The sequence below is a fragment of the Amblyraja radiata genome, chromosome 28, assembly GCF_010909765.2.
Source record: "Amblyraja radiata isolate CabotCenter1 chromosome 28, sAmbRad1.1.pri, whole genome shotgun sequence".
In the NCBI taxonomy this organism is placed as follows: Eukaryota; Metazoa; Chordata; class Chondrichthyes; order Rajiformes; family Rajidae; genus Amblyraja; species Amblyraja radiata.
In genome coordinates, this window is record NC_045983.1 from 23,955,902 (window position 1) to 24,077,797 (window position 121,896).

General features: G+C 42.3%; 2 protein-coding genes across 12 annotated transcripts; one reads left to right on the plus strand and one right to left on the minus strand.

Moving 5' to 3' along the window:
• The first annotated feature begins 5,816 nt into the window (after window positions 1–5,816).
• LOC116988998 (fibrinogen-like protein 1-like protein) lies at window positions 5,817–12,794 on the plus strand. Its single transcript, XM_033046100.1, has 4 exons — window positions 5,817–5,928; window positions 7,811–7,936; window positions 9,372–10,008; window positions 12,783–12,794. The coding sequence occupies exons 1-3, from the start codon at window positions 5,913–5,915 to the stop codon at window positions 9,992–9,994; spliced, it is 765 nt and encodes a 254-aa protein (XP_032901991.1). The 5' UTR covers window positions 5,817–5,912; the 3' UTR covers window positions 9,995–10,008; window positions 12,783–12,794.
• Window positions 12,795–19,856: 7,062 nt separating this feature from the next.
• mtmr4 (myotubularin related protein 4) lies at window positions 19,857–114,464 on the minus strand. Of its 11 annotated transcripts, XM_033046107.1 has the most exons (21): window positions 94,516–94,522; window positions 89,941–89,943; window positions 87,081–87,154; window positions 70,373–70,462; window positions 66,108–66,224; window positions 62,070–62,102; window positions 60,608–60,690; window positions 57,638–57,804; window positions 57,121–57,217; window positions 52,980–53,093; window positions 50,298–50,482; window positions 46,319–46,444; window positions 45,025–45,136; window positions 42,771–42,966; window positions 41,024–41,209; window positions 35,658–35,828; window positions 35,297–35,448; window positions 30,385–31,798; window positions 27,747–27,857; window positions 25,515–25,603; window positions 19,857–21,970 (listed from the first exon to the last, which is right to left on the minus strand). In XM_033046107.1, exons 3-21 carry the CDS (start codon window positions 87,093–87,095, stop codon window positions 21,793–21,795), a joined length of 3,636 nt encoding a protein of 1,211 aa, XP_032901998.1. In that variant the 5' UTR covers window positions 87,096–87,154; window positions 89,941–89,943; window positions 94,516–94,522; the 3' UTR covers window positions 19,857–21,792. The 11 variants fall into 11 exon arrangements, with proteins under 11 accessions (XP_032901998.1, XP_032901995.1, XP_032901997.1 ...); XM_033046104.1 differs by lacking the exons at window positions 89,941–89,943; window positions 94,516–94,522 and adding an exon at window positions 114,389–114,464; XM_033046106.1 differs by lacking the exons at window positions 89,941–89,943; window positions 94,516–94,522 and adding an exon at window positions 114,300–114,453.
• Window positions 114,465–121,896: the final 7,432 nt, after the last annotated feature.

The window sequence follows — 121,896 nt, forward strand, 5'->3', positions numbered from 1 at the left end:
CTAAAGGATTTCCCCTTTATCCTTAAACTGTGTCCCCTTGTCCTGGACTTCCCCAACATCGGGAACAATCTTCCTGCATCTAGCCTGTCCAACCCCTTAAGAATTTTGTAAGTTTCTATAAGATCCCCTCTCAATCTTCTAAATTCTAGCGAGTGCAAGCCGAGTCTATCCAGTCTTTCTTCATATGAAAGTCCTGACATCCCAGGAATCGAGCCTGCACCGCCATTCGATATGATCATGGCTGATCATCCAACTCAGTATCCCATCCCTGCCTTCTCTCCATACCCCCTGATCTCTTTAGCCTCAAGGGCCATATCTAACTCCCTCTTAAATATAGCCAATTAACTGGCCTCAACTACCTTTTGTGGTAGAAAATTCCAGAGATTCACCACTCTCTGTGTGAAAAATGTTTTTCTCATCTCGGTCCTAAAGGATTTCCCCTTTATCCTTAAACTGTGTCCCCTTGTCCTGGACTTCCCCAACATCGGGAACAATCTTCCTGCATCTAGCCTGTCCAACCCCTTAAGAATTTTGTAAGTTTCTATAAGATCCCCTCTCAATCTTCTAAATTCTAGCGAGTGCAAGCCGAGTCTATCCAGTCTTTCTTCATATGAAAGTCCTGACATCCCAGGAATCAGTCTGGTGAACCTTCTCTGTACTCCCTCTATGGTAAGAATGTATTTCCTCAGATTTGGAGACCAAAACTGTACGCAATACTCCAGGTGTGGTCTCACCAAGACCCTGTACAACTGCAGTAGAACCTCCCTGCTCCTATACTCAAATCCTTTTGCTATGAATGCTAACATACCATTCGCTTTCTTCACTGCCTGCTGCACCTGCATGCCTACTTTCAATGACTGGTGTACCGTGACACCCAGATCTCGTTGCATCTCCCCTTTTCCTAATCGGCCACCATTTAGATAATAGTCTACTTTCCTGTTTTTGCCACCAAAGTGGATAACCTCACATTTATCCACATTATACTGCATCTGCCATGCATTTGCCCACTCACCCAGCCTATCCAAGTCACCTTGCAGCCTCCTAGCATCCTCCTCACAGCTAACACTGCCCCCCAGCTTCGTGTCATCCGCAAACTTGGAGATGCTGCATTCAATTCCCTCGTCCAAATCATTAATATATATTGTAAATAGCTGGGGTCCCAGCACTGAGCCTTGGGGTACCCCACAAGTCACTGCCTGCAATTCTGAAAAGGACCCGTTTACTCCTACCCTTTGCTTCCTGTCTGCCAGCCAGTTCTCTATCCACATCAATACTGAACCCCCAATACCGTGTGCTTTAAGTTTGTATACTAATCTCTTATGTGGGACCTTGTCGAAAGCCTTCTGAAAGTAAGGAATCCTTTTGTCTGCAAATTGCTTTGAATCCAAACCCACAAACCGAGAGCAAGTCTTCATTGTCATTATCATATGTCATCGCCATAAACATCAAGATGCTTCTGGATAAGAAGGAGGAAGTTAATGAAAATAAATTGGTGCTCGAAGTTAAAAATCTCAATGGGTTACATTTTTTATGTACAGTGTGAAAGGGCTGTGAGATTTCAGGAACACAATAGATTCAAATATTTGATAATTGATGGTTGTGGAGGCCAAGTCACTGTCTCTACATACATGGAACAGTATGCTACCTTGGCCCAGGAGGTATGAGTTCATGTTATAGCAGTGTCCAACTCAAGTTTGAATTGGGAGATATCTAAAATTGGTGGCAACTTACTCTGGCGCGGGGCCCCCTTAGGCGCAGGGCCCAATTGGGAGCAATTTGTCCAATCAGCTTAAGGCCAGCCCTGCCCCCCCCCCCCTCCCCCCCCCCCCCCCCTCCTCCCTCTGACATGGACACGGAGCTATCGCCGACCTCCTTTTTTTTGTTACTCATCTATTTCTTTCGGGTGTTGTTTTTATTTCTCCCTTGCCATTTCCGTACTTTTTTGATAGCTGCCATGACCCGTTTGATGTCATCCTTCGCCCTGCTCCTGGTCTCGGCCCGCACCGATCTGCCGGACATGCTGTGTGTGTTTGCTTGGCGCAGTCTGACGGGAGAAGTGCCGGCACCAAGAGCTAGCGAACGCGCGGACAGACGGACGAATGCATCGATCATAGAGCGGAATAGGTGACATTTCGGGTCGAGAGCCTTCTTCAGACTGACATTCAAGGGAAAGGGAAACGGGAGATATCTTCCATTCATTTCTCCTTAGTACCGTCTATATCTCTTGTTCCTCTTTCCCCTGACCCAGTCTGAAGAAGGGTCTCAATCCAAAATGTCATCTATTCCGCTCTATGATCATTGCTTTCTTCCGTCTGTCCACTCGTTTGCTCGCCCTTGGATTAAGTAGCGCAGGATAAAGCTGCAAATTCACGCACAGGATGGAAACTGGAAACTGAAAAGTAGGGGAACACCGTCCCCCTGCGTACCCCCCCCCCCCCCCCCCCCCGCCCCATTTCCATCACTGACTTGCACCCAAGTCCATCATCAATGCTGGCATCACTGCATATCAATGATGCATGAATGTACATCAATGCTGTTGAATCAATCCATTAATTGGATATTTTCCCCTTACATTCGACCTCCCATGGTGCAGCACTTCACATTTGCTTGGCATAAACCACAACTGCCATTTATCTGCCCATTTCTGTAGCTGATCTATATCCCACTGTGTATTTTGATGGCCTTCCTCACCGTTCTTGACCCCAGCAATCTTGGTGTCATCTGCAAACGTACTACCCAACCCGCCTATGTTTACGTCCACGTTTAGGTCCTACCCTCATCAATCACTTTTCTCACTTTCTCAAAAAAGTCAATCGTTAGTGAGGTGTGACTAGCCATGTACAAAGGCATGGCCTGTCCCTAATTAACCCATTCTGTTTCAAACCGATTTAAATTCTCTCCCAGAGAATCTTCTCTAATACGTAAGGCTCACCAGTCTATAGTTCCTTGGATTCTCTTTATTTCCCCTTGTAAAGGAACAACGTTAATTACTCTCTGCTCCTCTGGGACCACGCTTATGGCTGGAGAAGATGCAAAGATCTTTGTCAAGGCACTCACAATCTCCTTTGTAGCCTCTCTCAATAACCTGGGATAGATCCCATCAGGGCCGAAGGATTTATCCACCTTAATGCTCTTCAGGAGTCCATCAACTTCTTCTCCTTAATCTCAAACTCCCCTTGCATATGAGTATTCTCCACTCTGATCACACTGTCCTCCATGTCCTTCTCCTTGGTCATTTAGTACCTTGCCTACATCCTCAGACACCAAGCACAAGTTTCTTCCTTTACCCTTGAGTAGTCCTTCTCCTTGGTTATCTGCTTGTTTTTAATGTAGGTAGAAAATGCTTTGAGATTTTCTTTAATCATAGTTGCCAAAGCCATGAAGCTCTAACAATCGCTTGTTTCAGTTCTATCCTACTTTCTTTATATTCCACACGGGCCCTGTCTCATTCCATCATTTTAAATGTTACATGTGCTTCCTTTTTCTTGTTGACCAAATTTGCAACCTCTTTGGTCATCCAAGATTCCCTTACTTTGCCATCCTTATCCCTCCTGCTTTCCGGAATGTGCCTGTTCTGAACTTTGATCAACTGGCCTTTAAACAACTCCCCCACAAGCATATTGTCTCCGCCTCTTCCTTTCTTTCCCCCTCTGACATCAGTCTGAAGAAGGGTCTCGACCCGAAACTTCGCCTATTCCTTCTCTCCGTAGATGCTGCCTCACCCGCTGAGTTCCTCCAGCATTTTTGTCTACCTACAAATCAGATGTGGATTTACCCAATAACAACTGCTCCCAGGTACACAAAAATGCTGGAGAATGCTGGAGCTTCGAAGAAGTCTGAAGAAGGGTTTTGGCCCGAAACGTTGCCTATTTCCTTCGCTCCATAGATGCTGCTGTACCCGCTGAGTTTCTCCAGCATTTTTGTGTACCTTCGATTTTCCAGCATCTGCAGTTCCTTCTTAAACACAACTGCTTCCAGTGTACCTTCTCGACTCCTGCCTCAGGATCCATTATCAGGAGTTCACCTCCAAATGATTGGTCATAAGATCATAAGTGATGGGAGTAGAATGAGGCCACTTGGCCCATCAAGTTTACTCTGCCATTCTATCAGCGCCACAATGTGTTTTATGAACTCAAATGAGAACAAGGCCACAAATTGCCTCTAACTTGGAGAAGGATTTCACTTCAACATATAAAAGTAGTACATTGAAACTAAATAATGCCCGGTAATGCCCCCATGTCTAGTTGCTTATAATCCTTCTGTGGATTAGATGTTCTAGACTTTAGATATCAATTCTTATTATTTCTTCAACGTATCCTATGAATCTGTTTAATTTCAGTCAGACATTTCTGCACTTCTTACTTGAGCATCCTTATAAACATCCACACACATTTCAATTCTACTTCATGGAAAATGTACACCACTACAACCAATGACAAGGGGTTGGCTAAGAGTTGCTGCCTTACAGCGTCACAGACCCAGGTTCGATCCTGACTAAGGATGCTGTCTGTACAGAGTTTGTATGTTCTTTCCATGGCCGCATGGGTTTTCACTAGGCTGCTCCAGTGTTCTGCCACACTCCAAAGACATACGCTCCAAGGTTTGTAGGTTAATTGGCTTTGGTAAAGATTGTAAATTAAACTAATCTACAAGTTATGCAGGTCTCGATATAAAGCGAAGGCAGATAAAAAGTAATGAATGATATTGTAAGCAAGTTTAACGTTCCGTCAAGTGTTGCAAGCTGATGGTGCCATGCAGCCCAGGTTTCTTCACTGAGATGGACTACTGCACCTAGCTGGAGCTTACCCACGGTCAGTCACTTTGTCGAAACCCTTTGTGCTGTGGCCACAAAAGTTAGGAAAAAAGATAGTAAGAAGCAGGTCAAGAGATCTGGCAACACTTCACTTCTATTCATAGTAACAGCTGTACCGTGGTCATTGTTGTACCTGTTGTACTTTCTTTGTAATCCTCTTCACTGCTCTTACATTCACCATTCTGCTCTTTCCCACTTTTATTTTCTGTATATTGAATAAGTTCGGACTGGTGAAAGAAAATGAAAAACACCGCACCCAGAAATCTGCACATTACATTTTGATCTCCTTTGTGAAATATCTTTGATGAATATAATTGACAATTCAGTGCAAATATGAATTTCAGGATATATATTGCATAAAATTAGAATATTGATCCAAGTGTTTCCATGTTTGTAATTGGAGAAAGTGGATACAGTTTTCTGCATTGGTCCCAGGTTCAGGTGTTGATTCATTTTACAGTTGACGGACCGGTTCCGATATCAACTAAAGAAAAGGAATTAATCATATAAAATTCTGCGTCTTGTCACTGGTTCATGTTTCTATAATTCCTTCTGACATAGGGGCTACTTGACCCATGAATCTACGTCGGCCTTCAGAGTAATCCTTTCAAATACAATCCCCTACTTATTTCCCTGCAAACTATTTCTATTAACATCCCCTAATTCTCATGCTGGCATTTTGACAAATTAACCAACCAACCTCACTGTTGCCCTTTCTTAAAAGTTTTGTTTCTCTAACTTTTCATAGAGAATTCCACCATCCTTCCAAGGCTTTTATATTCAGAATTAAATTTCATTTCTCATCCACTTGTGAGAGACGGCAGAATCAGAACTGAAAGAATCAAAATAGAAATGAGATATAAGGTGTAACTAACACTGGAGTAGGCAGGACTATTGAGATATCCCAGCTAAGTATAACGCAAGCATGTTGTGTGGGTTCTATCGTACATCAGTATCAAGTTACCAAACATCTCAACCATTCACACTTAGGAGGCTGCTGAAAGTGAAATGTGGGTGTGTCTATGCAAATAAATGCATCTTGTCAGCATAAAATGCAGAGATTTGCCATTGAGTTCAGTGTGTACTGTTTTGAGACAGGATGGCAACCAAAATGGGTGAGTCTGAATTTCTATTTACCTCTGAATAAAACTATTCTTAAAATTGAATTTTATTTTGCGTCCACGTCTCCTGACATAGTGGAGTCTTGTGGGGATGTACTACAGCCCAGAGCAATCTTCCAGTAGCTCACACTAGTGACCACAACAACCCACACAATAAATGATAGATGCTGCCTCACCCGCTGAGTTTCTCCAGCACTTTTTGTCTACCTTCGATTATCCAGCATCTGCAGTTCCCTCTTGAACAAAATGACAGCAGGCTATTTGATTGTGAAAGGTATAAAAGCCAAGACCGATCCCCATATTTGAGCTTCCCCTGGAGCAGTCAGAAGCAGGAAACCTTGGTGGCAATAGGAGCTGTAACTGGACTCAAAATATTGAAGAGTGGGAACAGGGAGATTGCTACAGCTGGTCTCAATGAAATGCTTGAGAACAATGAAAGCTGTAATATTTTGACAAACTTAATCAGAAGATCACTGTTTTGCTTTAAATACACTTCTACCCCCAAAAAAATATTGCATGATGTAATTTCTAAACTAAAATGTCATTTTAAAAAACTATTTCAAAGCTAAGCATTCATCAGCCTTTTCTCCGTCTCTCTCACTTGCTTTTGCTCTTTCTTTATGTTCTGCTATGAACTGTTTTTTCTTTTCTTCATATTATTTTTTTATATACCAAGGGTTGAGTTCAAAGTGGGAAAGAGTTTAAAGTTGGGAAACTCAATGCACATTTCAACTCCAGGACTTGTTTGAATTTATTTCAGCAGCTTCCTTGTCTGCCTTCTCATCTATGAATCTCACAACATGTTAACAGCTGAGCAGGCAGATCTGACAGTAGTGGAGATATAGAGATGCCAAATCAGTGGGTGGAAGAGAGATATAGTGATAAAGAAGAAAGCAAAGAAATCCAGGTTAGGAAAATGTGAATGAGAACTGGAGACGGGCTGTTTGTGAGAAGATATGTTGGGCAGCTGGTCATGAGAAACCACAGACTGTTGGAGAGAGGGGAGAAAGCGATCATGGAGGGGCAGCTGAATATGAGGGGGGTACTGCCATGGGACGGGAAAGATTTTATTGGGCAGCTTGATGGATCTGGAGTAAATATTTTATTTTCTCCTGGTTCAAGCAGAGCTGTAACTCTGCTGAGACTAACCCTTCTCACCTGCTTTAATAGTCAGGCTTCTAGAAGTCAGAACCATTGGGCTTTAAAGTTAAACATTTAAAATAGATTTATAACTCAATAGATATGGCTACTTAATAAAGTTTTAACCTTCAGTTCTCTTCCTAACAGGAAGACCAAATACTCATTTCACATCTCATCTCTATTACAGCCAGATGCAGGTGGAGTGGAGATGGATATGTTAGTTCAATTAGTTATCGCCCCCCGTTCAAGTTGCTTTGGCTTTGCTTTCTTGATACCGAATCCGATACCTACCGTGTGTGTGTGTCTCACTCTCTCCCCAATTCTTTTCATGAATGTGGGACATGCAGAGAGTCTCCAGTTGCTGATTGCACCTGTCCTGAATCAGTCCCTTGTTGTAATTCTTGCATTGTACTTCTTCTGATTCCTGTACTGACCCTGCCTCTTGTTCTACCTTACTTCCAATTCCTCAAAGATTTGTAATGCCCGTCCCCCTTAGGAAACCTCAGGAGATTTTGCGCCCCACCCAAGGTTTCCATGCAGTTCCCGGAGGTTTTTGTCAGTCTCCCTACCTGCAACCTCCGGCAACCACCTGCAACCTCTGGGAACCGCACAGAAACCTTGGGTGGGGCGCAAAGTCTCCAGAGGTTTATGTTCAGGTTTCCAAAGTGGGACAGGGGCATAACCATCTCCTTGTAATGCAATATTGTGATTAATGTGGTTTTGTTGCAAATCCTAGGTCCTGCAATTGCAGCGATAATTTTTCTTGCATCGTGTGCTGCAACCTTTGAAGAAGAGATCGCCAATATCCATATGTTAGCTGACAAGACCAGATTGACCAGATCCAAGTCACAGAAAACATATGGTTCGTGTAAAAGCTTCTGGTCTACACAGTTCCATTATTTCCTACAAATTAAGTGTCTTACAATCTAATCATTTACGATCTTGGCTGTTCTTACCCTCAGAAATAGTATGAAAAGAGCAGAGTAGTCAGAATTGCAATGATTGTAGCAATTCATAGTGTTGGAATTGCATTGCAGATAAAGGCATAGTAAAGAAAATCATCCAATTCTCCTACCTATTTTGAACGTCAATCTACGAGTAGGATAAATTATTTCAAATAAATGAAATAAGATATTCTAATTGATTATCCAAAAATATAATTTTAAGCTTGACACATCGATAGTTAACAAATGATAATGACCTCAAAGACTGAAATTACCATGTACATTACATCATATGTATGCTGCCTCCACGGATGCCAATGAGTGCTGCAAGGCTCTATCATTACTAAATTGTACAACAGAAGTTAATATTACAGTACAGAACATCATGAGGTAATGTTAGCTCTTAAATGTTTGAAAATTATAAGTAAATATAACAGGATCCCAAGGAACAATGTCACGCCTGTTCTGAGAACAAGGATCAAAGCAAGAAATACGCAGCAGAAAATAGACACAAAAAGCTGGAGGAACTCAGTGGGCCAGGCAGCATCTCTGGAGAAAAGGTAGAAATAGGTATTCCTTTTCACCTATTCCTTTTCTCCAGAGATGCTGCCTGATCCGTTGACTTACTCAAGCTTTATGTGTCTAAGCTCGGTGTGAACCAGTATCTGCAGTTCCTTCCTGCACAAGAAATACACCAATGCCAGAAAACATAATTGATACAATGTCCAGGCACCGAAATCAACCCTATGTTTATCATTTACAAACTTTAATAATCTCCTTCAAAAATCCATTCACCTCATTACCAGAGGGGAGAAAACAATTATAGGGGAAAGTTCTGATGTTAGTCTGTGACAGATGAAGTTCACTTGGAATTGGCGCTAGGCCACAGTTCCCCCCCACACACACTTTTTACATTCATAAATAAATGTAAAAACAAAATGTGTGGACTATCAAAGATAGGGGCGGGATACCGGTGACTTTGGTTGATGAAATCAGCATGTCAAGTAGTCAAAATATTACCAAAGGAAATAGGAATTGATTATGAAATTGTTTATATTGTTCCATTCTTGATAGCTCATTCCTTCTCTTGATAATTTGTTTTTGTCCAATTTTTCCCCTCTGCTCACCTTTCTTATCTCATATTACATTCCTCTGCCACCTTTGTTCTGCTGTCCTCGATATTCTTTGTCCATTCCACTTACCCACAGCATTCTTCTCTCATCCTTAATGATGCTCTTCCATTTCATTCTTGTCAGCCCCATTTCTCTCCCTTCTCCATCCCTATGTCTCTCACTATCACCACCCAAAACTTTCCTCACTTTACATCATCAAACCATTTTATATATATTTCAGAATATCCCAAGGATTGCAGTGGTGTTCGAGGAAGCAGTGGGGTTTACGTGATCAAGCCAAGTCTATCTCCCCCTATTGTGGTTAATTGTGACATGACTACAAATGGTGGTGGATGGACTGTGATACAAAGGAACACCAAAGGCTCTAAAATTACATGGAATGAATATTGGACTGCTTATAAGTACGGATTTGGTGATATTCTACAGGACCACTGGTTGGGAAATGAACATATATATAATATTATAAAACAGGGGCATTACAAAATATTATTCATATTGCAGAAATCACTCAAAACTTATTATCATGCTAATTATAATTCGTTTTCTATAAGTAATGAAGCAAATGGGTACCAATTGCATCTTGGTGCATTTTCAGGGAATACAACCAATGCTATGATGCAATATGGAAACAAATACATACATGATAATATGAAGTTTACAACAATTGACCGAGATCAGGATCTGTATTCGTCAAACTGTGCAGCGTCATGCAGGGGGGGCTTTTGGTTCAATAGCTGTTACAGGGTCAACATTAATTCAAAAGCACTTTACTGGTATGGCATTGGAAGTTGCAAATCTTCTGCGATTTTGATCAAACCAACAAACTTGTGTAAGAGAACATGAAACGATTTAGTTCAGTTCACAAATCTATCTTGATACTTTCTGTTTTGAAAGCATTTCTAGCTTATCTACAGCAATGCAAATGTTTAAGCCTAGATATTTTTTCTGTATTACGTCTTTACCTTAACTTTCTGCTTTGGGGAAGATTTCCAATTCTGGGAACTGAATTTGTCGGCAGAATAAACAACTGTGCAGGCTTGTGAATATTCACTGCAACACTCAAAGAATGAAAAGCGCCAAATGAAATTTGGTTAAAAGGGTTATTTTAACTGTCTGTATCTTAATTTCCTCACTGCATTCATAGCAATATACAAATGTAATCAATGAACAACATAATTTAGTGACATTTGGTTGCCAGTGATTATCTTTATCAGCCTGAATATGAATCACAGGCAATGGCCAGATTCTTTATTGAAAATCAAATAAGATGTGAAAATTTAATAAAAGTCCTTTTAACAACATTTGTTTCATTCTGTATGTTATAATCTATAAAATACCTCTGATAATTGGTTATAAGAAAATCAAAATTGTTTCTCTGGCAATTTTTGTGTAATTTCTGCAGGGTCAAATTTGCGTAAATTAGTGACTAACAATATACATTATACCCTTTCCACAACAATAACTTGGTAACCTCAAAGGTTAACCTCCCCCACCCCTTCCCCTCTACCCCTCTGTCCCTCTTCCACCACTCCCCCTGTCCCTCTTCCACCACTCCTGCTACCCCTCTCCCCCTCCCTCCCTCCCCTCTCTTCCACTTCTCTCTCCCCCCACCCCTCTCCCCCTCCAATTCCACTCTCCCCCACCCTCCACACTCTTCCCCCTCTCCCTCCTCATTCCCTTACCGTGCACAGTCTCTGTCTTTAAGAAGGAACTACAGATGCTGGAAAATCGAAGGTAGACATAAAAAAAGCTGGATAAACTCAGCGGGTGCGGCAGCATCTATGGAGCGAATTGAATGGTCAATGTTTTTGGCCTTTTCCTTCGGTCCATAGATGCTGCTGCACCAGCTGAGTTTATCCAGCTTTTTTGTTGTTGTACCAGCCTCTCTCTCTGCCCTTTTCTCTTCTCTCGACTCATGCACGGCCACTCCAACCGCTACCCCCTCCCCTTCACCTCTCTCCCCCATCCTCTTCTCCCCCCCCCTCCCCCTCTCCACCCTCCTCCTCCCCTTCCTCACAAAATATTTTTTGTGGGGGCGGGTCCTCAGTGTGTGTGACTGTTTGTGGAGGCGGCCACGCGCTCTCCATTCAAGAAGACGCTCATCTGTTTTTGGAGGCGCGTGCTTAGTATGTGACCAAAGATCTTATAGCGGAGCTGTCCGCTACAAGATCTTTGTGTGTGACGACACACGCTCCCCCTTCCATCCCTCTCTCCCTTTGATGCAGGGGCCTTTGGTGCAGGAGGCGCGCTCATCATCTGAACGCTCAGCGAATATTCGAATTCTTCACTAACCGTCATTCTGACTTTGCTTGTGAAGAGAAAAGTCCTGAATTGCATTTGACTGATGCAGGAAGATTGTTCCCGATGTTGGGGAAGTCCAGGACAAGCAGGTCACAGTTTAAGGATAAAGGGGAAATCCTTTAGTACTGAGATGAGGAAAACATTTTTCACACAGAGAGTGGTGAGTCTCTGGAACTCCCTGCCACAGAAGGTAGTTGAGGTCAGTTCATTGGCTATATTTAAGAGGGAGTTAGATGTGGCCCTTGTGGCTAAAGGGATCAGGGGGTATGGAGAGAAGGCAGGTACAGGATACTGAGTTGGATGATCAGCCATGATCATATTGAATGGTGGCGCAGGCTCGAAGGGCCGAATGGCCTACTCCTGCACTTAATTTCCATGCTTCTATGTTTTCCTCTCCTCACCCCTCTCCCTCTCCCCCACCCCCCTTCCCTCTCTACCACCACCCCCTTACCCCTACCCCTCTGTCCCTCTTTCACCACTCCCCCTACCCCTCCCTCCCCACTCTTCCACTTCTATCCCCTTACCCGACGCCTCTCCCTCCCCCACCCCTCTCTCTTCCGCTCCATTCCCCTCTCCCCCACCCCTCTGTCCCTCTTCCACCACTCCCCCATCCCTCTTCTACCACTCCCGCTACCCCTCTACCCCTCCCTCCCTCCCCACTCTTCCACTTCTCTCCCACTCTCTCCTCCCCCTATCCCATCCCTCTCTCCCCCACCCCCTTCCCTCTCTACCCCACCCCCTTCCCTCTCCCCCACCCCCTTCCCCCTATCCCTCTTCCATCACTCCCGCTACCCCTCTCCTCCTCCCTCCCCACTCTTCCACTTCTCTCCCCGTCCCCTCCACTCTCCCTCCCCACTCTTTCCCCTCTCTCCCCCCACCCCTCTCCCCATCCCTCCCTCCTCCCCTCCCTCCCCCACATCTCTCTCCCCATCTCTCACCCCCTACCCTGCTCTCCTTTCCCTCCCAAATCTATCCCGTTTCCTCCTCCTCCTCTCCCCTCCCTCCCCTCTTCTCACCCCCCCCCCCCCCCCCGCAAACGCCGTTGGGGAAACAGACCCAACGGGTCTGCACTTGGTCTAGTAATCTATAAAAATACCTCTGATAATTGGTTATAAGAAAATCTAAATTGTTTCTCTGGCAATTTTTGTGTAATTTCTGCAGGGTCAAATTTGCGTAAATTAGTGACTAACAATATACATTATACCCTTTCCACAACAATAACTTGGTAACCTCAAAGGAGGCAAGCAGTATCTCACATGACGTAACATTTCACATTCACAGATGGGAACACAAGAGACTTTAGATGCTGGAATCGTGAGCAAAATAGAAGGTGCTGGAGATCTCAGTGGGCCAGGCAACATCTGTGGAGGGAAACGGATAGACAACATTTTGGGTCCAACTCGCTGAGATCCTCCAGCAAAATCACTTTAGTTAGGTTGTGTCCCATATGAACAATGCTTTGTTCTACTGTCCCAATTCTGCTACACAATGTAAGACAAGCACTTACCAAATATCATCCACATGCTCGATTGACAATGGGAAAGTTGCACAAAAGATCTCACACTGGCCTCTATCTACAAAGAGAACTGAAACACTAAACAGCAATTTGGAAGGAAGATTAGAATTAGCAAAAAAATGCAATTGAACTTTTTTTTTGTTTACAGACACATTAGAAAGTTTAATACATTTGGAAAAGTTCAGAAAATCATAAAGCATATTTTAGATATTCTGCAATGAATGAAGTCTTGCAGCAAAATTAGTTCCCTAAATGTCCACACCTGCACACATTGATGCAGAAGGAGGAAATGAGAAATAAAACACTAGCAATGGTATGCATGGGGTGAATTCGACATGGAGGATTTACTGAGCACCAGGAGCCAGCAAAGGTGAATATGTGACGCTTGGCGTGAGGTAGGAATGAATGGGAGATCAATTAATTGTATGAGAACTCAAGGATAGGCTTTGGGGTAACAGTGTCGAGAATTAGAACATTGGAAGCAAAAAATGATTACATTACGTTTGGAGTAAGGCAATGAAGGAATGATATTGGGAATCCACTGCACAAAACACAGCAATCTTGCATATCATATTATATTAATAATTATGTTTAGTTGTATGATGTATATTACACGATGATCATATAACATATTATAGAGAGATGTTGAATTCAATGATAGTTATTACATGGCTTCTGAATGGTTGAAAATTGGGGTTGAAAAGGATGCGCACTTCCAATCTGAAATGTGCTCAATGCCATTTTGGTTAAAGATGCAATGTTTGCATAATACCCACAGGGAACAGAACAGGAAAGTAATAACTTTGGTTAGTGTTAGTGCTTGGGTTACTACATCTGGCTATTTGTGCAGATGTGTGTCTTGGAACTTCCCTGAACTTGACCAAATGTTCCATATTCTAATTGATATGGTGGGGTCAAGGAAAGAGCGTTAACGTTTCGGCCCTGCTTCCACCAATCTTTCCACCAGCCCGCACATGAAGCGACAAGACAGACACCATTGTATGCAGATGCCGAGAAGTGTGTTCAGCTCTGGCTGAACAACTTCTAATCTTGTGTGTGGATGGAAGATACAAAACAGAAATAGAGGTGTATAAAATCCATGAGATCAGGTAGATGCACAGAGTCTCTTGCCTAGAGTAGGAGAAACGCGGACCAGAGGACATAGGTTTAAGGTGACGGGGAAAAGATTTAATAGGAATCGGAGCGATAACATTCACACGTAAGGGTTGTCGGTGTATGGAACAAGCTGCCAGAGGAGGTAATTGAGGCTGGGACTATCCCAACATTTAAGAAACAGTTAGACAGGTATATGGATAGGACAGGTTATGGACCAAACACAGGCAGGTGGGATTAGTGTAGCTGGGGTATGTATGTTGGCCGGTGTGGACATGTTAGGCTGAAGGGCCTGTTTCCATGATGTATCACTCACAGAAAAGGGAGAATTTCTTTAAGCCTATTCTATTATTTAATAACTACAGTTGAACTTCAATTTGAAATTTATTTTCCTATCCTATACCCATGTCCAACAAATCCATTCGCATCTAAAAGATTATCAGACTCAGCCATAACATTTTTGGAAAATATATTTCTCCTCATCTCTCTCTTAAATGCCAAACCACCAACACCTTCTCAACCTTATGATCTCCAGTTTCAATCTAATAATAATCTTGTGCAGTGCCTTATCAAAAGTGTTATGAATGCAGTATATTTCATCCACTGATTCCCTGCTAATTGTCCCTTCAAAATGCACTGCCCAAGTCTTTAATATTGAACCCATTCATCCTTAAACTCACTGGGACCTTGTTCCCTGCATTGGAAAACATATTATACTTTGGTGCATTATCTAACAAAAAGTGAATTAAATTGAGGTATTAATAAGGTTCATACTAGAGAAATTGCCGAGAATTAAACCTTCATGCTTTAACTGTATATTAACACATTTAGATTCAAAGCATGTTTTCCATCAAATTATTGTGAATTTTCTGGTCCTTTGCGTTGTCCGCTGATGATGGCCCATCATTCGTATCAATGTGGCATCAATTTAAATATAAACAATCCCACTCCAATATCTGGCTCATTATTCATGGAAAATGGCTGACCTCAGAAAGTCAGAGAAATGGACCGAAAGCCAAATCACCCTGAATTTAATTATCATGGAAGTGTTATCCTATCAATATATTTTTCTTTGCATTCATTACACATCATCTTTTGTCTCAGTGATCTTTAGCACACTGACCTCCAGTTAATTGGCCAAATGATCACAGAAGGCAGCGGAGGCCAAGTCAATGGATATTTTCAAGGCAGAGATTGATAAATTCTTGATTAGTACAGGTGTCAGGGGTTATGGGGAGAAGGCAGGAGAACGGGGTTAGAAGGGAGAGATAGTTCAGCAAAGATTGAATGGCGGAGTAGACTTGATGGGCCGAATGGCCTAATTCTGCCCCTATCACATGACTTTTGATCATTAAGGGAGATCTATTTTCCAGAGGCTCTCTATCTGAATCATCACCTTATTCTTTATTGATCTACTCATGAGATTAAATGACCAGAAACCCAGCACCTCACAATCAATGATTAAATGCCACCGGCTGGCAAATGATTCATATTAATCACCATTAAAATTAAAGGAATTAAGTATGAATCTCAGGCTAAATTTTCTACTGGCGAATTGCTTGATTGCTTCTGGAACTTTAATGCTCCAGCAGATCTGAATGAATCAATATGTGGCAAAGCCAATTATAAAAACTAACATTCATATAAATCTACGTATTTGGGTCTTAACACAATGTACAAAATTAGGTGAAACATTCCAGCATTGGTACCATTGGATACACTGAGGGTTAAAAAAAGTTGAATTTTGAACAGATTACAGGGAAAAAATAGTTCAAATTGTTAACGTGACAAAACATAAATGTAGGGAACAGAGGCCATGGGTACAATATCCAGTAAATTATGGTTTCGGATTTGGAGATTAGATTGGCAGAAGGATCTCGATCCGAAACTTCATTAATTCCTTCTCTCCAGAGATGCTACCTGTCCCGCTGAGACATTCCTGGTTTTTGTGTCCATCTTTGGTTTAAACCAAAGATCTTAGAATGGAAGATATGCCTATATCTCCCGTTTCCCTTTCCCTCGACACGAAATGCCACCTATGATCTTTGATTTCATCCGTCTATCTGCGCGTTCGCTCGCTCTTGGTGCCGGCGCTTCACCCCTCAGACTCCGCCAAACAAACACACACACACAACACATCTGGCAGATCGGTGCAGGCCAGGACCAGGAGCAGGGCGGAGGATGACATCAAACGGGTCATTGCAGCTATCGAAAAAGTCGACCCGAAATATCACCTATTCCTTTTCTCCAGAGATGCTGCTTGATCCGCTGATTTACTCCAGCCTTTTGTGTCTGTCTTCGGTTTAAACCAGCATCTGCAGTTCCTCACTGTACAAGGTATGTGCCGTTTTAACTGAACGCATAACTGAAGTCGGGTCGGGTCAAAGATAGGGTCGGGGTTACTGAAATGGCGGAAGTTACGCCCCGTTGCGTACTACACGTCAGTCCATTGGATTTTGCATGAGTGGTCTATCTTGCTCCGCTCTAAGATCTTTGGTTTAAACCAGCATCTGTAATTCCTTCCTACACATTAGATTGGCAATGCTTGGCATATACTGCCATCTAGTGCTTAAAAGTGAGCAATAAATTAATTCCAAATATTTGGTCAGAGGAGCCAATTCTGTGCTGTTTGACTCTATGCCTCAAAACTGGAAAAGATGAGATTCCTCTCTCTAGATTAGAAAAAAATATCTTTAGAGGAGCAAATGACAGAAAATGATGAAGAATCAAACTAGCCAGTTTTCTGACAGCAGCTTCCCCGGTTTATATTTTGCTAAAAAGCTGCCAAAATTGGAGACCCAAGAAACAGCAAATACTGAAATCTTGAGCAAACCCCCCCCCCCCCCCCTGAGAAATGAGATTAATCTCTCTGGAGTAGATGGGATGAGGAAAGGTGGTAGTTTGGAAAGGGATGTTCAAAAATAAGACGTACACCTGACAGATTAACAAGAAACATATTTCCACTAGCATGGTCTTCATTAACCAGGCAAACACGGCAAATTATCAATCAAAGTAACTGAAGGGTAGGAATTGTGTCTTTTCCTCTGTACATCAACTTGCTAATTCAGCAAAAACACAAAGTGTGGGAGGAACTCAGCGGGTCCGACAGCATCTGTTTAAGGAATGAACAAATGACGTTTCATGACTAAGACATTTCTACTTATGACTACCTTGCATTCCAGATTGTCACACACAACACAGGAACAGACCCTTTGGCCGAACTCATCAATGCAGACTAAGATGCCCCATCTAAGCTATTCCCAAATGCCTTCATTTGGCCTTAATTCTTCTCAACGTTTCATATCCATGTACTTGTCCAAATTACTTTTTTAAATGTTATTGTACCTGCCTCAACTACCTCCTCTGGCAGCTCATTACATATTACCCAGTTATAACCTGCTGTTTTAAGTATTCTGCTTTTGTTGGAACGTTACTCAGATTTCACTTTACTTAATTTGAATGATCTAGCAATTTTGCTTTACTTACCTTGCTTTAATTCCCTTAGCTCCACATGAGATCCAGAGTTAGCCAACTGGATATAAAACTAACTTCATGGAAGGATGTGGAGGGTGGTTTTCAGACTGAAGGCCTGTGATTAGTGGTGTCTCTGGTATCGGTGCTGTGCCCATTGCTGTCTGTGGTTTATATCAATGATTTGGATGAGAATGTAAAAGGCTTGATTAGTAAGTGCGCAGTTAACACTAAAGTGGCCAGTATGGTAGTTAGCAAAGATGGTTATCAAAAATTGCAACAGAATCTTGATCAGCTGGTCAAGTGGGCTGAGGAATGGTTAATGAAATTTAATGCAGATAAGTGTTTGGTGATGCATTTCAGGAAGTCAAATCAAGACACGACCTTCACAGTGAACGGCAGAGTTCTGAGGAGTGATGGGATCTAGGTATGCAGGTTCATAGATCCCTGAAAACCACGTCTCAGATAAATAGTATGATGAAGATGTCTTTCAGTACATTACCCTGACTGACGAAGGCCAATGAGTATAGAAAGTTGGGATGTTTTGTTACAATTGTACAAGACGTTCGTGAGGCCGCATTTGGGGTATTGCGTAGGAACTGCAGATGCTGGTTTGGTTTTACTCACCCTGCAACTGGAATGAAGTCATTAAGCTGGGAAGATTGCAAAGAAGATTAAAGGACCTGTCCCACTTTCACGACCTCTGCCGAGTTTGCCCTTGACTCATACTCGCAGCATGGTCGTCACGAGATTGGCAGGTCGTGATGCTAGTCGTAGGTACTCGTGGCATCAAGTAGGTCGGGGCGTTTTTTCAACATGATGAAAAATGTCCACGAGTAAAAAAGGTCCTGAATTAGGTCGTGAAAGTGGGACAGGCCTTTACAAGGATGTTCCCGCAGCCTGAGGGCAGACTGGAACTTTATTCTTTGGAGTTTGGGAGACTGAAGGGCGATCTTCAATTATATGGTATTGATAGGGTGAATGCACAGAAAAGGGGAATCAACAACCAGAGGACATTGGTTTAAGGTGAGAGGGGAAAGATTTAATAGGAACCTGAGGGGCACCTTTTTCCACACAGAGAGCAGTGAGTAAATGGAGCGAGCTGCCAGGGGAGACAGAGGCAGCTATAACATTTTTTTTTAAAACACGTGGCCAGGAATATGGCTGGGAAAGGTGTAGGTGTGCCAAACATGGGCAGGTGGGACTAGCGTAGATGGGTCATCTTGGTCGGTATGGCCTGAAGGGCCTGTTGCTGTGCTGGAGGACAATGATTTTATCTATGATGTTGCTTTATTTAAATTTACGGTTGCCTTAGTATTTTGCAAATTCCCAGTAGATGAACTGCAGCTCCGCATTTTGAGTTGCATTACAATTTCGTTAATTAAGAATGAAAAGGTTCCGAGTCAGAAATATCTGACTTTGCAATTTTGTTGAAATGAAATATTATAAAATCAATAGGAAACAAAGTGAAAAACTTCATCAATCCAAGCTGCAGAATGAACTGCAATAATTCAGTATTGATTCTTGGTGAATTTCATTAATTGATGCATCACCGTTATAGGGCATGAAGCTCTTTCAGCAGTTTAGATCCTCTCAGTTTTAGGAAAATCTTGTTAAATATACTAATTCCACATTGGTTTTGCTTTACTAGATTTACTACATTAAAAACAAGTATCATACTTTAATGAAGTGTTCAAAATGTAGTACGAAATCCAATGCCATCGATATGATTAATCCCAAACTGCATAATGTCTATGATGAACTCTTTGCCAATCAAAGCCCAGTGAAATGCAAGCACAAAATGTGCTAAAGACCCAGGTTCGATCCTGACCACAGGAGCTTGTCTGTACGTAGTTGGTACGTTCCCTCCATGACCTGCATGGGTTTTCTCTGGGATCTCCGGCTTCCTCCCACACTCCAAAGACGAAGGGTTTGTCGATAAATTGGCTTGGTACATTTGGAAATTGTCCCTAGTAGGTATAGGATAGTGTTTGTGTCCGGGGATCGCTGGTCGGCGCTGACTTGGGCGGGGGGGGATACGAAGAGACTGTTTCCATGCTGCATCTCCGAACTAAACCAATTTAAATGCTGACAAAAATCACAACATAATATTCCACTTAAGGTTTGCAAAAACTAGGCTTTCATTACTCCTACTGTAGGTGCATTCGCAGCTAGTCATTCACTGTACAAAAGGCAAGAGACTGTCGCCTGTTAGTTGTGTTGTAACTCTGCTGCAACCCTTATGACTGCTCTATTAGCATTATGTTGTGTCAACTCAATAAATCAATAGAAAAATTGAAAAAATGAAATCTGCTACAGAGTTTTATTATCAGCAGCAAGATTCCTTCCCAATTTTAACTTGTAAAATGAAATTTTATATTTCATTTGGGAAATTAAAACAGATGGAGTCTGCTAGACAAGCGGAAAAGAGACACTATTGAGGGTCAATACAAAAATAAAGCATTGATCAGGAACTCCCTTATCAATCTATTAAAATTTCTCAGCTTTTTGATTTTAATGTGAATTGAGTAAGGTGTTGATCACACATCTTCATTTGCACTTTCTTAATCATGGGTGTTTTACAGACATATATTTAAAGTCACAAACATCTTTTCAATTTGTGCATGCTGTATGAAAATAAACTGCAAAGGCCTACAGATTATTGGCACCTACAATATTCCTTCAGAAACTGATCTTATTCAAGACCCTGTTGCAAAATACATCTGACGCATAGGAATCTCCTGGCCCAAATAGATCAAGTGGTTAGGTGCATCAGGGATTGCATTGACAAGCCCTGTAGAAGCAGCATTCGGAAGGCACCACCCAACTTCACACCCACCTGCCCCATCTGTGGAATAGTCTACAGTTCCACATTGGCCTCATTAACCACATGAGAACCTACAAAACCAGGATATAGACGAGTTATCCTTGATCCGAGGGACAAACCAAGAAGAACCTCAATAACATTCTCCTCTGCATTAAGGATAGTCTTGGCAGACCCCATCCAACAAACATAGACTTTGGAGTGCTACAGAAACCTAACCATTCAGAACTCACATGAGCACAGGGAGAAAATTGAAGGGTGTAACCCAATATGAGTGACCAAAGAGAGCTAGAAGAAAGGCACAGTGAAGCAAGAAAACCAACGTATCTTCCCCTTTATACAAATGATCAATAGCCCCACATTAGAATTCCATGGGTCCTGTCTATGTGTAATTTGCATACAGAGCTCTCATGTGCCAAAAGGTGGAAAGTTAGGCTAAACTTCCACACCCAAGATGATCAAATGTGTAACTTATACCAGGGATGAAATGTGGGGCGGGGGGGGGGGGGGGGGGGGGGACGGGGGTGAAAAAACAATATTACAGGTATCCTTGATGTTGAAGGGAGATGATGAAAAGGCAGTTGATGGTGTGGTCAGTCATTGAAAATGATTTTATTCCAGACGTAAATGTTTCCAGTTCTTAGAAAAAAAAATCTTGTTATCTAATACAAGAGAAAGGGGGAAATAGGAAAGTGCATGAATTAATAAACTGTGGAGGAATACCTTGTACCCCAACACAAGATCGATGGGACTAACTGGTAGAATATTAATGTTCAGCCCCCCTTTCCCCAGAAGCATCACACATTTTATCACTTGCCTTTCATCATTTTTTTTCTCCAAAAGTATTAAATAAAAAAGATTGGAAAAATGGTATCTGTGCAACACGAAAGTAACTGGGAGGAATGAGATTTTGGGTCTGTCACTTCAACAACAGCCACAGTACCTCAGTTGAATGCAAGTTGAAAGGCTGATGAAATGTATGTACCTTATGTTGTACAATTAGTTTTTGCACAATTCTAACTATCGTGTTTTTACTGAGGCACAGAAGTAGCTCGCTGTTGCAATAGCTGTGTAAGCAATTGGGAAACAGAACACCACACAGTCTCCACTTTATATCTCACAAACTCTTTACACATGAATTAGACATTTTTTTCAATCCTCAATAGCACATCAGTTAGAAATGTATTTGTTTCTTTTCCCTGCCTACTACCCTTCCACATCCAAAGTTCATAGTGCACAGGTTAAGAGCTTGTTGTAGCAGCATTTTTTTTTACATCGGTATTTTCGATCTTCCAAACAGCTATCCAGCTGGGATTTGCAGTGTTGTTTGTTTCTGCGGGACCCAGCTGACCAAACGTCAAGCTTCCTGGATGACAGAAGCTTTACGGCACAAATCAGGGAAGGCAGAATGCCACTTTAACTGGATGCAGTCGCAATCGGCTTCTTCAGCTGCTGACTCATGATCTCCCGTGTGCGGCAAGCTTGAACATGATCATAGCAGGAGTTACACACCAGCACAGGGTCATATAGCTGCTGATCTGGAATGGGCAGTTTCAGGTGGCAACAGTTGGCACAAAACACATTTCCACAGTTCCTAGAAAGAAAACAAACAATTACAGATACAACAACAGCATTTAAATAAAGGGACTAGCATCGTCAGGCTTCGACTACTGTTCAGAGATGTTTAGGTCACCACATAAACTAGGAACTGCAGATGCTGGTTTACAAACAACAAAGACAAAGCGCTGGAGTAACTCAGTGGGCGAGGCAGCACTCCTGGAGAACATGGACAGGTGACATTTTTCAAACGTTACCTATCCATGTTTTCCAGGGATGCTGCCGGACCCGCTGAATTACTCCAGCACTTTGTCTTGTTTTAAGGTCACCACAGATGGGCATTTCCCTTTTAGTAACTAAATTAATATTAATATGGAATTAAAAGTCTAAATCAGCAATAATATTCATGAATTAACAAACATAAAAACCCATCACCATTTTCACTGAAGGAAGACAATGTGTCATCCTGCCTGGTTTTGTCTGCATGACTCCACTCACCACTGTGGTTCCCTGTGAAACAGCCCAGAAAGTCAGAATGGGCAATAATTTAAATCAAACAGCATGGAAACAGGTCCTTCAGCCCTCCAAAATCTATGATGACCAAAAATCCATCCATTTACACTAATCTAACACGTTTTTGATAATTTCCCCCCACTTTCTAACTAAATCTCCAGATTGCATCCCTCACCTACACCTTGGGGACAATTAACAGTAGACCAATTAGCCTACCATATGCATATCTTGGAAAGTGGGAGGAAACCAGAGCCCCTGGAGAAACCAAAACTGCCACAGGGAGATAGTACAGATGGTTGGCAAGGTCACTGGCACTGTGAGGCAGCACTTCTACAGGGTACCGCCATTGCACCCTCTCTTCATACCCACATCATGCTCAATGTTATTCCAGTAATGTGCTCACAATATGAAAGAAAGGAAAATTTAGGTTTGTAGTACACTGCATACTTTGACAGAGCTGTGCAGCAAGGAAACAGGCCTGTTGGCCCAACTCATCCAGGCCACCCACATCCCTCCAAATGTTTCTTATCCATTCCCTGCCCAAGTGTCTTTTAAATGTCATAATTGTATCCACCTCCACCACTTCCTCCGACAGCTCATTTCATGTGTATGACACCCTATGTTGACCCCCAGGTCCTTTTTAAATTTTTCCCCTCTCACCCTAAATCTATATGCTCTGTTTTAGACTCCCTTGTCCTGAAAGAAAGGACTGCAGCTATTTATCTTATCTACATCCCGATGAAAACTCAAAAGGTCACCCCAGCCTTCTTCACTTCAGGCAAAAAAGACCCAGCCCACTCAAGAAACAAGCAAATAGGAGCAGGAGTCGTTCACCTGGTCCTCATCTCAATATCCACCTCAGTGCCTCTCTTATGATCTTGTGTTTCAACAGAATTCTTTCTTATTTAAGACAGCATCCTCCTTTTAATTGTTGTGTATAATCCAGGATGTTGTTCTTGTGTATTTAAAAATTTAACCTAGTATACGAAAACTTCAGAATGTCAAAATACACAAACTATTTTTGAGCAGTAATATAATTTAAACTGCAGCAAACATTTGAGCTGGGTGGCAGGGTTGGTATGGCAATCAAATGTCAAGTAGTGAAGTTTTGTGATTTATAATTGGAAGAATGTTGGTTTATTTATTACTTGACCATACTTTGAATTAGTTATGTTTTTGATAAGTAACGGATTGTGCAGTGTTTAGAAATGCTGTTGGGATGGTTGAGCCAGAAAAATTGTCAAACCAAGTTAGTACGTGTGGTGAGTAGCATTCATTATTCACCTCCCCAATTTGTGCAAAAGTTCTTGCATGTTTTAAATCACAAAATACACCCGAGAATACAAAATTCCTCCAATCAATGCAATCATAGAATAATAGAATCATAGTAGCACTGAAGTGCCATGTCAAACTAGTAAAGAAACCCAATTAATTCCATTCATCTGCTTTTATCCCTATTGCCCTAGCAATGACTTTCCCCTGAGTGTGTATCCAATTTTGTTTTGAATTATCCAAATGATTGTTTCCACTATATCAGGTAGAGAATTTCAGGCCTTTCCATGTCAACTAAAAGTCTCCTCATATCCCTCTGCATTTTTTGTTAAATTCAGTCTGATGATCTTTGAATCATCAGTGAATGGAAAAGACTCCTCACTGCTTGTCCTATCTAAACCTGTCATGACCTTCCATATAAAGTGTCCTCTCAACCTAGGACTATTATTTCCTTCCTAAAGTGTGATAACTAGAATTGGATGCTTTACTCCAGTCATAGTGCAACCAGTATTCCAGAAAGTAAAACCAGCCTGCCTTTGACATTGCTTAACACATACCATCACTTTCACATTTAATGGTCTTAGAATTCTGCAGTTCCTTCATTCCTTTTACAACAATGTTATTTATCTCAATTATTTATTTCTTCCATATTTCTGCATGAAAGGTCTAGAACCATTTGTCGGCTCACTGTGCCAAATTATCTCCTCTTGTAATCTATGACTACTCCTCACCATGTACGACATAACTAAGTTTCATGTCATCTGTGAGTTTTACACACCCTTCACTAAGTCATTAAAGTATACAGGTGCTGGCACTGACCACTGTGGAATACATTTGCCTACAACTCTACTCTTGCCTACAATGGTCCTGACAATCCACTTGTTATCTTGAACTTTGCAGTACAAGATTACTTTCAAAATCTGCTATGTGGAACCACCTTATTTTATCTTACTCTTATTTCACGATGTCAGATAAATGTATAGCCAGGTTCACATTTACATTGCCAATGCTAATTCTTCCTCAACATCTCTGCTGGACTAGAGGATGTAGCTTTAAGGCGAGAGGTACAAAATTTAAATGAGATGTACAGGGCATTATATACACAGAGTGGTGGTGCCTGGAACACGTTGCCAGGGTGGTGGTGGAGGCAGATACCCTAGTTGGATTTAAGGCACTTTTGTAGCAGCAAAGAACTGCAGACATCGGCCAATACGAAAAAGGACACAAAGTGCTGGAATAACTCAGCAGGTCAGGCAGCATCTTTGGAGAACATATACGTAGGTGGCATTTCAGGTCAAGACTATATTCTGTTTTGGGTACAGAATGTTTGAAAAGATTAATTGGCCTTGGCGAAGATAAAATGCAGATTCCCAAGAACAAGACTTAAATTACAATTAAAAGCTACTAAACTTAATTTGTACTCCTTTGAAGAATTCATTAGTATGAAGAAGGGTCTTGACCCAAAACGTCACCTACCCCTGTTTTCCAGAGATGTTGCCTGACATGTTGAGTTACTCCAGCACTTTGTGTCCTTTAAGCCGCTTTTGGATAGGGACATGGATATGCAAAAAATAGTGGGATATGAATTACACACGGGCAAAGGAGATTAGTTTAACGACATAAAGTTCGATGTGGACAATGTTCCTGTGCTGTTCTATGTTCTATGACTCTCCATTGCTCTGTTGATAGATCTGCTACTTTCCAGACTTCCAATTTCCTGTTAAATGCTGTAAAGTGAGGCTGTCTCAATGACATCCAAAAGAGTTGATGATAAGTAAAAGGTTGATTCCACTTACCTGCAATGATGTCTCCTTTTGGCTAACCAGAATTCCGAATCACAGTTAAAACAGTGGGACGCCATATGATCAGGAACCCATCGAGTGACCTGGAACAGATAAAATGAGAAAATCATCTCCTCCACCAAATACACAAATTCAGTAATCTTCTTCATAATCAACTACCTGCAAAATATATTAAACTATATTTTAGAAAATACCATTCTCAGACTGATTAATCATGCTAATGATTAGAATTTACCAGGAGTGAAAGGTTCGTGCTCAGATTTGCCTGCTCTCCTCGATATTGATTTTTCACACTTTATAAATCAGCGAATGGTAAAAACTCCTCACTGCTGGTCCTATCCAAGCCTATCATGACCTTCCAATTTGTCTCCACAGAAATAACAAATATTTTGTGAACTCATTTTTGTTTAGTTACCTTTCTTAGGAACTACTATAATATCATAAATGTGAAATAGTCTCCCGCAAGATCAAGTCTTAATCTTATTTTTTTAATTCGTAGACAGGCTCCAGTTTTCATTTCAATTTCAACATTTGTTTAAACGAAAATTCAGTGTCGTGCTCATCCTCATTTTTTCATTATCTTTTGGTGTACGGAGATATTATAAAGAAGTGCATCTTAAACAAATTCTAACTTAAATTTGCTTAAGATGGGAATTCAGTGGAAAGAACAAGATCCTGCTTCTCATCTTCAATGCAATATGATTTGTGCAATTACTTAAACCTTTACCTATTACTGAAAAATTTGCCTGGTTGATCTATCTCTGCCTCAGAACCCCCATTCTCTTGCCTTCTCCCCATATCGTCTGACACCTGTACTAATGAGCGTGCGCACACACACACACACACCCTTCCCCACCCCCCCACCCCCCCCCCCCCCCCCTCTCCCCCCCGGGAAGGAATTGAGGCTAGCCTGAGAATTATTGGCAAATGCAAGTCTGCAGCAGCTGGCATGACCTATAGCTACCCAGGTCAGATGCATATCACATAAACAAGGAATTTAATTGTACCTTGGTGTATATGACCATGAACTAATCTGAGGTAGACAAAATTGCTGGTGAAACTCAGCAGGTGAGGCAGCATCTATGGAATGGGTGGATTAGGTGACGTTTCAGGTCGAGACCCTTCTTTAGACTGAAGAAGGGTCTCGACCTGAAACGTCACCTATTCCTTCGCTCCATAGATGCTGCCTCACCTGCTGAGTTTCTCCAGTATTTTTGTCTACCTTCGATTTTTCCAGCAGCTCTTTGTTAAACATGAACTAATCTGAACTAACAAATCCTACACAGGATTCCCAAGCCAAGAACTATGAGATCCCATATATTTAGTTTTACATGCTCTTCTAATTCATCTGTTCGGTTTTGAATGCATGACACACTACAAACAAGTCTTTAGCTTTGTTCGCATTTTTGTCATCTTTAGCCTAATCAGTTGATTCCTATTTGTCTGTTTATTTTTTCCCACTGTAATATTTGGTCTTGAATCTACTCTTCCATTACCCGACGGTAGAAAGTTTGATTCCTTCCCTTTGTTAATTAGCGGAAGGAGGGGACCAGGGAGAGTAAGGGACGGGGGAGCATGGAGATACATCATGGGGCATAGAGAGGAAACGAACAGCATTCAAGGCAAGGGGTGTGTATGAGGAGGAGAGCAACGCAAGCATGATTATTAAAGGGGTGAAAGTGTGCATGGGTACAAGAGAAAGAAAAAGTCACACGTGAGAAACAGAGCGGTTTAGCAATACAGCGTGGAAGCAGGCCCTTGGCCCACCGACCAGCAACACCCACACATTAACTATGCTACACACACTAGGGACAATTTACAATTATATCAAGCCAATTAACTGACAAACCTGTGCATCTTTGGAGTGAGGGGAGGAAACCGGAGAACCCGGAGAAAACCCACGGCCACGGGGAGAATATACAAACTCCGTACAGACAAGCACCCATAGTCAGGATTGAACCCGGGTCTCTGGCGCTATAAGGCAGCAAGTTTACCACGAATCATAGACCTGGATTTTCCTTCTTACCCAAAATCGGGCAATATCAGTTTAAAGAGTGAGGAAAGATCCTCATTTACCGCAGGTTCACCGCTGCGCCACTGTACCGCTTACGAAAGATTGGCACCACAATCAAGAAGTCTTGATTGTTCATACATCGGAGTGAGATTTTGACCACAAGTGCCTATGAGGAGTTAAAAATATCAAAGCGATGGACCGTGTTCTCCTACCTCAGTCTCCTTCCGATCCACAGGTTCCCAACTTGCTTCCGAACGCTGGTCATCGCTGTGGATGGAGAGAGATTCTTCAATATCACTGTCATCCGATTCTCTCAGACATGTCTGCAAATTAGACAAAACATTTACTATACGACAGGACCATTCACAATGAAACAGTGAACTACAATCCAAAAATTAACACCAACAGTTAGCAAATTACTGCTCATAGCAACGCACTGCTTGATACCATCTGCTATTAAAACTCACCAAATGTGATTCTATTGATATACATTCAGCCAAAACTGTATAATTTACATAATATTTGGGCCTGTTATTTGGTGGTTCAGGATATCTGCTCACTCTTCTGGATTTACCACAACCTCTTCTATTTTCCTTGGGTAGAAATCAATTCATTTGCACTTCAAAGTTGGGTTGAATTCCTGCCACAACTGACCATAACCAAGGCAGGTGAAGAGAATCAGAGAAGACAGTTTCAGACATTTAAGTCCAGAAGAATCCTAAAGATTAAAGCACATGGTCTTCTGAAGGCATTGAGAGAGAATGGCATTGTCAACAGCAAAGTATTTGTTGCCAGGTGGAATACAAAAAGAACATCCTTTCAATGTGGAAAAAATAAGTGTCGACTGTCACATGGCAGGCCCAGATACCAGAGCAGGAGGTTCAACCATCAGAAGTCACCAAGATGCATTGGTGTCCTACGCAATTAGTGGGTAGCGAAAGAGTAGAGCCATCCAGTCATCCAGTCAGATTCATGCAACAGACATAGGTCCTTTAGCCTACAATGATCTTGCCAGTAGTAGTCCGAAGGCTATTTTGGAAAGGTCAGGAAAAAAGGGGTTTGAGTTGTAATGATAGGTCTCTGTGGCTGGATCTTCCCTCACTCTTTAAACTGATATTGCCCAAGTTTGGGTAAGAAGGAAAATCCCAGTCTATGATTAGTTACCGAACTGCAACCAATTGCCATTATAAGTGGCGTAAAGTGACCATGGAATTGGGGGGAGAGTGGGGAAAAAAAAGTAATTCATGACCCATGAATTGCTCTAGCAATCCATAACAAAAGAAGAATGGTACAAATAACATCATATGTGATTGTGGCCGTCTCCCCAAATGACATCATTGAATTTTGACAGTCAACCACACAATCCTCTAAATTTCTCTACTGTGAACCAGATTCTATCCTCAACTATTTCATCTGTATACAAGGAATAGTCAGCAATTTTTGGACAGTTCATTACCTCTGGGATCTCCCAGAAATCTAGTCTTAACCACTTCCTTTTCCTTCATCAATGTGCTACCTTTCCTTTCCTCTCATTGAGCTCTCTCTTCAAAAGACTTGGCATTATTTTTCATACGTTAATGAAACCCAGCTAGCCATTTTTAATTGTTCCATCTGCCTAAGGTGCTTGAATAACTTACTCCAGTTAAATAGCAAAACCAGAGCTGTTGTTTCTCCCCTTCCCCTAAATATTTGTTGGAAGGCTGGCACCAAGTGCATCCTTTATTCAGTCACCACTTTAGGTTGAACCATACCCAGGAACAACTTCAATACAATCATGAACCGAGCATCCATTTTGTTATCTTTTCTATCACCAGGACTTCCATAGCTATAGCAGACCCCCCCCCCCCCCCCCGGCCACATCAATGCATTTGGTGCTGAAATTCTGATACCCATCACCTCTGGTGCCTTTCCATAGTTTGCTTTGATCCAGCATTGTCAGTGAATTTTAGCTAAACCAAAATTGGGTCCGTCTGACTTTACATGAGTTCTTACTCACCCATCCACATTATCTCAATTGCATTGCTCATAGTCCCCTGACACCTCAGGCGTACAACTTAAAATTCCCATTTTCATATTTAGCTTCTCATTATTTTGTTCACCTTCACCCCTTGCTTCTAAACTCAGCATTTGTCTAATTTCCTTCCCATCAACAATGGCATTTTGGCTCGAACAAATTTTGTCCCATAGTCTGAAACATCATTCAAACTCTTCTTAAAACAGAAATAAAAATCTCAAGTAAATTGCTGAAGTGCATTCTTATGCAAACTGTCCTTGAAATAACATCCAGTCTTAAATTAACAGTGTTATCTGGCTAGAGTAGACAGTCAGAACCCTTCCCCCCCCCATGATGGAAACATTGTGGGCCAAAGGGCCCATTCCTATGCTACATAAAGTATTTCAGCAAAAGTCAACTTTGGGTGAGAACGGATGTACAACAGTAAACCTGGACACATTTGCTAAAAAATGTACCGGCTGATCATTTCATTAATGCTTTTGCGTCAAGGATCAGCTTTGGCTGCATGGCAAGTCCTTGGCTTAATTAGAAGATACTGGGATCAAGTAAAGATCAAATACTTCAGTCAGCAACCTGTACTGAGTGAGTACTTTCAGATGAGCCATTGAAATGGAGACCCATCTCTAATATGCAAAAGATACCATGCTACTTATAATTATTGCTGAAGATTAACTTTGTGTTGTGGAGAACATTAATTATTCAACTGATATCTCAATGTGTTGCAGACTGTTTTATGTGCAAATTGTTGACTTATATCCTTACAAAACTGAGTGTACTAAAATGCCATATGAATTCAATTTTGCTGTTCAGGTACTCTGCACAGAACCAGCACTTACAAAGTCATCCCCATAATCAATGTCAATCTCCGCAGGAGAGGTACAGTACTGTTGACTGTCTAATCTCATCTGAAGTTCGTGAACCTGCCGGCGAAGCAACTCAACCTCCTGCTTGTATGTTGCCTCAATCTGACGCAACCGCTGCTGAACGGCGTCCACGGGAAATGGCAATCCATCGTCATCGACGTAGCTTGGAGAAGTCTCCAACGTAGTAGTGACAGTATGACGAACCGGTTGAGGCTGTCTCCAATGTGATGAATGAGTGAGAAAACCACAAGTCTTTATATTTGACCCTAATGAATAAAGGCTAGAGTGGATTTGGTTGGACTGTCGGAGATTTTTAAATGGTCCTACTTGTTCCTCCTTGAGCAGGTACTGTCCATTCACTGCAGACCCCACCTTCAGGTGCTTATTATTTAGTCTTTTATAATGACAACCATTCAGTCTGGATCTCCTATGGTTTGAATCACCACTGTAGGCTGATTTTACCAAGCCCTGTATGCTATCCCAATTTGAGTTGAGCAATGAAAAGTCACTGAACTGACTGTGACAAACATGCTTTCTGAAAGTTCGCACACTCTCCGATCCAGTTCGGCCAACCCTGTACTGTTCCACTTCAGAATTAAGTCTATTTACAAGTATATTGTTTTTCCCAAAACTCAAGTCCTTAGGTAGGGATAAGCCATCTGTTTTTGTCCTCTCTTCAGTCACCGTCTCTGTGGAGCTGCTCATCGCCAAAATTGTTTCCTTGACGTTAAATATATCTGCCATGGAATGAAGGTAGGGTTGGAAAGCAGAAGGGCTGCCAGTATATTCTGGTGACTGCTCAGCACTTAAGGGAATGGTCTTTGCAGATGGGTTTGGTACATTTTGTTCAAACTGGCCAGGACAATTCTCACAAATCCTATGTTCTTTCACGTTTTCCTCTGTAAATTCAATTTTTGGAGTAATTCCAAGTTCGTTTACCTCCATCTCACTGTTTGCAGTTGCATGAGGGTGAACATTATTTGAAGGCTTCTCTTGTAGAGCATCTTTGGGATAGGTCAATGAATTGAGGTTACTACCACAAACTGTTTTCTCAGTTTGATTTTGGACATCTGCCGATTCTGCCTCTTCAGTATTAAGAGGTAGGTCATTATCCAGATTTTCTTCTCTAACTTCCTTTGCAGTTTCCACTGGATCCATCAGACCATCTGATTTCATTTCCGAGAGAGATGTTCCAGCCCCAACTTCAAGCTCACGAGTTACATCAGGCACATCAGGTACAACAAACACAGGTGTGTTTCTGGGTTCTGGAGAATTACGTTCTTCCTGACAATGCTGGTTTATATTAGGATCACTGGATGTTCTTGCAAGTGGAGCTCCACTCTCGCAGGCCAAGGGAAGATTGTCCACAGAACGTGCTTTTGGTAATCTAGGTTTAAAAAAAAAAATCAGATTTTCAGAAACAAAATAATTCAAACAGTGAATCAAAATACAGATGCCAAGTGATGCCCAATCTTTATTCCACCTGTTGAATTTCTTCATACAAATGCTTTTCTGATTGGAATTATCGGAGAACAGATTTGCATCACTTCAAGGTAGTACAATCAGAAATGAAAAGATAGACTTTTTTCAGGACTCATGTCACTGCTGGGAAACGAGGTTTGGCGTGGAGGAAACTATGAAAGGGATCGAAAGCTAAGCAAGGAATGTTCAGAAGCATTTCAAACTTCCATTTGTTATTGGGTCACTCAGGGAATTTGAGACTGTGTGGTCAGTAGCAAAGGAAACATCATGAGCACAGGCAAATATGTCAAATAATCTTGTGTCAAAAATATTCAATAATTCTTTATACCAAGGGTGGAACTGCAGTGATATCCCATATACAGATAACTGAATAATCCATAAAAATTGTAATTTGTATGTCATACACAAAACAATGTTATACCCAAATGGAGAACAGTAATATTGAAGAGAAGGGAAATTAGTAATAGTATTTTGTTGCAAGTTCAATCTGAGAATAAAAAACTAGAAAGTAAAATAGATATCAGTATTATATTTTTCTGGCTTTCCAATAGCTTAAATATTTCCCTTTTGATATTTACCACATTCCATTCCAAATTCAAGACTGACTGCAACTTAGAGAGACCCAAAATGCTGGTACAGGTGCACAACCTTTTATCCGAAAGCCTTGGGACCAGACACTTTTCGTAATTCAGAATTTGTCGGTCTTCGGAATGGAAATTTTTTAGCGTAGATTTTAATGGCTGGCTCAGTGGTAGAGTGCTCGGCTCATATCCGCAAGGGCGCGAGTTTGCGCCTTGATCCTGGCAGTTACTCGATCGCGAGTTTGAGTCTTCAATGTCGTTTTTTCTTGCAGAATAAATGTTTGTATGAAATACAGTGTAGGAGAAGTGTACTGACTGTGTGGGCAGAACTTTGGAAGTGATTGCCCACCAGTCTAAAAAGCCGCTGTGTCTCCCTGTCCCTGGGATAGCAGGGGGCGATCAAACAGCACAATACCCCCCTCCCCCTCCAACTCCAGAGGAATCCGCTCCCCGATGGGCCGCTACCAAAGATCATAGAGGAGCTCCTCTATGATCTTTGGCCGCTACAGCGACAAGTGGCAGTTCGCCCACAGCCCGAGCTGCGCCCCCTCATCCGCCACCCCAAGAACAAGACGTACCTTGCACACCATCAGCTTCTGCCCCTACGTGTTCCCCTGGAGTTGGAGCGGGGCTGGGCTGGAGTTGCTGCTGGCTGTGGGTCTCTGGGATCTCCGTGCTTGCAGTGGGCCTGGGGGTCGGTGGGCGGCGGTGGGAGCTGTGGACCTACGGACCTACCTCCGTGGAGCTAGCCAGCTTCGGAGCGTGGAGCGTTGCGGGGGCGAGCTGCTGCGACCCGACTCCGGTGGATGGTGACACCGGGAGCTCGCGGGTCTCCGGTGGGAGACTGCTTTGCGGGGCACCGGCAGCGGCGACTTCTCCCGCCCGAATTACGGGGTTGAGAGCAAACATCATAGAGGTTGAGAGTGACCTGGAGGGGGGCCTTACAACGCCCGGCGCGGCTGTAAATTGCCGCGGACTTGCTAGCGCCCGCCGGGGGCTCCAACATCAAGACCGGGGCAGGGCCCTACATCTCCCGGCGTGGCTTTGAGTGGCCGCTCCCCGGTGGGCCCCTACGACGCCCCGAGCTGCGCCCCGTCATCCGCAACCCAGGTTCCTCTGTAGTTGGAGTGGGGCTGGGCTGGGTTGCTGTTGGCTGTGGGTCTCTGGGATCTCCGTGCTTGCGGTGGGCCTGGTGGTCGGTGTCCAATTGGTCCTGGCACGGTCCTGCTGCAATCGCCGACGTGAAGACAGTGCAAAGCCCCCGCGCCGGTGCAATGGGCGGGGAGCTGGAGAGGGGAGGGAAGGGGTCACACACATGGCCGGGAAGCAGAGGAGTGTAGGTGGGGTGATACTGAAGCGAGCGACAATCTGCTGCTGCCTGCCCTGCTGAGTTAAAAAGTTCCCACGCAAGACTCACGAAACACTGTATATCGTGAGTCTACCGTGGGAACTTTTTAATTCAGCGGGCAGGCAGCAGCATATTGTCAATTATTAACCCTCCCGCGCAATATACCCTCATCTTCTCTTTTATGAATGGGGATTTAGTTCCCCTTTCTTCGAGGACCGACCGGAGGTTCCGCTGTCACCTCTGCGGGCCGCCCTCGGTGAACGTTTTCAAGGACCTTTCTTCAAGGACCGAAAAAATGGCCGCTATTCGGAGGTTTTCGTTATTTGGATCTTCGGATAAAAGGTTGTGCACCTGTATAACTCTGCGGGTCAGGCAGCATCTCTGGAGAAAATGGATAGGTGGCGTTTTGGGCCGGGACACGTCTCACGACTAAGTGTTGAGAAGCGGCAGACTGACTGTCGGTACCCGACATCCACATTGGATCCGAACTGGGAGCTGTGCAACCCGAATTCATACTGAATTTGAAAATATTTTCACAATTTTACATTTCCTCTGTGCTTTCATACTTCTAACAACTATTCATGGACAAAGTGTTTTCATTTCAGTAAATCAGATCATTAGCCCGAAATGTTAATTGTTTCTTTCTCCATAGATGAGTGACCTGGTGAATATGTCCGACATTCCTCTGTTTATCTGCAAGATTTATAACATCAGCAATATTGTGCTTTTTTATCCTAACATTGATATGCTTCCAATTAAAAAGCTAATTTTCTAGTGACAAATAATTTAAGATTTTATGCCCCTTGCCCTGACATTTAATCTGTGCCAGTTTATCTGATTAATGCAAATGTTCTTAGTTAGAATGTGTCCTTCGCTCTTTTGCTCAGTGATAGAATTCAAACTAGTTTCAATTAGTAGTCTGCGAAAACTGATCATGTTCAAGAGTTGGACAAATAATATAAACAAAGACTTAAAATACGTGCTTCTTTGTGCGAGGAAATCAACCGAATGAAAGTACTGTAGTCTAGTTATAACTGGTAGAATAATGATCTGCTCCATCTGCTAACCCTGTTACAATAAAGAACATCCTCCACAAGTACCTCCCACTTTCAACTTTCAGACAATAGAACTCAATGATAAGAAGTTTAGAAAAAAAAACATGTTTTTAGGATTTGTAATATATTGAATAAAGGATGGATATAGGCAGATTCAGCTTAGGCCTTCAATAGGAATTTGGATAAAAACTGAAAGAAAGATTTGCTGGATTACAAGAAAAACCTAGACGATCATCTTAACAATTCTTCAAAAAGACAGGCAAGACATTAATGGACATGGGCCTTCCCTGCATTTTTTTACATTTCACTGCATGTTTTGCATCTTTTTTTCATGTTATTATGCAGAATTGAAATGGATCAGTGCACATAGTGTGTGTTGTCACTACAGGCAATAGGAATATCAAATCATAAGCAAATACCTGTCCAGTGATTTCCCAGCTCGATCCTCTGCTGCTCTACCACGGGAAAGGCAGAGGTCAGCACTGTCAATGGGTGTGCATGGAGATGAAATGGGCAGATAAACAGCTGTCCACAAGTGAAGTGCCCGAACATGATATACTGGATGTAAAACCTGTCATGAAAGAATAATAACACACTTTGCATTACTATTAAATTATATTATCCTTCATCATACACAATTACCATAGCATAACAACTGACATAAAAACAACCAACCATCAACATTTAAAAATAATTGGAGATTTGATTAATGGTCTGTTTTCTGTTGAGATAACGCTACAAGAATGTGTATTTGGCATGGCCGCATTCAATGCCGCTCACCGTTTCCGTGCTGGGGATATACAGGTAGTTCTGGAAGTTTTTGTTGCCAGTTCGCAGTAAGGACCACACTGAGCATGTACGCTTATAGATGTTACGTGCCTCTCGCTCTCTGCTGTTGTTACAGAGGAATGTTCCATACAGACATGAATAGGTATGTTGAACCAGCTTCACCTTTGGAAAGTAAGAGAGTGCATTCAGACACAACATACCATTAATTGCCTCCAATTTCATAGAAATAACTAATTTACATTTAGGGTACACAAAAATGCTGGAGAAACTCAGCGGGTGCAGCAGCATCTATGGAGCGAAGGGGATAGGCAACGTTTCTGTCCGAAACGGTGCCTATCTCCTTCGCTCCATAGGTGCTGCTGCACCCGCTGAGTTTCTCCAGCATTTTTGTGTACCTTCGATTTTCCAGCACCTGCAGTTCCTTCTTAAACACATTAGTTTACATTAAAACTGAGAAACACATTTAAAGGGTCGAGAACCAAGAACAGAATATCACCAAGGCTAAAAGAGTATAAGAATGTAACAACAAATTGCCATTATTGGGACAGAAGATTGTAAAGGGCCTGTCCCACTTACGGGACCTTTACAGGCGACTGCCGGCATCCGTGATAGGTCGCCGAACAGCTGCAGGCAAGGCTGCCACACTTGATGGCGCCACCACTCAGACATACTAGTGAAGGGGGGGGGGGGGGGGGGGGGGGGGGGAAGAGAGAGAAGAGAGACTATACTGGAACTCATATTGGGAAATGAAGTTTGGCAAATGACTGAAGTGTCAGTGGGAGAGCATATTGGGCCCATTAACCATAATTCTATTAATTTTTAAAACAATTAGAGAGAAAGATAGCTCTGGTTCACCAGTTAAAGTGCTAAATTGGGGCAATGTAACTTAGACAGTCCTTACAATGGTCAATTGGGAGAGGTTGGTTGCTTGAATCTGGCAAGTGGGAGGCTTTAATGAAGCGAGATAGAGAGTTTAGGGATAGTATATACCTGTCTGTGTGATAAGTGCAGCTCTCAGGGTTAGCAAACCCTGGTTGCTTGGGCGTATTGGGAATCTAATCAAGAAAAAGAAAGGCGAATGACAGGTATAGGCAGCTGAAATGAAGCAAATCCTTGAAGGAGTAAATGACATTCAATAGGAAATTGGTTCGATAAGATGGAAATGATCACATGGGATCCAAGGTGAGCTCGCAAACGGATGCAAATTTGGCTTGGCAGAAGGAGTCAGAGAGATGGTTGTTTTTCAGATTGGAGGCCTGTGACTAGTGATGTCCCTCAAGATTCAGGGCTGGATCCACTGTGGTTGGAAACTAAATATTCCAGGATTTCGTTGCTTCAGGTGTGATAGAATTGGAGGGGCAAGAGGTGGAGGTGTTGCATTACTAGTCAGGGAAGATATTACAGCAGTGCTTTGGCAGGATAGATTGGAGGGCTCATCTAGGGAGGCTATTTGGGTGGAACTGAGAAGTGGGAAAGGGGTAGCAACATTTATAGGGGTGTATTATAGACCGCCAAATGGGGATCGAGAATTGGAAGAGCAAATATGTAAGGAGATAGCAGATATTAGTAGTAAGCACAAAGTAGTGATTGTGGGAGATTTCAACTTTCCACACATAGACTGGGAAACACATTCGGTAAATGGGCTGGATGGTTTGGAGTTTGTAAAATGTGTGCAGGATAGTTTTTTGCAGCAATACATAATAATAATAAATTTTATTTAATGGGCGCCTTTCAGACATCTCAAGGACACCTTACATAGTAATCGGAATAAAAACATATAATCGGAATAGAACAGGTAAAAAATACATCACAGAGACACAAATTAAAAACAGAATTCAATCCAAAAACAGAAAATCAAAAACACAGTGTGATACATAGAGGTACCTACTAGAGGAGGGGCAGTGTTGGACCTCCTGTTAGGAAATGAGACGGGACAGGTGGCGGAGGTATGCGTTGGGGAGCACTTCGGGTCCAGTGATCACAATACCATTAGTTTCAATATAATTATGGAGAGGGTCAGAACTGGACCTAGGGTTGAGATTTTTGATTGGAGAAAGGCTAACTTTGATGAGATGCGAAATGATTTAAAAGGAGTGACCTGGGACATTTTGTTTTATGGGAAGGATGTAGAAGAGAAATGGAGGACATTTAAGCGGGAAATTTTAAAAGTACAGAATCTTCATGTTCCTGTTCGGTTGAAAGGAAACAGTAAAAAGTGGCAAGAGCCCTGGTTCTCAAGGGAAATTGGACATCTTGTTCGGAAAAAGAGGGAGATCTACAATAATTATAGGCAGCATGAAGTAAATGAGGTGCTTGGGGAGTATAAGGAATGTAAAAAGAATCTTAAGAAAGAAATTAGAAAAGCTAAAAGAAGACATGAGGTTGCTTTGGCAAGTAAGGTGAAAGTAAATCCAAAGGGTTTCTACAGCTATATTAATAGCAAAAGGATAACGAGGGATAAAATTGGTCCATTGGAGAGACAGAGTGGACAGCTATCTGCAGAGCCAAAAGAGATGGGGGAGATATTGAACAATTTCTTTTCGTCGGTATTCACCAAGGAGAAGGATATTGAATTGTGTGAGGTAATGGAAACTAGTAGAGTAGATATGGATGCTATGAGTTTCAAAGTAAAAGAAGTACTGACACTTTTGAAAAATATAAAAGTGGATAAGTCTCCAGGTCCTGACAGGATATTCCCTAGGACATTGAGGGAAGTTAGTGTAGAAATAGCAGGGGCTATGACAGAAATATTTCAAATGTCATTAGAAACGGGAATAGTCCCCGAGGATTGGCGTACTGCGCATGTTGTTCCATTGTTTAAAAAGGGTTCTAAGAGTAAACCTAGCAATTGTAGGCCTGTTAGTTTGACTTTAGTGGTGGGCAAATTAATGGAAAAGATACTTAGAGATAATATATATAAGCATCTGGATAAACAGGGTCTGATTAGGAACAGTCGGCATGGATTTGTGCCTGGAAGGTCATGTTTGACTAATCTTCTTGAATTTTTTGCAGAGGTTACTAGGGAAATTGATGAGGGTAAAGCAGTGGATGTTGTCTATATGGACTTTAGTAAAGCCTTTGACAAGGTTCAAGGTTGGTTAAGAAGGTTCAACTGTTGGGTATAAATGTGGAGATGGATTCAACAGTGGCTGAATGGGAGAAGCCAGAGGGTAATGGTGGATGGTTGTTTGTCGGGTTGGAGGCAGGTGACTAGTGGGGTGCCTCAGGGATCGGTGTTGGGTCCTTTGTTGTTTGTCATGTACATCAATGATCTGGATGAAGGTGTGATAAATTGGATTAGTAAGTATGCAGATGATACCAAGATAGGGGGTGTTGTGGATAATGAAGAGGATTTCCAAAGTCTAGAGTGATTTAGGCCATTTGGAAGAATGGGCTGAAAGATGGCAGATGGAGTTTAATGCTGATAAATGTGAGGTGCTACACCTTGGCAGGACAAATCAAAATAGGACGTACATGGTAAATGGTAGGGAATTGAAGAATACAGTTGAACAGAGGGATCTGGGAATAACCGTGCATAGTTCCTTGAAGGTGGAATCTCATATAGATAGGGTGGTAAAGAAAGCTTTTGGTATGCTAGCCTTTATAAATCAGAGTATTGAGTATAGAAGCTGGGATGTAATGTTAAAATTGTACAAGGCATTGGTGAGACCAAATCTGGAGTATGGTGTACAATTTTGGTCGCCCAATTATAGGAAGGATGTCAACAAAATAGAGAGAGTACAGAGGAGATTTACTAGAATGTTGCCTGGGTTTCAACAACTAAGTTACAGAGAAAGGTTGAATAAGTTAGGTCTTTATTCTCTGTAGGTTAAGGGGGGACTTGATAGAGGTCTTTAAAATGATGAGAGGGATAGACAGAGTTGATGTGGATCAAGCTTTTCCCTTTGAGAATAGGGAAGATTCAAACAAGAGGACATGACTTCAGAATTAAGAGACAGAAGTTTAGGGGTAACATGAGGGGGAACTTCTTTACTCAGAGAGTGGTAGCGGTGTGGAATGAGCTTCCAGTGGAAGTGGCGGAGGCAGGTTCGTTGGTATCATTTAAAAATAAATTGGATAGGCATATGGATGAGAAGGGAATGGAGGGTTATGGTATGAGTGCAGGCAGGTGGGACTAAAGGAAAAAAGTTGTTCGGCACGGACTTGTAGGGCCGAGATGGCCTGTTTCTGTGCTGTAATTGTTATATGGTTATATGGTTCATTATCTATATTAATCATTTGGAAGACGGTGTTGGTAACATGGTTAGCAAGTTTGTGGATGACACCAAAATCGTTTGTAGAGCGAACAATGAAGAGTGTTATCCAAGATTAAAACAGGATTTAGATCAATAGGTCAAGTGGGCCAAAGAATGGCAGATGGAATTAAATTGGATAATAATGGATGTTGCAATTTGGTAATTTAAACCAGGTCAGGACTTGCAGAATAAATGGTAGTTTTGTTGAACAGAGAGAACTGGAGATAGACTTAAAGTTCCCTGAAAATGGAGATATTGGTAAACAAGGTAGTGAAGCTTGCTTGTCGTTATCAGTCAAGACACTGAGTAAAGGAGGTGGGACATCATGTTACAACTGTATAAGTCGTTCTGAGACCGCACTTGGAGCATTGTGTGCAGCCCTGGTAACCCAGCTATAGGATGACTGTCATTTAGTTGGAAAGGGTACAGCAAAGGAAGTACAAGGATGTTACTGGACAGGTGGGCTTGAATTATATTGCGGATGGATACCCTGGGACATATTTCCCCTGGAGAGCAGCAAGCTGAGGGCTAACCTTAGGAGGTATGTAAAATTATGAGGGACACAGAGAAGGTGCATGGTCATAGTCTTTCTTCCCAGGATAGAAGAGTCTAAATCTTTCCATTTTGCATATTAAACCCATGCCATCAAGTTTTAAAGGACCTGAGGGTCATTATTTTCCTCAGAGGGTAGCAGGTATATGAAATAAACTGTCAGAGAAAGCTGTAGAGGTAGGGATATTGACTTTATGATATTGTAACATAGTAGATATAAGAGAAAGTCTAAAGAGACCACGGCAAAATCAGAGTCACGAAAGATTGCAGTGGCATTAGAGATGAGCGTGACATGAAGAAAAAAATGACTGCCAATCAGACAAATCTTTCTTCCCAGGAACAAAAAATGGCTTCAGGAAGCCTCAGTTTCAGGAGTACCATAATTATCTTGGAACTCAACTTTCTAGACAATGAAAGAAGAAGATGATCCAAAAAACATATGGCTATTTTTTTTGTACAACCAATTCCTGTCAATTAGACAGCTAATACCAACTATACACAAGGCACTTAATCACTTTATCTGGAAGTTAAGATATTGAGAACCCTTACTAGGAATGCATCGCTGAACTCAAAGAGACATGGAAACTGCTTCAAAAGCTGATGAACACAGTCCAACCATTGCAGAAATACTGGACACTGCTCACTCAGGTCATCCTGATTTTCAGAATGACCACAACGATCACCAAACTTGTGACCAAAATCCAGCCACTCAGTTTCCACCAGAACCTGGAATCCCTGTTAAAAAAACAATAATGAATGCTCTATAATGACAACAGTTGACGGCTGAATTACAACAGAATTAAAAGTCAATATTCCGCAAAATCACAAAATCAGAACCAATTTAATCTCATTAGCATCCAAAGAGTTCACATCACTATTTATGGTGTTGATTGAAGTTATTTTCCATGGAGATCTTCCAACGAAAAATAAACTTGTCTTTTAAATTACAGGGCTGGTGAATTAGAGATCAGCAAAATGTTTTGTTCCACTACTTAGAATTAGAAGAATTACCTTTATTGTCATGAATAAATGCATTAAAAAAAAATTGAAAGCACCGCAGATTTGATCACTGAGGAAGCTGCTCCCAATGTACAAGATAAAATATTTTATATTATATTAAATAGTCAAGATTTGTAACCTAGAATTCTAACCAAGGCATCTAAAATTACAGAGGTTTTTAGCTTTCAGGCATTTCATGCTGATAGAGCCCAGAATTCTTAATTGATTTGGACAAGTTGGGACAAAGGACCTGCTTCCATGTTGTAGTGTTTTCCTGATCACTTACGTTAGGCAACTTGGTTAATTTCACACTTTACCTTTGCTATGTTAGATTTACTGTTTTCTAATCCATTTGTAATGTCGAAATCCAGAGAAATCTAGTCATTCACCTACTTCATTTAATACTTCTGCAGCAACATTTAAAAAAAAATCCTGGTATGTAGGCTATGAAGTCCAGAGGATATGTTACCTTTTAGCTGTTACCTTTTAGTTGGATCAGCTCACCTCATCTTTAAAGTATTAATTATTTTAAGTTATCAGGCCAGGGGTCGGCAATCTTTTCTGCCAAGGGGCCAGGACATATGTCTGTGAGCAGATGGCAGGCCACATCTATCACGTGTACACATGGATCCTGCCCCGGATGGCAAGCATCAAATCATGTGTTCACATAGATCCCGCCCCTTCGAAGAAGCCACCCGCAGCTCAAATATCATACTCACTCGTCCCCAGCCTACTGACAACCCTGATCCCGACAGTGAAGCCCAGACACAGAAGGTGCGCAGCCGTGCCTGCGGTTTTGTGCAGGATGCGATACAAATCACCTTCCAGGTACCGGAGGTAGAAAAAAAAAATGCTGGAGAAACCCACTCCAGGAATTTTTTCTGCCTTCGATTTTTCCAGCATCTGCAGTTCTTTCTTAAACATTCCAGGTACCGGAGATGACGGAAGTCTGTGGGCCGGATGACGGAGGAGAAAAAAAAGCCTGCGGGCCGGATTCGGCCCGGGGGCTGTAGGTTGCCGACCCCTGTACTAGGCCATTGTTTTCTTATTAAAGAGAATAAAACATTTTTCATTTTAACTACTACGTGGATGATCTGTTATAAACAATTATCTCAATTTACTGAATACTCGCATTCTGAAAATGGCCCCAAATATATTTAGCCCTCATTTGCATTCAAAAGTAGCATTGACAATCTCTCCAACACTGAACATTCTATCCAAATGACTCTGTCAATTATTGTAAAAATATGCAAGTTACCATAATTGGACAGTCGCAGGCAAATTAGTTGAATCATACCTCAATTGTCCTATAATAAGGATCCAAGAGAATCTTGGCCAATGCTACTATTTGTGGAGTGCGATCCCAGCCATCAGAGCAGTGCACAAGGACTGGTCTTCCTTCCCGATCCACCATATTTGCCACCAACACAGCTGCTTTCAGCATCACAGATAAATGTTGTAACCACTTGGTGTTCTCCATCGCTGAAAGCCAGCTGTCAAATAAATATAGGGAACACAAACCATTGATCATGGGCAAAAGTATGAGAGTAAATATTACACGTTAATGAAGCATTTATGTTCACTCCATCCAAGCCACAGAAGTTGGCATGGCTACTTTAATCTATGAAAAAAAAGTTATTAATTGTAAAAGCAAAGCAGTATAAACTAGAACACCTATTGAAAACACAAAGGATGAGTCTTTTTATTATCTGGAATTGTTTATTCTCTACGTTGCAAATGATAGGTGCATTACTGATGAACAGATGCACAGTCCACAAATACACTTTCCTGAGGTGCAGCTCGTTGCCACAAAATTACTGACTTTGTATCTCTTTAGGGCCTTAGGGCGATTGCGTGTCACTGCCTATGTCACCACGCACCATGCGCGCATCACATGCGCGTCACTGCCTATGTCACCATGCACCATGCGCACGTAATGCACGCCATGTGCGCATCACGATGCACGCGTCGTGACGCGTAAATGATGTCGAGCAAATGACGCCCAGGTGGGACAGGCCCTTTTCTAGTTGCCATTTCATTCTTCTCAAGTATCATCGTTCATGTTTCCAATGCTCAGCTTCTAAAAAAATCTATTACCCGCGTTATTGCAGTCTCTTATCTCTTTCCTCTATCTTTTCCTATATTTTTACCCACCTCTCCCACAGTTGAGTTGAATCATTTCAAACATTATTTTCTCTTTCTACATTACCTGAGGGTACAAATAACAGTTGCAAATCACATTTTCTGTGACTGAACTGGATATCATCATCTCTGGTCAACCTACACAGTCTTTGACAGTAGCTGAGGAGTGATGAATAAGGGCAGTGTTTTAAAGGGCCTGTCCCACTTGGCTGTCATTTGCGCGTCATAAATGACACGCACGTGATGCGCGCATGATGTGCTTTACGCGTGCATGGTGCACGATGACATAGGCAGTGACGCGCGGCATCCCAGGATTTTGTGAGGTAAAAATCTTCACACGCCATCTGCGTGACGCGCAAATGATGGCCAAGTGGGACAGGTCTTTAAAACACTCTCCTTATTCATCACCCCTCAACTACTGCTCAATCCCATGTACTTGCAACTTTCTGGTCACAGCCAGTGCATCTCCAACAATGGCTTCCCAATGCGTTCTGTGTTATTAACTCAAGAATACCCCAGATTTATTCTTGAACTCTTGCCCTGGCAACCTTACTTGCAGTTTTGAAGTCAGATTATACACATATGCACCCGTTTGCTCTCCACCACGAGAACTGATCCCTCCATCGCTTCAAAATTAATTGACTATTTATTCAGCAGATGTTTCTGATGAGTCTCCAGTTCCCCTTATTGAACATTAAGACTAATTACATCAAACTATATCCTATTCAAGCTGAACTGCCTGACCTCCATATTACACCACCATAACTCAGATTATCCCCTGCTGAAATCCTCATCCAAACATTAACTGCAATGTAACCTTGCCAATACCCTACTGCCCAGTCTTATCGTATTTCCTCCATAAACATTTATTAATCGAACATTCTCCTCTTTCAAGTGTCATTTACTCAGCACCGTGCCCTTGTTTACCTGTTTTGACTCCTAATACATTTAATCTGGACAATTAGAATTCTTAGCAAGGTATTTAAATTACTTCATAGCCCAACCCTTTCATTGCTCAGTAATCCACTCTTATCAAGCATAATCATGGCCGCATTTGGAACAACCCATTCCACTTATCACCTGTGAAATGTCTAGTTTGGCAGTCATGCCTTAAACTGGAATTTCTTCCTTAACGTAATATTCTTCTTTTTAAGAGCTATGCAAAATCAATCTCTTAGAACAATCTTTTAATCCTTCTCACAGCTTTAATTTTACTGCTTTTATCCTGAAAGTGATGCCATATCAGCATAAACCAACAAGTGCGCATGGCTTTTACAATTAAAGTGCCTGTGTTCTTGTACATACACACATTAAAAGGTTTGCGCTCTGTGGGCGATAAACAGTAAAACATCGCGGAATTTTAATTAACTACAGAGCAGTTTTCCAATTTAAGATTAAAAAACACTCACTTTCCAGGGTCTGGCATTTGACTGCATACAGCTCGGAGTGAGTGGAAACTATTCCTGATTGAATGAATATTTGCCATTCCCATGAACATCACTTCACAGTTTGGATAATATTCTGCAATAAGAAAAAAGGATCAGCAAATCTGGATGGAAATGAAAAGTGTACCTAGTATCAGTTTCTATAAGCCATCTGATGTTTCTTTCTCTTTCATTTTCTGTACTGTTGGTTATTATTAAGTTGCAATATGTTGGTAAATACATTCCATATCAAGGCTATTCCATTGTGGGAATAAAACACGTTTTTTTGAAAAGACTCCCGAAAACATAAGTATTTGAAGGATTATTCCCATTTGTAGTCCCTTTAGAGTAAGCCACTTTTGAATAATTATAAAGACTGTTAAGTCATTTGACATGAAGATACCACAGGAATGGGAGTCTGAACCTTGACAATGTTCATTGTGATCTGACCATGTTTCCAGGATCCAAAACGTACACACAACTTATTATGTTTATATCTTTATCTCTCTGTAGAAGGGTGAACAGACTGACAGGGATATTCCTGCATGTGTAAAACATGCGTGCAGAAGCATTCTTCTCAAGTTATATTCTGACACCGAGTTCACTGGCCTATTACTTACTTACGACACAAGAGGTTATTGGGACCATTGGGTCTATGCCAGTCCCATTTTCCCTCTCCTTAATGCCCTGAAGCCCTGAAATCTATACTCGCAACTCCTTCAACTGCCTCTGGTTCTTTGCTGAGGGGCAATTTGTAACAGGAAATGAACCTACCAGCATTTCTTCAGTCAGAGGGTGGTGAATCTGTGAAATGTATTGCAACAGACGGCTGCGGAGGCCATGGATAGTTTTAAGACGGAGATTGACAGATTCCTGATTATTAAAGGTGTCAGGGGTAACGAGGAGATGACAGGAGAATGGAGTTGAGAGGAAAAGACAGATCAGCCGTGATTGAATAGTGGATGGGCCAAATAGCCTAATTCTGCTCCTATAACTTAGGAAACTACAAACTCACAGGGAGAACTTGCAAACTCCATACAGTTAGTACCCAAGGGCAGATCACACCTGGATCCCTAGAGTGGCAACTGCTTAACCACTGCACCACAGTATGGCTCTACAGTATTAACACTATTATGAATAAAGGCACAACAAAATATCCCAGTGCACTATCTACTCAGTGCTCTTTCAGCACCTCCTGCCCGAGGCAATGGATTTAAGTTACTTCGGTCTTTGGGTCAAATTCACCTCTCAGGCTTATATTCCATATAATAATACATACCTTCACACTCACAACCTCCACCCTTTGCACGGTTGGCTACAGCTGCAGTGTATGACCTTGCATCCAAAATAAGTAACTTCTGCGGTGTTCCTCCACTCTCTGCCACTGACCCTGTAATGGATGAATCTAGAACAAAAGGTAGGTACATTTTAATTTCCATACACTGAGACCAGCTTGATCATCTTCAACACATTAATAATAGGCTTTTCAATAGATATACTTGGCAATGAGAGGTCAGAGGTTCAGAAGGAGCTTATCATTCCTCCGATTTTTTAAGATCTTTAGATAGATATGTCTGACTATTTCAGGCACCATTCCTTTCCTGAAATGAAATGGTTGCAATGTACTTTGTCACCAGGATTTAACTCAAAATATGCATGGGCGGCACGGTGGCGCAGCGGTTGAATTGCTGCCTTACAGCGAATGCAGCGCCGGAGACCTGGGTTCAATCCCGACTATGGGTGCTTGTCCGTACAATGTTTGTGCATTCTCCCCGTGACATGCATGGGTTTTCTCTGAGATCTTCGGCTTCCTCCCACACTCCAAAGACATACAGGTATGTAGGCTCATTGGCTTGGTAAATGTAAAAATTGTCCGTAGTGTGTGTAGGATAGTGTTAATATGCAGGGATCGCTGGTCAGCGTGGACCCGGTGGGCCGAAGGGCCTGTTTCCGTGCTGTATCTAAACAAAGTCTGTCAGTAGCGACTATTCAATTCAATGCACCAAACAGCTAACCACACTTCTGTTTTTTCACTTTTCAATTTTAATCTTTATTTTAAAAAGATTTATGCTCTTTTGAACTTTGCTTGGGCACTTTATTATCCTATCCAAGCTTCCAGAAAACAGTATTGCAGAGCCAGAATTTAAAAATATTTAAAGTAGTGGTGAATAGATATTCGAGAACCAGAGGACATAGGTTTATAGTGAAGCGGGAAAGAGTGGAATAGTGGGGTAACTTTTTCCATACAGAGGCTGGTTGGTGTATGGAATGAGCTGCCAGAGGAGGTAGTTGAGGCAGAGACTATTGCAATGTTAAGAAACAATTAGACAGGTACATGGAATGGACAGGTTTGGAGGGATACGAGACAAATGTAGGCAGGTAGGACTAGTGTAGAAAGGGCATGTTGGTCAATGTAGGCAAGTTTTCACGCATGTATGACTGACTCTATATTCGTGACATTATGGTAAGTGTATGCAGGACTCGAAATTAACGGTTGCCCGGGTGCCAATGGCTACCTAACGTCCCGCCGGGCAACCTAAAAGCTGTGTCATTTTGCCCGGCTTGGCAAGCACCCGGGACACCTGCCGTTCAACTCTGAGCGGGCCCCCCTCTCTATCTCTCTCTCTCTGTCACTCTCCGTCTTCGCCCGCCATCCGTATCCGTGTCCGGGCCGCGGGGTTTCCGCTCTCAGCTCGCTCCTCATCCGCCGGCACGACCGGCCGCCTTGCACATGCGCACTGTTACGGCCAGCACATCCTCCCCCTGCACATGCGCACAACCACGGCCAGCACATCATCGGCCGCCCTGCACATGCGCACTGCCAAGGCTACTGGTCGGCGCTGGGCACTTTCTCCCTCGCTTTGAATTGTGGGAGATTTGGCCACCATTGCTGTCCGGTCACCGCCACAGCTGAAAACCAACGGAGAATCACTCCCTGACCCTGGAGCTGGAGAAACTCCCTGGAGTAACTCTTGCTTCTGGTTTTCTGGTCCTCCAAAAATATTCTAAATGGTATTTAAGCTGGAGGTGGAGGGTCCATCACTAAAACTCTGAACAATAACAGCCTATTGCATTTTATCTGTTTATTTATTGTGTATATATATGGTCTATGGTATATAAACACACTGAACTTTTATCTCCTGTTCTGTATTATGTTTACATATTCTGTTGTGCTGCAGCAAGCAAAAATTTCATTGTCTTATCTGGGACACATGACAATAAAACTCTTGACTCTTGACTTGGACTTAAGGAAAAAAGGGTTCTTGGGGAAAAAAGAGCTACCTTAAATTTAGTTGCGTCGGGTTGGGTAACTATGGTAGGGTGAAGACTATTCCATGCTTTAATTGTGCGGGGGATCTCCATGGAGCAGCCAGCAACTCTGGATAGAAGAAATTGGGTGACGTTTCGGGTAGAGACCCTTCTTTAGACTCCCTCTGGTTTTAGTGTTTTAGTTTAATTTAAAGATACAGCGTGGAAACAGGCTCTTCGGCCCACCGAGTCCACACCGACCAACGTACACTAGTTCTATCCCACACATTAGTGACGTGAGTCAAGAGTGTTTTATTCTCACGTCCCAGTTAGAAAAATGAAATCCTTACTTGCAGCAGCACAACAGAATATGTAAACTTAGTACTCTGTAAACAATGTTACAAATGAGAAAACAAAACAGTGTATATTTATATATGAATATATAACTATATAAATGTGTGTGTGTGTGTGATATATATACCCACACACACAATTTCCCTCCTGGGATTAATAAAGTCCTATCGTATAGTATCGTGTGTGTGTAGGAAGGATGTGGTTTAAACTGAAGATAGACACTAAAAGCTGGAGTAACTCAACAGGTCAGACAAAATCTCTGGACAAAAGGAAAATATTACGTTTTGGGTTGGGTCCGAAATAGGTTCCTGCACACCTTTGGAATGTGGAAGGAAACAAGAGCACCTGGAGAAAACCCATGCGATCAAAGGGAAAAGGAGCAAACCATACAGACAGCACCCATATCGAGGATCAATTCCAGGTCTCTGGCACTTTTAGGCAGCAACTTTATGGCCAATGTACTGCCCCATAGTCTTGAACTGAATTAAAACATACAGTAGCTGTAAAGGGGGACATAGCGTCACTTGAGATTTAAGACTGAAAACCTAAGACTTGTCTCTGTAAAATTGCCTCTAATGTGTAGGGAGTGGGTGAGGAAAGTGGGATAGCAGAACTGTGTGAATGGGTAGACAAAAATGCTGGAGAAACTCAGCGGGTGAGGCAACATCTATGGAGCGAAGGAAATAGGTGACGTTTCGGGTCGAGACGCTTCCTCAGATTGATACGAGGGTGGGGGGGGATGGGAAGAAGAAAGGAAGAGACTGGGACAGTGGGCTGAGGGAGAGGTGGGATGGGGAGGAGAAAGCAAGGACCACCTGAAATTGGAGAAGTCAATGATCATACCGCTGGGGTGTAAACTGCCCAAGCAAAATATGAGGTGCTGCTCCTCCAATTTACAGTGGGTCTCACTCTGGCCCTGGAAGAGGCCCAGGACAGAAAGGTCAGATTTGGAATGGGAGGGGGAGTTGAAGTGCTGAGCCACCGGGAGATCAGGTTGGTTATTGCGAACCGAGCGGAGGTGTTGGGCGAAGCGATCGCCAAGCTTGCGCTTGGTCTTACCGAGGTTGATCATACGCTGAATAATCCAACCACATTTTTGTTTGGAAGTGGAAAGAAATAATAGAAATTGCATTCATTGCAACGTGTAAAAAGAGTTGAGATACTGTATTATAATTTTTCTGCATGTTATTGTGGTATATATCATGTCTTGATTGGTGAATATGTTTAGTTTGTGACTTTATTTGAAGCAGAATTAATATGTGAATGCTTCATTGAGCATAATTCTGACGTAATTATGCACTCGTCCGAGCACATTATCGCACGCGTCATGCAAGCCGTCTTAAATGACCACCTAAACCGTCATTTGGCAAACTAAAAAGCTGCCACGGTTGCCCGGCTGACAACAGAGGGAAAAAAAGTTAAGCGAGAGCCCTGGTGTGCATGTGTGTATCAGCAAGAGTATGACTGGGCCTGATTGGAATGCTTACAGTTATATTTAGCTTTCTTGGCTCACTCAGCCGAGTAGCTAATTATGCAATATGTTGGAGGTTATCCATGTTTTAACCCTTAGAACAGGACATGGAAGAAATCAAGACGATGAAAGTTTCTCCCACTTCCCAACTAAGCACAAGAGAGATGTTTGGTTGTTATCTCACCAAATTCTGCATCAGACAGATCAGTTCCCTCATTCTTGCCCTTTCCACTCATCTTTGTTCCTCGATCCAAAATGCAGGCTTTTGCAATGGAAGTTACCAGATATTCATCGTCTGCGTTTCTCCAACCCCACCAACTAATTTCTGGCTGACTGCAGCGTGATATCACAGCCCCATTCCGCAGATGTCTAAAGTAAACATAACATTGTTAAAAAGTCAGGCTTCCCAACCAAGTCACTGTTAAGCATCAAGTATCTCAGAACTTTTGCACACTTTATCTGGATAAAAAAATAATGCATCTCAAAAGGGGTCTCTCAGAGAGGTAGATTTAGATTGTGCAAAACGCTTCCTTTAATGGAAATTATGTGCTCTGATACATGGACCTCCAATGCATACAAAATAATTTATGTAAAGCAATCTATCATGTTTTATCAATCCAATTTAAAGTACTAGGTATAGTAGAGTAACCTACTAACCACTAGGGTCACAATATTTCATTTTTATAAATGATGACTTGGATGAAGGAATAAAAAATGTAGTTTCTAAATTTGCTGATGGATACCAGTAGGTAGGAAAGTATGTTGTGTAATAACATACGGAGGCTAGAGGGATATGGAACGATTAAATATGTGAGCAGAATTCTTGTAGTTTCGTTTAGAGATACAATGCCGGAAACAGACCCTTCAGCCGACCATCAATCTTTGTACACTTACACTAACCTGCACACTAGGGACAATTTACAATTTATACCAAGCCAATTAGCCTACAAACAACAACCCAAGCGTATACCGGAAAAAAAAAGAACGAAAATTGCCCATTTTAGCAGGAAAAGCAAACATGAAACATTATTCAAGTGGTGAGAGCTGGCAAAACTCAGATGCAGAGTATCCAGCTGTTGCAGTGTATGATTCACAAAAAGCAAACGTGCAGGATGTCAAATCATCTGGGAAAGCTGTTTACTGAAACGGATATTGACTCAAGAGTAGTAAGGCTGTGCTTCAGGTATATAGGGTGGGTTATCAGGATAGGCTGGATAGGCATGGAGATTAGAAGAGTGAAAGATGATTTGACTGAAACATAGAAGAACCAGAGTAGTCTTGACAGAATAGCTTCAGATGATTTCTCTTGAGAGAATCTAGAACTTGAGTGGGTCTCTACCAAAAAAAGGGTCATTTATTTAAATGCAGATTAGGAGAAAAAAAAATGTCTTAATGGGTCATGAACACTTCCTCAAAGGATGACAGGTGCAGCCTTTGAATATTTCTATGGCACAGATAGATGCTTCATTAGCAGGATGGTGAAACAATACCAGACAGATAGGAATGCAGAGTTGAAATTGTAATTAGATGGTGAAGTAACTTGTGGTTGACTAGCTGACTCAGCCTTTATTTTATGTTCATAATATTTTTTAATTTCTGGACGCAAATTATCTCCTGAATGCAAATAATATGATGTTTTCCTTCAAGATGAAGTGGATAATCATGACAATACTGTTAAAAACAAACATGGAAGGCATAGAGCAGGGTGGTAGGCGGGAACGCTACAGAATGGATGGTATGGCCCAGAGCGTGTTAGTCCACTAATAGACAATGGCGAGTGTTGGATGTGGAGATTAATTTTACCACCCTCGGCTGCCTATGCTCAATATTCTTCATTTTGTCTAGCTCTTGCTCAATGCCTCAATAAAAATTGAAGGTCATGTAGCTTTGAAGTTTATTTTTAGTATTGGCAAGTGATGGCTGGGGCAGCAGTTCAAACTGTGGTGATATATATTGAAAACCAAAGCTGTGAATTACAAGTAGATGTCCCGTCATTGTCCATGATGCAGCCCATCACAGTGACATTATTTTGAGCCAGATTTGGTGGCACCATCATGAATGTACAGGGAGTATAGTAGGGGACTGAGAATGCAGTACGCAAACTGCAGTGGATCAAGACAGGTTGGGAGCAGTGAGATGTTAAAGATGGTTATCAGGAGGACATTAGGAAAGTAACTTTTAAAATCTTAAATCATTGCTGATTCATCAATGGTTTGGGGGATACGCTCATACCACAATTACATGGAAGAAACATTAAACAAAGCTTTTTGATCAAGGATTACAGAAGGAAAGGTGCTCATGTATAATTTTATTGTATTTCTAGAAAATTGGCCAATGTATGCAACACTCACTTACAAATTATAAATATATAATTATGAAAGTGGCAGCATTGTACGTTCCCGTGAACAAAGAGATTAATGAATTATAACATTTCTTTAAACGGAGTTGTCGGAGAACGGTGTTGGCTACGATATTTAAATTTGCGCCTCTTCAAATAGCAATTGGCTTGTAAATTATTCCCTAAATCGTTTCATGGGAACAATGAATTTCTAACAAACCATGTTAAACTTGATTTATCTACTTAATTTCCACAAGAAAAACTTTCCATTCATTAGTAACTATACACAGCATAGAAACATTATTGCACAGTACTCCTTGAAGACAAATTTAATTCTACAGTTAAGCTTCTAGGACTTGATATTACAATCGCTACTATAATTGGCACCTTCTTAATATCTTGAGTGGGGGCAGGGGTACATGTAGGAAACAGAAAATGTATTGGTCATTTTGAAAATTACAGGTCTCTTGTAAGGAAGCCTGCACTGGGAATGCAAATCACAAGGAAATCAAACTTCAGCAACTTTACCTGTAAACAACCACAGGAATCCTTTTCCAAGACCTGAAGGTTCCAACACTCTCAAGTTCCTTATCTGTGATCCACACTGGAACGAGGAATTTTTGAGGGTAACTTGCACATAACCTACAGAGACAAATATATTGAGATATTAAATAAAGGTAAATTTGATATCTTATTCTAGAGATTCAAACGTAAAACAAAAGAGGCCCTTAAATTGGCGACGCAAGTGACTGCAGATGCTGGAATCATGAGTAAAAAACAAAAAACTCTGCTGAATGAACTCGGCAAGTCAGGAAACATCAGTGGAGGGATATGGACGGACGGTGGTTCGGGTTAGGACCCTTCAAGACCGTATCTCCAGGTATTGTCTAGTTGTGCAACAAAGAGTGTTGGAGGGCAATGGAAAGAGCCATTTGATATTTCACACAGTCTTGTTGGACTTCATGCGTCGTCTACCAGTGGCAACGGAAACTCTAACATCCGCGGGGATGCCAGAGTAAATTGAGCAAACCCATAGCAGTTAGTTTCCAATAATTGTAACTGGAACAGAATATAATATCTATCCTATTATTTAAAGGAATAAACTTTTGTCTTATTCCCCATTCTGTTGTTCTCATTGTACTATTAGAATCTGATTTTAAAATGCATTTCTTAAACGTTAATACAGAAGGCTATTGTAAGGTTGCATACTGTGGTAGAATGGTACAATGGTGACTTGCTAATCAAATTATCAAGATGTGCAATTGTGCCCCAAAGGAAAGCATGGGTATTACTTCAAGTCATGTCATCATTGAAATCCTGACGTATTTTGTTAGCTATTCTTTATGAGCTTGAAAAATATTTGTATATTGATAGCTATTCTTTACGAACTTGAAAAAAAAAATTTGAACAATGATGTAAGAGAAATATGTTAATCTGGTAATGACACACAAGTGTGTGTGGAATTAGGAATTTAGACAAAATAATACGTAAATCGATCTAGTCACAGAAAACATCATGTGTGGCAGATGATCTTCAATGCAATTATTGTGGTGTCATATCTGGGTTATGATGATTCATATGACATGCATAACATTCAGTGTGGTCTGATCTCTTTACTGTCAAATAAAGGCAAACATATCTAGAAATACAATTTCCTGTCAAGATTTTGATGCTGCCTAATTTAGAATACACATCAAAATTTGTTCCAAACGTTGGAAACCTCTGAAAAAAAGGTCCAGTTGAAGGCCAGTGAAACTAATGTTTGTGCTTTCAGCAATAAGGAAGAGCTAAGAGGACATGTGCAAAAATAAACACATTTATGCCTCAAAGGTTTAGATTGGTTTTCACAAGCATGACTGTCTTTGGGAGGTTGTAGAGTGTATTTTCCAAACTGCCAAGTAGGATTTTTTTTCAAACCCAGCATGAGAATACCCGACAATCTGGGAAGGGTGGATTGATGCTAACCATTTCTAGTATTTTCTGTTTTGGGGTCACCTGGAGAATATTGAGGAAGATGGGAAGTACTTCTATAAAAAAAAGTTTGTAAAAAAAGGGGATGGCAAATACGAAGGGAAAAGACCAGGGATTTGAGGTCTCAAATATGAGTAGCAAAGTTAAGATGATAGTTACGTTTCTGAGCAAATTAAAATAAATGGATTTACCAAACAAATATTCCCAAGAGGTTAAATTAAATTTACATGCAACCATCAGAAACATTCAAATATATATGCTGCTAATTTGGATAAATATCGGCAGTAATATTAACCATCTAAAAATTGTAATAATATTACAATATATTACTTTAGTTAAACTAATAAGGGCTATCCACCACTTAGATGTAAACCTCCAATGCAAAATGGTTTTGGTTCATTCTGTGCAACAATAGTCTTAGCTAACCAAGGAACACAGGTTTTCTTGCTCGAAATGCAACTGAGGCTGCTTTCTCAAAGTGGTACTTTTTGCTTGCAGCGCAACCTCTCCAATCATTGACAGAGTTTCCCAGAAAAGAAACACGCAAACCCACAGAAATGAGAGCTTGGTAAATTAATGAAATGAAAATGCAAAGGGATAAAATGAAATGGAACTTGGGAGTTTTCCCATGGAGTGATAATGACCATACAAATGAAAGAACTGGTGGACTACAAAACCAGATAAGAAAAGCTCCTCAAGTTTCTGTCATCGAGTATTTTGTATAATTGTTTCCAGAGCAAGACAATGGACAGTCACTAGATTCCTCCAGTTTGGCTGAATGTTTTATAAAATGTCAGTGACACACTGGTGGCTGGAAAATGTTCCAGTTCTAGAGATTTAAATAATCATTGCACAATGTTCATATATTAATTCAGATCCTTGGATTATAATCACAATTTTAAGACACTCAACACAGCACTCCCCCCCCCTCCCCCACTTTCCTAAGTATCACTTCCATGTATGTAAAGCTGTGCAAACCTGCACAAGTGCCAGCCGATAGCTTCAGCAGAGCTTCAGTTTCTATAAGGATAATCTGCATTGTTTTCCAATGGCAACCATTGATACCATATATTGTTGAAGACAGGGAGAGAATAGAGAATGAACAACAGGGTTCAAAGGTTGACAGATGATATGTAACTGAGGGTTGGAGGGAGGGGGAAGAAGATTAGAACTAAAGGCAGAGGCTGCCATAAGGATATGTCAGCAGATGGTCTTATTTATGCTGACCTCTAAAGTGACATTCTGAACAGCATGGAGCATTGAAGAAATACATTTTGTGAAATCTCGTGTTAAGGCAAGATCTCCTCTGCAAAAAAATGTTAAGGATGCTGCTTCCATGTACACAGCCACTCCCATCCCCTGGCTGCAGGCACTAGGTTAGGAAGGTTCTGGTTGCCAATTTATTGAAATGGTCACTTTGGTGTTCTGCTCATTTTACACAATACAAGAAAAACACAAGTAAATAGGAGCAGCTTCAAGCCTATCCTGTCATTCAGTGTGACCATGGCAGATCCATGCTGGTTTCAACTCCAGTGTCATTTCTCTTTTCTCCCTCTATTCCTCTATTTAACAAATAAGTAACTGCCTTTTCTTTGAATATTTGTCATAATCCAGCTTCCACCACCCATCGGTGTAGAGAATTCATGAGATACACCACCCTCTGAGGAGAAAATTTTATGTACCTCAGTTTTAACTAACAGATCCATTATCTTGTAATTATGTTCCATTGATTGAGATACTCGCGCTGATGAAAACATCCCAATATCTATCAAGTCCCCTTACGATACAGTAAATTTGCATAAGGTCACCCCTCATTCTTCTAAATTCTAAACGATACAGGGCCTAACTATTTAGTCTCTCTTGGTAAGACAACGTTCACATCCCAAGACAGAAAGTGCTGGAGTAACTCAGCTGGTCAGGCAGCATCGCTGGAGAACATGGATAGGTGAAAAATTATGCTTTCGGTAGGAAATCATCTTCAGAATGACTGTGGTGGTGGTGGGGTCGGGGGGGGGGGTAAGAAGGAAGAGAGGAAAGAAGAACACTGGAAAAGAGATGGGGCACAAAAAAAGCCTGGCTTTTATAAGTCGTTACAGGCAAGGTTTTTTTTAGTAAGCAGACAGTTGGAAGGAGACGGATGACGGGGAAAGTGGGGGGTGCGGGAGGGGGTGGAGGAGCAGGATAGTGTGAGAAATACGTGGGCACGGGAAAGGGGTGGTGTTGTTGGCAAGTTAACTAAAACTACCGAGTCGCTGTAGCAATTTGTGTCCCCCTAACTATCAAGTCTCCTATCACTATCACTCTGCCTGCCTTCACCCTACCTCACTGTGCCTCAAAGCCAGGGCCCGTGCCACTGACCTTGCTGCTGCTGCTTTCCCCTGAACAGTCATCCCCCTCAACAGTATCCAAAACAATATACCTGTTTTGGGAAGAGAAGCTCGATTCCCAGCAGTGTGCAAACTGTGCACGTATGTGGGAGTAGAAGAGAAATTAGGGATGCTATGGAAGTTCAATCTTCTGAATATTTAAGTCACACTACCACTAATACATCTCCATACCTCACAACTGCTTCATACAGCTACCAAACGCCTTTTAAATTTTGCACTCAGCCCATGTTAATTGGAGTACACCATCTATGTTGTGCAACACACCAAATGACCATGTTCACCACGTTGTTTAGCATTCAGAGATAACTTACTTGTAATTGCAGTTGACTTCACTGACTCTCCAAACATTTTGCAGATCAAAACGCATTCTCTCCACTTCCATCTCAAACCGGTGACAGACATGCTCTCCTGAAAAAATAATGTTCACATTGACTTCGTAAGGTCATAAGTGAAAGGAGCAGAACTAGGCCATTCGGCCCATCAAGTCTACTCTGCCATTCAATCATGGCTGATCTATTTCTCCTAACCCCATTCTCCCGCCTTCTCTCCATAGCCCCTGACATAACCACTCAAAATACAGCATGACAGAGAAACAGTAAAATTTCAATTACTTTGATGCTTTTGTGCCTTATAGTTAATGTTCAGCTTCTGGTTCAGTGGCAGCATTGATCTACTCAATATGACACCAGACAAGAATGATTCACATTTTTCCATAATGTGAACCACTAAAATGATCAAAATAAGCTCTTCCCTGTACTTATCACAGCTTCCTACACATTATGTTCTCCCTGACTCATCGTTCATCGACTAGTGCTACTTTTCACTTACCAGGATGACAGAGATGCACATGTGTTTCTTCCTCGTCAGTACAGATTCCCAAGCACCAAGCATGATATGCAAAAGTAAACAAATCCTCCAATCTGGTCGGGTGAGCAATTACTTTGTTTAATCTCTTCAGCCATTCCTGGCACTGCTTAAATGTAGAAAAATGACATCTGGGAAACAACATATACTGGAAATTAGAGAACCCCCAAAACAAAAAGCTTCAAAATGCTTCAAAGTCATTCAGCAGCCTGACCATTGAGACCCGGACCCAAGCTCAATTCATTGTAAAAGTTTTCTACAAAAATCTGAAAGAGACATCATTCAGTTCTGGGTTAAAATAACTAAAAAAGAAAAAATATATATATAAATTTAGATCTTAGGAATAATTCCTTTATGCGATCATGGGGATGAAGATGAAAATTAAGTAAAGCATCAATCCAGTGGATCTCAACCTTTTTTGGGAGCTCTAAGACTGCAAACCAGTTTACTCTACGTGATAAGATATATCTAAATGTTCTGGATACAGAATGATGTTCCGCCTTGTCACCATCTTGGCAATGGTGCTACATAATTCTTGCCACCAGCCAAGTGAGCACGTCAAAGAACTAGCAACAATTGGCACATTGGACCTCAGAGTATTGAGTATAGAAGTTGGGAGATAATGTTGCAGTTATATAAGGCAATTGTGAGGCCGCATTTAGAGTAGTCTGTTCAGTTCTGGGCACCATGTTACAGGAAAGGTGTTGCCAAGTTGGAATGGGTACAGAGATTTACGAGGATGTTGTCAGGACTCGAGGGTCTCTAGAAAGAGGTTGAGCAGGCTTGGACTCTTTCCTTGGAGAACGAGGATGAGGGGAGATCTTATAGGTTTGTATAAAACCTTTAGAGGAATAGATCAGGTAGACGAATAGAGTCTCTTGTCCAGAGAAGGGGAATCGAGAACCAGAGGACATAGGTTTAAGGTGAAGGGGGAAAGATTTAATAAGAATTTGAGGGGTAACCTTTTCAACACAAAGGGTGGTGGATGAATGGAATGAGCTGTTAGAGGAGGTAGTTGAGGCAGGGACTATTGGAACGTTTAAGAAACAATTAGACAGGTATAAGGACAGGACAGGTTTGGATGGGACGAGTGGAATTATGACATGTTGGTCAGTATGGGCAAATTGAGCTGAAGGACCTATTCCCACACTGTATGACTCTATGACCTAAAGTGGAAAACTGCCCCAGTGTATACACTCCACAAAGAACTGATTTTTTTTTTTTTAAATGCACAAGTGTGCACCTATCAATCTTTTCCAAATCAACAGTAATATAACAGCAGGTGTAATTGACACTGATGTCGAGATTGTTAATTGCCTTTTCATCGATTCTCGGTTTTGGTTTTGCCAGGGGCACTCAGTTTTATGCCAGCTGCTTGCCAGCTTCAGATCAAACATGGATTAGAGACTTGAGTTCCAGGAGGTGAGAGTGACCTTGACTTCAAAACTGCAATCGACCAAGCATGGAATCAGGAGCCAGAATAAACCTGAAGTCAATGGGAACCTCTGCTGATTGTTATCTAACACCTAGCATAAAAGGGAACGGTTGCAGTTGGTGAAAACCAAATCACTATTGCTCCAGGACACTGATGTAGAAATGTCTCTTGTCAGCCATTAATTAACAAACCTCCCTTGATGGCACAAATCAAGTGTGTGCTGAAATATAAACTGACAAGTGAGCACTGCATCAGAGACTATCCTAATAATAGTTTGGCAGCTTGGGCAAGCAAAAGACAAATTCACCAAATTTAAATTAATGTGATAAACAGTCATTTGAAAAAAGTACTAAAACATTTAAAATGAATCGTGAGTAATTATCTTAAAACAATTATGTTGTGGATTAAAAATGTAAATATGAAGTTAAATAAAAATGTACAAACTAACAGCAAAACTTACCATTTTATTGCAGGCCAGCAAGCGCTTTTAAATGTATGGAGCTCCGGTCAAATATAAAAATCAGGGTCCAGGCTCCTTGGCTCATTAAAATATGGAACAACTTGAACTCAATGTGAGTCTTGGGATGGAGCAAGAGGTCAAATGACAGACCTTCAGCATCACAACGCTCTGGCAATTGGCTAGTGCGTTTCAGCCCAAAGCCTCATAGCATTATCTGAGGTCAAGCATAGGCTGCAAACACATCAAGATTTCTCCATGAACCGGTTAAGACCCAGGAAACATGGACAGAAATTTAAGAGGGAAAACTAGATCCAGTGGTGCATTGCTTCCACCATAGCCAGTAAAACACATTTTCCGAGTAATCCTGGAGTTACTCTGGGGAAGGGGGAAGAGGCAGACAAGCTGATCTCCAAAAAAACGATGGCATGTTCAACAATAATTATACCACTTCCTCCATGGCAGATACATAACCCTTCAATTACCAGCATTAACTCTCAAATAGGAAAGTTTGTATAAACTGTGTCTCCCTCGCTACATCCAGATATTTATCACCAGGGTGAAACATTCTTTTAAAAGGAAAGTTTACTCTGATTGCCAACTTACGTGAAAGTTCAAATCAATGGATAGAAAGTTTTAGGAACAAGAATTACAATACCTTTTCTTATCAATATCTAACACATTAACAAGTCCCAAGCACATCCAACCTAACTTCACAAAGTCTCTTCTTTGTCCCTTTACTAGTGTCTGGCACACCCTGCGATCATCATGGGATCCTATGCACAGGATTTTAATTTGAGTGAAAGGCCATCGTATCCTTTGTAAAAGCATTTTGTTTTGGAATGAATGTTCAAGATCGTAACAAGGCATAAAAATGTGCAACCTTGGTGAACATTGTTGCAGAGGGTTAAACTCCATTGAGTTTAGAATTCTGCATATTAAGTAGTTCTGAAAAGCTGGAAAACAATTGCTTGCTTTTAAAGAAAAAAAAGGTCTAACAATATAGTCTGTGCTTCATATCTTTGAACGTCAAATAGCATACCTGACCACCTTAGAATCTTTACAGACGATATGAAGCTGGAACATGTCCCGGCTCTCAACAGCTTCAATTAACCGCACAGGCACCTGTAATAACAGGATAAATGTATGTTGGAGAATTGTAATCACCTCTGTAAATGGGTTGAACTTTTAAAAGGAGGCATAAACATTAAATCAGACATAAATACCAGAACAAATATAATATTATTTGAGTAGTGTCACTTCAACCAAGCTGGATTCATCTCGTTGAGCTTGCAGCGTTATCATTACAGTAAGATGATATGCAACACTTTCCAAATGATGTGATATTATGCACTGAACTTCCTCTACTCAACTGAAAAATGATAAACAAATTTAGCCACAATTCAGCTCCTATTGCTTGTCAAAATAACATGCTTCTAAATACAAACTTTCAACCAACTTCCAAGTCTTTTGTTTAATGTTATCGGCACGTATTAGAGGAACCATACCAATTCCGACAAACCCACTATTACTATGGCAATTTCACTTTGATTCATTTAGTATGATACTGCTCCAGAAATGATCTCGAGATAAGTAAAGCAAGTTGCATAAACACAAATTTGATAAAATACCCACCGTTCAGACAACTTCAAATTACTGCAAATATAAGGAGATAAACAGAGGATGCAGAGTCTTAACAGCTTCTAAAGAATCATTAATCAGATTTGTTGTCTTCTGCCGAGTCAGAACTTTGTCAATGGAACTTATCAAATAACACATTTTTCAATATTATTAAATAATGGATGCATATGATCTCATAAAACACACTAACCTCCTTCATGTGTTTTTCTATACTTCTGGATTTTTTTCAGATTTAAATCATTTGCAATATTTTTTTATCTCTAAACAAATTATCGTAATACTTTTGAAGAAAAAGCATTAACATGATCAAAAACTACGTATGAAGCTGATGTTGTTCTAATCATTAAACATATTTACAGTAAAGTATCAACATTGATATCGGGCCACTTGCAGCCCAAGGGTTCATGCAAGTTAGACTAATATTCTGTTTAAGACAATATGGCAGTCACTATGGTTTCTAATGGACAACGTTATCTCATGCTCCAGGTCACCACTCCTAATAATTATCCATCACTTGGGCTATATCAACAAACATCACCAAACTGCCTTCTTGTGTTAACTATGAATAACAAATGCATGATTTGAGGGAATTAGGAGGCAAAATGTTCCAAAGACTGAACTCTTATTCTCTGTTCACACACATACCTATTTGGTCACCCACTATGCGATTGAGGACAAGAACAAAGATCTGCATATGTAAATGTCTGTGTTGGACATATTTCCATTGACCTACTTTAAAACACATATTCTAATGAAACTGTAAAAGACCACCTCTTTCACTAAAAGTGTACACCCAAAGGGTGGGCTGGACACGTGGCGGTATGCATAACCAGCAGTGAAGTACACACACACACAGTACTTACTGAGATGTCACCGTCCACACCCTGCAGAAAGGTCTAAAACAGAACAAAAGGAAAGAGAAGGGGAAAATGAAATCAAAATAACAGATGTGAGAAAGGCAGGAACCTTATACACTGAAAACACTTGCTGGCTTCTAATAACAAGACACAACAAACACACAACCTGATCAGAACTAGAGCAAGCTAAAAAGTATGATATACCAACTAATATCCATACACTTAGTTCACTGTACACCACCCTCAACCCAGAAATTAAATGTCAATGTATACCTATGAGAAAGTGAAAATGACTGCATTCTTTTACTTCAATATTTCTGCAAACACGAATTAAAAACTACAGTTATCGTTACTTTTGATTGCTTGCATTCACTGAGCAAACGTTACCTAGAAAATGGAGCTTATTAAGTGTCATTTTCTATGTGCAAACTGCACACAAAAGCCACACGGTATGTTTTAACAGGAGCACTTCCGATCTCAGCCACACAGGAACAACTGATCATTTCCCAGCATCATTTATACAAGAGATGACTTCAATCATGCACAACATTCATCTCTGCCTGACTGACAGAACAATAATGTGCAGCTTACAACCTTGGTTTATATAATTTCCAGAAAAATATGGAACAATTCCCCAAGCAAGTCTGCTGTAAGTAACGGATTAAAAAGGGGCTCAAATGTGATATGTAGTGGCTGCTCGCTGCATATTCCTGATAAGTTTTCAATGCTTCCATATCACACTCCCCAAATATAGCTAGAATGCAACTTGCAGATACTTGCATTTATATGTTGCCTTTTCCAACGTTTGAATGTCTATAATCTATATTATCGCACTCCTCGAAAAGACAATTCCCCCATTCTAATGAACAACTGCCGCATCTTCAATCTCCCTTTCCTCTCCAAAATCCAACGCATGTGTTCTCATCAATTCCTGGTTTATACCGTCACCCCAAAGCTCTGCATCACTCTCCAATGAACAGCTTTCAGAGAATTCAAACCTGATGACACCCTCTCCTCGCCTTTCTTGACCCATCTGTTATTTTCAAACATGTTGACCACATCACTCTTGCTCCAGTGCCTCTCCTCTGCTATCCTCAACAGGGGGTAAATCTATGGATTTTATCAAAGCTTGAGACAAGGTACTCTATGAACATGAATAGGAAGGCCCATAGAATCCTGGACAAAGTGGTAATAGATCCATAACTGGTTCATTAACAGGTCCCAACAATGGATTAATGTTTTATTGGAAAAGGAGAATATATATATGTATATGCACTTAGAAGTAGGGTGTACTAGTAAGAAACTTGAACACAATATCAAAATTAATCATGTGATTAATAGCAAAAGAACTGTAGACTGCAGGAAGTTGATCAGGTCAGCAGAGATGTAATAAAATGCATTCTATCTGGAAAAGTGTCATATTGTGCATTTGTAGAGGGCAAAAAGCAAAGCCAAGGGGATATGCAATGAATAATAAGCAATTAAAAAACTATATAGGATTACAGGAACCAAATACATTTCTTCAGGTCCCAAAGATCAGCTACTCGGTAAATGGGTGGTTAAGGAGGCATATGAAATGCTTATGGTTTATGCCCTATTATAAAAGAAATGAGCAGTTAGGCCAGTTCCTCCTAGAAACTCAAAGCAAAATTATAGATGCTAAAATTGTTGTATATGCTCAAGTCAGGCAGTATGCATTGAAAAAGAAACAGAATTAAATGCATCGTTGATCTTTTATCTCAGCATTTACACCAAATTCTTCTGTTTCTAATGTGGCTGGAAGACTGCTTGGAGTTGAGTCATCATGTTACGCAAAGGATGGGCTTCACTAGATGAGTTGGAGAATTAATGCAATATGGACATACTTTTGGAATATCAAGGGTGAATAAATTATATTTGGTTGACTTTATTATAATGGTCGGGATATGCTAAACAAGATGTTTTCAAATTACTGATTACCTATGAAGCAATTGGATGTTACAAATGATAATTAATACTTGGTTTAGATTTCCAGATAGAATGATTAACAATTTAGTCCACTCAATATAAACAGAGCAGTGTTTGTGCATGAAACAGTTTGTAATTTATGCCAACTGAAAATATTTTATTTTGCTTAAATGGAAAATTAAGAGAAAATTAATCATGTTGTGAAAGGTTTATTTAAAAAGGAAAATGTGGTTATCAATAAGCTGCCCAATCAAACTGGCAGGATGCTAGATCCTCGGAAGGTATAGATGGGGGTGAGAGTAACAGCGCAAGATCAAGGTCGGGAAGTAATAATTTATGCTCTTAGAAAATTATCAGACTATTTCTAGGCATTCTGTATGTGGAAGTAAATGAAACAGTTAGGGAACATGGAAGATGTATTTATAAAAAAAGACAGCGTTTTCAAGAGTTATACAGAAACAGTAGGGAATGAAGATCTTCAAGGAGAAAGATCAAAACAAACAAGGACAGAAGGAAGAAAATAAATTGGAGATTCAGACGAGCAAACTCACCATTGGAAAACAGATCATTTTGTTACAGAGGAATGCCAACCTAAACTCAGCATTTAATACAAGTTCCATGGAGGAATCAAACTACTATCGACTTGACTTCTTCAATGAAAAAATACGCCCCTTCCCAATTCTCCTATTTCTTTACATTTCAATAATATGATGTACATGGATACATAGAAAATAGGTGCAGGAGTAGGCCATTCAGCCCTTCGAGCCTGCACCGCCATTCAATATGATCATGGCTGATCATCCAACTCCGTATCCCGTACCTGCCTTCTCTCCATACCCCCTGATCCCTTTAGCCACAAGGGCCACATCTAACTCCCTCTTAAATATAGCCAATGAACTGGCCTCAACTACCCTCTGTGGCAGAGAGTTCCAGAGATTCACCACTCTGTGTGAAAAATGTTTTTCTCATCTCGGTCTTAAAGGATTTCCCCCTTATCCTTAAGCTGTGACCCCTTGTCCTGGACTTCCCCAACATCGGGAACAATCTTCCTGCATCTAGCCTGTCCAATCCCTTAAGAATTTTGTACGTTTCTATAAGATCCCCCCTCAATCTCCTAAATTCTAGCGAGTATAACAAGTCTATCCAGTCTTTCTTCATATGAAAGTCCTGACATCCCAGGAATCAGTCTGGTGAACCTTCTCTGCACTCCCTCTATGGCAATAATGTCCTTCCTCAGATTTGGAAACCAAAACTGTACGCAATACTCCAGGTGTGGTCTCACCAACACCCTGTACAACTGCAGTAGAACTTCCCTGCTCCTATACTCAAATCCTTTTGCTATGAAAGCTAACATACCATTTGCTTTCTTCACTGCCTGCTGCACCTGCATGCCTACTTTCAATGACTGGTGTACCATGACACCCAGGTCTCGTTGCATCTCCCCTTTTCCTAATCGGCCACCATTTAGATAATAGTCTGCTTTCCTGTTTTTGCCACCAAAGTGGATAACCTCACATTTATCCACATTATACTGCATCTGCCAAACATTTGCCCACTCACCCAGCCTATCCAAGTCACCTTACAGTCTCATAGCATCCTCCTCACAGCTAACACTGCCCCCCCAGCTTAGTGTCATCCGCAAACTTAGAGATGTTGCCTTCAATTCCCTCATCCAGATCATTAATATATATTGTAAATAGCTGGGGTCCCAGCACTGAGCCTTGCGGTACCCCACTAGTCACTGCCTGCCATTCTGAAAAGGACCCGTTTACTCCTACTCTTTGCTTCCTGTTTGCCAGCCAGTTCTCTATCCACATCAATACTGAACCCCCAATACCGTGTGCTTTAAGTTTGTATACTAAGAGTACTACTCTTAGTATACAAACTGTACTACTAAGAGTGAATTCCATATTCTCATTAACAGAAGGGATGTGGCCGCAAACTAAAATTTAATAGATTAACATGATAGTAGATGCAATTCTATCTGATACGCTTTGAAAACTTGTAAAAACCTGTCGGACTAAGCTGTTGTAAGCTTACAGGAGATTTAATGTCATTTATTAAAATACTGTGTATGATTATTAAAGTACTGCTTACATTGATTAAAGAGTCCTGATATTTAATGTGCAGTCTGTAATTGGAAATAGCAATTATAGCATCATCTGCACGGCCCAGGTATTCCACACCTTCACCCTGGAGTACTGGAAAAGGAATCTGTGAACAAAAAAGGCAATGTTAAAATTGCATTATTTTTATTTCACGATTCTTACATAAGAAACTAGATAAATGATAAGCTTATGGTTGCTTTGTTTGACAAGCAAAGGTCCTTTCACACGTTCCACAAAATTACATTCCCCTCTATCAAATTCACTTTGATCTCCCACCTCAGAGTTATAGAGTTATGCTATGTGGAAACAAGTCCTTCGGTCCAACTTGCCCAAGCCAACTAACATGTACCATCTACACTAGTCTCACCTGCCTGCATTTTGCCCATATGCCTATAAACCTGTCCTAGCCATATACCTGCCTAATTGTTTCTTCAATGTTGCAATAGTCCCTGTCCTATTTCAAAACTATTTTCATGGCTGTTATTCATGATCTGAAGACTATTTAATCTGTGGCCCTCATTTTGGAGGCACCATATTACAGGAAGGAATTCCTGGTATTTTAAACATTGTGGTGAATAAGATAACTAGGCATTGCAGAGGGACAACAGAATCTGTGTCTGTTCACAGTATAAATGACGGCAGGGGTAATCCTTATTTTTGCATTGTAACAAGTGATAGTGACACCAGGGTCAGTGAAATGAATAGGTTTGAATTAAACTCCGACAATTGGCTGATCAGATACAACTGGCATGAATTATGTGCAAAATAAGAACCTAGAACTGGCCTGTCTAGTGAGGGCAGCATGTGTGAATACTAGCCATAGTCAAATTTAGCTTTCTTCCCACGTAGCTCTTACTTTAAAGGGCAAAACAGTAATCCACTTCTAGCCAACTCCAAAGCCATCAACTTGTAACCCAATACTATGATTAAAGATGTGTGCTGGTAATCAGAAACCAGATTCCGTACTTTAACGACTGCAAATAACTTTTTCCCCCTTAAGTCAGCTTATTGGTAGAAGTCCTAATCAGAAATCCAAACTCAAGGCTGAATATCAAAGGGAGAATGTGAATGAAATTGTCAATCTTGTCATGACAAAAGCTTCAAAAATAGTCATGGATATTGCGGAGGTCTTTATTGTTACATCCCAATCGATTTATTTTGCCTATACCAATTTAACTATTTTGTCACATCAGTTGTTTAAAAAAATGTTACATTACCAATAACATTGTCTCTTAACTGAATTGTATTTATATTCCAATTCACTATAAAATGTTACAGCAAGCAGGACTGGAAATTGGGAAAATGCAAAATAACATTATGAATGGAATGCCACTTCAAGAGTTTTCTGATGGCTGCAAAATGCTTTGAAATGTACTGAGGTAGCAACAGGTACCATATAAATGTAAATCTCTTCTTCACCAAATAGCTCAAAAAGTAATCAATCTGTATACTGGAACACTGTATTAGTGGTTCATGATAATAGACTGGAAGTCTAAAAAATTGCATGTGCTTCTAATCTTGCGTATGGCATTCTGCAATGGAAATTGTGGATTGCTATGTAGAGTGCCTGCATTCAGTCTGCATGAGAGATTCTGAGCTTCTATTGCAATAAGCTATAAGTCTATAATAATAATAAATTTAATTTTCGGGCGCCTTTCAAAGTCTCAAGGACACCTTACAGAAATTAACAGAAGAGAAAAAACATATAGTCGGAGTAAAATAAATAATAAGGACATCACCAATACACAAATTAAAGACAGAAATCGCTCCAAAGACAAAAAATCAAAAAACACAATGTGAAGAGAGAGCAGCGGCAGCTAAAGCGCGCCAGCGTCCACTCTCCCTTCCGACAGCCATCTTGGACACAGACTAACATATTAACTTACACACAAAAAAAAAAATCACACCCCCACAGTGGGGGAAGGCACAATGTCCAGTCCCCATCCCCAGTTCACCCAAAGTCAGGCCTATCAAAGTCTATGACATCGGCACCATTTCTTCCTGTCCATTAGTACTGCCTGTCCTATTGGTCATGTCCTACAACCCAGCAACACAAAGTGTAATTACCTCTAACTGTTTCTATTAACCCATTTGACCTGGTCTCATCCTATCACAGATGTCTGTCTTATTTATCCCATCCACCACCACCTCTGTAGAGAGAACAGAATAAATAGATAGATATCTGATAACATGTATGCTACACAGAGGATAGTCACAAAAAGCTGGAGTAACTCAACGAATCAGACAGCATCTCTGGAGAAAAGGAATAGGTGATGTTTCGGGTCAAGATCCTTCTTTAGACAGAGGTGTAGATAGACTCCCAGATAAATTACATGACCAATTGGTTAAAGGGTTAAAGTGATTATGAAATTTAAAAAGGTGCAAAGAAAAATAACACCGTTACAGCAATATCATTGGCTCAATTTCTTTCTTTCCATTAGTACTGCCTGTCCTGTTGGTCATGTCCTACAACTCAGCTGAGATCTCAAACTTGGGAATGAGAAGCTTCTGTCATGAATCCACCTGGTCCATACCTGAAAAGAGGAAGGTACTTTGGAGGGCCTCGGATATACCATGATTTTGATCATCTGCAAGAAAGATGTGCTTCTGTGGTACCTACAAAGCTATGCGCCTGACTGCTACAGGGAAAGTCATTGCCAGGGTCTTCTTCAACTGCCTCTTACAGTGGATGGAGAGCTGCTCTTCAAATGCTCCGTGGACTCAATCCTTTGTCAGGCCCAATGGACATGACCTTCATTCCATGTCATCTCACAAATCCAGAGCAATGTAGGCATCAAAAACTATAAATAGCCTTTCTCAACCTCACCAGCACTTGACTGCATTAAAAGGGACACACGTCTCAAATTATGCTGCCAACAGAAATTGTCTTGATCTCGTATTTGGTTTATGATGGCATGCAATCCTAACTGAAGAGAACCAATCTGATTGAAGATCATTATCCTGGCACTACCCCCAATCTACATGTTGCACAGGTAGACATTGTGAAAACTCACCACTGCTCTCAATTCTGCACCATAGCCTCCAGTTAATCAACTGAAGAAAAGGGTGCTTGAAGATCAAGATCTCAGACTTAACACAAAACACATGGACTAACCTTCACACAAAAGGGAAAGGGAAAGGGAAACATGAGTAGGTAGCATAGAGGTGGAAAAACCACACACCGGCTGACCGACAATCGGGACCATCTCATGCCCATTGAACCCCCTCAACAAAACCCAGGAGTGGTGTGACAAATATGATCTCTCCGCCCAATTTTTTCCCTCCAATTTGTGAAAAGTCTATTGTCAGTGGAATTGGGCAATTTAAAGCACTGAAAAGATACCATCAATATGGTGCCCATCAAATCCTCTATATTTACTAAATGGATAACCAATGTCAGTGGCCTATCTTAGGCCTATCTCTCCACCATTGAGGCCCACACCACATTCAGTCAACTCCATTGTTCAGACTGTTCTGCGTATACAACACCAAACTCACCATTAGGCACACTGTTCCAAGGTCTACCATGGAATGTGCTTAAAGCTTTGTTGAAAATATATGAAAACATTCCCATCAAAATTCCCTATACTATAATCCCACAAAGCAGAAAAGTAGTATTTGGGATGACATGAGAATCTTGTCTTTACATACTAGGAGCAGAAGCCCTGCTAAACTGCTGCAAGGAGCAACTATCACCATCTTACAATATACCTAACACCCAACCTACCAAGCACCTCTTGTGTGGAACAATCTGCAATTTCTACATTAGCCTTGACCATCATAACAAAAATCTACAAGTGTGCAGCAGCAAATTACTCTTAAAATGGCTGCTGAAACACGAGTAATTATTTTGAATTTGTTTCATTCTTCCACAAGGAAACCCTAGTAGTACCACACAACAAGACCAAACAAAGTCTCACGTGACACTGGAAAAGAACATCAATGTCAAATTACAAGCAACCTTCATTCAAATCATTCAACCTTCGGTATCTATCGTGGCATTCATTTTCTTCTAAACCTTAATGATTACAATTATTTTAGTCCAATTGCAAAAGTTGGACTATTTAAAATTTCTTAAAAGCAGACCTTACATAAGCATGTCCAAAAAAATGGTTATACCTACTTCATGTGTGTTTTAAGATGTCTGATATCTCAGCTTCCCCCATCCCCCCACATTCCAAATTGAAAGAGCAAAGAAAGGGCTTCCATAAACTTCAAATTCCCATTCATGAACAGCATCATTGCAGACAGTACCTGCAAGTCCTCGTCTTCCTTCACCAGATCCTTCCGTGGAAATAAATCTTTGGCCTGGATGTACTCCAAACTGGGTGGCCCTTCTTCACCCTGTAAATAAAAACAAGTACAGGTCAAGAAGGTGGGGACAAAGAACTCTGGATGCTAGTTTACCAATGAAAGACACAAAAGACAGGTTAACCATTAAATGGGGAGGATTTTATTACTCAAGCATAGATATCTTACTGCGTTTGTATAGGACTTTAGTGTTATCTACTGTTTTAGTCTTACCTAATAAAAAAATAATGCCATAGAGGGGGCTGCAGTGGAGATTCACATGACCGGCTCCAGGGACAATGAGCGAGTTTGCCATGGGGGAAAAAATGGAATAAACTGGGACCACATCATGAGACGTCTAAGAAGGAAGGAAGAGGGGGGGGGGGGGGGGGAGTTACAATTTAATAAAGGGCATGCTCTTTAGAACCAATATAAGGAAATATGGGGGGGGGGGGGTGCACAACAGAAGGGATAAACTGGATGCAATAATAAGGCCAGAACAAATCAGGGCCGGCAACAGATGACTTCAGGAAATGTGGAGCCCATAATGGTCCATTGTTGGCTGGAGAAGCGACCAGGGGGACTGGTAGGCCGGCTAGGGTGGGGGGGAAGGGGGGAATTCAGGAGTTAATCTTTGCTGGCTTTTTATCAGTGCAATCCCTTGCGAGTGGTTGTTAATATAGTCCCCAATTCTTTTTTCTAAATTCCATCACCAAGATTAAATTAACTTGACTGCCGTTGCATGTCCTTGCACCCCTTCCATCTCCTCAGAGTCCAAGGAGAATTGGATGATTGAGATAGATCCTCCCGCAACATTCATCCTCGTCTTTCTCAGCCACCTGAGCTGCATTCCATGCAGACCAAGCGAGTTGTTTATTTTAAGCATAACCCATCCATCATGTACCTTTTTCTTATCAAGTTTTACCCCATTCACTTTCTCTACTACTATTTCCCATTCTACTGAGATTTTGGCAACATCTACTTTTGTGGGTAAACCTTTGACAAAAAATACTTTTGCACTCCAGCAGTCTCTCCTGCGTAGATCACTTATTTCATGTCTAAATTGCTTCATGCCTCCTCCTCCTCCAACTAGACAAATCTAGTTATGCTTGACCTTCCAGTGGTGGCTGAAGATTTAGTTGAACATGGATACTTGAGACATTGTAATATTAGGCAGACAAAGCTTGAAACAATAAGGTACTGTGGAATGTACAACAGATTAAGTGCATCATAGGCGCCCCATATGTTGGGTATCATACACAACATTAAGCAGATACTGTACATTGTACATGACCAGCACATCATTTTGTGTAATATCTATACATTCACAAGTGTGAAAAACATCAATATACATTAATATATTCAATATAAAGCTCTGTCCTTGCCAAAAGAATGGAATAATCAATAAATATTTTTTGAGAGATACAACATGGAAACAAGCCTTTTGGCCCACCGAGTCCACATCAGCCATTATCATCCATTCTATGTTATCCTACTTTCTCATCCACGGCCTACACACTCAGGGCAATATGGAGACATCAATTAACCAACAAACCCACCCAAGTGATAACAGGGAGAATGTGCCAACTCCAGAGACAACTCTCAAGGTCAGAATTGAACCCTGGTCTCTGTGAGGGGGGGCAGCAACTACACCAAATGTGACACAATTTATTTGAATTGGACAATCATAAGATTGATGAAGATGGAATTCATCTTTCACACAAGCTGCAACATTCACACTGCATTTACAGCAAATACATATCTTTGGCAGTTGAACGTTTTATTATTTATGAAAATTAGATCATCCTATCAAATGAATTATCCTGGCATCAGGCAGCAAAGAACTGGTTCAGTATCATGCACTTACATGCGGCTCTCAGAAAGAATACCAGGTAGTACTCAAATTGACTTATCCATATGATCACAGCTTCATTTTGTACAGCAGGTTATGTATTTTTGAAACTTAATGCATTAACTTTAAATAATTTATTTTATTTACCATGTAAATAGATATTGAATACCTGGCCTTCCCGCAGCAATTTTAATTTACAAATCATCCCAAATCTCTCCTGTATTTCACAATATATTCATCTGGGCCTTCTTTTATCATTCATTGTATTGTCGAGCAATCAATCTAATTTGTTCTTACCAAAACCTTGTTCATAAACCATCAATCCAAACTCTAAACTGTTAATACTAATATTCTACAATTCATATATAATAGGCAATCAGTGCAGGAGTAGGCCATTCGGCTCTTCGAGCCAGCACTACCATTCAATGTGATCATGGCTGATCATCCATAATCGTTCCGGCCTTCTCCCCATACCCCTTGATTCTGCTAGCCCTAAATTCATCAAACAGGACCTGCTACTGCAATCTCTTGAGTGTTCTAAATTAGTCTGGGTCTAACAATATAAATCACCATTGTGCTTTGCATCCCATTAAGCTAGGCCATCTCCAGCCAAATCCTATTGTGCTCTGCTGTTTTTAAATCTGGAGCTTCCCTCCACTAAATCCACAATATTCTATTGCCCTTCAATTTGGATTTCCGAACCAATATTTTAAATCTTTTTTATCAAGAACCCTTTGTGTAACAATCTTGGGTAAATATTTAACCCCGACTCGAAACACCCCAGTAGGAGCATCGACAGTATTTAACTGGAATTGAGTGCAGAAGACTTGTAACAAAAGGTATGTGCAGAGACTTGTAACAAAAGGTATGTGCAGAGACTTGTAACAAAAGGTATGTCTTGCAACCTTTCACAATCTTTATTAGCAGTGATTAAAATCAATCTGGAAGAATGCTTGATTTTACACAATAAAACTTCAAATGGTGCATTTGTAATTGTAACAGTCCCCTCCCAACATGCCACAGCTTCAGAGAAACAACAGCATTTATTTTGATAGAGATTTTGGAGACACCCTTTCATCAGCGATTCTAGATAACAGCACTGTTTATCGGTCACCAAAATCAGCACATTTCAAACATTTAGTTTACAAATACCAGCCCTACTTTCATTCCTCTAAGATTCAAGCACCATATTGTTTGCATTATAACATTGAAAATGTTGTGAGCAAGAAAATATTAAAAACACGAATGAAAATAGCGTGAACTAAACATACGAAATAAAATCAGTAAAATAAATATCAGAAACATTCCTCAGTAACGCCGAGCCACATACCAACATGATCACCTGAAAGCAATGTCTGTCTCAGCCCTTTGGAACAGAATATGCTTAGTCACCAGCCATCCTTGCCTTCCCAATACCAGCAAAATGGTCCATGATTTTCAGGATTCCTTGCCTGTTTTCCCTCTCATGTCGCATTTGAAAAATTACCTAGCATCCCATGGCTGCACAGGTCTCAAAGCCAATAGAAGTAAAAAAAAAGCAGCAGAGACTCACAAAGCAATTCAGCATGGAACAGCTGACATGAGCAGCCAGACTCATGTTCAGTGGAGGCTGGTATGTTTCTGCAGTGCATGAAGCCTACACGGATTCACAGAGGATTTATCCAGTCCCGGCACAGACCCCTTCATCGCTGCTGCTCTGCTATCAAACAGAAAATGATGAGAACACACTGCCTGGGAAGTGAATCATGTAACTGGAGCATTTTCCAGACTTTGTCCAATCAGCTGATTTTCTGCTGCAGGTGCACATAGCTGTATAACTGCTTGGGAGGGGGAGGGGGAGGGGAAAGGAGTGAAATGGGATTGTAGCTCCTCCTACGGAGCATCACTCAGTGCTGTGCAAGCTGTACTGCATCACAGGCAGCTCCCACTGCAGAGAGCTGCAGTCAGCTATTGTACTGGATACATGCTTCAAATATCTGTCCATCCACTGGAAGCACCACAAATTTTGGCATTTTCTGTGCACTTAAAATATTTTAATGGACTTGCAAGCGCTTTCTACAATGGCTTCAAAATGTGCTTGAAATTTATGACAAATGCACATGGTTTAATTTACACTGTGCTTCATAATTATTGGAAAGCATAGGTTATGAAAGAAGTATCTCACAATCAAAAACTGCATCAGGCACAAGTTTATCAATCAGTGCTCCAATACCATCTTGCTTGGTTTAACTTTGTTACTAAGAGGGCCTGAGAGAGTGCATGTTGACATGTTCCCACTGATGCTGAGAGACCAAAAAAAAGGGGGTCATAGCTACAAAATAAGGCGCCAGTCATTTAAAATTGTGGCCCACCAAAATTACTTCTCTTAGATATAGTCTGACATTATCGTCCCCCGAGGAGGGTAGATAAATATTTGAAAGATCGAGGAATTGTGGGAACTGGCACATAGAAGAGTTTACGCCAGCATAGATCAGCCATTATCAAACTGAGTAGCAGGGTAGATTTGCGGGGCCTGATGGTCGATTCCTGCTCCTATTTTGTGTTAAAATAAACTGCTAGAGGAACTCATTGGGTCAGGCAGTGTCTGTGGAGGGAATCGACAGAAAGCGTTTTTGGTCGGAACTAGTCTTTAGAAGTGAAAAATGTATGCATTGGAGTGGGAGAGCATAACTTACTGGGGGAGCATAATGGTCCTGTCCCACTTAGGCGATTTTTCAGGTGACTGCCGGCGATTGTCAAGTTGCTGGCAATCGCCTGAAAAACCAGCAACTGGAACTGCTACTGTCTGAATGGAACACACACACACACACACACACACACAGCCTCCTTCACCAGCCCGTTATGCAGGCGGGGGACAGGGCAAGCGGGGGGGGGGGCGCTGTCTTGAGTGAAATGCACAGTGCAAAGCCAAGATGATACAGACACACACCGCGATGAACAGGATGGTTGGCGCAGTAATTAAGATGGCTAAAGCAGTGTACGATAAGTCGTTTGGAAGGGGGGGGGGAGAGAAAGGGGAGGGGGGGGAGGGGAGAGGAGGGGGAAGAGGGAGAGGAGGGGGAAGAGGGAGAGGAGGGGGAAGAGGGAGAGGAGGGGGAAGAGGGAGAGGGGGGGGAAGAGGGAGAGGGGGGGGGAAGAGGGAGAGGGGGGGGGAAGAGGGAGAGGGAGAGGGAGGGGGAGAGGGAGAGGGGGGGAGAGGGAGAGGGGGGGAGAGGGAGAGGGGGGGAGAGGGAGAGGGGGGGAGAGGGAGAGGGGGGGAGAGGGAGAGGGGGGGAGAGGGAGAGGGGGGGAGAGGGAGAGGGGGGGAGAGGGAGAGGGGGGGAGAGGGAGAGGGGGGGAGAGGGAGAGGGGGGGAGAGGGAGAGGGGGGGAGAGGGAGAGGGGGGAGAGGGAGAGGGGGGGAGAGGGAGAGGGGGGGGGAGAGGGAGAGGGAGGGGGAGGGGGAGGGGAAGAGCGAGAGGGAGGGGGAGAGGGAGGGGGAGAGGGAGGGGAGATTGTCAAGTTGCTGGCAATCGCCTGAAAAACCAGGCGAGGGGGGGAGAGGGTGAGGGGGGGGAAGAGGGAGAGGGGGGGAAGAGGGAGAGGGGGGGGAAGAGGGAGAGGGGGGGGAAGAGGGAGAGGAAGAGGGAGAGGGGGGGAAGAGGGAGAAGAGGGAGAGGGGGGGGGAGAGGGAGAGGGGGGGGGAGAGGGAGGGGAAGAGGGAGGGGGGGGAAGAGGGAAGGGGGGGGGAAGAGGGAGGGGGGGGAGAGGGAGGGGGGGGAGAGGGAGGGGGGGGGGAGAGGGGGGGGGAAGAGGGAGGGGGGGAAGAGGGAGGGGGGGAAGAGGAGGGGGGGGGAAGAGGGAGGGGGGGAAGAGGGAGGGGGGGGAAGAGGGAGGGGGGGAAAGAGGGAGGGGGGGAAGAGGGAGGGGGGAAGAGGGAGGGGGGGAAGAGGGAGGGGGGGAAGAGGGAGGGGGGGGAAGAGGGAGGGGGGGGAAGAGGGAGGGGGGGGGGAAGAGGGAGGGGGGGGAAGAGGGAGGGGGGGAAGAGGGAGGGGGGGGAAGAGGGAGGGGGGGGAAGAGGGAGGGGGGGGGAAGAGGGAGGGGGGGGGGAAAGAGGGAGGGGGGGGAAGAGGGAGGGGGGAAGAGGGAGGGGGGGGAAGAGGGAGGGGGGGAAGAGAGAGGGGGGGAAGAGAGAGGGGGGGAAGAGGGAGGGGGGGGAAGAGGGAGGGGGGGAAGAGGGAGGGGGGGAAGAGGGAGGGGGGAGAGGGAGGGGGGGGAGACGGAGGGGGGGAAGAGGGGGGGGGGAAGAGGGAGGGGGGGGAAGAGGGAGGGGGGGGGGGGAAGAGGGAGGGGGGGAAGAGGGAGGGGGGGAAGAGGGAGGGGGGGAAGAGGGAGGGGGGGGGAAGAGGGAGGGGGGGGAAGAGGGGGGGGGGGGAAGAGGGAGGGGGGGGGGAAGAGGGGGGGGGGGAAGAGGGAGGGGGGGAAGAGGGAGGGGGGGAAGAGGGAGGGGGGGAAGAGGGAGGGGGGGGAAGAGGGAGGGGGGGAAGAGGGAGGGGGGGAAGAGGGAGGGGGGGAAGAGGGAGGGGGGAAGAGGGAGGGGGGGGGAAGAGGGAGGGGGGGAAGAGGGAGGGGGGGAAGAGGGAGGGGGGGAAGAGGGAGGGGGGAAGAGGGAGGGGGGAAGAGGGAGGGGGAAAGAGGGAGGGGGGAAGAGGGAGGGGGGGAAGAGGGAGGGGGGAAGAGGGAGGGGGGGAAGAGGGAGGGGGGGAAGAGGGAGGGGGGGGGGGAAGAGGGAGGGGGGGGAAGACGGAGGGGGGGAAGAGGGAGGGGGGGAAGAGGGAGGGGGGGAAGAGGGAGGGGGGGGGAAGAGGGAGGGGGGGGGGAAGAGGGAGGGGGGGGAGAGGGAGGGGGGGAAGAGGGAGGGGGGGGGAAGAGGGAGGGGGGGAAGAGGGAGGGGGGGAAGAGGGAGGGGGGGGAAGAGGGAGGGGGGGAAGAGGGAGGGGGGGAAGAGGGAGGGGGGGAGAGGGAGGGGGGGGAGAGGGAGGGGGGGGAAGAGGGAGGGGGGGGAAGAGGGAGGGGGGGAAGAGGGAGGGGGGGAAGAGGGAGGGGGGGAAGAGGGAGGGGGGGAAGAGGGAGGGGGGGAAGAGGGAGGGGGGGAAGAGGGAGAGAGGGGGGGGGGGGAGGGGGGGAGTGAGAGGGGGGGGAAGAACAGGATATTTTGCTCCCTCTTTTGGATGTATCATATTTCTATTGTCTCTTTGGATACTTGGTAAGATATTAAAAATCATTAGGTATGGGGAAAAGAAAAATTATGAATTCAAAGCTACTAATAAAACACGTTATGAAGGCGCAAATCCCATGTCAAGCTTTATCATCTGAACCTGCCACAATTGATATTACAAAGGAGCATGCTTGAAAGGTGGGAGGAAATACTTAAAATCATTTTTCTGAAAGGGAATCCCACTAATCCCAATTAAAAAAGACTAAAACTATTTCTCAGCTATTTGTCATCTTCAGCATATTTCTCTGTATCTAGCCAATAACAAGAAAAATAAAAGGCAACAGAAGAGGAAGATCAGTATCTCATTTTATCACATTATTATTTTATTATTATTTTATACAAAAGAAAGGATTATTTCAAGAAAATTAGTACCCCACTTTTATTTGATGATTTAAGGTAATTTGAAAGGTTATATTTTTCCAAACTGCTGAAACTTCACAATTGCCAGTATTTAACGGAGCACCGTCTGAAAAGTTTGCAGACATTAATGATTGTGGTACAAATATGCACGATAAAAAATGGCCAATTTTGCAAACATTGATCCGTCATGACAATACCTTCCAATGCAAATTCAATTATATGATCACTGAAACTCGCACGTATAACAATGGACAGAACGGAAGTGATCCAATGGAAATTTGCTCTCAATAATGTAACACAATGGCAGCTTTCAGTTTCATCCAGTTAATAAAGTGCAAAATCTAGGGCGGATAATATTCTCATGAACAACAGGGATGGAATGAAACAAACTGCACAGACAATTTTTCCAGTGCGGTATGAAGGAATAATTGGTAGGCCACAACTAATTAACGTGATAAAGTGTGTAAATGAAATCAATGAAACATCCCTACATTAATTTTGCAATATGTCAATTTTTCACTACAGTTTAATATTTTCATCAGCTGCCAGACATCGCATCCGCAAACAATCTGAGGTTATAGGTGCAAACAACAGGTTTGGTCAGGTTACCAAAATGTACACATGAAATGAATCACATGCCTTAACCAAATTCTACTAGTTGGTTGTGTGAGTGGCTATTCTGTTTTTTCCCCCCAAAAAAATCAAAAGTTAATAAATAAGCATGACTGCATACATTTCTTTGGAACGTACAAATTGACAAGACATTCCAGTGCAGCGAGTTTACTACCTAATGCTGGATGGCCCACACATGCAAAGAATGGAGTTCTCCATGTTCTAATTACTGGTTCTCCATGTTCTAATTACTAGGCACATCAGCGCCTCTACTTCCTGAGAAAACTACGGAGATTCAGTATGTCAAAGAGGATTCCCTTGAGCTGCTACAGGTGCACAGTGGAGAGCATACTGACTGGTTACATCATGGCCTGGTTCGGCAACTTGAACGTCCAGGAGAGGAAAAGACTGCAAAACATTGTGAACACTGCCCAGGCCATCACCGGCTCTGACCTCCACACCGTCTAAGGGATCTATTGAAGTCACTGCCTCAAAAAGGCAGCCAACATCATCAAAGACCCACACCATCCTGGCCACACACTCATTTCACCATTGCCATCGGGAAGAAGGTACAGGAGCCTGAAAACTGTAACGTCCAGGTTCAGGAACAGCTTCTTCCCTACAGCCATCAGGCTATTAAACACGACAACAAATAAGCTCTGAACTACAACAAACTATTATTATTATTGCACTATATTTGTTTATTTATTTATTAAGTGTGCGTGCATGTGTATATAGAAACACTGAACTTTTTTTTCTCCCGTTATGTACTATGTTTACATATTCTGTTGTGCTGCAGCAAGTAAGAATTTTATTGTCCTATCTGGGACATATAACAATAAAACACTTGACTCTTGACTAGTTATTGTATAACTACTCTCTCTCTTTCACATCCCCACCCCATTGCTCCATTCTTCTGCGTATACCATTATCCTTTCTTAATGCATTGTGAATTATGTTTTCATGTCCTCTGTCAAATGCCTATTTCCCTTGCATGTCACAAGACAAAGCAATTTCAAATCACCACTTGAAGGAGAAATGGAGTGCAGGTAAAGGTGAAATTCCTCAGCTCATTTTGTTTGCAATAGCATTGCGAATCTCCTAAACCCAGTTCTTAAAAGCTCCAAGGCCACTACAATGCGCAGCATAGTTTACAAAAACAAGTGCTGCTGAGCCCCAAGTATAACCCCACACGAGTGTGGGCTGCCACAACTCCACAGCTATTAGAGGTAGTTGTAGTCGCCACCCCACATACTGTCGGTATGTTCCGAGCAGCAATGATGGTCATATTTCAGGTCTGGGAATTCTGCTGCAGGGAAGGATCTTCTCGATCACTGAAGTCAGGGAGTTTGGGGAGGAGTCTCCTCATGGTGGATGTAATTTACCATATCTCTCCATACCTGCTTATAAATGTGCACAGCTCGCCCCGTGCAGAGCGAGCAGGTGGTTGTCTTTCAATTCTGGCAACATCCGGGCTGGTGAATTCAACTGCATCGTCGATGTGGCTAGACTGTCCGGTTGTGCTGACAACAGATTGGACAACACCTCCTGGCTGCTGATGGGAAAGGTAAAATTGGCAAGGCTGTACAGTGCCTTCAGCAATCCTGCAGAGCTGCAATTCACTTGGTCAAGATCAGATGGCTCAGCTCATTCCCAGATTGACTTCCCCTCATATGAGGGGAAGCCAATCTGGGAATGGGCTGAGCCATCCGATCTCGGCCAAATGAATTGCAGTCAGACATCAAGCCGATGTTCTTCTTTGACCACTGCCTGCTTCAGACTTCCCATCACCTACAGCAGTGGCATGAGGCAGGCAGGGGGTCATGGAGATTCTGGGTCAAACTGCTGACCCCAGAGAATAATCGAGGAACTAAAGAGGGACTAGGTTGGGTCAGAGAAACCTTCAGGTACACTGGTGGGAAGCATCACAAGGTTATTCATACCCAAAGGGTTGTAGGATACTCAAAAATTAGGACAGACAGATGTTACTATTGCCAAATACATGAATCCAGAAGGCATGTTGTCTCCATGATGCCAGCATTAGAATGTCATGGTAGAGTTACAAGCTGAGATAAAACAACCAGAGGTCATGGTCCATGCTTGTACTAGGACGCAAGTAAAAAGAGTCTCAGGTTTTGCAAACTGAGTGTTAGGTACAAAGCAGATGAACATGACTTAAGGTTATCATCTCTGAATTAACTCTTGTGCCACAAGATGGTAAGTGCAGAACTTGAGGATGGATGAAATGAATGTGTGATTAAAGGGATGGTGTAAGAGGGAGGGCTTTAAATTTCAGTATCAGAAATAGATTAAAAGGACAGGATAATAAAAGCATATGACATGTAGAGAGAAAAGTCAGGAAGCCCTATCAGGAATACCGAAGAAGGGAGTGTGCTTGTGTGTGTGCCCGCAGAGGTGCATTTAAAATGTTGGAAGGGAAAGAAGTGACTTAATTTTATCACTGGCAGACAAACACATTAGAGACAAGATGATAACATTGACAAGCTTAATATATTTTGTAAAACAGAAACTAAAATCCATTTAACCTATGGTTGATAATGCTACTGATCACACAGGGTCATTTTTCTACACACTTGCACGTGAGAATCACCTTAGTGCATTTGCCCATTGTCAGTTGAAAATCTAATGATGACATGAGTCTCAAAGTGTTCGTATAGTCCATTACATGCAGGCATTGGGGATTGTGTGTGCAATTTATTATCTTTACTGTTGATTCACAGAATAATAAGGGACACCACACAAAATTCAAAAATGAAATAATTAAAAGGGTTTATTTACTATGTCATATTAATGTCTCGTCCACTGCATTTTTCAATGGTCCACATCACCTCCATTGATTCACTGGTGCATCATTCACTGATCACTTTTGTTAAGATCACTTCTAAGCTGCATGTTGCAATCAATGGCCCCTTTATCAGCCCGCACCTTACAGGGGGTTAGGAATACTCAGGAGTCAAGTGTCAAGCAGGCCAGACACAAAGAAGATCACCAAGTCCCTTGAGTTTTTCCATACTTCCACAGCAGCCTTTTCTTTAGCTGTGCTATAGTTGCCATGGAGAGATATCTTCAAAGCTGACTCACTTTCCAACACTCTGCATTTAGCTCCTGACGGGAACAGTGTGGTCTTTTTTTTGCACATAAATCTGTGGTCATGTCATGGTGCCACTTTATCTAATTTCACGACGTTTTGAAGATTGGTGCTATGTTTAACCCAAATGCAGACACATTTTTTTAATGCATCATGATGAAACTCAATATTTAAACAAAACCTCCCACCTTAAGAAATAGCTTCACATACAAAATGGAATTGAAAGCATCAAAACAAAAAAGTGTTACCATTTCACTAAATGTTTAAATTGTTAAATTTCACGAATTAAATAGTCAATTAGATATGTTTTTTCTATTGGAGAATGCCAATTATAATCAATGGTTTCCCCGTCTCTGAGCAAATGCATCTGTTAATTTATACTGATGTTGATCAGAGGTAGGCACAAAGAGGATTAACCACCTTGGAACACTAACACTTTTCAAAAAGCAACTGAACACCCTCCTAGAATAAGATTATTTCCAAAACAGCTTACTGAATGTAACGAGGATAAGTGCAACTCACTGCAATATATTAGCCGTTCATTTATGCATATATTGCAATAGTGATAGTTTATAATTTGTAGTCCCTCAGTACATAGGAATTCAAGCACAATCAAATTTTAAATGGCAGAGCATACAAGTTGATACAGTGTAATCGGAAAATAAAGAATGCTTTCTGAAAACTATCGAAATCAGATAAATTATTTTCCAATGACATGACAAAACTGTTGATACGTGGAGTTAATTACTTTTGTCGAAGTTTCCATCACTGACACGATGAAGAGGCAAATTCCCTTCATCACTTGCGCAGTGAAACGAGGATATTTCTCCCAGATTTCGCAGATTTGTCAAATTAAATGCCCAAAATGCTTATTGGCAAATGTAGAAAGAGCCAAAACACAAATTTTTGCATCTTTTAGCTTTAGATGTCCAAAGATGCATTTTCACTGAAAATGTTTTCTCAAAAGTTACCTTATGAAGCTATTTCACGTTATCTTGGTTTCTCCTCACCTCCCAAAAGTTTTCTTATCATTCAACTCTGGCTTTATCTCACCTCAGTTTGGATTCTATTTTAACATACCTTTTCTCCACTTCACTTTTATGGAAAGCAGACAACAAGATCAGAACAAATGTAGTGATACAAGACAATTTTTTGGCTTGCATGTCAAGGGAACTATAAAATAATAATGTTCCTTCGACTACTTTCCTTCCAAAAATATGAATATTTCAATAAAGAGCTGCAATATAATCATTATATACATTTACCAAAGGTACAAAGTAATGAGGTATAATGGGATTAAAGAAACACTTCGGAATTAAAATGAACTAAACAAGATAAATAGACAGCACAATGGCATCTGAAATATATCATTATACGCAAATGGTAAAAAATGGATAAGATAAATACTGTATGAATGCTGCTGTTGTACCCGGGCATAGAGCTGGAGAAGAATCAACAGTTTGGATAGAATAATTGAATGGTTTAAGTGTTTATGGAAAGGTTTTTAATCTCCATCAATAGAAAGGATTATTTTAATTTTTGACTAGTCTATTCTTCTCAACGTGAAAGCCCCCAGTGAGTTAATTTTAACATGAAATTCTTTGTCACTTCCAGATGCAGCAATTTCTGCTGCTTAAGTCTTTCATTATACACTACCTCTCGTCTCTTATATTGCAGTTTGTATCACTGCCCTCAAGCTTACTCTATGATAACATTTACAAGATTTCAGAGTTGCAGCTGTTTTTCAAACGTTGTATTATTTACTTTTCTATAATTTATCATGTCTTTCATTGTCCCTTCGTCTCAGTAATTCATTGCACAAATTAAAAATCTTTCTCTGGCAATTTCATTCATTGAATAAGAACGGGAAGTGCAGTGGCAATTTTCATGCCAAGCTGCAAATATTGTTGATGAGTAGGAAAGGACTGCAGATGCTGGTAGACACAAAGGTAGACACAAAATGTAGACGTGTCTAAGGTAGACACAAAATGCAGGAGTAACTCAGCGGGACAGACAGCACATCTGGAGAAGGAATGGGTCACATTTTGGGTCGAGAACCTTCTTCAGAAATATTTTTCAAAATATTTTTGATGATCTATTGTAAAGTCAGAACTGATGATTTTGCATCTATTCGCTTGTAAATGTAATGTGGTGATAGAAGCTCTACATATTAAGGAAATAATTAAATTAATGTCCAAACAATACTGTTAATGTCCAGACAACATGAAGCAAATAAAATGTGAACAGTATTTAAAAAAATATATTGCAAGAAGATAACGACTAGGAATGCCATTATTGAGATAATAGATAAGATTTAGATTATTTTGGTCTACATTAAGAATTCATAAGAACAACCAATTTCAACATAGAGGTTAGTTTCAACAATCTAGAAAGATTACAGTAAAGGAGAAACTTACCATAGTGAAAAAAAAATGATTGTACAGCCAAAGTAAAAGCAAAACAATTTCAATACAAAGAGAAACGAAAGAGATACAAAATTTAAATTAGATTAGATTTTATTTGTTGTCATTTGAACCCAGAAGTTCAAACGAAATTTAGTTTCTGCAGTCATACAAACAAGAAGAACCAAGAAACAACACAATTTACATAAACATCCATCACAGCGAATCTCCTCCGCACTGTGATGGAAGGCAAAGTCTTATCTCTCCCCTGCACTCCCCATTCTTCTCCCGATGTCAAACTCAAAGCCCCCGGCGGGCGATGGTAAATAAGTCCCGCGGCCATTAAAGCCACGGCGGGCGATGTAAGGCCCCGCTCCACGTCATCCTCAACCCCGCAACTCGGGCGGGAGAAGTCGCCGTTGCGGAAGCTCCGAAAAGCAGTCTCCCACCAGGGACCGCTTTTCGGAGAGGTGATATTCAGGATTTCAGTGATATTCAAAAGATGAAAATGTTTGGACAGCAAGTGCTAGAAGAGGTAAGTTCAAAATCATTTGACTTCTTGAAGGCAAAATTTAAATACTCAAATGACCAAGTTTGGATGCTAACTAGATCAAAGGATTTTACTCACCCCTATCACTTTCAAGATAGTTTGATGATATTAGAATACAAAAACATAGGAGCAGGAATAAGCTTCTCAGCCCCTCAAACCTGTCCCACGCATCATCTCTTTTTTTTTGTTTAGCTCAGTTTAGAGATACAGCACGGAAACAGGCCGACCAGTGATCCCGCACATTAACACTATCCTACCCACACTAGGGACAATTTATATTTATACCAAGCCAATTAACCGGCAAACCTGTACATCTTTGGAGTGTGGGAGGAAACCCAAGATCTCGGAGAAAGCTCACGCGGTCACGGGGAGAATGCACAAACTCCATACAGACAGCACCCGTAGTCGGGGTCGAACCCGGATCTCCAGAGCTGCAAGCGCTGTAGGGCAGCAACTCTACCGTTGCGCCACCATGCTGCCCTTCTGTGGTATTTCCCCAGAGTCCCAAATTCCAATCAAAAATGCATCTACTTTGTCTTTAAATCCAGCCTCCACAACCTTTGAGTGGAGAATTCCAGCGAGATTTGCCACCTTGCGCAAGAAGTTCCTACAAACCTCAGTATTAAATGACTGTGTCCAAATCTTGTAACAATGTCCCCTCATTCAAGATTCTCCCAATAGTGGAATAGACCTCAGCTATCCTCAATTTTAAATTTAATTAACTTATTTTGCTTGTCAGAATGGTCTTACATGTTTACTCATGATAGGGAAGGAAGCCAATCAGCCCACTTAATGTATGCTGGCTCCCAACAGAGCAATTAATTAGTTGAACATCAACCTTGTGTTTCCTGGTGGCCTTGACAGAAATCCGCAAGATCATGGAGAGAATGGGAGATTTCCACAAGACCAGGAATGAACTCGTAATCCTATAGTTGCGAGATGACAATATTAATTACTGTACTACTGTTTTGCCCTTTTCCCCTCTTTCACATTTTCCCCTCCCTCTTACAAAGACATTTAGCAGAGAGACAGGCTCTTCAGCCCAGAATCAATGCCAACATTGAAGCACCCATTTACTAATCCCATTTTATTCCTGGCATATAACAATAAATTTGCTCTAGAATCTACCACTCACCTACACACTGGGGGTTATCTAGTGGTCACATAATATACCAATTCACACTTTTCTGGGATGTGGAAGGAAACCAGAGCACACGGGAGGAAAGCATGTGGTCGTAGGGAAAACGTACAAATTCACACAGACAGGACAGGAGGACAGGATTGAATGCAGGCTGTTGAAACTACAAGGCAGCAGCTCCACTGGCTGTACCACCGTGCTGATCTCTTTCCGGAAGTGGCGGCGCTGTGATACGGCTGCGGCTCGCCTGCAGTCTGTCTGTTTTTACTTTTTTGTGTTGTTTTTTTTGTCTAGTTTAGTAATTTTTTTGGTTATTAGGTGGTGTTATGTGTGTGGGGGGAGGGTGAAACAGGGCTTTCTGTCTCTCCCTTCGGGGGAATGCGACTTTTTTGTCGTATTCCCCTTCTCTTCCCCCATCTGCGCTGAGGCCTAATGGCGGAGCTGGCGGCCTCCAACCTGCGACCGACCTCGAGGGTCCGGAGGTAGAGCCAGCCAGGACTCACCAACGCGAGGCTGGCCGTCTTCGAGCTGTGGCGACGTCCAGGTAGCGGCACGACTCGGCGCTCCGGTGAGGGCGGATGGCACGGGGCTGAGACACTCCTGTGCGGGCGGCACGGCTACCGGCTGGAAGGCGCTCCCGTGTGAGCAGCTCGGTGCGGGGCTGAGACGCTGCCGTGTGGGTGGCCTGGCTACCGGCTGGAAGGCGCCCCGGTGAGGGCGGACCGGCTCCCGGCTGGAAGGTGCTCCCGTGGGGGCAGCCCGGTGCGGGGCTGAGACGCTGCCGTGTGGGCGGCCCGGTGCGGGGCGGAGACGGTGCTCCGGCGGCTGAGGCGGCGTTCTGGCGGCGGCGACCTGGATCCGGGGCTCGGCCGCGGGCCAGTGGAGGACAATGTCGGGAGCTCGCAGGTCACAGGCTGGTGCCTGTTTTCCGGAGCACCCGTTGCAACAGCTGCGTCCGCTGGACTGGAGGGCGGCAGCTTCGACCACCCCCGTGCCGCGGAGCTTGAACCGCGGGACTGACTTACCATCGCCCGGTGGGGTATCACCTCGGCGCAGAGGGAGAAGAGGAGGGAAGAGACAGTAACTCTAAGACTTTTGCCTCCATCACAGTGAGGAGGTGTTTGGTGAACTCACTGTGGTGGATGTTAATTTGTGTTTATTGTGTTTTGTTATTATTACATGTATGGCTGCAGGCAACAGCATTTCGTTCAGACCGAAAGGTCTGAATGACAAATAAAGGATTCAATTCAATTCAATTCACCTTCTCTCCATTCACTTTGAGAAAAATCCATAAATTTCTATCATACAGACATACATAACATCCTTAAAAGAAACTATCCTTAAACCAAGGAATGAAACTGGAGAAACCATAATTAAATCAGCCAGAACTTACAGTCTCTGTCCCCATGGTCTCAATCAATTTCGTCGTTAGGAAAGTTGTGGCTGTTTGTTCACTCCCAACGGTACCTACAAAAATGAAAAAAAAAGTCATGTTAGTTAGCACCATACCCACAACAGCCATTAGTTTTCAATAATTTGATTTTTAACCGTCCTCCATCTGCATCAACCACAGCTCAGTGCATCATATCAGGCTCTGTTTATTATCTCAAGTGGATGCAAATTAAAAATCATACGGTATTATTCTGAAGAGCAAATTCCTGGTGACACAAGAAACTGCAGATGCTGGAATCTTGAGCAAAAAACAAAATGCTTGAGGAACTCAACAGGTCTGTTGAGCGAACGGACAGACATGTTTCAGTCTGAACTATTCTTCAGAAACGATCAGTCTGAAAAAAGGTCTCAACCAAATGTCCATTCCCTCAACAGATGCTGACTGAGCCACCGAGTTCCTCCAGCACTTTGAATTATTCCTGGTGTATTCAATAATATTTATTTTTCAACAATATTTTTAAACTGATCTCGAACAAAACAAATGCTGTGTGGGATCTTGCTTGTCTAAATTGGTTTGTTGCATTTTCTGTATTACAACATTGCTCTTGTGCACCTGAAAGGGACAAAAGAGACAAACACGAAAATCACTCTCTTCCTTCAAGCTTGCTACCTTAATTAGCCCTTTCCTATCATGAAATGAGTTAACTATCTTCAACTGGTTTCATTGCAAGTAGTATCGAGTGTTTCCATTGAACTTCAGAGTATTTATTTCATTATACAATTCTGAACAAAGTGGAAAATTGTGCTTAAAACAAGACTGTTTGGGTGTCAAGATAACCACCTTTCCTTCAGCATCAGTAAAACAAAAGAGCTGCATGATGACTTCAGGAAGCGGAGTGGAGCACATGGCCTGTATTAATGATGCGACAATGGAAATGGCAAGGGGTTTCAAGTTCCTCAGCATAAACATCATTAATAATTTGTCCTGGTCCAACCAAATTGACGCTACAACCTAGAAAGCGCACAAACACCTCCACTTCCTCAGACAACAAAGGAAATTCAGCACGTCTCCAATGACCCATCAATTTCTATGGGCGCACCATGAAAAGCAGTCTCTCTGGTCATATCGTAGTTTGAACTGCCCTGCACAAGATCATAATAAATTGTAGAGTCGTGAATTCAACCCATGAATGAAGAGCATCAAAAGAGCCTCAAGAACTGGTTTGACTGGACACAGAAATTGCCCCCAAAACTCCTGAAACAATGTCCTGTGCTGGGATGATTGATTTCGAACACACACAACCTCCTTTCTTTGCCCTGGACGCACCTCCAGCTGGGATTCATTATCCCTTGATGCCAAGTCACAATAATAGAGCCGCCAGAGCTACCCACAATGGAAACAGACCCTCCATGTTAGAAGGATTCTGATACCACACTTGATATTGAGTTAGCCTTTCTAATACCACCACCAACCTTTTGTCCCACATTTGAAGCTGTAATTAAGTCTGGAGCATAGCAAAATGAAACATGTGCATCAGTCAGGAAATATTACTTGACAACACTTGCCAATGACATACCAGCCATTCCTTTACTGATGTTGAGAAGATATGGATTAGGCAACAAACAGCTATATTCAAGGTCATGTTTTTTTTTTTGCATACAGAACACATCCAAGCAACTTTTCACAGTCTTTTAAACCAGAGTAGGGGAATCAAGAATTAGAGGACATGGGTTTAAGGTGATGGAGGAACGATTGAATAGGAAGCTGAGGTGCAACTTTTGTTTTAATACACAAAGTCTATGGTCTATGAAACATAGTTGAAGCACGTACTATCACAAAGTTAAAAAAAAATATTTGGACAGCTAGTTTAGAGGGATATGGACCAAACGCAGGCAGGTGGGACTAGTGTAGATGGGGCATGTTGGTTGCTGTGCGCACGTTGGGCCGAAGGGCCCGTTTCCATACTGTATGACTAATTGCACTAGACAACTCAACTTTCAAACTACAATCAAGATGTTATCTGGAGATCTGCACAATACTATCAGTCATTTCTTTACATCACCGGAATGAGGAGGTACGGAAGATGGGAAAAGTATCAATTATTTCCAGCTTTGTTTCTTTGATAGTACACTGTCCTTCTCTTACAAGCCAGTTGGTTTATTTAATACTGTGGTTGAAATGAATGCCATTCTCCAGGATCAAAAATGAACACTCACCAATCTTAAACTTTTATGCTCTTAAAACACAAAAGGAAAAAAAATGCACTTAAACTGGAGTTCAACAAGTGATGTCCCAAATTTATTTTCAAACCATTGTCACTCCTATTAAAGGAAAGCCTATAAACACTGACTTTTCCAGCATTATACAAATCCATTGTTTCTTATAGATAAAAAGCAAATTTAAAAATATGCATGTTTGCCATTTAATTTCTCACAGATTGTTATCTTTTATTGAAATTGAGAACATGCAAAATCTTGTAATCATTACGTCAAATTTAATCCAATGCCAGTGTCAGCAATGCCCGCTTCCAATGCAGAGGTTACAGAGACTAACTGCAATACATTCAATGCAATAACATTCCGAATAGTTTTTCATCACAAATTCTATAATATAAACAAACTCTACTATTCCTTCATCCTATGATCAGGTGGTTTTAAGTCTGCTAATAACATCTGTTTGGTCGGAAAGCAAGACAGCTTATTCCCAGGTGTTAGCAGGCAACTGAACCATCCTCTCACCAGTTATGTGTGCGGACCTGGTCGTCCATCTACCTCATTGCACAACCTTTTATCGGACTATATCTTGCACTAGCCTTTACCTTTATCTGTACACTGTGGAAGGCTTGTTTGTAATCATGTACAGTCTTTTTTTTTGATTGGATAGCACACTTTCACTGTACCTCGGTACACGTGACAATAATAAAGTAACCTAATTCCACGTTTCAAGACTGATTTTCATTGTGCATCAGTAAAACCGAAAAGTTGTAATTTCTCAGTGTTTGAAATGGGAATTCTAATTTCTATTTTATTTCATAATGGGCCAGATAATCCTACTCATAGCTACAATTCACCATCACGTTAAAATCATTGTCAAAGAAATGATAATGTAAACCAGAAAGTTACAATTAGTTTAATTTAGAGACACAGCATGGAAATAGGCCCTTTGAGTCTGCACCGACCAGCAACTCCCGCGCATTAACACTATCCTACACACATTGGGGGCAATTTACATTTATACCAAGCCAATTAACCTGAACATCTTTGGAGTGTTGGGGGGGGGGGGGGGGGGAAACCGAAGATCTTGGAGAAAACCCTTGCGGTCAGAGGGAGAACGTACTAATTCCTTACAGACAGGCACCCACAGTCAGGATTGAATCCAGGTCTCTGGCGCTGTAAGGCAACAACTCTACCTGCTGCCGCCCAAAATTAAATGATAGCAAGTATCATTTTTGAAAAACCCGAAGATTGCAGATGGGTAAAGTTATTCTGCAGTTAAGACATCAGAGATCCCGAGAAATTAGTTAACTGGAAGTCTTTTGCCAAGCCTCCATTTGAATTATGAATATACAGAAAGTATGTATTGGATAGTGAATTTATTGCTATCTTGTTAATTCTTTGATAAGTATGCTGACACTTATGTAAAAAATGTTGCATTGCTTCATGAGCAGCAATAACACAGCACCATGTTTAGGTAATGAAGCATGGTGTTCTTATCTAGAGAAAGAATAATAGCATTTATCAGCAAATGGATTCAATTTTCAGCAATCCTAATTGGAAACTGTGAACATGTTTCATTATGATCAGTTGTCAAAATGCTGCATGCACCAAGACAATGCAGGTGTCAAAAAGAGCTCAAAAGGTATGCACCAAATTATCAGTTTGTCAGGTCGCTAATTTTAGAATAGATTGTTTTTATTACTGAACTTTATATTCTATTATCTCTCAAATTACAAAATAGGCTATTTAGTTTGACTCCCTGATATTATGCATTAGTCCTATCCCCCTCACTTTTTTCCTGTAATCTCTTCACTTTCACATGTCCATTTGTATTTGATACACTTAATCATTTTCCAGATTTTTTTAAATGCTCGTTTAATATGATTGTTTGTAACATTAAAATTACAAAACTTACCATTGATGACAATCCTCTACTCATGCACAGATCTCCAATTGACCAATGATGTCATTATTGAGTACACCTTTACAATTTTCCTATCTAGGCTTGCTTTCATGATGTATAAAATCCCCTTTGATGTTTCTGAAGAATTATTCCAGTTAATTACTTGGTCGGAGAGAAGCAGCAGCCAGAAGCAGCGAGAGCGAGTATTATTGCTGGAAGTAGGCAAGTCAGAGAGAAAGATGTAAAAAGAGCGCCAAAGGCCCAGTTTCGAGTAATTTACAAATTAGCCCTAAAGTAGTTGATTAAGTAACAGATAAAGAAGTGCAGCTGTAGCGGAGCAGCCTTGTTGAGGTGAAGTGCCTTGGTGAGTAAAGTGTGAGTCTTTGGCTCGAGAGTCTTCGGCGAGGAGGCTGAGGCAAGAAGACTACACTTGATCGAATTTTATCATTTGTGATTTTTGCCCACTGAAGAAATGGCAGGTAAGTTAGTACAGTGTGTTTCCTGCAGGATGTGGGAAGTCAGGGACATCGCTGATGCTTCTGCAAACTACACTTGCAGAAATTGTGTCTAGGTACAGCTCCTGAATGAACATGTTGGGGAACTGGAGAAGCAGCTGGATGACCCCAGGGCCATCTGGGAAAACGAGAGTTTCCTGGACAAGACCTTCAGTGAGGTTGACACACCAAGGATACCGGAGGAGCGCAGGTGGATGACTGTGAGAAAGAGGAGTAAACGTGGAGTGCAGGAGACCCCGGTGGCTGTACCTAATGAAAACAGGTACACCCTCTTGGGAGCTGTCGGGGCAGACGACACTTCCAGTTTAAGGGGAGTAAGAGGCGACCGTGGCCGACAAGGGAAGTCAAGGACAGTATAAAAATAAAAGAGAAGTATAACATAGCAAAGATGAGCGGGAAGCCAGAGGATTGGGAAACGTTTAAAGAGGAACATAAGATAACTAAAAAGGCAATACAGGGAGAAAAGATGAGGTACGAAGGTACGCTAGCCAAGAATATAAAGGAGGATAGTAAAAGCTTCTTTAGATATGTGATGAGGAAAAAAGCTTAAGACAAATGTGGGTCCCTTGATGACAGAAACAGATGAATTTATTATGGGGAACAAGAAAATGGCAGACGAGTTGAACAGGTACTTTGGATCCGTCTTCACTAAGGAAGACACAATCTCCCAGATCTACTAGTGGCCAGAGGACCTAGGGTGTTGGAGGAACTGAAGTAAAGTCATAAGAGGCAGGATATAGTGTTGGGTAGACTGATGGGACTGAAGGCTGATAAATCCCCAGGGTCTGATTGTCTGCATCCCAGGGTGCTTAAGGAGGTGGCTCCAGAAATCGTGGACGCATTGGTGATCATTTTCCAATGTTCTATATTCAGGATGTGTTCCTGTGGATTGTAGGGCAGCTAATGTTATCCCACTATTTAAGAAAGGAGGGAGAGAGAAAACAGGGAATTATAGAGCAGTTAGCCTGACATCGGTGATGGGGAAGATGCTGGAGTAAATTATAAAAGATGAAATAGCGGCACATTTAGATAGCAGTAACAGGATCGGTCCGAGTCAGCATGGATTTACGAAGGGGAAATCATGCTTGAATAATCTTCTGGAACTTTTTGAGGATGCAACTAAGAAAATGGACATGGGAGAGCCAGTGGATGTAGTGTACCTGGACTTTCAGAAAGCCTTTGATAAGGTCCCACATAGGAGATTAGTGGGCAAAATTAGAGCACATGGTATTGGGGGTAGGGTACTGACGGATAGAAAATTGGTTGGCAGACAGGAAACAAAGAATAGGGATTAACGGGTCCGTTTCAGAATGGCAGGCAGTGACCAGTGGGGAGCCAAGGGAAGTGGTGAAAGCAGATGCAATAGCAATGTTTGAGGTTTTTAGGCAAACAGGCAGGAGGGCATAAAACAGGTAGACAAATGTGCAGCTTAAATTGGTATCATGGTTGGCGCAGACATCAAGATTGAAAATGCTGTTCCTGTGCTGTACTGCTCCATGTTCTAGATCACCAAACTAACAAAAGGCCAATGCTCTTTTTCACCAGCATCTATTTGGATGTTTATTAGAACAGGAGCTCCCACTCTTTTGAAAGAAGAACTTGCAATTGTTTTTATTTATAAAGAGTCAGAAGATCCAGAGTTAAACTGTGAACTGGCACAAGGCTACGTACATAGGTCAAATACCACTGCATTTCCAAAGTCAGTTAAAAAAAGTACTAAATTAACACGTCAGTTATAGTGATATATTAATTGCACCTCAAGAGTGTTCAACTTTGAGCACTATATTACAGACTAGAAATTCATGCTATTGCATATGGAAAGCAAGAAAAATCCTCAGTCAGATAGAGTGATACAGTGTGGAAACAGGCTCTTCAGCACAACTTGCCCATACCGGCTAACATGTCCCACCTATCCATATCCCTCCAAACCTGTCCTATCCATGTAGATGATAAAAAAAAGACGCGAAACGTAACCGCCATTTTGTTAATGAGAGGCTCAAGAGTAAAATATGTCTCATGGGATCAATAACCGAACCTTACCCTAAAATCAGTACAACGGATGTCGAATATCAATTCAGGAGGGAAAATAATGAACCTTAGAAGGCAGCTGCTTTACACCACATTGAATAGTTGGAAAACTCCCACAGTTAAGACATTAAAATTAAATTCTTCATAAGTTTTAAAATGAATATAGATGGAGTTACTGGCTGGTATCACTTGCTTACAAGATGTGCAGATGCTGGTTTACACCGAAGAGACACCAATTGCTGGAGTAACTCAGTGGGACAGGCAGCATCCCTGGAGAGAAGGAATGGGTGAAGTTTCAGGTCAAAACCCTTCTTCAGGCACAAAACATCTCAACGCGAAATATCACCCATTCCTTCTCTCCAGAGATGCTGCCAGAGTTACTCCACCATTTTGTGCTTATAAGATATTTCTGGTCAAATATTATTTGTGTGTTTTGCTATGTACGCTGTGTTGCTTTGTCCACTGACACACACCACTAGGTTTTTTTCTCCTCGGATATAACAGAATCAGAGATTTAGATTCCAGGATTGAATTATCCCGTGTAATATACAATAGTCATGTTCAATAAGCACCAGAACGCAGTACGGCATTAAGCAACATAAATATATACTTTCTATGGAATAACAACGTAATTGAATGTAATTCCTGGTGTACATTGGTCTATCCCCCCCCCCCCCCCCCCCCAACTCCTTCTCCGCTACATAGACGACTGCATTGGGGCTGCTTCCTGAACCTATGCAGAATTCAAGGATTTCCATAACGTCACTGCTAACTTCCACCTTGCCCTCAAATGCACCTGAACTATCCAACACCACTCTCCCCTTTCTTCATCTGTCTCCATCACAGGAGACATACTATCCACAGGAGCACCCGGAGAAAACCCACACGGTCATGGGGAGAACATACAAACTCCGTACAGATAGCATCTGGGGTCAGGATCAAACCTGGGTCTACGACGCTACAAGGCAAAAACTCTACTGCTGTGCCACAATGCTGAAATGTAACATCTGTCCTTATATCTCCACTCTCGACTCCATCCAGGGTCCCGGACAGTCCTTCCTGATGTCAGAGATTTACTTGCCCCTCCTCTAACCTCATCTGTTGCATCTGCTTTTCCCGATGTGGGCTCCTCTACATTGCCGAGACACAATGTGGACTAGTCAACTGTTTTGCTGAACACTTGCACTCGGTCCTCCAAGGACTACAGGATCTCCCTGTTGAAAACCTGCGTGGATTTTCTCCAAGATCTTCGGTATCCTCCCACACTCCAAAGATGTACAGGGGAGTAGGTTAATTAGCTTGGTAAATATAAAAATTGTCCTTTAGTGGGATCGTGTTAATGTGCGGGGATCGCTGGTCGGCGTGGACCCGGTGGGCCAAATGGCCTGTTTCCGTGCTGTATCTCTAAACTAAACAAACTGACCTTTCTATCCTGCTCCGAAAATTGAAGGAACAGTACCTCATACGTCATTCGTGTAGCTTATAACTCAGCTGTATGAACGTTGAATTCTCTAATCTTAGGTATATTTTAGGTAACTCCTACAAACACCTCACTCCCTCCAATAAAAGTCTGTAAACCAACTCCACAGTTCTCAATTGTGTACCCCTCTTGGGCTCACACCTGCCTCTATCCAACAGTCGGCCTATCAGGGAATCTCCTTGCCCAAGGTTGGCCTATCAGGGAACCTCATTGCCCAAGGTCACCTGTTGTCGGCCCTCGTTTGCTTCCCCACTTCCAGTTACCCCACTCCTCCCCCCCACAATCAGCCTGAAGAAGGGTCCCAACCTTCAAGGTCACCCATTCATTTTCTCCAGCGATGCTACCTGACCTGTTGAACTACTCCAGCATTATGTCAATCTTAAATAAATATAATCATAGAACATTGGGACTAAATAATCCATGACACAAAGCAAAATTCATAAAACTATTCTCCTGTTTTGCTTGTCTCAAAGCCATTTGCCATAACTTTTGATCACTTCTGCCTGGGTATTTCTTAACGTTGATCACGAATTCAGCAAAATAAAACTGTTGTCTTGCATTGTCTCAAAGTCCCATTGTTTTTTGGGATTGTATCAACGTCATGCATAAAGCTGATTTTAGACTAACCACATCAATTACAGATACACAATTCTTAAAGCTGATACAAGAGATGACTGGCTGTGCAACATAAATAATTCTAGATCAAACAAATCCTAGAATGAAGGTATTTAGTAGACCTATACAACAGAAAGCAAATGATTAAAATCAATTTGAAACAATCAAAATTATTTCATGCCATGGACCATGTCCTTGCTGAGTGTTTCACCAGGATTAATGATGAACCAAATTGACATTGGTTGCGGTGCACAGATTAACAGAACAGCTACCATTCTCTTTTTACTATATTTGTTACAGATGCTCATTCAACGGTATCTAAGTATTGAACAGAAGTTCAAGAAAAAAAATTGTTGGCAACTTGTTGTCATGTAAATTTAAATGGTTGGTGTTATTTTCTGTAGTAGAATCCATATGTCACTGCCCACAGCTTCGAGGCAGGTTACCTTTAACAGTTTAACTGTACCCTTCAGGTATCTAATTACATGGACCTTGTACAAAAATGGATTGTATAGGCAAAGGTTAATTGTTGATTGTGAACTTGAAAGATCAGAACCTATTACTTGCATCATTCAGAATGTCAATAAAGATGCATCAGCACTGTAGAAACTATCATCTGTGGAAGTTGGGACCAAACTAGAGATTTGCACATGAGGTAATCTGGCACAGTGAAAGAACAGCTGTGCTACTCTTTCATACCTGCTCCTACTATGCCTAGAACAACGCTAATGGAGTGCCAATTTGGTGTATTAAAAAGTTACTAATTTTAGATCCTTATTATAATGTTTCTACTACTTCTAAAAAACTTAATTTTCTCTACTGATTGACATTCCAGTAAGTAAGATTACTTTACTGGATCATGTAATCCAGTAGATCACAATTAATGGTGAACAGTTACATTCCCAAGGTAATGTTTTAAAATAAAATCGGCGTGCAAAACCTCTATTGGTACTAAGATTTCTAGTATTTAAAATGCTGTCTTATTCTACGCAATTACGATTAAACACGAATTAAAATATTTATTATCTTTCCTCATAAATCCAAACTGATGCTACAAACATCCTGCATTATAACAATTCGGCTACTCTCCTTAAATGCATCATAAATGTAACGTTGTTTCTTGCAGAACGCGTATCCAACGCAATCTGCCAAATATCGAACGACCCGGAATGTTTGCACTGCTTTCGTTTTGCGCCCACTATTCACAACCGCCAATTGCAGCAATACAACGCACTCTCGGATTAAGATCCTGCACTAATTATAAAAGTAGTGTGCACACTTACATTTATGCAAGCAAACAAATAAATGTAGCATCGATCAGTTTTAAACTCATCGAACAATCGGTTTCTGTGAAATTGCTCAACTTTAACCACTTCAAACGTTATTCTCCAAAATGGTTTAAATGCAATGCCCAACCCGCAGACTCAAGCAGGCGTAGCTAGGAATCGCAGGACGTGTCAGATCCCCCGATTCCAGAACAACGTGTCCTACACGTGTAAACAGAACGTGAGCGACGTGACCAGCTTGAATCGTTGGGTAACATACTAAACTCTTCAAAGTTTCTATCGTCGGGACATTCCAGGCGTGGGAGGGATGTTTAAACATTAAGATGTCGCTGTTTTTGTGCATTTTGTTCGATCAGCTCCCAATTCTCTAAACTTCACGCAACTTTCCAGCACTGTCAAAGGTACGGCTCAAAAACTAGGTAGTGCTTTTTGATTGGCCATCATGCACATTTCCCCAAGCGGTTGCAAGATCGCCGATTCGCCTGCGGCCAACTTGCGAAGAACACACTACACGTAACGAATAGAACAAGGAAGACATCCCCTCCCCGTCCTGTCAGTAGGTCATGAACACTGAACATCAGACTGCAAATACACCGAGTCCCACAAACCTGAGAGTAATCTTGCCACTTATACACCTAGCGTTTACTGCAGAAGTTGTTGAAAGTGATTTCGGCCAAATGGTATAGAACAGTACAGCAACAGGCCCTTTGGTGCAGATGTCTGTGCCGACCATGGTGCCAGTTTAAGCTAATCCCAACACATCAATTTCTTGATGGGTTTTAGGCATGTCTAATTAACTTTTAAACGTTGCTGTCCTATCTACTTCCACCACGATTGCTGGTTGCTTGAAATTGTGTGTAAAAAAACTTACCTCGCAAATCTATTTTCACCCCCCCCCCCCCCCCTAATACTAGCACCACTACTGTGCCCTCTCCAAACCCCACGTCTTTCCTGCCATCCGACAACTAGAACTGTAGGCAATACGGCAAATGTGGCCCAAACTTTTATCCAGTTGCAACATTACATGTCAACTTAGAATTTCCTGTACTTTTATTTGTGTATTTGTATTGGAGTATATGTGCCTGTAATCCTTTATTTTGTAGCTGTACCTCAACATACTCCTGCATATGACAATAAACACAAACTCTGTCTTCAACACCAACCATGATAACGATTAAGCTCATCTCCAAACTCTTGGATTTTGACCATGGAATTTCCATCTGGATTTCTTGACTGGCAGACCTCGGAGAGAATGGATCACATTTCCTCTATCCTGATGCTCATTGGCGCTTTTCAAGGTCTGTGCTCAGCAGCCCGCCCCCCGCTCTCCTCCCTGTACACCATGATTGTGTGGTCAAGTTAATCCTCAAGTTTGCCAATGATACCACGATTATCAGCCGGATCACCAACAATGAATGAGTAGGAAAGAGATCATAATTTTGTGTCATGGTGTCAGAACAGCCTAGCCCTTAATATCAGCTAGACATTAGAGTTTGTTACTGATCAAAGGTGCAATTACTAACATGAATATCGCAAATGTTATTTTACTTTGGCAGTTCCAAAGGTTCAAGGATGACCTTTCACACAGAGAGTGGCGAATCTGTGGAATTCTCTGCCACAGAAGGTAGTTGAGGCCAGTTCATGAGCTGTATTTAAGAGGGAGTTAGATGTGGCCCTTGTGGCTAAAGGGATCAGGGGGTATGGAGAAAAGGCAGGTACAGGATACTGAGTTGGATGATCAGCCATGATCATATTGAATGGCGGTGCAGGCTCGAAGGGCCAATGCCTGCACCTATTTTCTATTTTTCTATGTTTCTATGACCTGCTTCTATTCCTGTCCTGTGGATATTAAGGTGGCAAATTAAGCCAATGAGAAACCTGTAAATTCAGCCAGAGATGAGGCATTATATGTTTTGCAAGGCAGTTGTTTATGCATGCCATGTCCACTCCAGAAATATCTCATATTCTCCTTTACTATTTTCAGTGGTCATGGTTGAGAAATTCTACAAATGAGGAGTGATAAACAACTTTTCCATGGTTTTGAGAAAAATGTTGTATTGCTTCCTTTGTCCTAGTGAACTGAGATGATAGCAGAGTCTCTATCAAGAGCCTGGTGTTGGATACAAGGTGCAATGTGGCCTGCAAAAAAAGAACCCCAATGGTGTTGGCCACACTGTTGTTACACAAGAAATTGAATGATTCAGAAACATAGAAAGTAGATGCAGGAGTAGGCCATTCGGCCCTTCGATATGATCATGGCTGATCATCCAAAATCAGTACCCCGTTCCTGCTTTTAGCCCCATATCCCTTGATTCCGTTAGCCATAAGAGCTAAATCTAACTCTCTTTTGAAAACATCTAGTGAATTGCCTTCACTGCCTTCTGTGGCGGAGAATTCCACAGATTTACAACTCTCTGGGTGAAATGTTTTTCCTCATCCCAGTCCTAAATGACCTACCCCTTATTCTTAAACTGTGACCCCTGGTGTTGGACTCCCCCAACATGGGAAACATTTTTCCTGCAACGAGCCTGTCCAATCCCTTAATTTTTATATGTTTCTATAAGTGAACCAAGCCTGCACTTCCTCAATAGCAAGAATGTCCTTCCTCAAATTAGGAAACCAAAACTGCACACAATACTCGAGGTACAGTCTCACCAGGGCCCTGTACAACTGTAGTAGGACCTTCTTGCTTCTCAACGCTAATCTTCTCGCAATGAAGGCCAAGTGTTAGTTGCTATAGAGAGGTTGCACAGCAGTCAAGGCACTCGTGGACCCTGGGCTGTCTGTCCCCAGTGTGTGGGTCGGGAGAGGTGAATCACCCGGTGTGGGTGTCGGGGTCTGGGGGGTTAATCCCCCCCATGTGGTGGTGGGGGTCAATCACCCGGTGTGTGGGTCGGGGGGTTGAATCACCCTGTGTGTGGGTGTCGGGGTCCGGGGGGGGGGGGGGGGTTTAAAATCACCCTGTGTGGTGGTGAATTACCCGGTGTGTGGGTCGGGGGTCGAATCACTCCATGTGTTGTTCGGGGTCCGGGTGTCGGGTGGGTGAATCACCCCGGGGTGGGGGGCGGGGTCCGGTGCCAGTGCAGCGCGGTCAGTGACTCTGGGTGGGCGGAGGGACCAGACTGTCCCCAACTCTGCTGCAGTTGAGTTTGTCGTGTTTATGGCCCTGTGTATCCACAGCCCCGCTCCGCCCTGTGCTGCCGACCCTCAGCCCATTAGAGTGCGGCCGCACACAGGAAAACGGTGCGGAGGGCGGCCGTGGCCGGACAGCGCTGACCCCGGGGGGAGAGTGCAGGCTGTCCCGAGGGATTCGCTTCCTCGGCCACTTACACCTTGGTGCTCGGGTTCAGAACGCTGTCACCCTCCAGCCCCGGGCTGTCGTGGGCCGGGACTTGCCCTCAATCCGCCGGCATGCTGCTCTTTCGCAAGTCAGTGAGCAGCAGGGATTTTGCCGGTTTTCTCTCACGGTTGCCACTATGTCCACAATTTTTTGCAGCGCAGAAATTGACCACATTGGCGGTTTAACAGGTAAGAACGTACGTGTTCCGTGTGTTATTAGTGTATGCCGGAAGCTGCCTTGTACTCCAGAAGGATTGAGCTACTCCGTGCGTCAAGCCTTTTGCCCTTACGTGCAACCCCCGTATACAGCGGAAATGGTGTGATAACTATAAAAGGAGCACTGAAGTATCACACGCAGGGATATAGTATTAGTGGACAGTACTGCATATCTAACAGGGAGGAGCTTTGTGCTAGTGAGAATGATTGCAGCTGCGAAAGAGAAGAATACCATGACAATGAGGGGGCCTGCAAATGCTCAGCAACTAGTTCTGAACATGATTTTCAAAATTGTTACAAATGTTAGAAGAGGCACCAGTGATGATTGTTCAAAATATTAAACCTTTAATATTAGGATTTGTATGTAAAGCAAAAGGGTCTCGATCCTAAACGTTGTCTATCCATGTTTTCCTGAGTTGCACCCTGACCTGCTGAGTTACTCCAGGACTTTGTTCTTTTGTGTATTAACCAGCATCTGCAGTTCCTTGTTTCTACAAGTAAATTCTCTTACAAAGATTGTGAAACTGCCATTGCAGTTGTGTATGAACCACATGATTCAAGTAGAAACATGTAATACTTACATTCAATGCATATTTTCTTTAGGTGTGTTTCTTATCCAGCAAGGTTAATTTTACAACAGATTTTGCAAAAATAATCCCTTGGGAGGCATCAACTTTACTGGCTAGGTTTCAAGAGTTTGGTTCAAAGCTCAGAAAGATGCAAAAAGTGTATGTAACAGTAGCAAGTTGACCAGCAATCACTTTCATCATAGTACTTAGAGGCTGCTAAATCTTTGATTTTGAATATTGGAAGAATTCAGCTTTTACACTGCAGATTAAAAAAAACATAAGACTGCTTTTCACAGGTGTTCACAAATTAAATGAAAGTGGTCCACACAATTATCCTGCAGGAAAAATAGACTATAATATCAAGAGCCACAAAACTTTATTCAGCAGATTTGGAAAGATGGTGGCGGTGGGAGAAAGTTCTTCACAAAACGTTTATCAAATCTGATCAGATATTGTGCACAAATCTATTTTAATTTTATACAGCACGGAAACAGGCTTTTTGGCCCACCGAGTCCACGTCAACCAGTATTCACCCCGACCATTAACACTATTCTACACACTAGAGACAATGTTTACTGAAGCCAATTAACCTACAAACCTGTATGACATTGGGATGTGGGAGGAAACTGAAGCACCTGGAGAAAACCAACGTGGGCACAGGGAGAACGTACAAAAGCTGTACAGACAGCACCTGCAGTCAGGATCGAACCCGATCTCTGACGCTCTAAGGCAGCAACTCTACCACTGTGCCACTGTGCTACCCTTAGTTTTTTTTAAATCTAGAATAACATTAGCCAATGTATTTTCAAAATGTACATACTTTAAAATGCAAAGCATTGCTTAACATTTGTCTATATAATATTAATATGGTTAAGTCTGAAACCAGTTGCATTTGGCATTGAAGCCACATGGGTCCCCTGCAAAAAGACATTTGAAACAGAACAAGGGCGTGTTACGTTCATGCATTAAAATATGATCCACTCAATTCCCAATAGGGTTAGTCTCCACATGATGCCAACAATTATTGTCCAGAAGGGTGTAGTTCCTCAAAGAGCATATTTCCCAGCAGCATATGGCACTACGACTGCCAGAGCAAATTCCACAAGTTGGAGAACATAGAAATATATGTCAGGATACTCTACAATTGGATAAGATGGGGAAACTGTGAGATATAATTATGACAAAGTAGTCATGACTAAAACATGGCAGGAGTTAGCTGGGACACTATAAGCCACAAATGAGAATTCCTCAATTGTGTACCAATGCCAGGAGAACTTTAATGCCATACTAAATAAGTCAGGGTGAGCAAAGACCAAAAGTAAAAGCTACTTTCACACAGATCGCCATCTATGTACCCTGATTCATATCATTGACATTCTACACACTCCATCATCCATATAAATGGATTTGCCCCCAAATAGGGACTATTCTGAAACAATTCCTGAAATGAAGGATAGACACAAAATGCTGGAGTAACTCACGGAACAGGCAGCATCTCTGGAGAGAAGGGATGGTGACCTTTTCAACACACAAGGTAGTCACACAGAAGTGTTGTAGAAGAAATATCAGGAAGCACAACACAGTACCACATTGATGATAATTATACCCTTTGTTCACTGTGATAAAATTTCGTAGTAATGGTAGTATAGTAAATATGAGCACTACATTGTTTACAGAAACAACTGAAAAGAGTAGGGCAAGCAACTACGCCGGCTTATGCCTGGTGAAACAAGATTATACTTGCAAAAGAAAATGTTTTCAATATTGAATACTCTGACGTTCTAACAATTCTTTACCCAAATCCATGAGGAAAAACAATAGCTATGGCAACATAAGCCTCACATCATTACATGAAAATTATAACATAATTATCATTTTATGTTTTTAAAGAAGTTGCATCCAGAATCACATTTCTTTTCTTTTTATCACTTCCTTAATATAAACCTATCTGATTATTACCATTGCAGACTGACTAGGGCCCTACAGATTTGAAGCAGGATCTTATTATTCTGTATTTAAATCCTCTTGCATTTCTAATTGCTTGCTGAACCTGCGTAACAACTTTCAGGGATTCTCGTGCAAAACACCCAGATTACTCTGTACCTCGACACTGGTGTCCTGCAAGGATGTGTTCTTAGTTCCCTACTATATTCCCTATACACTCACGAATGTACAGCCAAACTCAGCTCGGATTCCATCCACAGGTTTACAGATGACATCACTGCAGTAGGATGGATCACAAGACAGAGTACAGGAAGGAGATAGAGAACTTAGTGACATGGTATCAGGACAATAACCTCTCCCTCAATGTCAATAAGACAAGAGAGTTGCCGTAGTTATGGACTTCAAGAAGCATGGTGGAGTACATGCCCCAAAAAGCATCAATGGTACAGAAGTGGAAATGGTGCAGAGCTTCAAGTTCCTTAGTGTGTAAGAAGGAACTGCAGATGCTGGTTTAAACCGAAGACAGATACAAAAATCTGGTAACTCAGCACACAGGCAGCATCTCTGGTGAGATATGGGGTGGGAGGGGGAGAAAGGAGAGAGTATATCGGTATCTGTTCATCATTAGTTGTTCATAAATAAGTAAAATAACATTGTTATGTGCTATTAAAGTTGCCAGGGATAAACAGGACGAAAAAGGTTGGGAACTCCTGGACTAGGGGGCGGGGAGCACGGGCAGTGCTGAGAGGTACCAAGGAGACACGAGTGAGGGACCCATCTATGATGGGAGAGGGGAATACCCCGTTCCTAAAGAATGAGAATATCTCGGATGTTCTTGTATGCAACACCTCATCTTGAGCGCATATGTGGCGTAGACAGAGGAATTGGGAGTAGGGGATAGTTTTTGCAGGAAGCAAGGTGGGAAGAAGTGTAGTTGAGATAGTTCTGCGAGTCAGTGGGTTTGTAATAGACGTCAGTCTTAGCATTAATATCATCAATGATCTGTCATGGACCAACCACATTGATGCGACAGCCAAGGTGGCATCCAACGCCTCTACTTCGTGAGGAAACGGAGGAAATTCAGCATGTCTCCAGTTATTCTTATAAATTTCTCCAGATGCATAATTAGAAAGCATACTGTAGGTTGCATCATAGCTTAGTTAAGGAACAGCTCTGCCCAAGACTGCAAAGAATGGCAGAGAGTTGTAGACGTAGCCCAGTCCAGCACGTAGACCATATATTCCAGCTACACTTCATGCTGCCTCAGAAAAGCAACCAACATAATCAAAGACTGGTACCACCCGATCATTCCTACTTCTCTCTGCAGCAATCCAGCAGAAGGCACAGAAAGTTTAAAACCTTGCCTTAGGAACAGCTTCTTCCCCTCAGTTATCAGACTTCTGAACAGCCCTTCCATAAGATAGGATACTGTTCAATTCACCTCTACCCCTTTGCATTGGATGGTCTGTGGAACTGTTGCGTTATAATGTCAAGTATATTCTGCACTTTGTATCTTCACCTTATCTATTGTCCTCAAGTTTGACTTGATTGTATCTATGCTTGATATATCTGAGCTGTTGAATTGCATGTAAAACAAAGCTAGTGGTAACAAAAAACCTAAACACTGAATTTAAAAAAATCTTTCATTATATTTGGGGTGCTGAAAATAAAACCTTTTATCTGATTGGCAAAATATTATCAGAGATAAATAAGAGACGTGTTGAAGGCAATGAAGTTATTAAATGTTTCAGAAAGAACTGGCGGCAATGTGGTGCAGCGGTAGAACTGCTGCCTTACAGCGCTCACAGCACCGGAGACCCGTGTTCGAGCATAACTACGGGTGCTGTTTGTATGTTCTCTCCGTGACCTGCGTGGGTTTTCTCCAAGATCTTCGACTTCCTCCCACACTCCAAAGACGTACAGGTTTGTAGGTTAATTGGCTTGCTATAAATGTAAATTGTCCCTAGTGTGTGTAGGATAGTGTTTGTGTGCAGGGATGGGTAGACTCGGTGTAGACTTGGTGGGCCGAAGGGCCTATGTCCGCGCTGTATCTTTAAACTAAACTGCAGATGCTGGTTTAAATCGAAGATAGACACAAAATAAAGTTACCAAGTTACCTTGCTCATCAAAATGTATAAAATAACTGAAGATCTTGGTTGACTCAGAATTCAGTTCCTTAATTATTCTCGACCTAACTTGCAAACAAGGTCCGTTTATTCCATACCATCTTTTATCAGTCTCGCGGAATTTTGTGTGTAATTTATGTTCATTATTTAGTTTTTGTCTGTGTGAGTCTCTGCGCTTGTGATGCTGCTGCAATATTTTATTGTACCTGCACCTCACCGTACTTGTGCATGCAACAATACACTCGAGTTGATACCACTTGCAAAACATGTCACACTGCAAAATTATTACAATAGTCCTTTAAGAATATTTATACTCCCTTCTCATGATGCATTATCTCTTATTATAATGTAGTTCAAAGCATCAGCCTGTATCTTCATTCAAGTCAAATAATTTTCACAAGTGTAAGATTGTGAACCTGGACAAGGAATATCTAAAGAAATTATATTCATGATAAATTATGCACATGTTAAACTTTTGCTCAGCTATTGATCACACTTTTATATATTAAAAAAACATGACTGGCGAAATTGGATGTTTTTTTCTTCATTAGCTTGTTATCATTGTCTCAATTATAAAATCACATACTTAACAAGCTCAAGTAACAGAAACACACCAAGACCATAGAAATATCTTTCCTGAATTGCTCAGTGCCATGCCACCCAATGTATTTATCATTTGGAAGAATCAAATGACTTCACCGTCGAGGAAAGTAAACTTGGTCTGTTTTCTCTAGGCCAAATCTAGCACAACAGTCCTATACAGCTGCATTATTACTGCCTGATTCTGACACTCAATGGCCCGACATATGAAAGCAAGCATACCATATGCCTTCTTTACCACTTTACCAAGTTGGGAAGAAGTCATAAGTCAGGGCATTGAGTGCAGTTGTGAAGTCATGTCACAAGACATTGGTGACACCACACTGGGCAGCACAGGGGCAGAGCTGGTGCCTCACAGCGCCAGAGACTCGGGTTCGATCTCGACTATGGGTCCTGTTTGAGTGGAGTTTGCACATTCTTCCAGTGCCAAGTGAGTTTGCACCGAGTATTCCAGTTTATTCCAAATATGTGCCTGTTTGTAGGTTAATTGGCTTCTGTCAATTACCCCCACTGTAGAGGATATGAGACTGGGAAGACATAGAACTAGTGTACGGATGATCAATGGTCGGCGTGGGATCAGCGGGCCGAAGATCCTGTTTCCATGCTGTAACTAAACTAAAATATTGCATGCGTTTCTAGTCACCATACCACAGGAAAGATGTGATTAAGCTAGAGAAGGTGCAGAAAGAAAATCACAAGGATGTTGCCAGGACTGGATGGCATGGGCTACATGAGTGTTCAAAAGGGAACTGCAGATGCTGGAATATCGAAGGTACACAAAATTGCTGGAGGAACTCAGCGGGTGCAGCAGCATCTATGGAGCGAAGGAAATAGGCGACGTTTCGGGCCGAAACCCGAAAGAAGGGTTTCGGCCCGAAACGTCGCCTATTTCCTTCGCTCCATAGATGCTGCTGCACCCGCTGAGTTCCTCCAGCAATTTTGTGTACCATGGGCTACATGAGACTGGATAGGGTGAGGCTGTCAGATTTTACCACTCACCAGGTAAGTTACAGTGGCCAATTAACCTACTTCAATACGTCTTTGGTATGTGGGATGAAACCAGAGTATCTGGCAGAAATCTGCACAGTCACAGGAAGAATGTGCAAAAGACTACATTTACCCCAGCTATTCCCCACTTGTTTTTATACAACACCTGTTATACAACTTCTATACACAATACCCTGATCGATGCAGGCCAACCTATTTAGAGCCTTGATCACCCTATCTACCTGTGACACCACTTTCAAAGAACTATGTACCTGCACTCCAAAATCCCTCTGCTCTGCAATACTCCCCAGGGCCCTGCCATTCACCGTGAAGGTCCTGCCTCAGCTCAACTTATGCTCTTAAGCTTTCCCTTTAAGCACCATCTGACTCCTTCTCAAAACTGTCCTGTTGCAGTAATTTCAAATCTTGTCTCACCCAAAGCTACAACAAACTTTTCTCTCTCATTTACAGAATACAATGTAACCAAGTTTCAACAATTCTTCGATGCAAACACCCTTGAAGTATGTTCTTTCCCATCACTTCCCTTTGACCTCTTCTCTGCTTTTCAATATCACACATTGACCCATTATGCATTCTCCCCCTCTCTGACCTCAGAAAAATACTGCTATGGTATTTTTACTTTAGTTTAGAGATACAACATTGAAACGACTCCTTCGGCCCACCGGGTCTATGCCGACCATTCTCACCTCAGTCTTAAATGACCTCCCCTTTATTCTAAGACTGTGGCCCCTAGTTCTGGACTCGCCCAACATTGGGAACATTTTTCCTGCATCTAGCTTGTCCAGTCCTTTTATAATTTTATATGTTTCTATAAGATCCCCCTCATCCTTCTAAACTGCAGTGAACACAATCTATACAGTGAATCTATATTATACTGCATCTGCCACGCATCTGCCCACTCACTCAACCTGTCCAGGTCACCCTGCAACTTCCTAACATCCTCTTCACAGTTCACACTGCCACCCAGCTTTGTGTCACCGCAAATTTGCTAGTGTTGCTCCTAATTCCCTTTTCCAAAACATTAATATAAATGGTAAACAGTTGCGGCCCCAACACCAAGCCTTGCTCCACTCGCCACTGCCTGCCATTCTGAAAATAACCCGTTCACTCCTACTCTTTGCTTCCGGTCTGCCAACCAATTTTCTATCCATGTCAACACCCTATAGATTATATGGGTATTATCGTTGTTAACACCCTACCCCCAATACCATATGCTCTAATTTTGTGAATTTATGGAATTCCCTGCCACAGAGGGCAGTGGAGGCCAAGTCACTGGATGGATTTAAGAGCGAGTTGGATAGAGCTCTAGGGGCTAGTGGAGTCAAGGGATATGGGGAGAAGGCAGGCACGGGTTATTGATAGGGGACGATCAGCCATGATCACAATGAATGGAGGTGCTGGCTCGAAGGGCCGAATGGCCTCCTCCTGCACCTATTTTCTATGTTTCTATAAGAAACCTCAAATGATTAAAAGGCAATTGCTTCGTCAGAAACATGCAAGCTAAGAAAAACCAGAACAATGTTAAATTATTTGGGGAATTTCAGGTAGAGCACATCTGAATGAACAGAAATGCCTGGAGCTACAGACACCAAAACCTATATTCTATAATCAGAAGACAAAAACTCCAAGACCTGATGCACAATTCTTCCCCTATTCTAGCACCCATAGGACCACCTAAATGTCAGCATTGAGTAATGAAAAGAAAGAATAACCATTATTCTTACTGGAGGTGTGTTATACGCTGCAATATCCTCCCCCGCCCACACCACTGATGGTTCAGCTTTAACAGTGTGCATGCGAGAAATTAAAATGTAGTTTTGCACTTCAACAATTAACAGAATTTTATTTAATTTCCTTTACAGTCCAGGTTAGATCATTTGCCAGGCAATTAAAAGTTAACAAGTGATCAGAATGGATGATAATTATTTCCAGCAAAGGTCTAGTCTGGAGAACTTGCATGAGTTCAAGAACAAGCTTCCATAAAGTTTCGCTGACAAATTTTGGCTGCACTTTGGGCAGTCCGAACAAAGTGAAATTACAATGTAACTGGGGAAATAAGATATAATTGCAAAGAGAAAAAAAATACAAGGAATCAGTCGCTCTGTACATAATCTGCAATCTTTCTTCATTTAGATTCATACCAAGTGTACAACCTCACATTTTCCTACATTATACTTTGTCAAGTTTTCGTTACTCACCTACCCATGGGTAGTCCACATGTCTCCACTGAAACATGTTGCCCACCTATTTCTATGTCAAACAAATATTTTGTCTGCTTCCACAGTTATTGATGTTAAAGCTATACCAAAAAAATAGTAGATAACCAGAGCATAGAGGAGCGGCTCTTTAAGCAATTAGTACACAAGAGAAAAATACTCGGCAATCCCCTGGATCTGATCACCAATGATCATTGGTTCATGAAACTCCCTCAATGATGGCAAGTTAAATTAAATTGCAAAACTGGGACTCAAAGAACTGGTGGCGTTTTAATACTGAAAGTGGAAGTGAAAACAACCTACGTGCCAGTTAGGTCAACATCAAAATGCCAAAAAATGCTTTTGTGTACGTGAACTGCGATTCAGATTACTACCCCACCTGGTATTCAATCTAAAGGAGTACATTAAGCAAGACCAAGAGGCTGCAGTTTACTTCCCCAAGATTATCAGTTACCAATAACCTGGCAAGAGAAATTATATACACAGGAGAATAAAAAATACCGGTGGAACTCGGCAGGTCAGGCAGCAACTGTGGAGGCAGAGGGATAAATGACATTTCGGGTTAAGACCCTGCATCAGGATTGAAATTGTAAAGGGGAGAAAACCAATATAAAGAGGCGAGGAGGAGAGCTGAGGAAGGAGCTGGCAGGCAATGAGAAATCAGACAGGGAGTGGGATGATGGGTATATGCTGCCAGGTACTACATATCCATAAGAAACTATAATTGAGAAACACTTGATCATTACAACATTCTTAAGTGCACACCTATTTTCAAAACCTATAATCTGGAAGAAAATTCAAAATGCTTCAATTTCAACAGTATATACTCCTGGCCATAGTTTAAAGTGGCACTTAGATTAATTTTTAACTCTAAGCTCAGCGAACTTTGGTTTCATAATATGTCCAATCACTTCCACATTTAAGTTGATTGTAAGTGTATACCAATATTGCACAATTGTTTTAAGCCTATTCTACCAAGTACCTGAATGCCAGTCCCATCTCACAATTGAGGTGTCCATTTTGATTTTGGAGGTTTACAATAAAAATAATAGAATCATACCACTGGACACCATAAAGAACACTCCCCTTGAGACACAATATCCTCTTAACAATTCACAAAAATACCAAATCAACAAGTTGAGCAATTTAAGACGATCACTGGCTCTTCAAATATTAACACACTGGATTAGGCCATATAAGATTATTCAAGCTGTAATATTTAGATTACATGAAGCAACAACTGTTTGACATCCTCCTCACACTATGACTCACATTAATCAGGTAATCAAGTAATTATTAACAAAGATTTCACATCACCTGCCAGATCCTTACTTTTAGAATAACAGTGTGTTGAAGATTAAAGGGATTATTGTCCCTTTGTTGACATATCAATAATGTCCCTTTTGGCAGATTTTTCTGAAGTATAGCTATGTCCCTAACAAGTACCAAGGGCAAACAAAAAAAAATCTTGATAACTAGTTTAAAAGTAACACGTATACCTTGCATAATAAAGTACCAGTACTTTCAACACTAGAAATCTAAAATTATGGTTCCTGCCATTTTAAATATACAACTCTAATAATATAGCATGCATCTTGCAACCAGGAGCAACCTGGCGGTCTTCAGCCTCCACCACTGCCAAGGTGAGGTCAAATGCAAACTAGAGAAACAGCACCTCATATTCTGCCTGGGTAGCCTATAATTTAATGTCATAAAGATTGAATTCTCCAATTCTGTGCATCTCCCCTACCCAGGTTCTTTCTTGCTCACCCTTTTACCAACATCAAACCCCATCAACCCCCTCCACCAACTCCCACTCTCTCCAACTGGGTCCTCTCCCCCCACTATTCCCGTTAGCCTATCCCACTGACCTCCCTCATTCGGTATCATGCTTCACCTTCCTTTTCCCATCAGATTCCATCTATCACCTCCCAGCATTTGTCGTTACTACCCAGTTGACTGGCAATTAACTCCTCCTCAGCTGGATCCACCTATCACTTGCCAGCTCTTGCTCAAACCCCCCTCATCTCATCTCCCTCTACTTTTTCAGTCCAGATGAAAGGTTCTGACCCAAATCATCAGTCATTTCCTTCCACAAATACTGCCAGATGCATTGAAATGCTCCAGATTCCAGCATTGGCATTTATCTTTATGGGGATCTGCAAAAACAAGTATTCTGTAGTGTATTGTATTACTAGATCCCAAATCTTTTCTCCAATACTTAATTCTCCGATTTCAAAATTCTTAATAATCTTTGGTCAATATCAATCGCGAAAGCACCAACTGGGTCACACGCTTTTTGATGCAATACAGCAATATTGATAACTGCAAGTCTTGTGCATCATTTAAGTTCCAGAAAAATACATATATTTACAGAATCTTGATTCTGTGCAGTGATTCTGAATGCCTTCAACATAAAATGTAGTAGTGCATGGGGTGATGCACTGCTGTCTACTTGCCTGAATGGATACAACTGACATCCAACATGTTGCTTCCTCTATAATCTAAAACGTCAAAAATTTAGAAGTAAAAAGGCTTGAGAATGGATAGTTCATGACCTTCAGGTTGTCTAGCCAGCAACACCCATATCCCTTCCAAAAAATACCCATATCCCACACTCTTGTGGAATCTATAACAATAGATTTTAGATATACTACATGGAAATACGAGTCCACACCAACTTGTTCACACTAGTCCCATGTTATCCCACTTTCTCATCCACATCAGATGCACTTTTTGCCCCCTCAGAGGCCAATTAACTTACAAAACCTGCATGTCATTGAGGGTACCACAGTGGTATGGCAGTAGAGCCTCTGCTTTACAGCGGCAGAGACCTGGGCTCGATCTTGACTGCGGGTGCTTGTTTGTACGGAGTTTGTATGTTCTCCTTGTGACCTGCGTGGGTTATCTCCGAGACCGTCGGTTTCCTCTCACTCTCCAAAGACGTACAAGTTTGTAGGCTAATTGGCTTGGCTCAAATGTAAAATTGTATGTAGGGCAGTGTTAATGTGCGGGTATCATTGGTCGGTGCTGAACTGGTGGGCCAAAGGGCCTATTTCCACACTGTATCTAAACTGAACTAAATAAGCGAGAAAACCAGAGCAAGAAAGCGTAAATTCCACACTGACAGCGTCCAAAGTCAGGATCGAATCTGGGTCTCTGGCACTGAGAGGCAGCAGCTCTGCTAACTGCACCACCCTTAACACAATGTCTGACAAAGATCTGAACCCTGGACCCTCAGATTAAAAGTTTGATGCTCTATCGCCCAAGCAGCCCAGACTCGCCACTGAGATGCCAGCCACAAAAAACTCTAGTACAATAGCATGGAATCCAGGAGGATCATCCAAGAAATACTCTAGAATTCCTATTACATTAATCCTCAAGCCGCATTTACAATGCACATTCTGTACTCTGTACTGTATACTAAATCAGAGTGCAAAACATTAAATATTAAACTCTATGTAAACACATGCATATCATTAGATTACATTTTTACAGTCATAGAACCATGCAGCAGAGAATTGAGCCCTTTCAGCCCATCTCATCCATGCCGATTACAATGCACATCCAGGCTCGTCCTCCTTGCCTGCATTAGACTGCATCCTTCTATGCTTTTCCCAAGTACCTGTCCAAATATATTTTAAACATTTTAATTGAAACCACTCCTGTCACCTACTCTGACAGCTTACTCCAGACAATTTCAACCTTGTGTGGAAAAATGTACCCCTTAAAACTCCAAGTTTGATGATTCCCCACTCTATCCAAGATATTACTCTTCTGCCTCTGGCATCCAAGATGTTAACTCCTTTACAAAAATCAAAATACAATAGAGACTTGGCAGATGCCAGAAATCACAACAGGTCAGCATCTTGGAGACAGAAATAGGATTAACATTTGTCAAAGATTACAACTTCTTTCTCAATTGATGACGACTAAAATGTTGAGAATATTCAACAATTTTTGATTTCTTACAATATATCTGTATTATTATTCACTAGCCCAGGATATCCAGGGCGCTTTCAATCCACCTACAGTATACAAATTATTTTCAATATTTACTTTATACACAATCCATCTCAAGATCGATCAATATTCCGACCAATGTAAACATTCACAATCAACATAACCAAAAAATAACTTTCAATTCCAGATTTAATTCAAGTAGAAGTCGAACGTGTTACCTGATCATTAGACCAAGCCTCTTGGTATCAATCCAGAGACTCATCCACTATGCCATCAAAGTCTACATTCTTCTTCTCCCCCCCCTCCCACCCATTCTCAGCCTGCCTCTGCCAACTATTTACCCTCCACAAAAATGATAAAGTGCTGGAGTAACTCAGCAGGTCAGACAGTCAGCATCTCTGGAGATCATGGGTAGGTGACGTTTCGGGGCTATCCCCGAGTCTGAAGAATGGTCCCGACTCGAAATGTCACCTATTCATGTTCTGCAGAGATGCTGCCTGACCCGCTGAGTTAAAAGGCACAACGTGCTGGAGAATTTGTAAACCAACATATGTAGCTCCTTGTTTCTATATTTACCCTTCACTACTTGCTCTCCCATTTTACTTTCCCACTTCCAATCCACTATTTGCTCTTTCCTCTCACGCCCCCAACTCATTCTCGTCCATTCTATCTAGTGCATACGAAGTGTGTAGGAAGAAACTGCAGATACTGGTTTGCACCGAAGTTAGACACAAAATGCTGGAGTAACTCAGCGGGACAGGCAACATCTCTGGAGAGAAGGAATGGGTGACGTCTCGGGCCGAGACAGATAATTTAGTTCTGTGCAGACCTCACTATTAGCTACTCTCTCCAACGTTTGCCCCTATTTAACTCCAACTACTTTAATTACTCATTCCTCTCCTTTCCCTGCCGTCTTCCCGCCCACCCACATTCATACCCAAAATAGACACAACATGCCAGAGTAACAGCGGGGCAGGCAGCATCTCTGGAGAGAAGGGATGGTGCCGTCTCGACCCGAAACGTCACCCATACCTTCTCTCCAGAGATGCTGCCTGTCCCGTTGAGTTACTCCAGCATTTTGTGTCTATCTTCGGTGTAAACCAGCACCTGCAGTTCCTTCCTACCCACGTCCCCGTTTATTCTCCTTCTCCGCCTCCCCTCTTGCGCTGTTTACTTTCTCCTCCCCACCTCCCACATTATTTTTCGTTTCCGCCCGAGCCTCGGTGGATCTCCCCGCCGTCAGTGTATTGCATTACATTGCATCGCCCTGTTTGTGTTACTCACAGTTTCCACCTTCCCCCCAAGGCCCCGCTTCGTTCCTCGCAGCGACACAACATGGCGATGGGCGCCAACGCACCAATCAGCCCCGGCGCCGCCTCCCGCCAATCACCATCAAGACCGTCGCGCCTCCCGCTAGGCCAATCAAGAGCCACAAATCAGAACGCCGACCTCCAATTGGTCAGTGGAACGGCTGCCGCTCCATTCTCACCAATCGGGAGGTGCAACGGCTACCAGCTGATTTGTGATTGGCCATCTTTGTGACCAATCGAGATCATGCTGCGCGGTTGCCATCCAATCGGAATAAACAGCGCGGCAAGGTGCAGCCAATCAAATGTGGCGAGGCCGCCACCTGCTGGTGCCGATGAGTCATACATCGCTGCCCTCAAAGTGCGAGGCAGTTCTCAGCTGAGCGACACTTAACGTGCTGGAGTAACTCAGCGGGTCAGACCAAAGATGAGTCAGACAGCATGCCTGGAGACCACAGGATCCGCAGAGAAGTATTTGCACTGCTCTTGTATTACGCTTTGCATATATATATATATATATATATTTTTTTTTTTTTAAATTCCCTCTGAATAAAGTTTTATTTTGGAAAAAGTCTTTGCTCTTGTGTTGCATTATGTTTTATATATTTTATTCTGAATAAAGATTTTTTTTTTTAAATACGTTTTTAAAAAGCATGCTTGAAGAAGAAAATTGATAGGTGACGTTTCGGATCGGGACTCCTTCAGACTGATTGCAAGGGGGGGGGGAGTTCTCGGGTTGTTCCGTACACTACAAAGTTAGTTACTCACTTGTGGATACATAAGAGACTGCAGATGCTGGAATTTTGAGCATAAAACAATAAACGAACGGCTGAAGGAATGTGTTCAAAAGGGAACTGCAGATACTGGAATATCGAAGGTACACAAAATTGCTGGGGAAACTCAGCGGGTGCAGCAGCATCTATGGAGCGAAGGAAATAGGCGACGTTTCGGGCCGAAACCCTTCTTCAGACTGATGGGGGGTGGGAGAAAGAAGGAAAAGGGGAGGAGGGGGAGGAGCCCGAGGGTGGGAGGGTGGGAGGAGACAGCTGGAGGGTTAAGGAAGGGGAGGAGACAGCAAGGGCTAGCAAAATTGGGAGAATTCAATGTTAATGCCTTCCGGACGCAAGGTCCCCAGGCGGAATATGAGGTGCTGTTCCTCCAATTTCCACTGTTGCTCTCTCTGGCAATGGAGGAGACCCAGGACAGAGAGGTCGGATTGGGAATGGGAGGGGGAGTTGAAGTGCTGAGCCACTGGGAGTTCAGGTAGGTTTTTGCGGACTGAGCGGAGGTGTTCGGCGAAACGATCGCCCAACCTACGCTTAGTCTCCCCGATGTAAATCAGCTGACATCTAGAGCAGCGGATGCAGTAGATGAGGTTGGAGGAGATACAGGTGAACCTTTGTCGCACCTGGAACGACTGCTTGGGTCCTTGAATGGAGTTGAGGGGGGAGGTGAAGGGACAGGTGTTGCATTTCCCCTCCCATTCCCAATCCGACCTCTCTGTCCTGGGTCTCCTCCATTGCCAGAGTGAGCAACAGCGGAAATTGGAGGAACAGCACCTCATATTCCGTCTGGGGACCTTGCGTCCGGATGGCATTAACATTGAATTCTCCCAATTTTGCTAGTCCTTGCTGTCTCCTCCCCTTCCTCAACCCTCTAGCTGTCTCCTCCCACCCTCCCATCCGCCCGCCCTCGGGGTACTACGACTACTCCCCTTTTACTACCTTCTCCCCCCCCCCCCCCCCCCCACCCCCCATCAGTCTGAAGAAGGGTTTCGGCCCGAAACGTCGCCTATTTCCTTCGCTCCATAGATGCTGCTGCACCTGCTGAGTTTCTCCAGCAATTTTGTGTACCGGCTGAAGGAATGTAGCGGGCCAAGTCGCAACTGTGGAGGCGAATGAAGTAGGGGCCAGATCTTAGTAGAGGGTCCGATGCTGGCCCTATTACTGTTTGTCATCTACATTAATTATTTGGATGAGAACATACAGAGCAAGATTAGCAAGTTTGCTGATGATACAAAAGTAGGTGGTTTTGCAGAAAGTGAAGATGGTTGTAAAAATTTGCTGCAGGATCTTGATCGATTGGCCAGGTGGGCTGAGGAATGGTTGATGGAATTTAATGCTGAGAAATGTGAGATGTTGCATTTTGGGACTTCTAACAAGGGCAGAATCTACACAGTGAAAGGCAGGCCTCTGAAGAGTGATGTGGAGCAGAGGGATCTAGGAGTGCAGGTGCATGGCTCCTTGAAGGTCGTTAAAGTAGAGGCCAAGGACAGGCAGACTTGACTCAGAACTGTTGTAGATTTGGGAGCAACAGCAGCAGGAGTTTAGCAAGAGATACGACTGATTGGCTCTAGCCCAAGTGGGAGGAGAGAAGTGAAAACAGTTAAAGTAGTGGCCAAGGACAGGCAGACTTGACTCAGAACTGCTGTAGTTTTGGGAGTAACAGCAGCAGGCGTTTAGCAAGAGATACGACTGATTGGCTCTAGCCCAAGTGGGAGGAGAGAAGTGAAAACAGTTAAAGTAGAGGCCAAGGACAGGCAGACTTGACTCAGAACTGCTGTAGTTTGGGAGCAACAGCAGCAGGAGCTTAGCAAGAGATACGACTGATTGGCTCTAGCCCAAGTGGGAGGAGAGAAGTGAAAACAGTTAAAGTAGAGGCCAAGGACAGGCAGACTTGACTCAGAACTGCTGTAGCTTTGGGAGCAACAGCAGCAGGAGTTTAGCAAGAGATATGACTGATTGGCTCTAGCCCAAGTGGGAGGAGAGAAGTGAGTCCGTGCTGGGAAAACAGTTGAAAACTGAGGAATTTGGTTTGTAAATTGGTAAATCAGGCAATTTATCAGTCAATTTAAGCAAGACTGCTCTTAGCGAGCGGCAGTGAGTGAGCGAAGTGCCCTGTGAGAAAAGTGTGAGTCTTTGGCTCGAGAGTCTTCGGAGAAGAGACGAAAGAAGGCAATGTCAGGCAAGCTGATTCAGTGCGATGCTTGCAGTATGTGGGAGGTCAAGGACACTGCTAGTGCCTCTGGCTGCTACAAATGCGAGAAGTGCATCCAGGTAGAGCTCCTGAAGGGCCGTGTTGGGGAACTGGAGAAGCAAGTGGATGACCTCCGGTTCGTCCGAGAAACGGAGTCGTTCCTCGACAAGTCCTACAGTACGATTGTTACACCTAAGGTACTGGAAGAGAGAAGGTGGGAGACAGTGAGAACGGGAGGGAAGCATGGAATGCCAACGTCCCCGGGTGTTGTACCTCTTGTGAACAGGTTCACCCACTTAGAAGCTGTCGGGACAGAAGAGGTGTTTACACTGGGCGACGGACTGGCTTGTGATGCGAATAGGGCTGTTGAGCCAAAACCAAAAAGGCCTAAGGCAGGCAACGCCATTGTAGTGGGAGACTGCATTGTGAGAGGTACGGACAGGGGTTTCTGCGGCAACAGACAGGATGCGAGGATGGTGTATGCCTTCCTGGTGCCAGGATCCAGGATGTCACGGACAGAGTGCAGAAAATCCTCAAGGGCGAAGGTGAACATCCGGAAGTGGTAGTGCATGTCAGCACAAACGATGTCGGAAAGAAGGGGATGAATATTCTGCAGCGTGATTTTAGAGAGCTCGGAAAAATGCTGAAAAGCAGGACCTCCAGGGTTGTTATCTCCGGTTTGCTTCCAGTTCCTCGTGCTGGCGAGAGCAGGAACAGGGAGATACGGGACCTGAACGTGTGGCTGAGGAACTGGTGCACAGGGCAGGGATTTAGATTTTTTAGATCACTGGGATCTGTTTTGGGGTAAGGGGGAACTGTACAAAAGGGACGGATTGCATCTTAACAGGTGTGGGACCAGCATTCTGGCAGGCAGGTTTGCCACTGCTACACGGGTGGTTTTAAACTGAATAAGGGGGGTGGGGTGTCGAATGGGATAGTGGAGGATGGAGTTAAAGGGAAAGGGTTTCTTAAATGTGTGAGCGTAGAGACAGAGGGGTGTAAAATGAGGGTAGAAGCAATAGGTAGCAAGGTGAAAAATAAAAGTGGCAGGCAGACAAAAACAGAGCAAAAATCAGAAAGGGCCACTTTTCAACATAATTGTATAAGGGGTAAGAGTGTTGTAAAAACAAGCCTGAAGGCTTTGTGTCTCAATGCAAGGAGCATTCGTAATAAGGTGGATGAGTTGAATGTGCAGATAGCTATTAATGACTATGATATAGTTGGGATCACGGAGACATGGCTCCAGGGTGACCAAGGCTGGGAGCTGAACATCCAGGGATATTCAATATTCAGGAAGGATAGAGAGAAAGGAAAAGGAGGTGGGGTAGCGTTGCTGATTAGAGAGGAGATTAACGCAATGGAAAGGAAGGACATTAGTTTGGAGGATGTGGAATCGGTATGGGTAGAGCTGCGAAACACTAAGGGGCAGAAAACGCTGGTGGGTGTTGTGTACAGGCCACCTAACAGTAGTAGTGAAGTTGGAGATGGTATCAAACAGGAAATTAGAAATGCGTGCGACAAAGGCAAAACAGTTATAATGGGTGACTTCAATCTACATATAGATTGGGTGAATCAAATTGGCAGGGGTGCTGAGGAAGAGGATTTCTTGGAATGTATGCGGGATAGTTATCTAAATCAACATGTAGAGGAACCAACGAGAGAGCAGGCTATTTTAGACTGGGTATTGAGTAATGAGGAAGGGTTAGTTAGCAGTCTTGTTGTACGTGCCCCCTTGGGCAAGAGTGACCATAATATGGTTGAGTTCTTCATTAGGGTGGAGAGTGACATTGTTAATTCAGAAACAATGGTTCTGAACTTAAAGAAAGGTAACTTTGAGGGTATGAGACGTGAATTGGCCAAGATTGACTGGCAATTAATTCTAAAAGGGTTGACGGTGGATATGCAATGGAAGACATTTAAAGACTGCATGGATGAACTACAAAAATTGTTCATCCCAGTTTGGCAAAAGAATAAATCAGGGAAGGTAGTGCATCCGTGGATAACAAGGGAAATCAGGGATAGTATCAAAGTGAAGGATGATGCGTACAAATTAGCCAGTAAAAACAGCATACTGGGAGAAATTCAGAAATTCAGAAATTCATAGACCAGCAGAGGAGGACAAAGGGCTTAATTAGGAAAGGAAAAATAGATTATGAAAGAAAACTGGCAGGGAACATAAAAACTGACTGCAAAAGTTTTTATAGATATGTGAAAAGAAAGAGATTAGTTAAAACAAATGTAGGTCCCTTGCAGTCAGAAACAGGTGAGTTGATCATGGGGAACAAGGATATGGCGGACCAATTGAATAACTACTTTGGTTCCGTCTTCACTAAGGAAGACATAAATAATCTGCCGGAAATAGCAGGGGACCGCGGGTCAAAGGAGTTGGAGGAATTGAGTGAAATCCAGGTTAGCCGGGAAGTGGTGTTGGGTAAATTGAATGGATTAAAGGCCGATAAATCCCCAGGTCCAGATAGGCTGCATCCCAGAGTACTTAAGGAAGTAGCTCCAGAAATAGTGGATGCATTAGTAATAATCTTTCAAAACTCTTTAGATTCTGGAGTAGTTCCTGAGAATTGGCGGGTAGCAAACGTAACCCCATTTTAAAGAAGGGAGGGAGAGAGAAAACGGGGAATTACAGACCAGTTAGTCTAACATCGGTAGTGGGGAAACTGCTAGAGTCAGTTATTAAAGATGGGATAGCAGCACATTTGGAAAGTGGTGAAATCATTGGACAAAGTCAGCATGGATTTACAAAAGGTAAATCATGTCTGACGAATCTTATAGAATTCTTCGAGGATGTAACTAGTAGCTTGGATAGGGGAGAACCAGTGGATGTGGTGTATCTGGACTTCCAGAAAGCTTTCGACAAGGTCCCACATAAGAGATTAGTATACAAACTTAAAGCACACGGCATTGGGGGTTCAGTATTGATGTGGATAGAGAACTGGCTGGCAAACAGGAAGCAAAGAGTAGGAGTAAACGGGTCCTTTTCACAATGACAGGCAGTGGCTAGTGGGGTACCGCAAGGCTCAGTGCTGGGACCCCAGCTATTTACAATATATATTAATGATCTGGATGAGGGAATTGAAGGCAATATCTCCATGTTTGCGGATGACACTAAGCTGGGGGGCAGTGTTAGATGTGAGGAGGATGCTAGGAGACTGCAAGGTGACTTGGATAGGCTGGGTGAGTGGGCAAATGTTTGGCTGATGCAGTATAATGTGGATAAATGTGAGGTTATCCATTTTGGTGGCAAAAACAGGAAAGCAGACTATTATCTAAATGGTGGCCGACTAGGAAAAGAGGAGATGCAGCGAGACCTGGGTGTCATGGTACACCAGTCATTGAAAGTAGGCATGCAGGTGCAGCAGGCAGTGAAGAAAGCGAATGGTATGTTAGCTTTCATAGCAAAAGGATTTGAGTATAGGAGCAGGGAGGTTCTACTGCAGTTGTACAAGGTCTTGGTGAGACCACACCTGGAGTATTGCGTACAGTTTTGGTCTCCAAATCTGAGGAAGGACATTATTGCCATAGAGGGAGTGCAGAGAAGGTTCACCAGACTGATTCCTGGGATGTCAGGACTGTCTTATGAAGAAAGACTGGATAGACTTGGTTTATACTCTCTAGAATTTAGGAGATTGAGAGGGGATCTTATAGAAACTTACAAAATTCTTAAGGGGTTGGACAGGCTAGATGCAGGAAGATTGCTCCCGATGTTGGGGAAGTCCAGGACAAGGGGTCACAGCTTAAGGATAAGGGGGAAATCCTTTAAAACCGAGATGAGAAGAACTTTTTTCACACAGAGAGTGGTGAATCTCTGGAACTCTCTGCCACAGAGGGTAGTCGAGGCCAGTTCATTGGCTATATTTAAGAGGGAGTTAGATGTGGCCCTTGTGGCTAAGGGGATCAGAGGGTATGGAGAGAAGGCAGGTACAGGATACTGAGTTGGATGATTAGCCATGATCATATTGAATGGCCTACTCCTGCACCTAATTTCTATGTTTCTATGTTTCTATGAGTTGCAGGTAGATAAGGTGTTCAAAAAGGCGTTTGGCACATTGGCCTTCATCAGTCAGAGTATTGAGTATAGAAGTTGGGAGGTCATGTTGCAGTTGTATAAGATGTTGGTACGACTGCATTTAGAGTGTAGGAAAGAACTGCGGATGCTGGTTTAAATCGAAGGTAGACACAAAATGCTGGAGTAACTCAGCGGGACAGACAGCATCTCTGGAGAGAAGGAATGGGTGACGTTTTGAGTCAAGACAGAAGAAGGTGCTTGACCCGAAACCACCCATTCCTTCTCTCCAGAGATGCTGCCTATCCCGTTGAGTTACTCCAACATTTTGTGTCTACCACATTTAGAGTATTGTGTTCAGTTCTGGGCACAATGTTATAGGAAAGATATTGTCAAGCTTGAAAAGGTTCAGAGAAGATTTACGAGGATGTTGCCAGGACTAGAGGGTCTGAGCTATAGGAAGTTGTGTAGGCTGGGTTTCTATTCCTTGT

Coding starts and splice junctions, on each gene's coding strand:
- LOC116988998 (XM_033046100.1), top strand. Junction 7,937..9,371: donor CAAGTCACAGAAAACATATG/GTTCGTGTAAAA, acceptor TATATATTTCAG/AATATCCCAAGGATTGCAGT.
- mtmr4 (XM_033046101.1), bottom strand. CDS start 97,151: ATGCTACATTTATTTGTTTGCTTGCATAAAT. Junction 41,210..42,770: donor CTTATTATAGGACAATTGAG/GTATGATTCAAC, acceptor TTTTTTTAACAG/GGATTCCAGGTTCTGGTGGA. Junction 35,449..35,657: donor ATATCCCCAGCACGGAAACG/GTGAGCGGCATT, acceptor CTTTCATGACAG/GTTTTACATCCAGTATATCA.